The 144179-nt window shown below is 45.6% G+C and overlaps 1 protein-coding gene across 1 annotated transcript; it reads right to left on the bottom strand.

Annotated features, from left to right (window-relative positions):
• Positions 1–24129: 24129 nt before the first annotated feature.
• LOC138640127 (NACHT, LRR and PYD domains-containing protein 3-like) lies at positions 24130–143923 on the bottom strand. The gene is made up of 11 exons (XM_069728808.1): positions 143710–143923; positions 111284–111331; positions 106497–106660; positions 106060–106231; positions 97906–97971; positions 69519–71217; positions 68047–68217; positions 60549–60719; positions 57094–57258; positions 51669–51839; positions 24130–25352 (listed from the first exon to the last, which is right to left on the bottom strand). The coding sequence occupies exons 2-11, from the start codon at positions 111306–111308 to the stop codon at positions 25265–25267; spliced, it is 2892 nt and encodes a 963-aa protein (XP_069584909.1). The 5' UTR covers positions 111309–111331; positions 143710–143923; the 3' UTR covers positions 24130–25264.
• Positions 143924–144179: the final 256 nt, after the last annotated feature.

Genomic DNA, 144179 nt, shown 5'->3' with positions numbered 1-144179 from the left:
ATAAGTGCTATATAATATGTAAGTGCACAGTGCTGTATATGTAAGAGCACAGTGCTGTGTAATGTGTAAGTTCTCAGTGCCATATAATATGTAAGTGCACAGTGCTGTATATGTAAGAGTACAGTGCTGTATAATATGTAAGTGCACGGTGCTGTATAATATGTAAGTGCATGGTGCTGTATAATATGTAAGGGCACAGTGCTGTATATGTAAGTGCACAATGCCATATAATACGTAAGTGCACGGTGCGGTATATGTATTCTGTCCCCGGGGCCTGTGGCTGCAAATATGGCTCTGTGAGATGCTGAATGCAGCGCCCCAGAGATCTGGTCGTTGCAGTAACGTCGCTCTGCCATTAAGGGGAGTGATGGTACGTCTGATGGCACTAAAGGAGTTCTACTGACCAGGTATCACCAAGCACTCACTACACTTCACACTCCGGCCACTAGGGGGAGCAAAAGGCTTATTTATTGGGCCACTTCTGACATTGGTAAAACTAGGGGTCGGACAGGAAGTTAGGAGAACGAGACCTGGGAGAGCTCCAGGGAGGACTTGTCAAAACTGGGAAATCTGGCAGGTACCTAGCGAAAGGACAGATTGTTACGGAACCGCGCCTGCACTACCTTGCGACGGTATTCTAAGAAAGAGACAAGAAAGGAAGGATATTGTGGAACAGTGAAAAACGAGATCAGCACAAAGGAGATCCAGTAGGAGTCACGAACAGGATGTACTTAAGCCTGAAGAATCAGGTCATGTGTGCCTTGGAACTGTGATTGAACTGTGACTTATTGCAAAGACTGTGTACCGCTATTTGCTGCCAAAAATCTGCCATTGCCGCGCCGTGTGGAGTGCGAAGGGAGGAGCCATAGCTTCGTGGGTGGAGCCGGCTGGAAAAGCGCGCGGAGCGGAAGACGCGGTGAGGCGCCGACCCCGGAAGGAGAACCCCGACCCCGACCGATTAGCAAGGGGGAGGAACGGCCATGTCGGACCCCGGAGGAGCGGAGGCGGCGGCCACAGCTGCAGACTCGGGAGCGCTTCCGGATTCCGCGGTAAGCGCAGCCACAAACCCGGTATCACCGCTAGAGGCTGCGGGGCTTACCGCTCCCACCAACCAGCCAGATAGTGCCGCTGCTACAGCAGCCATAATGCCCTTCTCTATGCCTTACCTACCAGGGGCCGCGATACTTTGGAGAAGCTCATACGTTAACTGACTGTAAAGAAGGGATTTGTAGCCTGCTCGAGTTTTATCCCTTGACGGAGCCTCAGAAGGTTCATATGATAATCGGCCAACTCTTTGGAGTGGCATTGAGGGAAGTAAAGTCCTGGCCCGCTGCGGACAAGAAAACTGCGCAACAATTATTTGCCAAGCTTAAAGCCACCTTTGACACCCGCACCGCTACGGAAATTAAATTGACGTTCTATGGGTGCAAGCAGCGGCCGCAGGATAGCTTACGGGACTATGCCCTTAATCTGCAGGAGGCACTGCGGGCCATCAAGCAAAGTGACCCAAATAGCATGCAAGATGAAGATAAACTCCTGAAAGAGCGGTTCATCGAAGGGCTCCTGTGCAGTAACCAAAGGGCCCAGCTACACATCCTGGCCATGCAGAATCCAGACCTGACTTTTGCGCAATTCAAAGATAAAGCCATCCAGGCACTACCAGAGCGACAGCCCAGCCGCGCCACACTTCCCAGGCGTCAAGCCCTCACGTACCACCAGGAGGTGGCAGCGGACGCACCCGTCTCCGCCGAGGCCGATGCCCAGATCCTGGACGACGACTCCCCTGCAGGACTGCGCCTCCAGGTACAGGAACTGACCAGGAGCGTTGCTGCCCTAGCCCGGACCGTCCAGTCCCTACAGGAGGCCCCCAAGGAGAAGATCCAGCTGGCTTCCAGACCGGAGGATGTCCCCTGGCAACGACCAAGGAGGGTTCCATCGACCAGAAGCAGAGACGACGATCATTTTCATCAGGATGGACGACCTATCTGCTGCCGCTGCCATCAGGTGGGACATCTTGCAAGGTACTGTCAGTTAAACGAGCAACCCCTGGGGCGAAGGGCCAACCCCCAGGAGTAGAACGCCCAGGCCCGAAAAATTGGAGAGACAAATACGTCGGGGGGCGTCCTGTTCTCCCCATCGTGATCGACGGTATCCCCATGAACGCTTTGCTGGACACCAGTTCCCAGGTAACAACTATGCCCTACATTCTTTATAGGCGTTATTGGGAGGACACTGACATCACCCGTGCCCCTGATGATGATTTCACCATAATAGCTAGCAATGGTCAGCCACTGCCGCAAGTGGGATATAAAGAGGTCACTATTAAGGTGGGGCGGGTAGAATTGGAGGCCCAAGGAATTGTCATTGTTGATATTGACCGGCGTGAACGTAACCCCATGATGACCATCGGTACTAATGTCATAGAAAATTGTCTTGCAGAAGTTATTGTTTTGTTGCAGCAAGTAGCAGAGACAGCTGGTCACAGTGAACAACGTGCCTTACAGAAAGAAATCAGAGCCCTAATGCGGAGACAGCAAGTGGAGCTGACTGGTGGTGAAATTGGCCGGGTCACAGTGAGTGATTCGAACCCCATCGCAATACCCCCCAGGAGTGAAATGTTAATATGGTGTCGGGCAGCCATAGGTCTCGGGGGTAAAGACTATCAGGCCCTGGTAGAACCTGTGTATTTGGAGAATAGGCCTACCCTCCTGACAGCCAGAGGGGTGGTTGATGTCCGCAAGGGGAGGGTGCCAGTACGTGTTCTTAACTGCGGGGAGGAGGAAGTCCACCTAACTAAATATGTCACACTTGCCAAGCTGTTTACTGTTAATAATAGCGTGATACAGGCACCCGGGCCCTTGGCTCCGTCCAAGTCGGCGGAGGTCAACGGCTCTGCAGAGCAATCAAAAGATTGGTGCCAAGAATTACATGTGGGCACTGATGTTACTCCATCTCACCAGATACAGGGGGCCTACAGGGTGGTTCACGAGTATGAGCGGGTATTCAGTAAACACCCCCTTGATTTTGGGCGGGTAAAAGGGATTCAACATCACATCCCCACAGGAGATCACCCGCCCGTAAAAGAAAGATACCGTCCTGTACCCCCAGCTCATTATCAGTGTGCCAAGGACATGTTGCGAGAGATGAAGGAGGCTGGGGTAGTGAGAGACAGCTGTAGCCCTTGGGCAGCTCCATTAGTCCTCGTTAGAAAGAAAGATGGCACCATGAGGATGTGTGTGGATTATAGGCAATTAAACCGCATTACACATAAGGATGCATACCCCTTGCCTAGGATAGAGGAGTCTTTGGCTGCGTTAAAGTCTGCTAATTACTTCTCTACTTTAGATCTCACCAGTGGGTATTGGCAGGTTCCCGTGGCAGAGGCGGACAAAGAAAAGACTTTGGCCTAAAGGTGAAACCGTCCAAATGCCATCTGCTCAAACCCAAAGTACAGTACCTGGGCCATGTGGTGAGTGCCGAAGGAGTGGCCCCAGACCCCGACAAGGTCAGGGTGATCAGGGACTGGCCGCAGCCCAGTAACATTCATGAGGTCCGGCAGTTCCTCAGGTTGGTGGGTTACTACCGGAGGTTTATCAAGGACTTCACCAAGAAGGCCGCACCGTTGTAAGACCTGTTGGTGGGCCAGCCCAAGAAACCCAAGGGTAAGAATACCCCGTTGGATTGGAACGACGGACTGGAAGGATCGTTCACTTGCTTAAAATCGGCATTAACGGGAGAGGAAGTACTAGCCTACCCGGAATACGACCAACCATTTGTATTGTACACGGACGCCAGCAACGTGGGGCTGGGAGCGGTGCTGTCCCAGGTCCAGAAGGGCAAGGAACGAGTAATCGCTTATGCCAGCAGGAAGCTTCGCCCCACTGAAAGGAACCCAGACAACTACAGTTCCTTTAAGCTGGAGTTCCTCGCAGTCGTTTGGGCCGTGACGGAGAGGTTCAAGCACTATCTGGCCTCAGCGAAATTCACCGTCTTCACGGATAATAACCCACTTACGCACTTGGACACAGCGAAACTCGGCGCCTTGGAGCAGCGGTGGATGGCCTGGTTGTCCAATTACGACTTCACCATCAAGTACCAGGCGGGGCACAAGAATGCGAATGCCGATGCACTGTCCCGAATGCCTCACCTACCCGAAACGGAGGAAGACCCAGAAGCATTTGAAGAGGTGGAGCTGCCTGCTTTCCATCGTCCCAAGGCAACTCAGTGTTCCCATCAGGTGGAGAACAGGCGCAGAAATAAACAGGGCACCCCGTTGAATCCCCTGCCCCACCACGGGTGGACAGAGAACCAGGATGGTGACCCTGCGGTCCGTCGGGTGAAGGAGCTCCTGACGCAGGCAGGTTTGCATCCAGGCCCGGATGATCCACCGGAGACATTACAGTTGTGGAAGGAGAGGGGCAAACTGTTTCTTCACGATGGCAAGCTGTGCCGAAGGAGCATCGACCCTCGCACCCATGAATTACTGTGGCAGATTGTGGTCCCCAGACAAGATGTGCCCATGGTCCTGGGAGCGTACCACGATGGGGCAGGACACTTCGGATGGAGGAAGCTGGAGAGGCTACTCCGTGGGAGGTTCTACTGGGTCGGCATGAAGAAGGCCATCGAGAAGTGGTGTCAAGAGTGTGGCCCCTGTAGCCTACGCCGGAAGGATCGTGACAGCCAACGGGCTCCCTTGCAGCCCATCATCACCAAACGGCCGCTCGAGTTGGTCGCGCTGGATCACGTAAAGCTAACACCTAGCCGGTCAGGGTATATCTACGCTCTCACCATTGTGGACCACTATTCCAGATTCCTGGTAGTCGTACCAGTCAAAGATCTGACAGCTAGGACGGCTGCCAAAACCTTCCAGCAGTACTTCTGTCGACCCCATGGGTACCCAGAGAAGGTGTTGACCGATCAAGGGCCGGCATTTGAGGCGGAGGTGTTCCAGGAGTTCTGCAATTTGTACGAGTGTAAGAAGATCAGAACCACGCCGTACCATCCACAGACCAACGGGATGTGTGAGAAGATGAACCAAGTGGTGATCGACTTACTGAAAACCTTACCGGTAGAGGAGCGGAACTTGTGGCCTACAAAGTTACCAGACTTGGTGGACATGTACAACCACATTCCGGTGAACTCCACCAACTGCACCCCAGCGTACCTGATGCAAGGAAGGTCTAGCAAGTTACCCGTCGATCTGGACATGGGGGTTCTGACCCCCGAAGATATATCACCAGATGCAGATTGGGATACCGAGAGGCAGCAGAGGTACCGCAAAGTACAGGAATGTGTGGAAAAGAATCTCGCTCAGGCCAGACAGAAGCAAGAGAGGGACTACAACCAGCATGCTCCCGCGGCTCCATTGGCACCTGGTGAGCAGGTACTCAAAAGAAAGAGGAGACTACACAAGCTTGATGATCAATGGGAAGCGGAACCGTATACCATTCTCCCTTCCGACTTCGACAATACAAAGGTCTGTCTCATCAGTAAGGACGGAGGAGAGACCTCAGCGGCCATATCCAGAGACCACCTGAAACTATGCCCGGATAAGCTGAAAGATGGGGAAACAGGTCCCAGGATTTCTCCGCCCGTAGAAGAAGAGAAGATGATACACACTGTTCTTGGCGATTTTCCCCAGTCCTGGACTCAAATAAATCAGGCCATTGTGGTACCTGTCCTAACGTTCCGTCAACCGAGACCGCCAGAACTAAATGTGGTGCCAGGGCAGCTGGACCCGCCAGCGCAGCCGACCCCACCAGAAGATGCGATGCCAACGGTCAAACCAGCGGGTCCTCCCTCTGTCATCGGTGAATCTGCCATGCCCACCACTAATAGTGGTAGCACTGAGGACGCAAGTATGCCAGTGCTGCCCAGAATCACTAGAAGTGTAGCTAGAAGACAGTGCACTACACTAGCGATAGCAAGCGTAGCGGGTCCTGTCAGGCCAGTAGCAACCCCTGCGCTGCGGAGGTCCACACTTAGCTCCAAGAACCAGACTCCACTTCGCTATAGACCTTGGCGATATTAACGATAGTTGTTATTTGGTTGAAAATGCTTGTGTAAATATTTGTGTTATAGGTTAAAAATGGACAATGGTGTGATGGACAGTGAATCACTCCAAAACTTTCACAGGGGCCCCTTTGTTTACCCGGGGTCCCTGCTATTCTATGGTTACACCTACAGAACTGGGAGTCATGGACTGTGCATGACCAATCTTTTGCAACGTTCAAGCGTCCTTACCTTCCATAACGGAAAGCACTGTTATGTTTATTTGTTCATAGTATATATATAAGAATTTTTGTGTGTTTTCTATTAACATGTATTGTTCTTCTTTTCCCAGTCCGGGAGTACTGGATTTAACCGGGGGGGAGTGCAGCGCCCCAGAGATCTGGTCATTGCAGTAACGTTGCTCTGCCACTAAGGGGAGTGATGGTACGTCTGATGGCACTAAAGGAGTTTTACTGACCAGGTATCACCAAGCACACACTACACTTCACACTCCGGCCACTAGGGGGAGCAAAAGGCTTATTTATTGGGCCACTTCTGACATTGGTAAAACTAGGGGTCGGACAGGAAGTTAGGAGAACGAGACCTGGGAGAGCTCCAGGGAGGACCTGTCAGAACTGGGAAATCTGGTAGGTACCTAGCGAAAGGACAGATTGTTACGGAACCGCGCCTGCACTACCTTGCGACGGTATTCTAAGAAAGAGACAAGAAAGGAAGGATATTGTGGAACAGTGAGAAACGAGATCAGCACAAAGGAGATCCAGTAGGAGTCGTGCCCTGAGAACGGCAACATCTTACTGAGGCGCATAGTCGGTGGCCGGAGCACCGAAGAAGTAACAGTCTCCACGCATTACTTCAAACAGCGGCAGGACAGTTAATTACAGGTTGGCTGTCTACCTAAGAAGGACATAGGAGGCAATCGTGGGAGAGGGGCGACACTAGGGTTCCAGAATAACTCCAGGCCTACCTGTCATAAAGGTGCGTCCTAGCCATAACATACCTGGGGGACGGAGAAAAGAAAGATCTAGAACGAACGAGAACAGAAGTTGTGAGGACTATCCTGAATGCTCAGCAGGGGAGCTCTACAACACACAGGCGCTAGTGGGTAGACACTGATTTCCACCTGCAAAGGGAACTCTGAATGTGCCTTCGGACCGGCCGGTCTCAGAAAGCCCTGTTGAAAGTGCCCTGGATTGAGGATCCTGAAACCTTCAGTAAAAGGTAAAGAAACTGAACCCTGTGTCCTCGTTATTCCTCGCACTACACCCCATCACTCTTTATTGGATGCCCCTTAGCAGGGTCACGGACCGGGTCCAGCCACCGTGGCAACCCCAGAACTGAGACAGAAAGGACCGGTACCAAGTAACCTGTGGCCCTGTGTCTGGGGGCGATGCACTGAATCTCTTCACCTTACTTACAATTATTATTATTATTATTTATTATTATAGCGCCATTTATTCCATGGCGCTTTACATGTGAGGAGGGGACGTTGGCGACGTTCGCAGATAGCTTAACTCAGCTGCAGGCACACATGTTATGAAGAATCAAGAAGAGACTTTAATTTCTTCAAGAATTCTTGTTGAATGCATTCAAACAGCAGCAGGTAAAAAAGACTTTCTTGAGACAAGCTGAAAGCACATGTGCCGCTAATGAAGCCAAGATGGAGACTGAGACACAGGGAGAAGAAGAAGGAAGTGACATAACACGCAGCAGAGGGAGACAGGGAGACAGAAAGGACAAACTTCATGGAAAGGAGTATTTCAGCTATGCAAAACACAGGAACATATAGCAACAATAACAATATGAGAGACTGCAATACAGCATGTAAAATGTACAGGAGAATCTGTAAAATGTCTCATACATGGGACATAACACTCCCCGTCTGAAATCTTTATATTTCTATTTCATAATTCTTATTATGTCCTCTGGGGATGTTACTGTAGACCTGAAAAACAAAAGGAAAACAAGCATGCAAGTAACAACAACAACAGTTGTAGTCCAATTGGCATGGTCCAATCTTCAGTTGGAGGCATGAAGTCCTCAACAGCGGGATAGTCCGAGTCCAAATGTAAACCCATCTTCAGATCGGGGAAGCCGCAACGTGCAAACACTTCCACCAACCCAACAATCCGCTGGATAAAGTTCAAATGTTTGAATGTTCCAACACAGCTAGAGGAATATATGGTGGTAGGCTCCCCACCGTGAGCTGTGTCCATAAACAACGACTTTATGTGATGTCCTCCTTTGGTAAAAGTAGCACAAGCTCAGTGACTGGACGGAAGAAAATACGAGTTGAACCGCCCTTCGTAACCTTGACTTCTACCTTAGGGATCTTCACGTCATTGCTTGGAGCAACCTTGGTGATAAGATCCATTGGCCAGTTGTTGCGATGAGCTTCTTTATTTTTAAGGAGGACGAGGTCTCCCTCTTGGAGATTAGGTTTGCAGTCTGCCATTTGTGACGGCTTTTTAGCAAGGTCAGGTATTCAGTTTTCCAGTGGTGCCAAACGGCATTGGACAAGTGTTGTACCTGTTTCCACTCACGTCTTTAAATTTCCCCGTCCACAAACTTCCCTGAAGGGATTGCGGCAGCTCCAACCTTCTGAGTAAGAAGTGTAGATGGAGTAAGGATTATTGGTGCATCAGGGTCCGATTTTACTGGTACCACTTTACTGTCTGTGTAGAAGGTAAATGAATCAATAGCAATGTCCATTTCGTCCTTTATAGCTTCAGCTAACTCCACTGTTAGAACGGCGGCACAAAGTTCGAGTCTTGGAACAGAGTGAGCAGGTTTCGGGGTTAGTTTTGCATTACCAGGGATGAATCCACAATGCACCTTGTTATCTTCTTCCAAGGTCTTCAGGTAAGCTACGGCAGCTATAGCCTCTGTAGAAGCGTCGGAGAAAATGTGGACTTCTCTTCTGATGGTGGCTGAAAGGGTGCCTGGGGAATGGGTTTTGTTTACTTTATTGACACACGGTGTGGGAACCTACCTTGGCACCTCCTTCGGTAGTGCATACGTTATCCACTTTCATTGGAAATGCTGAGATCTTCAGAGACTTCTTCCATGCCTCCCACCTTTGTTGTTTCTGGGATGGTAGCGGAGTCTCCCAATCCGTACTTTCGGCGGTCAACTGTCTCAACAGTATCTTGGCTTGAATGGTGATGGGTGCGATAAACCCAAGAGGATCATAGATGCTGTTCACAACAAATCGGACTCCTCCTTTAGTGAAAGGTTTATCACAAACACACCTGGAAAGTGAACGTGTCCTGCTTAATATCCCAAAGCAGACCGAGGCTGCGTTGCGTGGGAGGAACGTCAGAACCCAGAACAAGATCCCTTACATCAGCAGCGTGATCCTCAGATGGAAATGCTTCCATTACCTTTTTACTGTTGAAGATGATCTTGTGGCCTATGACCTTGTTATGGACATCGTTGCCTTTGTGCCATAGGAATCTGAGGTAGTTTCTGCTGTCTTGTCTCATGATAAAATAATGAAACATTTGTTGAATGTCAGCCATTACTGCGACCGGTTCTTGCCTGAAACGAATCAGTACACCTATAAGGCTGTTGTTTAGATTAGGCCCAGTGAGCAGCAGGCTATTTAGGGAGATGCCTTCATACTGAGCACCGGAATCAAACACCACTGTAATTTGGTCGGGTTTGCGAGGATGGTAGACACCAAAGGATGGGAGATACCAGCATTCTTCACCTTCTTTTAGCGGGGGTGCAGGTTCTGCATGACCTCTGTCGAAGATATTCTGCATGAAGTCGACAAAATGTTTCTCCATCTCTGGCCTTCTCTTTAAGGTGCGTTTTAGGGATGAAAACCTTGCCATTGCTTGTTGCAGATTATCAGGTAGCCTTGTTCTAGGAGAATGAAAAGGTAAAGGTGCTACCCAGCTATTTGAATCGTCTTGGGAGAATTCCTTTTCCATAATCTTTATGAACTCATTGTCCTCCCTTGCAGGTGCTAGCTGGTTATCTTCTCTTGTAGAGTTGAAAATTGTTGACCCGAGGTCATCATTGTGGGACAGGAATATGCTTGTGTCGTCAGAGGTTTCTTTCTTCCACTTGTTATCACTTATCTTCTCTTCCACCCAGTAATGATGTGGGCATGTTTGAAAGTAAGTGCTGCGACCATTTGGTAGGACGTGAGTCTTAAATGAGGAAATCCTCGTGGGTCTCTTCATCTTTCCTATAGAGACATCGCCTATGATAACCTAGCCTAGGTCAAAGCGTTGAGCAAATGGAGCGTTGTGTGGCCTGTTGATTTGCTGACGTACATTGTGTAGTCGCAGAATGTCTCTGCCAAGCAAGATCAGAATGTTTGCGCTGTTGTCGAGAGCTGGTATCTTGCCTGCCAGAGTCCTTAGATGAGGGTGATGGAGTGCAGCCTCTGGAGTTGGGGTTTCCTCTCTGTTGGACGGTATTTGGTTGCATTCAACCAGAGTGGGTAAGGTTATCTCCACAATGTTCTCAAGAGAAGACACCATGAGTCCATTAGCTCTTCTCCCAGAGACCTCCGTAACACTGCTGCAGGTGCCCAGGGTGTAGGGGTGAGAGTTTCCCTTTAAGTCAAACATATCAAAGAGTCCTGACCTTGCAAGTGACCGATTGCTCTGATCGTCCAGGATAACATACACCCTTGCGGTTTTCTCTGGTTGACCCTTGGGATACGCATTCAGCAGGCATCTTCGCACACGACTTGTCCCAGAGGCATTCTCCGCAGACCTCTGTGCATGAAGAAGATATTGTGATAGAACTCACTGTTTGAACAGCATCCTCCCCGCCTTGCCTTGTGCTGGGGAAAGGTGTAAGCTGTGCAGTGTTAGATTGGGATGGATGGAGCGCTTGCACATGCTCCTCACTGTCGCACTCCAAACGCTTAATAGATATTTTAGAGTCCTTAGCAAAGTGTTCAGTAGAAACGCAGCACCTATAACATATCCCAAAGTTCTTCGGAAGCTCTTTGCGTTCCTGGAGTGTTTTTTTTTTTTTAAGCCGATGCACTTCTTTAAGGGGTGAGGTTTCTTGTGAATGGGACACATACGATTAGGATTCTCAACCTTCTCACATTTGTTGCACTTATCTTGTGATACTGTAGGTGTGGGAAGAACATCAGTCTTTTTGACGGACATTGGAGCTCGGCGGTTCCTGTAGTTAAGACGTGGACTCTCGTGTTTAGGAGATGAGACAGGGTCGCTGTGTTCTTCATAGGAAAAACTTGGATCAGTCTTACCCTCTGCAATATTTTCGATGAACTCGCAGAAGTAAGAAAATGGAGGGAAGGAGACTTGGTTTTCCCGTTTGTATTTTGATCCAATCATGGCCCACTTATTTTGGCTATTAGATGGCAACTTGGAAACTATTGGGGTTACCCCATGAGCAGTGTCCAGGTAGCTGAGGCCAGGCAGGTACGGATCTACTTTGGCCAGCTGAAGCTCTAACAGAAGGTCGCTTATCTCTTGGAACCTTGTACTGTCCTTACTAGATACCTTTGGAAAATCCTCTAGCCACTTGAACAGGGCCTTTTCTATGGACTCAGGACTGCCATAGCTTCTTTCTAGCCTATTCCATGCAGCAGTGAGACCCACAATAGGATTACTGATGTGGACCAATTTAAGTCTCTTGACCCGATCCGTGGATTGTGGCCCAAGCCACCTGATTAGCAGGTCTAGCTCTTCAGCGGCGATGATGCCGAGGTCACTGATTGTGGTTTTAAAGGTACACTTCCAACCCCTGTAGTTCTCAGGTATATCATCAAACTTTGTAAGACCAGTCTTAGTTAGATCACGCCGAATCATGTACCTTGCAAAGCCAGCCATATCAGCATTCTCCGATTTTGGAAGGACCATTGCTGGCTGGGTAGCATTGTTCATACAGTCTGTGCTTTGACCTGGGAATGCAGGAACATATGGGGCAGCGTAGGCATTCAGTCCATTAACTGGCTTAATGAGCTTAGTTTCTGCCACACATGGGACTGGAATTGTGTAACTGACCGGAGGAGTGTGGTGACTTGCCTGCATATTGGCCTGCACATGTTTCTGTGTATAAGGTTTGGTGCCGTGCAGGTTTCCGGTACATTCCGATGCACAGAGGAGGATCAGGATGCAGGGTTGGCAGCGTATTGTACTGACCTTGGGTGCAGGATGCGGGTAAACACTCTGTGTCCTGTTGTCTCAGGGGAGCATCTGTGCAGTCAGGAAGGATTGCAGGAGCAGGGGAAGCACTGTATTGGCTTTGTACATAGTCTCTAGTATGCTTAACCCCTTCCCGACCTGTGACACAGCGTATGCGTCATGAAAGTCGGTGCCAATCCGACCTGTGACGCATATGCTGTGTCACAGAAAGATCGCGTCCCTGCAGATCGGGTGAAAGGGTTAACTCCAATTTCACCCGATCTGCAGGGACAGGGGGAGTGGTAGTTTAGCCCAGGGGGAGTGGCTTCACCCCCCCGTGGCTACGATCGCTCTGATTGGCTGTTGAAAGTGAAACTGCCAATCAGAGCGATTTGTAATATTACACCTAAAAAACTGGTGAAATATTACAATCCAGCCATGGCCGATGCTGCAATATCATCGGCCATGGCTGGAAACACTTATGTGCCCCCACCCCACCCCACCGATCTCCCCCCCTGCCCTCCGATCTGTGCTCCGCTCCCCTCCGTCCTGTGCTCCGCTCCCCCCGTCTTCCTGTCCGCTCCCCCCGTGCTCCAATCCCACCCCCCGTGCTCCAAACCAACCCCCCCGCACTCCGATCCCCCCCCGCACACCGATCCCCCCGTGCTCCGATCCACCCCCCCCGCACAGCGATCCTCCACCCCGTGCTCCAATCCACCCCCCCATGCTCCGATCCACCCCCCGTGCTCCGACGCCCCCTCGTGCCCTGATCTCCCCCCCCCCTTATACTTACCTAGCCTCCCGGGGTCCGTCCGTCTTCTTTCCTGGGCGCCGCCATCTTCCAAAATGGCGGGCGCATGCGCAGTGCGCCCGCCGAATCTGCCGGCCGGCAGATTCGCTCCAAAGTGAATTTTGATCATTGTGATAAAACCTATCACAGTGATCAAAATAAAAAAAAACAGTAAATGACCCTCCTCCCCCTTTGTCACCCCCATAGGTAGGGACAATAATAAAATAAAGAATTTTTTTTTTTTCCACTAAGGTTGGGGTAAGAACTAGGGTTAGGGTATGTGCACACGTATTCTGGTCCTCTGCGGATTTTTCCGCAGCGAATTTGATAAATCCGCAGTGCTAAACCGCTGTGGATTTATCGTGGATTAACCACGGTTTTACAACTGCGATTTTCTATTGGAGCAGTTGTAAAACCGCTGCGGAATCCGCAGAAAGTGGCATGCTGCGGAATGTAAACCGCTGCGTTTCCGTGCAGTTTTTCTGCAGCATGTGTACAGCGATTTTTGTTTCCCATAGGTTTACATTGAACTGTAAACTCATGGGAAACTGCTGCGGATCCGCAGCGTTTTCCGCAGCGTGTGCACATACCTTTAGAATTAGGCTATGTGCACACGGTGCGGATTTGGCTGCGGATCCGCAGCAGTGTTCCATCAGGTTTACAGTACCATGTAAACATATGGAAAACCAAATCCGCTGTGCCCATGGTGCGGAAAATACCACGCGGAAACGCTGCGTTGTATTTTCCGCAGCATGTCAATTCTTTGTGCGGATTCCGCAGCGTTTTACACCTGTTCCTCAATAGGAATCCACAGGTGAAATCCGCACAAAAAACACTGGCAATCCGCGGTAAATCCGCAGGTAAAATGCAGTGCCTTTTACCCGCGGGTTTTTCAAAAATGGTGCTGAAAAATCTCATACGAATCCGCAACGTTGGCACATAGCCTTAGGGTTAGGGTTGGGTTGGAATTAGGGTTGTGGTTAGGGTTAGGTGTGTGTTAGGGTTAGGGTTGTGGTTAGGGGTGTGTTAGGGTTAGGGTTGTGATTAGGGTTACGGCTACAGTTGGGATAAGGGTTAGGGGTGTGTTGGAGTTAGAATTGAGGGGTTTTCACTGTTTAGGCACATCAGGGGGTATCCAAACGGAACATGGCGCCACCATTGATTCCAGCCAATCTTGTATTCAAAAAGTCAAATGGTGCTCCCTCACTTCCGAGCCCCAACGTGTGCCCAAACAGTGGTTTACCCCCACATATGGGGTACCAGCATACTCAGGACAAACTGCGCAACAATTACTGGGGTCCAATTTCTCCTGTTACCCTTGAGAAAATAAAAAATTGCTTGCTAAAACATCATTTTTGAGGAAAGAAAAATTATTTTTTATTTTCACGGCTCTGCGTTGTAAACGTCTGTGAAGCACTTGGGGGTTCAAAGTGCTCACCACATATCTAGATAAGTTCCTTGGGGGGTCTAGTTTCCAAAATGGGGTCACTTGTGGGGGGTTTCTACTGTTTAGGCACACCAGGGGCTCTGCAAACGCAACGTGAAGTCCGCAGACCATTCCATCAAAGTCTGCATTTCAAAAGTCACTACTTCCCTTCTGAGCTCCGACGTGTGCCCAAACAGTGGTTTACCCCCACACATGGGGTATCAGCGTACTCAGGAGAAACTGGACAACAACTTTTGGGGTCCAATTTCTCCTGTAACCCTTGGGAAAATAAAAAATTCTGGGCTAAAAAAATATTTTTGAGGAAAGAAAACATATTTATTATTTTCACGGCTCTGTGTTATAAACTTCTGTGAAGCACTTGGGGGTTGAAAGTGCTCACCACATATCTAGATAAGTTCCTTGGGGGGTCTAGCTTACAAAATGGGGTCACTTGTGGGGGGTTTCTACTGTTTAGGCACACCAGGGGCTCTGCAAACGCAACGTGACGTCCGCAGACCATTCCATCAAAGTCTGCATTTCAAAAGTCACTACTTCCCTTCTGAGCCCCGACGTGTGCCCAAACAGTGGTTTACCCCCACACATGGGGTATCAGCGTACTCAGGAGAAACTGGACAACAACTTTTGGGGTCCAATTTCTCCTGTAACCCTTGGGAAAATAAAAAATTCTGGGCTAAAAAAATATTTTTGAGGAAAGAAAACGTATTTATTATTTTCACTGCTCTGTGTTATAAACTTCTGTGAAGCACTTGGGGGTTCAAAGTGCTCACCTCACATCTAGATAAGTTCCTTTCGGGGTCTAGTTTCCAAAATGGGGTCACTTGTGGGGGGTTTCTACTGTTTAGCCACATCAGGGGCTCTGCAAACGCAACGTGACGCCCGCAGAGCATTCCATCAAAGTCTGCATTTCAAAACGTCACTACTTCACTTCCGAGCCCCAGCATGTGCCCAAACAGTGGTTTACCCCCACTCAGGAGAAACTGGACAACAACTTTTGGGGTCAAATTTCTCCTGTTACCCTTGGGAAAATAAAAAATTGCGGGCTAAAAAATCATTTTTGAGAAAATAATTTTTTTTTAAATTTTCATGGCTCTGCGTTATAAACTTCTGTGAAGCACTTGAGGGTTCAAAGTGCTCACCACACATCTAGATTAGTTCCTTTGGGGGTCTAGTTTCCAAAATGGGGTAATTTGTGGGGGATCTCCAATGTTTAGGCACACAGGGGTTCTCCAAACGCGACATGGTGTCCGCTAATGATTGGAGCTAATTTTCCATTTAAAAAGCCAAATGGCGTGCCTTCCCTTCTGAGCCCTGCCGTGCGCCCAAACAGTGGTTTACCCCCACATATGGGGTATCTGCGTACTCAGGACAAACTGTACAACAACATTTGGGGTCCAATTTCTCCTATTACCATTGGCAAAATAGGAAATTCCAGGCTAAAAAATCATTTTTGAGGAAAGAAAAATTATTTTTTATTTTCATGGCTCTGCATTATAAACTTCTATGAAGCACCTGGGGGTTTAAAGTGCTCAGTATGCATCTAGATAAGTTCCTTGGGGGGTCTAGTTTCCAAAATGGGGTCACTTGTGGGGGAGCTCCAATGCATAGGCACACGGGCTCTCCAAACGCGACATGGTGTCCGCTAACAATTGGAGCTAATTTTCCATTCAAAAAGTCAAAAGGCGCGCCTTCCCTTCCGAGCCCTGCCGTGTGCCCAAACAGTGGTTTACCCCCACATATGAGGTGTCGGCGTACTCGGGAGAAATTGCTTAACAAATTTTAGGATCCATTTTATCCTATTGCCCATGTGAAAATGAAAAAATTGAGGCGAAAAGAATTTTTTTGTGAAAAAAAAAGTACTTTTTCATTTTTACGGATCAATTTGTGAAGCACCTGAGGGTTTAAAGTGCTCACTAGGCATCTAGATAAGTTCCTTGGGGGGTCCAGTTTCCAAAATGGGGTCACTTGTGGGGGAGCTCCAATGTTTAGGCACACAGGGTCTCTCCAAACGCGCCATGGTGTCCGCTAACGATGGAGATAATTTTTCATTCAAAAAGTCAAATGGCGCTCCTTCCCTTCCGAGCCTTACCATGTGCCCAAACAGTGGTTTACCCCCACATGTGAGGTATCGGTGTACTCAGGAGAAATTGCCCAACAAATTTTAGGATCCATTTTATCCTGTTGCCCATGTGAAAATGAAAAAATTGAGGCTAAAATAATTTTTTTTGTGAAAAAAAAGTACTTTTTCATTTTTACAGATCAATTTGTGAAGCACCTGGGGGTTTAAAGGGCTCACTATGCATCTAGATAAGTTCCTTGGGGCGTCTAGTTTCCAAAATGGGGTCACTTGTGGGGGAGCTCCAATTTTTAGGCACACGGGGGCTCTCCAAACGTGACATGGTGTCTGCTAAAGAGTGCAGCCAATTTTTCATTCAAAAAGTCAAATGGCGCTCCTTCCCTTCTAAGCCCTGCCATGCGCCCAAACAGTGGTTTACCCCCACATATGAGGTATCAGCGTACTCAGGACAAATTGGACAACTTTCGTGGTTCAGTTTCTCCTTTTACCATTGGGAAAATAAAAAAATTGTTGCTGAAAGATCATTTTTGTGACTAAAAAGTTAAATGTTAATTTTTTCCTTCCATGTTGCTTCTGCTGCTGTGAAGCACCTGAAGGGTTAATAAACTTCTGGAATGTGGTTTTGTGCACCTTGAGGGGTGCAGTTTTTAGAATGGTGTCACTTTTGGGTATTTTCAGCCATATAGACCCCTCAAACTGACTTCAAATGTGAGGTGGTCCCTAAAAAAAATGGTTTTGTAAATTTCATTGTAAAAATGAGAAATCGCTGGTCAAATTTTAAGCCTTATAACTTCCTAGCAAAAAAAAAATTTTGTTTCCAAAATTGTGCTGATGTAAAGTAGACGTGTGGGAAATGTTATTTATTAACTATTTTGTGTCACATAACTCTCTGGTTTAACAGAATAAAAATTCAAAATGTGAAAATTGCGAAATTTTCAAAATTTTCACCAAATTTCCGTTTTTATCACAAATAAACACAGAATTTATTGACCTAAATTTACCACTAACATGAAGCCCAATATGTCACGAAAAAACAATCTCAGAACCGCTAGGATCCATTGAAGCGTTCCTGAGTTATTACCTCATAAAGGGACACTGGTCAGAATTGCAAAAAACGGCAAGGTCTTTAAGGTCAAAATAGGCTGGGTCATGAAGGGGTTAAGAGGGTCTTCAGAATCAAAATCACTTAAACTGACACTGTCTCTTTGGCTTCCACTGATTGCTTGTTCCAGGACCTTTAACCTTGCCATGGCTGCTGCGTGTTCGCATTCCTTCTCTAGGGCCTTTATTTCTGCCTTTTTTTCTTCTCTAGGGCCTCTCTTTCTGCCTTTCTTTTCTTCTCTAGGGCCTCTGTTTCGGCTGCCTCTATTTCCATTTCTTTTTAGCGAAGGCAGCTTGTATTTTAGTGGCCTCAGCTTCTGCACGTGCTCTTACGTGCTGTTCGCTGAAGGTTGAGGATTTTGAAGAGCGTGACTTAGATGATCGCTTTGACTGTCTGGCTGAGCCGGAAATATAAGATGACATCTCGGCTATTAGCACGATTCTTGCCTCTGTCTTGGCTTTTATATCGCGCACCATGCTTTCTCTCTCAGAGTTAAGTTGTTGGAAAGCTTGCAGCTCTTTGCAGGGAACTGACGGGTTAAGTCTCTGTAACAGGGAGGTGCACTGATCTGCAATTTCTGCATATAGTTGATAATCTGAACACAGTTGTGCAAGGGTTCCCTCTGGTGGTCATTCGAGAGAAGCAGGCTGAGACAGGTTGTCTATGCGACTCAGCAGTTTTTGCCATTGCTCTGCTATGGCACTGAGAAGATCATGTTTACTGGATTCTAGATTCTCCCTTACTTTCCATGTGGGCTTTGTGGGATGTCTAGCCTTCTCACTAGATGGTGGATCAAGTTCTATGCACTCTTCCTCTAACAATGGGTCTGGCAGAGACCATGTAGTCATTCCTTCAGCCATCCTGATTTACAGGGAGAAGGGGGGCTGTATAGTCTCTTATATGCTGAGAGCGAATGCTCTGCAGGAAGTTCTGTAGTTTTATAGAAGCTGTTGGTGGCTTTACAGATGAATCTGGTAAGTCTTTTTTACTATTCTGTCCCCGGGGCCTGTGGCTGTAAATATGACTCTGTGAGATGCTGAATCTCTTCACCTTACTTACAATTGGCGACGTTCACAGATAGCTAAGGCTACGTTCACATTTGCGTTGCGCGCCGGTGTGTCGGCGACGCAACGCACGACGCACAAAAAACGCGCGCAAAACGCGCGCAAAAACGCTGCGTTTTGCGACGCGTGCGTCGTTTTTTGACGAAAATCGGACGCACGAAAAATGCAACTTGTTGCATTTTCTTGCGTCCGACGCTAGCGTCGGAAACGACGCACGTGTCGAAAAACGCGACCAAAAAAACGCACGCGTCCCCTATGTTAGACATAGGGGCGCGTCGCCGCTGCGTCGCCGACGCAACAGCGACGCACATTAGCGTAACGCTAATGTGAACGTACACTAAACTCAGCTGCAGGCACACATGTTATGAAGAATCCAGAAGAAACTTTGATTTCTTTAAGAATTCTTGTTGAATGCATACAAACAGCAGCAGGTAAAAAATACTTTTTTGAGACAAGCTGAAAGCACATGTGCCTCTAATGAAGCAAAGATGGAGACTGAGACAGTGGGAGAAGAAAAAGGAAGTGACATGACACCCTGCAGAGGGAGACAGGGAGACAGAAGGGACAAACTTCATGGAAAGGGAGGATTTCAGCTATGCAAAACACAGGGACACATAGCAACAATAACAATATGAGAGACTGCAATACAGCATGTAAAATGTACAGGACAGTCTGTAAAATGTCTCATTCATACATACCATATGTAAGTGCACGGTGCTGTATAATATGTAGGTGCACGGTGCTATATAATATGCAAGTGCACGGTGCTATACTATATAATATGTAAGTGCACAGTGCTGTGTAATATAAGATGTATTCCAGCCTTCTCATCAGTGTTTGAGCTGACAGTCCGGTCTTCTCATCAGTGTTTGGACTGACAGTTGGGCCATCTTGTCAGAGTTTGGACTGAGTGTCCGGCCTTCTTTTCGGTGTTTGGTCTGACAGTCTGGCCTTCACCTCAGTGTTTAGTCTCACAGTCTGGCCTTCTCCTCAGTGTTTGGAGTGAAAGTCCGGCCTTCACCTCAGTGTTTGGTCTCACAGTCTGGCCTTCTCTTCAGTGTTTGGTCTCACAGTCCGGCCTTCTCCTCAGTGTTTGGACTGATGGTCCGGCCTTCTCCTCAGTGTTTGGGCTGACAGTCCAGTCTTCTCATCAGTGTTTGGGCTGACAGACCGGCTTTCTCCTCAGTGTTTGGTCTGACAATCCGACCTTCTCCTCAGTGTTTGGGCTGACAGTCCGACCTTCTCCTCAGTGTTTGGGCTGACAGTCTGGCCTTCTCAGTGTTTGGACTGAGTATCCGGCCTTCTCTTCAGTGTTTGGTCTCACAGTCCAGCCTTCTCCTCTGTGATTGGGCTGACAGACCGGCCTTCTTCTCAGTGTTTGGTCTATCAGTCTGGCCTTCTCCTCAGTGTTTGGGCTGACAGTCCAGCCTTCTCTGTGATTGGGCTGACAGTCTGGCCTTCTCCTCAGTGTTTGGACTGAGTGTCCGGCCTTCTCCTCAGTGTTTGGTCTTACAGTCCGGCCTTCTCCTCTGTGTTTGGGTTGACAGTCCAGCCTTCTCTTCAGTGTTTGGGCTGACAGTCCGGTCTTCCTTTCAGTGTTTGGGCTGACAGTCTGGCTTTTTCCTCAGTGTTTGGGCTGACACACAGGCCTTCTCCTCAGTGTTTGGTCTAACAGTTCAGCCTTCACTTCAGTACTTTGGTCTCACTGTCTGGCCTGCTTTTCAGTGTTTGGTCTGACAGTTTGACCTTCTCCTCAGTGTTTGGGCTGACAATCCGGCCTTCTCCTCAGTGTTTGGGCTGACACACAGGCCTTCTCACTGTTTGGCCTAACAGTTCGGCCTTCTCCTCAATGTTTCGGCTGACAGTTTGGCCTTCTACTCAGTGTTTGGACTGAGTGACCGGCCTTCACCTCAGTGTTTGGTCTCACAGTCCAGCCTTCTCCTCATCTTTTGGTCTGACAGTCTGGCTTTTTCCTCAGTGTTTGGTCTGAGTGTCTTGCCTTCTCCTCAGTGCTTGGTCTCACAGTCCATCTTTCTCCTCAGTGTTTGGTCAGTGTCTGGCCTTCTCCTCAGTGCTTGGGCTGACAGTCCAGCCTTCTCAGCGTTTGGGCTGACAGACCGGCCTTTTCCTCAGTGTTTGGTCTGACAGTTTGGCCTTCTCTTCAGTGTTTGGGCTGAGTGCCCGGCCTTCACATCAGTGTTTTGGTCTCACAGTCCGGCCTGCTCTTCGTGTTTGGTCTGAGAGTCCAGGCTTCTCCTTAATGTTTGGGCCGACATTCCTGCCTTCTCCTCAGTGTTTGGGCTGATAGTTCAGCCTTCTCCTCAGTGGTTGATCTGACAGTCCGACCTTCTCCTCAGTGTTTGGTCTGAGTGCCCGGCCTTCTCCTCAGTGTTTGGGCTAACAATCCGGCCTTCTCCTCAGTGTTTGGTCTGAGTGTCCGGCCTTCTCCTCAGCGTTTGGGCTGACAGTCCGACCTTCTCAGTGTTTGGTCTAACAGTCCAGCCTTCTCCTCAGTGTTTGGTCTGAGTGTCCAGCCTTCACCTCAGTGTTTGGTCTGACAGTCTTGGCTTCTCCTCAGTGTTTGGTCTGACAGTCCGGCCTTCTTCTCACCATTTGGTCTGACAGTCTGGCCTCCTTCTCAGCGTTTGGTCTGACAGTCCGGTCTTCTCAGTGTTTTGTCTGTCAGTCCAGCCTTCTCCTCAGTGTTTGATTGACTGGTATCCATGTTTCCCAACTAGTGACGGTCGATGCTGTGCCAGACAACGAGGGTCACACACGCTGGTCGGTTGAGAGACCGAATCCTAAAGAGCAGTGGAGCTTGAATTACTACTTGGTAAGAATGAGGAGAGCTGGAAGATGTCAGGGAGCAGTGGTGTAGGGGAAGTGTAATAGCATGACACTAAAGCGTATCTAGTCACAGGATATCGATGACGATCAGTATCAGATTGGTGGGAATCCGACGCCCGACAGCCCTACCGACAACATGTGCACATCCCAAAGCAGTGCAACTGGGCACAGGTCACTGAATGGCTTACCTGCAGGCTAAGAAAACACGCAGAGCATCGCAGCTATGATGGAAAGGTGTCAAAACACACAGAGAAGCGCAGCTATGATGGAAAGATATTATAAAATGCAGAGCATCACAGCTATGATGGAAAGATATTATAAAATGCAGAGCATCGCAGCTATGGTAGAAGAAAGGTGTTCCAAAATGCAGAGCATTGCAGCTATGAAGGAAAGATGCTATAAAATGCAGAGCATCGCAGCTATGAAGGAAAGATATTATAAAATGCAAAGGATTGTAGCTATGATAGAAAATGTTATAAAATGCAGAGCATCGCAGCTATGAGGAAACAATATCAAAACACGCAAAGTATCGAAGCTATGATAGAAAATGTTATAAAATGCAACGCATCGCAGCTATTTTAGAAAGATATTATAAAATGCAGAGCATCGCAGCTATGAGAGAACAATATCAAAACATGCAGAGTATCGCAGCTATGATGGAAAGATGTTATAAAATGTAGAGCATTGCAGCTATGTTGGAACAATGTAAAAACATGCAGTGCAGAGCATCGCAGCTATGATGGAAAGGTATAAAAAAAAGTGCAAAACATCGGAGCTATCATGGAAACATGCTATAAAATGCAAAAGCATCGCAGGTTTCGATGTAAGGGCTCTTTTGCCGCAGACCTATCAGTGTGCCCATACTGACCCCTGTCCACCCTAGAAAGCTTGTGCAATGGGCATGTGAACATCAGTCCTGGACCTTGGTGCAATGGAAGAAGGCGTCCTGCTCTGATGAATAACACTTACACCATGTGGACGGCCAGGTGTGTGTGGACTTACCTGGGAAGAGGTGGCACCAGCACATTCTTTGGGAAGAAGACAAGACAGCGGAGGCAGTGTCTTGGGTGGGTGAAGTTGTAACACTGGACACTGACCAGAATCAAAGTCAGCAGAAAGCCTGAAATCTATAATACCATATAACAGCACAGCGTGTATCTCTATAATTCGCCTGCCCAGAGTTCTTGGCAAGTGTATAGGAGCGCAGACTGCACTTATCTCTGCTCTTCTATTTACCTCCTTTGAGCACAGAAAGAATAAAACAATGTTTCTACCATACAGGTCGTCCTTCATGATACAAGTACATATAACAGATAATTTACATATTTAAATAAGTACACCAACAAAATACATTCCCTGACAGAAGTTATGTCGCTTATCCATGTTATGTAAATAAAAGCTTATAACCTGACGTTAAATTCATCCATTGGTTGTATAAATTATTATTTTGAAAGCTGAAACCCTCCGAAATGTGGTTTAGGTTAAGAAAATAAAATGGCATCAATGCAGAAATATTGATCAGTTAATGGACACAGAATGGTCAGATTTTGGCAAGACAAAAGTTTTGTCGCCCACAGAAAGTAATGTGATATTCAAACAAATAATTAACTTAAAATAAAAATATATGTTGCATAACATTGGTGAATGAAGTTGTGGTGCTATTAGAGTCATATTTAATATGTTGTGTGACTTCCATGAGCTTGAAGAACGCATCCATGCGGTTCAACAATGATTCATACAATTTTTTAATGAAGTCATCAGGAATAGCAAAGAATGCAGTCTTACATGCCTCCCAGAGTTCATCTAGATTCTTTGGTTTTGTCTTCCAAGCTTCGTCTCTCATCCTACCCCAAACATGCTCAATGATGTTCATGTCTGGTGACTGGGCTGGCCAGTCCTTGAGCACCTTGATCTTTTTTGCCTGGAGGAACTTTGTTGTAGAGATGGATGTATGAGATGGAGCACCATCCTGCTGCAGAATTTGACCCCTTTTGTGATTTGGAATATAAGAGGTAGCTAATACTTCTTGATATTTTAGGCTATTGATATTGCCTTCCACCTTGCAAATGTTTCGCACACCCCCATACTGAATGTAACCCCAGACAATGATCTTTCCACCACCAAATTTAACTGTTTTCTGTGTGTATTTTGGATCCATAAGGGCTCCAGTAGGTCTCCTGCAGTATTTGCGGCGGCTGTGGTGTAATTCTACTGAAGATTCATCAGAGAAATCCACCTTCTGCCACTTTTCCAGGGTCCATCTGTTTAGCAGGCTGTGGGACTTTGCAAATGCCACACGGTTTTTTATTTGACTTTTGTTTAGTGCTGGTTTCTGGGCACTGATTCGACCATGGAAGCCATTTCGAAACAGAATCCTACAAACTGTTCTAGTTGACACAGGGACTTGAGGTGACCAGGCCTGTTGGAGCTCTGCTGCAGTGGAAGAGGGGTTTGCATTGGATTTTCTAACCAACAAACGTTCCTCCTGAGCAGTTGTCTTGCGGGGTCTGCTGGACCTGGGCTTGTCAAACATATCTCATCTCCAGTCTCTTCAAATCTTTTTTTTTAATTCTTTGTACTTGACGCTGAGACACATTAAAGGTGCCAGTCTCCTCTGCAGTGGATCTGGTCTTCAGCATCTTGATAATTCAGGCTTTGGTTGCAGGGTGGATTTTTGGCATGTTGTCAGAGCTCAAGTTGCAGTTCAAGTGAAGGTCTGGGGTGCTGAGTTTCTTTTCATATACACGCACTAATTAACCTATCATTTACTGAGCACAGGTGAGGATGTAAACTAGGATTGGGTGCATTATATGACCAGGCGACAAAACTTTTGTCTTGCCAAAATCTGACCATTCTGTGTCCATTAACTGATCAATATTCCTGCATTGATGCCAATTTATTTTCTTAACCTAAACCACATTTCGGAGGGTTTCAGCTTACAAAAGAATAATTTATACAACCAATCAATGAATTTAACGTCAGGTTATAAGCTTTTCTTTACATAACATGGATAAGCGACATGACTTTTGTCCGGGAGTATAATCCATTATAGCAGACGATAAGAGGAGAGCAGTGTCAGACGCTGTCCTCCTGTCCATCCAGAACTGAGGTACGAAAAAAAACATAGTAAAAAAGAAGAGGTACCACCCCATCTCAGGTGTTCATGGCACAGACTGAAAGTTCAGAGCACGAGCCACAAGAGGGCGACACTGCAGAAACAGCCCAGCCGGCTGTACTGCTCTCTTTCCATAATGTCCATAGAAGTACAGTCCGGCTCTGTTGCACATTTTTCTACTACTGTAATACTTCCAACCAATCCATCGGTACTTCACAGTTTTGTTTTGAAAGAGCAATGGGGTGACAAAGGGAGGCCTCTTGCTCTGTTAGCCACTTAGATGTCGATGATCATGGAATTGGATAGATTAAATTGTCAGGACCATGGGAAGCTCTGATCCAGCTTGGCTGACAGTGTTCACACATTACATCTGGCACCAACTTTATCATGCAGCACCATAAAAGTTGTGGTGTGTTGGACTTATGCCCCTCAGTAACCCCTCTAGATAGGGCATGTCGGAGGTCAGCAGGGATGTAATATTGTGCACACGAGACACCAGACCAGGTTCTGTTTGATTTTTTATACATAGGAGGGGAATATTGTGTATCACCTGATGCTGCCAGATTATTATTATTATTTTAACCATCGGACAACTAAGGACAGGCCGTTTGACTTGACATTTTTTGAGCAGTAAACCAGAAAAAAAGTTGATAAGATTGTCAGCTCTGATGAGATAGAAACCTATCTTGCTTCTTCAGTAAGATATCTTCATGTTGGGTTTGTAGTCTTCCAGTTTTCTTATTTCTTCCACCTCTTCTTCAGAAAATTCGTTGCTCCATATGCTAGAAGAGAAGCAGATTCCTCAGTATTAGTGACTTTGTCGACTTGTGGGAAATGGTCTTACACATCTCAGATTAGTCAATGAAATGATGAGTCTGTACAATCCTCAGTTTTTCTAGATTTGTTGACATTGGGAGATTTATTATTATCCTGAAGGTCACAGAGACACTCATGATAGTTGCTTCCGTTGTCCCACAAAAAAGGCCTACTCTGAAAATAAGCCCTAGAATGATTCTTCAGGATTTTTGAGGATGATGTAAGCCCTAGTTACGGTTCACAAAAAAGTCAATTTAAGTGGAGTCCAGGCAGCCATACATGCAAAAATGTAGAATTAAGACTGGTTTCACATTTGCGTTTAAAAACGCAGCGTTTTAAACGCAAACGCATTTTGTGATAAAACGCGTTTAAACGCTGCGTTTTTTAGACGCATGCGTTTTTGCATGTTTTAATACAAACGCGGCGTTTTGACACGTTTACATGCGTTTTTTCCTGCATTTGCGTTTTTGAAACGCATGATGAGAAGTGTGTGACAGATGCCAATCATCAAAATCAACAAGAAAACCCACTATAAACAGAAATAGCTAGGGATAGGGTTAGGATCCCTAGTAACCCTAGGGATCCTAACCCTAACCCAAACCCTAAGGGATCCTAACCCTAACCCAAACCCTAAGGGATCCTAACCCAAACCCTAACCCTTAGGGATCCTAACCCAAATCCTAACCCTAAGGGACCCTAACCCTAACCAAAACCCTAACCCTAAGGGATCCTAACCCTAACCCTAAGGGATCCTAACCCTAACCCAAACCCTAAGGGATCCTAACCCAAACCCTAACCCTAATGGATCCTAACCCAAACCCTAAGGGATCCTAACCCAAACTCTAACCCTAAGGGATCCTAACCCAAACCCTAACCCTAGGGATCCTAACCCTTAGGGTTAGGGTTAGGATCCCTAGGGTTAGGGTTGGGGGTTGGCTTATCAGTGTGTATTCTTGTGTTTTTCTATTAAAACGCATGCAAACGCATGTGCTTAAAAACGCATGCGTTTACATAGACAGCAATACGTTTTTTTGCCGCAAAAAAGCATGCTTTTTTTGTAGCAAAAAAACGCCGCTAGAAATTACTACATGTTGCATTTCTGCAACCAAATGCATGCATAGAAATGACGCATGCGTTGTCAAAACGCGGCAAAATGCATACAAAAAAAGCATGCGTTTTTAATGTTAAGTATAGGGGAAAAACGCAAATGTGAAACCAGCCTAAGTGGTAATTGAAGGCAGAAGGACTGATAGACCCTTCACCAAGTAAAGCAGGTACCCCCAAAAGAATTGCATTTAAAAGACACCACCAGACCCAAAACAATAAAGGTTGGCAAGTGCCGGTCTCTCATACCCAGATTGGGTAGTCCAGCGAACGTCACTCCACTCGAGTCAATTATATTAGAGCATTGTGGTTGCTTCCGATCACCAGGGGGAGCCAACCACTACACTTGGCTGCAGTGGAACACAGAAGAGAACAGCTGGAACTCCAAGGGACCTGGCAGCACATAATCCACTTGTGACAGGAGTGACGCCAGCAGGACTGCCCAATCTGTGTGTGAGAGCCCCACATTTGCCTACACTTTCTGTTTTGGGTCCCGTGTAGTCTTTTGAATGTGATTCTTTTTGGGATGTCTGCTGTTTTTGGTGAAGGGTCTATCCACCATTTACAAAGGTACAGTATGGTATGGAAACAGATGAACAAGAAATATACCGTACTGATGTTTTGATTCCCAGAAAACATGGAAAAAAAAAGACATCCCCTGAAAATAAGACAGCTTGAATACATGTGGGGATTCTCTAACAAACAGGCAATCCCTGCATGTATTCAAGCTGTCTGGCAGCTGCAAATCATGCAGCTGTGTCGACACAAACTAAATCTCTGAGCACGCCGAAATACTCGGAGACCACCCGAGCGTGCTCGGAGAAACTGAAGTAACGAGCATACTCTCTCATCACTAGTAATGAAACATGATCTCATTCCGTCTATCGAGATCTGCAGGGAATCTTGTTTCCACCTTGTAGATCAAGAAAGCTTCACGTGTAAGGAGACTTCTCCTCAGATCTCCTTCACGGAAGGGTTGAACAGATCAATGTTGAACTTGAACAGTCGAGTAGCAAATTACGAGCCTCCAAAATTGTTAGGAATAAAAAGCGAAAAGATCTTCTGAAAGCTGATAGGAATCTCAATAGAGTTAGGGAAAAGAATATGTTCTCAGCTAGACCACTTATTTCTCTACAAAATAGCCCCAGTTCTGCAGTATCAGAAATATATGTAACACCTGCACTGGGAACTGTTAGGGCAGCTACTGCTATACTGGGATTTACAGACACTAAGAAGAGCTTTGCAGCTGCTGTTATACCAGGACCTACAGACATTAGCAGATTTTCCTCTGAGCTGCAGTGGACTACAATTCCCAAGGACCCCTGGATTACAATTCCCAGGGATCCTTGTTTGAGTCAGATGACACAGCTTGGATTGGAGGAGGAGGGACTTGGAGGCAGGAGCTGGGGAGAAAGTGAAACTAAGAATTCAGAGGAAGAAAAGAGCATGGTATCTTGTTGGGAGAGACGGAGCACGGGGGACTTGCCTGGCCCTATGCTGCAGGGTTGCTGTCCTCCCGGATATACTTGTGTTGCTGGAGAGAGTGCGACTTTGTTTTACCCTCTGGAGCAAGTTGCATCAAGAACTTGGAGAGTTCTGCCTGCACTCCCACCGTATAAAGGACTGAATCCGGCCGCCCCCAGCTGGTGTCCAGAGAACCATCCGACCGTTAGAGACGTGCAGTTAGTGACTTTCTGAGACTTGTGGTCCTACCAGCGTTATTTACAGTGAGTACATTACAGCCCAGACTATTGCCAGTTATATTCGTCTAAGTGCACCAACTGTTTTAATTTGCGCGCCTGCATCCACGGCAACTGGGCCCCAACGTTTGGACTGAGTTGAACTAGAAGAAACAAACAAAAAAAACCTACTACGTTATACTTGCAGGGTTGAAGTACAATTAGAGTGAGATGTGTATATGACCTTGACAGAGCACAGTTATTTGTATTTCATGTTATTCTTTTAAATCCATCTAATTTATGCTGCATAGCAATAAACCTGTTAAACTGTTTTACTCCTGATCCCTGTGAGTGTGTACTGAGAGTGGCAGGGGTTTCCCGAATCAGCGCCCTGCAGAAGATAATAGCCCTTCTGCAGTCCCAGAGAGAGAACTCCAATCAAGATTCGGGTGGAGGCACTGCGCCCTGGAGAGGTGAGACCCCCCATAACACCCAGTGTACCGTGGTAGCCCTAAAGGGGTGTTACAGTGGAGGCACTGCTGAGATCTAGAACTAACACAGGAGTATTTACTATGGAGACTTTAACAGAACAAGAAGTGTATTTATGGTGTGAAGAGATGGATGTTCCCGCCCAACAAAGCTTTGCAGTGAGTGGTGAGCTCTGTGATGCGTCTGATGAAGAGATACTGAAAATAGTTAACTGACTCACTGAACTTGCCCACCCTAAAGTGGTTGATCGCCGGAAGGAAAAGGGGGGACAGTTACCCACAGCCCTGATTTCAACCGGGCAGATCTTGAGGAAAGAATACTTCCCCTCTATGGTAGTTGTGTCTTCAGAGTATGGTCGACAATGGCAGATCACTTGGCCTACTGAGTCCAAAGTTGAGACCCGGCAACAGGAATCAACCACTCAGCCTAGAAAGACTAGTATATCTCCACCTTCTACTCCACCTAGATTCCGTCCTGAAGAGACAGCGGCCCCTGCTGATGTGCTTATGACAGCTATGGAAAAGTTAGTCAGTCAGTTTGCCAAGATGCAGCCAGAAGGGAACTACCGTCGTCTAAGAATTTTCTCGGGTGCCCTCCCCACCCCTACTGGAGAAGAAGGATATGATACTTGGAGGGATGTCACTTTACAGTGCCTAGAAGAGTGGCAGTGCACTAATGCTGTAAAGAGGCAGAGAATAGTAGAGAGCTTGAAGGGTACTGCTATGGAGGTGGTGCAGGCTGCTTGGCGGAGCAAGCCTCTGGCAACTTATCAAGATTATATGAGTGCTTTAGAAGATGCTTTTGGATCCCCTGAAGATGCTACTGATCTACTCTTTAAACTCCGTACCACCTACCAACAGCCAGATGAGAAGATGTCCGACTATTTATACCGACTAGATAAGCTGGTTCATAGAATAGTAGCTAAAGGTGGCATCAGCCCTCAAGAAGTTGATCAGTGTCGCCTGGAACAAGTACTCAGAGGAGCTCTCATGATCCAATTGCCCAGCGGATGAGGTCTTGTGATAGAGAGAAGATTCCTGGATCTTTTCATGAGTTGCTTAAGGAAGTTCGGAAGGAGGAGGTTATTTTGGCCGCAAGAGAGAAGGCATCCCCTCGGGTGACTACTGTTGCCTTGAAGCCAGAAGCCGACTGCCGACACATAGAACTGTTGAAAGTCATCGAGAAACAGGGGGAGCAGATTACACAACTGTTAAGTGCTCAGGCCAAGACAATACAGCGACTTCAAAGTGTTGCGGAGGTAGCCGAGCAGAAAACACTGGTTTCAGGAAGAGAGAAAGAAGATCTCGGTAGAGTGGAGAGTAGGAAACCAGAAGGGTGCTTCGTCTGTGGGAGTCCAGGCCATATAGCTCGTCAGTGTCCAAAGAGGTGGAGCTCAAAGAACTCTTCACAGCTTCCCCATCACCCTCAGAGGCAGTCGGGAAACGGGAAAGGGGGCCAGTAGAACCCCATACTGAGCCCCCATCAGCAACTAGGACCTACTCTACCGCCCCATCTAATAGTGCATCATCGAAAACCCTGCCTGAAGGTTTAGTGGGACCATCCCCACATGTCCCCGCATATATCAATGGTCAACCTTGCACAGTATTACTGGATAGCGGGTCTCAAGTATCTATCATCTTTGAAGGATGGTATAAGAGATATTTATCCAAAGTGCCTCTGAAACCGCTGTCTGGACTCGTGGTGTGGGGACTGAGTGAGCACAGCTACCCCTACAGAGGATACGTGTCCGTGACGCTACGATTCTCAGAGACTGTTGTTGGAGTGGATAAAGAGATACCCATCATAGCGCTAATCTGCCCAGAGGCCGAGGCAGATGAGAGACCAACACCTGTCATAGTGGGAACAAATGCCAACATCTTCCGTACGTTAGCTCAGTGGTGTCGGGAAGTTGGGGGAGAAAATTACTCGCAGACCCTATCCATCCACCCAGTCTGCCTGGAGGCCTATGTGAGAACGGAGGAGGAGAAGAGGGAACTATGGCCTGAAAGCTTTGACCCTTGTTTTGAAGGAAGCGAGCTAAAAGGAGAAGAGAGGGGTTGGTCATTGATGGCCTGATGATGCGAGGTGCAGTTTTTTCTCTAGGTGAATGGGACATGGGCCTCGCTCATGGAGTGGAGCATCGCATTCGGTTGAAGGATCAAAAGCCTTTTCGAGAGAGGTCCCGAAGATTGGCCCCAGCAGATATCGAAGATGTCAGGCAGCATCTACGCGGTATGTTAGACACAGGAGTCATCATAGAATCTAGTAGCCCTTATGCTTCCCCCATTGTGATAGCTCGAAAGAAAAATGGAGCTATTTGGATGTGTGTGGATTATCGAACCTTGAATAAGCGTATGATCCCCGACCAGTACACTGTGCCCAGAATCGATGAAGCTTTGGATTGCTTGCAAGGGAGCCAATGGTTTTCTGTGTTAGATCTCCGGAGTGGCTACTATCAGATACCCATGTCAAAAGAAGATCAAGAGAAGACTGCTTTTATCTGCCCCATTGGGTTCTTCGAGTTTCAGAGACTGCCTCAAGGACTGACAGGTGCTCCGGCCACTTTTCAGAGATGTATGGACAAAGTAGTGGGGGACATGCACTTACGTGAGGTCCTGGTTTATCTCGATGATCTAATTGTGTTTGGGAAGACTCTGGAAGAACACAACCAGCGGTTGTTCAAGGTGCTGGATCGGTTGAAGGAGGCTGGGTTGAAGTTGTCCCTTGATAAGGGCCGGATTTGCCAGACGACTGTGAAATATGTGGGGCACATAGTCAGCAGAGAAGGAATTTCCACCGACCCCGCCAAAGTGGAGGCTGTTGTAAACTGGCCAAAACCCACCAAACTGAAGGAGCTTAGGTCCTTTTTAGGATTTTGCGGATACTACCGAAGATTTGTACCCCAGTACTCTCGGATTGCGAAGCCGTTAACTGCCCTTAGTCAGGGGTATCCCCCTTCCGGGAGGACAGCCCATTCCTCAAGGTCAGGAAAGAAGGTCTACTTCAAAGTTAACGAACTTTTTGGGGATAGATGGACACCGGCATGCGATGAGGCATTCGAGAAATTGAAGTCATGCTTGACCCAAACCCCAGTGTTGGCCTATGCAGACCCCAGCAAACCATATGTGTTACATGTACATGCTTCTCTTGACGGGCTAGGAGGGATTCTTTATCAAGACCATGAAGGCTGTCTGCGTCCCGTCTACATTAGTCGAGGATTGACTCCCAGTGAACGCAACTACCCAGCCCACAAACTGGAGTTTCTGGCCTTGAAATGGGCTGTAATGGACACGCTGCATGACTACCTCTATGGGGTACCCTTTGTGGTTCATACCGACAACAATCCATTAACCTACATGAGAACCACGGCAAATCTGGATGCCACGGGGTACCGGTGGCTTGCCGCACTCTCTTTGTACGATTTCAGCTTAAAATATCGACCGGGGATCAGTAACATCGATGCAGACACACTCTCTCGCCTGCCTAGGGAACCCTTAAATGAAGAAGAAGGAGGATGGATAGAGGTCCCTGCCCCTGAGGTGAAGACTCTGTGCCATAGACATCAAACTAATGCTCTCCCTATGCAGGGTTGTGCTGAATTCCTAGGAGTATCCAGTGAAGCGCTCCCGTTGTTGTACTGCCAAGTGACAAATGTAACCCCAGACTTTCTCCCTTAACTGACTCGTAATCAAGTCCAAAAGGCGCAGCAGGAGGATCGATCAGTGGGGGTGGTCCGATGGTGGGTTAAGAGGGGCTGGAGGCCCGAAAAGAATGCATTACGAACAGAGGAATCTGTCCTGCTGACGCGGCAGCTAGAGTCTCTGGTAGTAAGAAATGGACTACTATACCGGGAGGCAAAGCGCCAGAAGGGAGGAGTCCACCGACAGCTGGTGTTACCCACCCGATTCCGGAGGATGGTCATGAAGTCCCTGCATGATGACCATGGACATCTTGGCATCGAAAAGACCACGAGTCTTGTGGCTGACCGATTTTACTGGCCTCGGATGGAAGCGGATATTGAAGACTACTGCAAATCATGCTCCCGATGTGTGTTGAGAAAAACCTTGCCTTTGAGAACAGCCCCCCTTGTGAACATTACCAGTGATGGCCCACTTGAGCTAGTGTGCATTGATTTCCTCTCCATCGAGCCTGATGAAAGCAATGTCAGTAATGTGTTAGTGGTCACTGACCATTTCACCCGATATGCCCAAGCCTACCCCACCAAAGATCAAAGGGCAACTACTGTAGCAAAAACACTATGGGAGAAGTTCTTCGTGCATTATGGGCTGCCTGCCCGCATCCATACCAATCAAGGAAGAGATTTCGAAAGTAGACTAATCAAGGAGCTATGCGCTATCTGTGGGATCAAGAAATCTAGAACCACCCCGTATCACCCCCAAGGGGACCCTCAACCTGAGAGGTTCAACCGTACCCTTCTGAACATGTTAGGCACTTTGGATCCCAGGAAGAAGGGACAATGGAGCAGGCATGTGAGTCAGTTGGTTCATGCCTACAATTGCACCACAAATGAGTCAACGGGATACTCGCCATATTTTCTCATGTTTGGAAGAAAAGCTCGACTACCAGTGGATATTAGTTTTGGGACATGCTTTGAAAATTCTAATGGGAAGACCTATTTAAAATATGTGTCCCAGCTAAAAGAAGATTTGGAAAAAGCGTACAGATTGGCAGAGCAGGCCTCTGGTCGGTCAGGGAAGCGCAATAAGACTCGCTACGACTGTAGAGTTCGGGAACAAGTTTTACTGCCTGGAGATAGAGTTCTTATCCAACTTCTAGGTCTTCCTGGGAAGCATAAGCTTGCTGATCGGTGGTGTACTGACCCTTATGTGGTGATGGAGAAGCTGCCTGGTGTCCCGGCCTACAGAGTGAAGCCCGAGAAAGGGAGTGGAGCTGTCAAAACCTATCATCGACACCATTTGTTGCCTGTGGGAAAAAACATCCTGTTACCGCCATTGCCAACCCAAGGAGGTCATACAAACCTTCCATGCAATAGGAGAAGTCGTAGGTGTCAACAACCACCCCAGCCTGGAGTTGCTTCAGGAGGAAGTGACAGCGAGTCTGGGGATGAATGGGGATCTGAAGGTCAATGGAGCTACAGGTGGACTGAGGACCCATGCCCCATAGGGGGGGGCCCTAAAAACCAGACTTCTGAAGTGGAAGCACAAAAAAAGGACATCAGGAGGCGAGTGCGCTCTGCCCACCATTGGGGCATGCCTCAATGCATTAACCTAACGATCCCTGTGTGGCCTATTTAAAAAAACAAAACAAAACAAAAAAAAAAACAGATTCCTCGCACTATGTTCTCATTCACTTTATGCAGTTAATAGCCCTCTGTGTCTGTACTGCTACATACTTAGGCAGTTAACTGGTTCATGCAGCTTTACATGAACACCCGAGCCTTACACTATGGCCGGTCCGAATAACTATAGCAATTGTTACCATCCACCTCTTGTGTCTCCCCTTTTCCTCATAGTTTGTAAGCTTGCGAGCAGGGCCCTCACGCCTCTTGGTATCTGTTTTGAACTGTATTTCTGTTATGCTGTAATGTCTATTGTATGTACAAGTCCCCTCTATAATTTGTAAAGCGCTGCGGAATATGTTGGCACTATATAAATAAAAATTATTATTATTATTATTATTATTATTGGGGGAGAGTTCAGAAGAGGGACATTTATTAAATGAAGAGATCCACCTGGAGGAGCCCGTTCTTGACCGACAAGAGTCGGGAGCTGAGGAGGGGGCCCCCTCAGTACACACTCGTCCCAAACGGGACACTAGGCCACCCATGATGCTGACCTATGATAGAATGGGACATACCACTGAGGTCCCCCGGCTGATACACTTTAATTCAAAATCTGTTTGGCCTTATTTCCCAGTATCTCCTATGTGTCCAGGAGGTGGTTTGCGTGCATGTAAATTTGGTGTTAGTCAGGATGCTTTAACCCCCATTCATGTTTCAGATGGTGAGTCCTCATGTCGTGATGGGACACTTTCAATGACTCACCAGGGGGAGAGTGTAACACCTGCACTGGGAACTGTTAGGGCAGCTACTGGTATACTGGGATTTACAGACACTAAGAAGAGCTTTGCAGCTGCTGTTATACCAGGACCTACAGACATTAGCAGATTTTCCTCTGAGCTGCAGTGGACTACAATTTCCAAGGACCCCTGGACTACAATTCCCAGGGATCCTTGTTTGAGTCAGATGACACAGCTTGGATTGGAGGAGGAGGGACTTAAAGGCAGGAGCTGGGGAGAAAGTGAAACTAAGAATTCAGAGGAAGAAAAGAGCGTGGTATCTTGTTGGGAGAGACGGAGCACGGGAGACTTGCCTGGCCCCATGCTGCAGGGTTGCTGTCCTCCCGGATATACTCGTGTTGCTGGAGAGAGTGTGACTTTGTTTTACCCTCTGGAGCAAGTTGCATCAAGAACTTGGAGAGTTCTGCCTGCACTCCCACCGTATAAAGGACTGAATCCGGCCGCCCCCAGCTGGTGTCCAGAGAACCATCTGACCGTTAGAGACGTGCCGTGAGTGACTTTCTGAGACTTGTGGTCCTACCAGCGTTATTTACAGTGAATACATTACAGCCCAGACTATTGCCAGTTATATTCGTCTAAGTGCACCAACTGTTTTAATTTGCGCGCCTGCATCCGCGGCAACTGGGCCCCAACGTTTGGACTGAGTTGAACTAGAAGAAACAAACAAAAAACCCTACTACGTTATACTTGCAGGGTTGAAGTACAATTAGAGTGAGATGTGTATATGACCTTGACAGAGCACAGTTATTTGTATTTCATGTTATTCTTTTAAATCCATCTAATTTATGCTGCATAGCAATAAACCTGTTAAACTGTTTTACTCCTGATCCCTGTGAGTGTGTACTGAGAGTGGCAGGGGTTTCCCGAATCAGCGCCCTGCAGAAGATAATAGCCCTTCTGCAGTCCCAGAGAGAGAACTCCAATCAAGATTCGGGTGGAGGCACTGCGCCCTGGAGAGGTGAGACCCCCCATAACACCCAGTGTACCGTGGTAGCCCTAAAGGGGTGTTACATATAATAGAAAAATTCTCACCAATTCTAAGTGAGGATGACATTTTGGATACCATCTTGCAAGCTGGATGTAATGTGATAGCGAGAAGAGCATCCACTTTGGGTATTATACTGTCTCCAAGTTTGTAGTAAAATGTATGTTGGTTGCACTTCTAGAAAATTCAAGGTACGCATATCCGAACATCTGTACGATATTACAAATGTGAGAAATACTCACCATGGCATTTTATCAGCATCCAAGCACTTTATTATGAGTCACCAATGGAATGTGTCTTCATTCCAAGCTTTCAGAATTGAGAGAGATAATCAACCCTTCCATGGAGGAGATCTGAGGAGACATCTCCTTACACAGGAGGCTTTCTGGATCTAAAGGTACCTTCACACATAACGATATCGTTAACGATATCGTTGCTTTTTGTGACGTAGCAACGATATCGTTAAGGAAATCGTTATGTGTGACAGCGACCAACGATCAGGCCCCTGCTGGGAGATCGTTGGTCACTGAACAAAGTCCAGAACTTTATTTCGTCGCTGGATCTCCCGTGGACATCGCTGGATCGGCGTGTGTGACACCGATCCAGCGATGTCTTCACTGGTAATCCAGGGTAAACATCGGGTAACTAAGCGCAGGGCCACGCTTAGTAACCCGATGTTTACCCTGGTTACCAGCGTAAAAGTAAAAAAAACCAAACAGTACATACTTACCTACCGCTGTCTGTTTTATTTTCTCTAGTAATAATCATCTAATGCATAATTGGTGAGCAAAATTTTTGTCATATTATTGTTCAGATTTTTTGTAACTAAAGTGGGTACGGAAAGTATTCAGACCCCTTTAAATTTTTCACTCTTTGTTTTAATGCAGCCATTTGGTAAATTCAAAAAAGTTATTATTTTTTTCTCATTAAAGTACACTATGCACAGCATTTGACTGAAAAAAAAACAGAAACGCAGATTTTTTTGCTAATTTATTAAAAAGAAAAACTGAAATATCACATGGTCATAAGTATTCAGACCCTTTGCTCAGTATTAAGTTTTTTCAAACCTGGATTTGGGGATCCTCTGCCATTCTTCCTTGCAGATCCTCTCTAGTTCCGTCAGGTTGGATGGTGAATGTAACCTTGAGTACTGCAGAAATTCTGTTGTAACCTTGGCTAGATCTGTGCCTTGCCACAATTCTGTCTCTGAGCTCCTTGGCCAGTTCCTTTGACCTCATGATTCTCATTTGGTCTGACATGCACTGTGAACTGTGAGGTCTTATTGTCATGATCCAGACCGGGTTTTGAGTCCTGTCTTCCCTTTTCCCGGTCTGATCATGTCAGGGGTTACCTTTTCTCAGCCTCAGTCTGGTCTCAGGTTTGCTATTTATCCCAGCTGTGTCCTGCAGATGATGTCAGTTATAGTTTCTGCCTCTGATTGCTGACTCTAATTGCTCCGATTTGCCCTGCTATGTTTGCTGTCTGAACCCGTGTCTCTGCTTTCCCCTGTTCCCGTCTTGACTCAGTGTTTCCCTTTAGTGTGCAGACTCCTTGGTTTTGACTTGGCGTTTATCCTGACTTGTTTCTGTTATTTGTCTTTTGGATTATCCACTCCTGACTGTTAAGGTACCGTCACACTGAACGATATCGCTAGCGATCTGTGACGTTGCAGCGTCCTGGCTAGCGATATCGTTCAGTTTGACACGCAGCAGCGATCAGGATCCTGCTGTGATGTCGTTGGTCGCTGCAGAAAGTCCAGCACTTTATTTAGTCGCTGGACTCCCTGCAGACATCGCTGAATCGGCGTGTGTGACGCCGATTCAGTGATGTCTTAAATGATAACCAGGGTAAACATCGGGTTACTAAGCGCAGGGCCGCGCTTAGTAACCCGATGTTTTTCCCTGGTTACCAGCGTAAAAGTTAAAAAAAACAAACACTACATACTTACCTTCCGCTGTCTGTCCTCCGGCGCTGTGCTTCTCTGCACTGGCTGTGAGCGCCGGCCAGCCGGAAAGCACAGCGGTGACGTCACCGCTCTGCTTTCCGGCCGCTGTGCTCACAGTCAGTGCAGGAAAGCACAGCGCCGGGGACAGACAGCGGAAGGTAAGTATGTAGTGTTTGTTTTTTTTACTTTTACGATGGTAACCAGGGTAAACATCGGGTTACTAAGCGCGGCCCTGCGCTTAGTAACCCGATGTTTACCCTGGTTACCGGCATCGTTGGTCGCTGGAGAGCTGTCTGTGTGACAGCTCTCCAGTGACCAAACAGCTACGCTGCAGCGATCGACATCGTTGTCAGTATCGCTGCAGCATCGATGAGTGTGAAGGTACCTTTACTGACCCTCTGGCTTGTCTCTGACCGCGAGTTTGCTTATTCCTTTTATACTGCGCTACAGTCTTGGATTTGACCCTGCTTGTTTTGACTATTCTGCTGCCACCTTTGGTAGCCTCACTGTTGCACTGCAGGTTAGCTCTATTTAGGTGCAGACCTGCTTTCCTCTCTATTGCCATCTAGTAAAGCCTGCACCAACCTGCATTGCTGCAGCAGGACACTCATATAGACAGGTCTGTGCCATTCCAAATCAAGTCCTATCAATTTAATTAAACACAGCTGGACTCCAATGAAGGAGTAGAACCATCTCAATGAGAATCACAAGGAAATGGAAAGCATGTGACTTAAAGGGAATCTGTCACCCCAAAAATCGTATATGAGCTAAGGCCACCAGCATCAGGGGCTTATCTACAGCATTCTGTAATGCTGTAGATAAGCCCCCGATGTAACCTGAAAAGTAAGAAAAACAGGTTATATTATACTCACCCAGGGGCGGTCCCGGTTAGTTTCGGGTCCGATGGGTGTTGCGGTGCGGGTGCGGCGCCTCCTATCTTCATACGATGACGTCCTCTTCTTGTCTTCCTGCCGCGGCTCTGGTGCAGGTGTACTTTTTCTGCCCTGTAGGAGATAGGAGGCACCGCACCCGCACCGCGACACCCATTGGACCCGAAACGAACCGGGACCGCCCCTGTGTGAGTGTAATATAACCTGTTTTTCTTATCTTTCATGGTGCATCGGGGCTTACAGAATTCTGTAGATAAGCCCCTGAAACTGGTGGCCTTAGCTCATTTACGATTTTTGGGGTGACAGATTCCCTTTAAATATGAGTGTCTGAGCAAAGGGTCTGAATCAGGGCCAGACTGGCCATCGGGCAGTTCTGGCAAATGCCAGAAGGGCCGGTACCAGTAGTGGGCCGCTGCACGCCATCTCACCCTTAAACCCTCCTCCCCTCACCCCCGGCGCCGCCACTGTCGTATTCAACTATACCAGCGTCTATAACGCTGGTACAGTTGAATGCAATGATGGAGGAGAGAGCGTCACCTGACGCTCCCTTTCCCATCATTCCCCACTCTGCCTCTGACACTGCGGGTGCACGCGCACTCACTGTGTCCCAGGCAGTGCAGCGGCAGCCGCCGAGACAGGAGCAGGGAGCACCGCAGGCACGAGGGGAGGTGAGGAGTGCTTTTTTTTACTGGACTGTGGGGCCATTCTAGGGGGGAGAGGAGAGATGTGGCCTCTGCTGTATACTATGTGGGCTGTGCTATATACTACTGTGTGGGCTCTGCTGTATTCTACTGTGTTGGCTGTGCTATATACTACTATGTGGGCTCTGCTGTATACTACTGTGTGGGCTGTGCTATATACTACTATGTGGGCTCTGCTGTATACTGCTATGTGGGCTGTGCTGCATACTACTGTGTGGGCAGTTTTGTATACTACTATGTGGGCTGTGCTATATACTACTGTGTGGGCTGTGCTGTATACTGCTATGTGGGCTGTTGTATACACCACTATGTGGGCTCTGCTGTATACTACTATGTGGGCTGTGCTATAAACTACTGTGTGGGCTCTGCTGTATACTACTGTATGGAAAGTGCTACATACTACTATGTGGGCTGTGCTGTATACTACTGTGTGGGCTGTGCTGTATACTGCTATGTGGGCTGTGCTATACACTACTATGTGGGCTCTGCTGTATATTACTATGTGGGCTGTGCTATACACTATGTGGGCTCTGCTGTATACTACTATGTGGGCTGTGCTATACACTACTATGTGGGCTCTGCTGTATACTACTATCTGGGCTCTGCTGTATACTACTATCTGGGCTCTGCTGTATCCTGCTATGTGGGCAGTGCTGTATACTACTATGTGGACAGTGCTGTATACTATGTGGGCTGTGCTGTATACTGCTACGTGGGCTGTGTTATCTGCTATACGGGTTGTGCTATATACTATGAGGGGTATATTATATTCTATGGGGGAAACCGTTATATACTATGTGGCTGTTATATACTATTGTGGGGGTATATTATATTTTATGGGGGAGGCTGTGTTATACTATGGGGGGCTGCATTATATTCTAGGGGGCTACATTATATATTATGGGGAGGTGGGATGTATTATATTCTATGGGTTGGCTGCATGATACTCTGGGGTGGCTGCATTATATTCTGTAGGGTCGTGGCTGCATTATACTATATGTGGGCTGCATTATACTGTATCGAGGATTATGGGGAATACGTTATACTACATGAAGAACTATGGGGTGCATTATACTATGGGAAGTGAATTGCACTACATGGATGACTATGGCGGTGCATTATACTATATGGAGCACGATGAGGAGTGTATTATGCTATATGGAGGACTATGAGAAGTGTATTATGCTATATGGAGGGCTGAGCAGTGTATTTTAATATATGGAGGACTTTAGGGAGTGTTTTATACTAGATGGAGGACTGTGGTGCACATTATAATATATGGAGGACTATGGGGTGTATTTTACTAAACAAGTAAAATGCTGCATATTCAGATTGTTTTTGCTGGAACAAAAATCCTTGTTCTCAGCAGCACATCGCCGGTGTAAACTGTAGATGTGCTGCTGATAACATGATACTGTATGGTGATCTGTTAGTGATCTGTTAGTGATCGTTCTGTCCCATCATTATTCCTCAGCTGGTGGAAAGAGGCCGGGAAACAAGTGTTGAACAACTTCAGTATTGTCGCTCAAACTCATTTAGCGGCCTGAACTCAGCGCTTGTAAATACAACCAAAATGCTTCTGTGTGATGTGCAATATGTTAGCATTTGGGACCCCATTTTAAACTTTGCCTAGGGCCCCACTTTGCCTAAAACCGGCCCTGCGTACAAGTGCACAAAGATATTATACAGTTACCATGTGACAAGTGGGCCTGTGTAACTTCAAATGCCAGAGCTGAATTTTAGTCCCAGTCCGGCCTTGGTCTGAATACTTATGACCATGTGATATTTCGTTTTTCTTTTTTAATAAATGCAAAAATTTCTGCATTTCTGTTTTCTTTTCAGTCAAGATGCGGTGCAGAGTGTACATTAATGTGAAAAAAAATTAACTTTTTTTAATTTACCAAATGGCTGCAATGAGTAAAAAATTTAAAGGGGCCTGAATACTTTCCGTACCCACTATATGTAATGGCTGTTGCTTCCGAGACGGAATCATTTTTTGAGGACCTTTTCTCTTTTAATCATTTGAATGTGTGTACCTTTTGTAATTGGTTCTGTGTTGTATTAATCTGCATGAGCCTGTGGACAAATTAACTCAGACAAAGAAGGCAGTTACAGTTGAAACATATCGCTTTTTCTCTTTGTTATTATCCCTAGTGCCGTGCTATTTTACCATTTACTAAATAAACAAACAAATAATTTTTTTTAAATACATCCTGGTGCTGGAACGCAAGTCTTCATTTTTGTAAACGTCTCTTATACCCACACCTCTATGCCCTGTACATGTCTCTTATACTCGCACGTCTCCATTCTGTATACGTCTCTTATACTCACACATCACCGTCCTGTACATGTCTATTATACTTGCACGTCTCTATCCTGTACACGTCTCTTATACTCACACGTCTCCATCCTGTACATGTCTCTTATACTCACACGTCTCCGTCCTGTACACGTCTCTTATACTCGCACGTCTCCGTCCTGTACACGTCTCTTATACTCACACGTCTCCATCCTGTACACGTCTCTTATACTCACACGTCTCCGTCCTGTACACGTCTCTTATACTCGCACGTCTCCATCCTGTACACGTCTCTTATACTCACACGTCTCCATCCTGTACACGTCTCTTATACTCACACGTCTCCATCCTGTACACGTCTCTTATACTCACACGTCTCCACCCTGTACATGTCTCTTATACTCACACGTCTCTATCCTGTACACGTCTCTTATACTCACACGTCTCCATCCTGTACATGTCTCTTATACTCACACGTCTCCGTCCTGTACACGTCTCTTATACTCGCTCGTCTCCGTCCTGTACACGTCTCTTATACTCACACGTCTCCATCCTGTACACGTCTCTTATACTCACACGTCTCCATCCTGTACACATCTCTTATACTCACACGTCTCCGTCCTGTACACGTCTCTTATACTCACACGTCTCCATCCTGTACACATCTCTTATACTCACACGTCTCTGTCCTGTACACGTCTCTTATACTCGCACGTCTCCGTCCTGTACACGTCTCTTATACTCACACGTCTCCATCCTGTACATGTCTCTTATACTCACACGTCTCCGTCCTGTACACGTCTCTTATACTCGCACGTCTCCGTCCTGTACACGTCTCTTATACTCGCATGTCTCCGTCCTGTACACGTCTCTTATACTCACACGTCTCCACCCTGTACATGTCTCTTATACTCACACGTCTCTATCCTGTACACGTCTCTTATACTCACACGTCTCCATCCTGTACATGTCTCTTATACTCACACGTCTCCGTCCTGTACACGTCTCTTATACTCGCACGTCTCCATCCTGTACACGTCTCTTATACTCACACGTCTCCATCCTGTACACATCTCTTATACTCACACGTCTCCGTCCTGTACACGTCTCTTATACTCACACGTCTCCATCCTGTACACATCTCTTATACTCACACGTCTCTGTCCTGTACACGTCTCTTATACTCGCACGTCTCCGTCCTGTACACGTCTCTTATACTCACACGTCTCCATCCTGTACATGTCTCTTATACTCACACGTCTCCGTCCTGTACACGTCTCTTATACTCGCACGTCTCCGTCCTGTACACGTCTCTTATACTCACACGTCTCCATCCTGTACACGTCTCTTATACTCACACGTCTCCATCCTGTACACATCTCTAATACTCACACGTCTCCGTCCTGTACACGTCTCTTATACTCACACGTCTCCATCCTGTACACATCTCTTATACTCACACGTCTCTGTCCTGTACACGTCTCTTATACTCGCACGTCTCCGTCCTGTACACGTCTCTTATACTCACACGTCTCCATCCTGTACATGTCTCTTATACTCACACGTCTCCGTCCTGTACACGTCTCTTATACTCGCACGTCTCCGTCCTGTACACGTCTCTTATACTCGCATGTCTCCGTCCTGTACACGTCTCTTATACTCACACGTCTCCACCCTGTACATGTCTCTTATACTCACACGTCTCTATCCTGTACACGTCTCTTATACTCACACGTCTCCATCCTGTACATGTCTCTTATACTCACACGTCTCCGTCCTGTACACGTCTCTTATACTCGCACGTCTCCGTCCTGTACACGTCTCTTATACTCGCACGTCTCCGTCCTGTACACTTCTCTTATACTCGCACGTCTCCGTCCTGTACACGTCTCTTATACTCACACGTCTCCACCCTGTACATGTCTCTTATACTCACACGTCTCTATCCTGTACACGTCTCTTATACTCACACGTCTCCATCCTGTACACGTCTCTTATACTCACACGTCTCCATCCTGTACACATCTCTTATACTCACACGTCTCTGTCCTGTACACGTCTCTTATACTCGCACGTCTCCGTCCTGTACACGTCTCTTATACTCACACGTCTCCATCCTGTACATGTCTCTTATACTCACACGTCTCCGTCCTGTACACGTCTCTTATACTCGCACGTCTCCGTCCTGTACACGTCTCTTATACTCGCATGTCTCCGTCCTGTACACGTCTCTTATACTCACACGTCTCCACCCTGTACATGTCTCTTATACTCACACGTCTCTATCCTGTACACGTCTCTTATACTCACACGTCTCCATCCTGTACATGTCTCTTATACTCACACGTCTCCGTCCTGTACACGTCTCTTATACTCGCACGTCTCCATCCTGTACACGTCTCTTATACTCACACGTCTCCATCCTGTACACATCTCTTATACTCACACGTCTCCGTCCTGTACACGTCTCTTATACTCACACGTCTCCATCCTGTACACATCTCTTATACTCACACGTCTCTGTCCTGTACACGTCTCTTATACTCGCACGTCTCCGTCCTGTACACGTCTCTTATACTCACACGTCTCCATCCTGTACATGTCTCTTATACTCACACGTCTCCGTCCTGTACACGTCTCTTATACTCGCACGTCTCCGTCCTGTACACGTCTCTTATACTCACACGTCTCCATCCTGTACACGTCTCTTATACTCACACGTCTCCATCCTGTACACATCTCTTATACTCACACGTCTCCGTCCTGTACACGTCTCTTATACTCACACGTCTCCATCCTGTACACATCTCTTATACTCACACGTCTCTGTCCTGTACACGTCTCTTATACTCGCACGTCTCCGTCCTGTACACGTCTCTTATACTCACACGTCTCCATCCTGTACATGTCTCTTATACTCACACGTCTCCGTCCTGTACACGTCTCTTATACTCGCACGTCTCCGTCCTGTACACGTCTCTTATACTCGCATGTCTCCGTCCTGTACACGTCTCTTATACTCACACGTCTCCACCCTGTACATGTCTCTTATACTCACACGTCTCTATCCTGTACACGTCTCTTATACTCACACGTCTCCATCCTGTACATGTCTCTTATACTCACACGTCTCCGTCCTGTACACGTCTCTTATACTCGCACGTCTCCGTCCTGTACACGTCTCTTATACTCGCACGTCTCCGTCCTGTACACTTCTCTTATACTCGCACGTCTCCGTCCTGTACACGTCTCTTATACTCACACGTCTCCACCCTGTACATGTCTCTTATACTCACACGTCTCTATCCTGTACACGTCTCTTATACTCACACGTCTCCATCCTGTACACGTCTCTTATACTCACACGTCTCCGTCCTGTACACGTCTCTTATACTCGCACGTCTCCGTCCTGTACACGTCTCTTATACTCGCACGTCTCCGTCCTGTACACGTCTCTTATACTCACACGTCTCCGCCCTGTACATGTCTCTTATACTCACACGTCTCCGTCCTGTACACGTCTCTTATACTCGCAAGTCTCCATCCTGTACACATCTCTTATACTCGCACATCTCCGTCCTATACACGTCTCTTATACTCGCACGTCTCCATCCTGTACACGTCTCTTATACTCACACGTCTCCATCCTGTACACGTCTCTTATATTCACACGTCTCCATCCTGTGCAGGTCTCTTATACCCACACATCTCCGTCCTGTACACGTCTCTTATACTCACACGTCTCCGTCCTGTACACGTCTCTTATACTCACACGTCTTTGTCCTGTACAAGTCTCTTATACCAACACGTCTCCATACTATTCATGTCTCTTATACTCACACGTCTCCGTCCTGTACACCTCTCTTATACTCACACGTCTCCATCCTGTACACGTCTCTTATATCCGCACATCTCCGTCCTGTACACGTCTCTTATACTCACACGTCTCCGTCCTGTACACGTCTCTTATACCCACATGTCTCCATCCTATTCATGTCTCTTATACTCACACGTCTCCGTCCTGTACACGTCTCTTATACTCACACGTCTCCATCCTGTACATGTCTCTTATACTCACACGTCTCCGTCCTGTACACGTCTCTTATACTCACACGTCTCTGTCCTGTACACGTCTCTTATACCCACACGTCTCCGTCCTGTACACGTCTCTTATACTCACACATCTCCATCCTGTACATGTCTCTTATACTCACACGTCTCCGTCCTGTACACGTCTCTTATACTCGCACGTCTCCGTCCTGTACACGTCTCTTATACTCGCATGTCTCCGTCCTGTACACGTCTCTTATACTCACACGTCTCCACCCTGTACATGTCTCTTATACTCACACGTCTCTATCCTGTACACGTCTCTTATACTCACACGTCTCCATCCTGTACATGTCTCTTATACTCACACGTCTCCGTCCTGTACACGTCTCTTATACTCGCACGTCTCCGTCCTGTACACGTCTCTTATACCCACACGTCTCCATCCTGTACACGTCTCTTATACTCACACGTCTCCGTCCTGTGCACGTCTCTTATACTCACACATCTCCGTCCTGTACACGTCTCTTATACTCACACGTCTCCGTCCTGTACACGTCTCTTATACTCGCACGTCTCCATCCTGTACACGTCTCTTATATCCGCACATCTCCGTCCTGTACACGTCTCTTATACTCACAAGTCTCCATCCTGTACACGTCTCTTATACTCACACGTCTCCGTCCTGTACACGTCTCTTATACTCGCACGTCTCCATCCTGTACACGTCTTTTATACTCGCACGTCTCCATCCTGTACACGTCTCTTATACTCACACGTCTCCGTCCTGTACACGTCTCTTATACCCACATGTCTCCATCCTATTCATGTCTCTTATACTCACACGTCTCCGTCCTGTACACGTCTCTTATACTCACACGTCTCCATCCTGTACATGTCTCTTATACTCACACGTCTCCGTCCTGTACACGTCTCTTATACTCACACGTCTCTGTCCTGTACACGTCTCTTATACCCACACGTCTCCGTCCTGTACACGTCTCTTATACCCACACGTCTCCGTCCTATTCATGTCTCTTATACTCACATGTCTCCGTCCTTTACACGTCTCTTATACTCACACGTCTCCGTCCTGTACACGTCTCTTATACCCACACGTCTCCATCCTGTACACGTCTCTTATACTCACACGTCTCCGTCCTGTGCACGTCTCTTATACTCACACGTCTCCGTCCTGTACATGTCTCTTATACCCACACGTCTCCATACTATTCATGTCTCTTATACTCACACGTCTCCGTCCTGTACACGTCTCTTATACTCGCACGTCTCCATCCTGTACACGTCTCTTATACTCACACGTCTCCATCCTGTACACGTCTCTTATACTCACACGTCTCCATCCTGTACATGTCTCTTATACTCACACGTCTCCGTCCTGTACACGTCTCTTATACTCGCACGTCTCCGTCCTGTACACGTCTCTTATACTCGCATGTCTCCGTCCTGTACACGTCTCTTATACTCACACGTCTCCACCCTGTACATGTCTCTTATACTCACACGTCTCTATCCTGTACACGTCTCTTATACTCACACGTCTCCATCCTGTACATGTCTCTTATACTCACACGTCTCCGTCCTGTACACGTCTCTTATACTCGCACGTCTCCGTCCTGTACACGTCTCTTATACTCGCACGTCTCCGTCCTGTACACGTCTCTTATACTCGCACGTCTCCATCCTGTACACGTCTCTTATACTCACACGTCTCCGTCCTGTACACGTCTCTTATACCCACATGTCTCCATCCTATTCATGTCTCTTATACTCACACGTCTCCGTCCTGTACACGTCTCTTATACTCACACGTCTCCATCCTGTACATGTCTCTTATACTCACACGTCTCCGTCCTGTACACGTCTCTTATACTCACACGTCTCCATCCTGTACATGTCTCTTATACTCACACGTCTCCGTCCTGTACACGTCTCTTATACTCGCACGTCTCCGTCCTGTACACGTCTCTTATACTCGCACGTCTCCGTCCTGTACACGTCTCTTATACTCGCACGTCTCCATCCTGTACACGTCTCTTATACTCACACGTCTCCGTCCTGTACACGTCTCTTATACCCACATGTCTCCATCCTATTCATGTCTCTTATACTCACACGTCTCCGTCCTGTACACGTCTCTTATACTCACACGTCTCCATCCTGTACATGTCTCTTATACTCACACGTCTCCGTCCTGTACACGTCTCTTATACTCACACGTCTCTGTCCTGTACACGTCTCTTATACCCACACGTCTCCGTCCTGTACACGTCTCTTATACCCACACGTCTCCGTCCTATTCATGTCTCTTATACTCACATGTCTCCGTCCTTTACACGTCTCTTATACTCACACGTCTCCGTCCTGTACACGTCTCTTATACCCACACGTCTCCATCCTGTACACGTCTCTTATACTCACACGTCTCCGTCCTGTGCACGTCTCTTATACTCACACGTCTCCGTCCTGTACATGTCTCTTATACCCACACGTCTCCATACTATTCATGTCTCTTATACTCACACGTCTCCGTCCTATACACGTCTCTTATACTCGCACGTCTCCATCCTGTACACGTCTCTTATACTCACACGTCTCCATCCTGTACACGTCTCTTATACTCACACGTCTCCATCCTGTACATGTCTCTTATACTCACACGTCTCCGTCCTGTACACGTCTCTTATACTCGCACGTCTCCGTCCTGTACACGTCTCTTATACTCGCATGTCTCCGTCCTGTACACGTCTCTTATACTCACACGTCTCCACCCTGTACATGTCTCTTATACTCACACGTCTCTATCCTGTACACGTCTCTTATACTCACACGTCTCCATCCTGTACATGTCTCTTATACTCACACGTCTCCGTCCTGTACACGTCTCTTATACTCGCACGTCTCCGTCCTGTACACGTCTCTTATACTCGCACGTCTCCGTCCTGTACACGTCTCTTATACTCGCACGTCTCCGTCCTGTACACGTCTCTTATACTCACACGTCTCCACCCTGTACATGTCTCTTATACTCACACGTCTCTATCCTGTACACGTCTCTTATACTCACACGTCTCCATCCTGTACACGTCTCTTATACTCACACGTCTCCGTCCTGTACACGTCTCTTATACTCGCACGTCTCCGTCCTGTACACGTCTCTTATACTCGCACGTCTCCGTCCTGTACACGTCTCTTATACTCACACGTCTCCGCCCTGTACATGTCTCTTATACTCACACGTCTCCGTCCTGTACACGTCTCTTATACTCGCACGTCTCCATCCTGTACACATCTCTTATACTCGCACATCTCCGTCCTATACACGTCTCTTATACTCGCACGTCTCCTTCCTGTACACGTCTCTTATACTCACACGTCTCCATCCTGTACACGTCTCTTATATTCACACGTCTCCATCCTGTGCAGGTCTCTTATACCCACACATCTCCGTCCTGTACACGTCTCTTATACTCACACGTCTCCGTCCTGTACACGTCTCTTATACTCACACGTCTTTGTCCTGTACACGTCTCTTATACCCACACGTCTCCATACTATTCATGTCTCTTATACTCACACGTCTCCGTCCTGTACACCTCTCTTATACTCACACGTCTCCATCCTGTACACGTCTCTTATATCCGCACATCTCCGTCCTGTACACGTCTCTTATACTCACACGTCTCCGTCCTGTACACGTCTCTTATACTCGCACGTCTCCATCCTGTACACGTCTCTTATATCCGCACATCTCCGTCCTGTACACGTCTCTTATACTCACAAGTCTCCATCCTGTACACGTCTCTTATACTCACACATCTCCGTCCTGTACACGTCTCTTATACTCGCACGTCTCCATCCTGTACATGTCTTTTATACTCGCACGTCTCCATCCTGTACACGTCTCTTATACTCACACGTCTCCGTCCTGTACACGTCTCTTATACCCACACGTCTCCATCCTATTCATGTCTCTTATACTCACACGTCTCCGTCCTGTACACGTCTCTTATACTCACACGTCTCCATCCTGTACATGTCTCTTATACTCACACGTCTCCGTCCTGTACACGTCTCTTATACTCACACGTCTCTGTCCTGTACACGTCTCTTATACCCACACGTCTCCGTCCTGTACACGTCTCTTATACCCACACGTCTCCGTCCTATTCATGTCTCTTATACTCACATGTCTCCGTCCTTTACACGTCTCTTATACTCACACGTCTCCGTCCTGTACACGTCTCTTATACCCACACGTCTCCATCCTGTACACGTCTCTTATACTCACACGTCTCCGTCCTGTGCACGTCTCTTATACTCACACGTCTCCGTCCTGTACATGTCTCTTATACCCACACGTCTCCATACTATTCATGTCTCTTATACTCACACGTCTCCGTCCTGTACACGTCTCTTATACTCGCACGTCTCCATCCTGTACACGTCTCTTATATCCGCACATCTCCGTCCTGTACACGTCTCTTATACTCACAAGTCTCCATCCTGTACATGTCTCTTATACTCACACGTCTCCGTCCTGTACACGTCTCTTATACTCGCACGTCTCCATCCTGTACACGTCTCTTATACTCGCACGTCTCCATCCTGTACACGTCTCTTATACTCACACGTCTCCGTCCTGTACACGTCTCTAATACCCACACGTCTCCATCCTATTCATGTCTCTTATACTCACACGTCTCCGTCCTGTACACGTCTCTTATACTCACACGTCTCCGTCCTGTACACGTCTCTTATACTCACACGTCTCCATCCTGTACATGTCTCTTATACTCACACGTCTCCGTCCTGTACACGTCTCTTATACCCACACGTCTCCGTCCTGTACACGTCTCTTATACCCACACGTCTCCATCCTGTAAACGTCTCTTATACTCACACGTCTCCGTCCTGTACACGTCTCTTATACTCACACGTCTCCGTCCTGTACACGTCTCTTATACCCATACGTCTCCATACTATTCATGTCTCTTATACTCACACGTCTCCGTCCTGTACACGTCTCTTATACTCGCATGTCTCCATCCTGTACACGTCTCTTATATCCGCACATCTCCGTCCTGTACACGTCTCTTATACTCACAAGTCTCCATCCTGTACATGTCTCTTATACTCACACGTCTCCGTCCTGTACACGTCTCTTATACTCGCACGTCTCCATCCTGTACACGTCTCTTATACTCGCACGTCTCCATCCTGTACACGTCTCTTATACTCACACGTCTCCGTCCTGTACACGTCTCTAATACCCACACGTCTCCATCCTATTCATGTCTCTTATACTCACACGTCTCCGTCCTGTACACGTCTCTTATACTCACACGTCTCCGTCCTGTACACGTCTCTTATACTCACACGTCTCCATCCTGTACATGTCTCTTATACTCACACGTCTCCGTCCTGTACACGTCTCTTATACCCACACGTCTCCGTCCTGTACACGTCTCTTATACCCACACGTCTCCATCCTGTAAACGTCTCTTATACTCACACGTCTCCGTCCTGTACACGTCTCTTATACTCACACGTCTCCGTCCTGTACACGTCTCTTATACCCATACGTCTCCATACTATTCATGTCTCTTATACTCACACGTCTCCGTCCTGTACACATCTCTTATACTCGCACATCTCCATCCTGTACACGTCTCTTATATCCGCATATCTCCGTCCTGTACACGTCTCTTATACTCACAAGTCTCCATCCTGTACACGTCTCTTATACTCACACGTCTCCGTCCTGTACACGTCTCTTATACTCACAAGTCTCCATCCTGTACACGTCTCTTATACTCACACGTCTCCGTCCTGTACACGTCTCTTATACTCACACGTCTCCGTCCTGTACACGTCTCTTATACTCACACGTCTCCGTCCTGTACACGTCTCTTATACTCACACGTCTCCGTCCTGTACACGTCTCTTATACTCACACGTCTCCGTCCTGTACACGTCTCTTATACTCACACGTCTCCGTCCTGTACATGTCTCATATACTCTCACATCTCCATCTTGTACACGTCTCTTATACTCACCGTAATTCCTTTATCCTGCAGTCTGGACTTGACAGAGCTTCCATCAAGTCAGTGAAGTAAGGACCAGACAGACGGTTGTCAGACAGGACAAGTATCTTCAGAGACTGATTATTCTTTATTGCAGACGCCAGCTGGATGCAGGACGTGTCGGGTAGGTCATTACCTGCCAAACTATAGAAATAAGAGAAGATATAGGTGACCAGAAAATAGAGCATATCCTGGCTGTCAGCAAAATCCATAAATGTCATTAATGTCATAAATGTCACTAAAATTCACTTCTTTTGTATGCTGATGTAAAAAAATAAGAAGGCCCTTACCTATCAAGAAAAATTGTGTTTTCATAGAAGTAGATGTGGGAAATTATGATGTAAATATTGTTATGCTTCATTCACACAGATATCTATAATATAACGCTGGGAGCGTCACTCTGTCCGAAGCCTTTATAGACTGCGCAAGCGCAAGCGCCGGCGCAGTCTGGACCACACAGAGTGACGCTACCAGGAGATCGCGGTATGTGTAAACACTGAACGCACACCGCGATCTCCAACAGAGAGGCAGGGACCGTGGACGCGCCAGGAGGGTAAGTATTATATTCACCTGTCCCCTGTTCCAGCGATGCGTGCGGCTCCGTGTTCCGGGTTCTCTGCCTGTGACGTTCACAGTTCAGAGGACGCGATGATGCACTTAATGCGCGCCGCCCTCTGACTGAACAGTCACAGCCAGAGGAGCCGGAACACGGAGCGGACGCAGCACTGGAACGGGACAGATGAATATAGCAAGTGCTGGGGGGCCTGAGCTAGCGGCGATACCGGCACCTGACCCCCACAGCGCGCCGGTGTCCCCGCCTGCTCAGGCCCCCCAGCACTTGGCGCCCAGCGACGATAGTTGAGTATGGTATTTTTTTTTTTATATATCGCAGCAGCATACGGGGCATATACAATGGAGCATCTTATGGGGGCCACCAACCATAATGGAGCAGTGTACGGGGGCATATACAATGGAGCATCTTATGGGGGCCATCAACCATAATGGAGCAGTGTACGGGGGCATATACAATGGAGCATCTTATGGGGGCCATCAACCATAATGGAGCAGTGTACGGGGGCATATACTATGGAGCATCTTATGGGGGCCATCAACCATAATGGAGCAGTGTACGGGGGCATGTACTATGGAGCATCTTATGGGGGCCATAAACCATAATGGAGCAGTGTACGGGGGCATATAATATGGAGCATCTAATGGGGGCCATCAACCATAATGGAGCAGTGTACGAGGGCATATACTATGGAGCATCTTATGGGGGCCATAAACCATAATGGAGCAGTGTACGGGGGCATATACTATGGAGCATCTTATGGGGGCCATCAACCATAATGGAGCAGTGTACGGGGGCATATAATATGGAGCATCTTATGGGGGCCATCAACCATAATGGAGCAGTGTACGGGGGCATATACTATGGAGCATCTTATGGGGGCGATCAACCATAATGGAGCAGTGTACGGGGGCATATACCATGGAGCATCTTATGGGGGCCATAAACCTTTATGGAGCAGCGTACGGGGGCATATACTATGGAGCATCTTATGGGGGCCATAAACCTTTATGGAGCAGTGTACGGGGGCATATAATATGGAGCATCTTATGGGGGTCATCAACCATAATGGAGCAGTGTACGGGGGCATATACTATGGAGCATCTTATGGGGCCATCAACCATAATGGAGCAGTGTACGGCGCATATACTATGGAGCATCTTATGGAGGCCATAAACCTTTATTGAGCAGTGTACGGGGCATATACCATGGAGCATCTTATGGGGGCCATAAACCTTTATGGAGCAGTGTACGGGGCATATAGTATGGAGCATCTTATGGGGCCATAAAACTTTATGTAGCAGTGTACGGGGCATATACTATGGTCCATCTTATGGGGGCCATAAACCTTTATGGAGCAGTGTACGGGGCATATACTATGGAGCATCTTATGGGGGCCATAAACCTTTATGGAGCAGCGTATGGGGCATATGGATGAGAGCAGCAAATTACAGAACGGTGGCGCAGGATGGGAGCAGCACATGACAGAACGGGGGCGCAGGATGGAAGCAGCACATGACAGAATAGGGCAGCACATGACAGAATAGGGCAGCACAAGACAGAACGGGGGTGCAGGATGGCAGCAGCACATGACAGAACGGGGGTGCAGGATGGACGCAGCACATGAAAGAACGGGGGCGCAGGATGGGAGTAGCACATGACAGATTGGGGGTGCAGGATGGAGGCAGCACATGACAGAACGGGGGCACAGGATGGGAGCAGCACATGACAGGATGGGGGTGCAGGATGGGAGCAGCAAATGACAGAATGGAGGCGCAGGATGGGTGCAGCACATGTCAGAATAGCGGCGCAGGATGGGTGTAGCACATGTCAGAATGGAGGCGCAGGATGGGTGTAGCACATGTCAGAATGGAGGCGCAGGATGGGTGCAGCACATGTCAGAATGGGGGCGCAGGATGGGAGCAGCACATGTCAGAATGGGGGCGCAGGATGGGAGCAGCACATGACAGGATGGGGGCGCAGGATGGGAGCAGCACATGACAGAATGGGGGCGCAGGATGGGTGCAGCACATGACAGGATGGGGACGCAGGATGGAGCAGCACATGACAGAATGGGGGCGCAGGATGGGTGCAGCACATGACAGGATGGGGACGCAGGATGGAGCAGCATATGACAGGATGGGGCGTAGGATGGGTGCAGCACATGACAGGATGGGGACGTAGGATGGAGCAGCACATGACAGGATGGGGACGCAGGATGGAGCAGCACATGACAGGATAGGGACGCAGGATGGAGCAGCACATACCAGGATGGAGACCATATACCAATATAAATGCTCGCCACCCGGGCGTAGAACGGGTTCAATAGCTAGTAATTTATATGGTGACAAAAGACCCAGGCACCATGCGTTTCAAGTGAATCAACTTAGATCATTCTAGAACCACGGGGTCAGTGTACTATTTTCTGTCTCTCTCCACAAAGTCTCCATCCTCCACATTCTCTGTTCCTCTAGTTGCCATCCGGCCTCTACAGCCTCCGTTGCTCCAACCAGTCTACCTCACTACATCACCGTCGTCTGTGTGTGCAACTACGGCTTATTCTGTCCAAGGCTTTGATGAGTCTCCCTCCAGATTAGACACAACACCAGGACTCTCTCTTTAAATTGAACTGACACTGCAGGAGTTGTTCTCACACAGTGCCAGTTTGGGGGCACCCTCATCCCTCTCTCCTGCCTGCAGCGCCCGTTGGCTGCACATGGCATCAAGTGTAAGAGAGTGGGCGCTACAGACAGAGAAGGATGAGAGCATGCCACCATACCCGTGTTATCCATTCTGCTAATGATCTAATAACCCATGGTGTAAATTGCCCATCTCCAAGACTTTTCTCGTGCTGCACCAGCTGTCTAGAATCTGATATCCCAGACAGGCAGGCTTATTCCCAATATAGCTGAGATATAGTTGCATTTTTCTATGTTAGCTGTTTTTATTATTAGTGTTAGGACTCGCAAGTATGGGGACCCATGACGTGGGTTGCGAGCTTATCTATTTTGGCCAGAATATTAACCAATATCTAATTTAATGTATTTATCAAATGCATTAATTTTTTGCACTTTTTCTCATATCATTTTTTGCAGGACACAGCTAGCCCTCTTTTTGTTTGCTTGGTCTGTTAGGGTATCTGTCCCTGTGTGTTGCATATTATAGTTCTGGGCAGCCTGCCTGATAATACAAGGGAGTCATTAATAGGCTGCAAGCCAGTCACATTGCATCACACTTATATGTGTGACTGGCGTCCTACTCAAGCAATATCAATGTGCAATTTTTTCTACTAGGCAGCCAACCCCTCCATAATCTGGTAGGTGCAGGGCCGGTTTTAGACGAAGTGGGGCCCTAGGCAAAAATTTAAAGTGGGGACCCCAAATGATAACATTGCACTGTGGCCCCCATATTTAGGGGCCTTATATCGGCCAATGGGTCTGCCGCTATTAGCAGTATGCAGGGTCACTGCTGGCACTTTGAAAAGCAGCTTTTGGCCATCTTCATTTGCAGCTTTTTCTTCTGCAAATAATAAGTTTATAGCAGTTTACAACACAAGCAAAAACTGAGATTTTTAGAAATCTCCTGCACACCCTTTTATTTTCCATTGACTGAATTTCACAACTGCGTCTCTCCAGACCCCAGCATGTCAATTTATCTTGCGCAGACGCGAGTCTCGGCAAGAGAAATCTCACCCCTGCAATGTATAGGACGCAGGGATTCCACACGGTTCAATGAACACACGCGGAATCACCTGTGTTCAAAAGATGGCAGCACTTTGGACACCGCACATGTCCGCGGCGTCCAAGGTGCTGCCATTTCTGGATCCTCTGCACATACCCTAAAAAATGGGTGTTTTGAAAGCAGTGTTTTTACTGCCAAGAGAGCAGGCTTTGGCTGCAAAAAGAAAAAATGCACCAAAAACGCTGATTCCACACCTGTACTATACAGTATATGTGTATGGTTTATCCTTATTATTTCACGTGGGAATTCATTTATTTCTATATAATAAATGCCCTGATTCAGCAGACAATATTCCTGCCTTGTGTCATCCAGACAGTAGTGACAGGATGTCGCCCTGTCAGATTACAAGCAATGATTTAGTGACTGGTCAGAGCCCATGCTGATCCCTGCTGTATGTGACTGTGAAACCTGATCCTACAGCAAACAGCACAACAGCACAGAGCTCCAGGACCACAAATCACTGCACTGAGGGGGTCTCAAGGGGGGTTTGGGAGACACGTTCTGGGACTGCTGCTTCACTGCTGTACACCCTCTGGGCACTTCATACAGGGGCTGCAGAGGCAGGGGGGCCCCTTTCTAGGTGGGGGCCCCAGGCGACTGCCTGGTCTGCCTGTGCCAAACGCCAGCCCTGGGTAGGTGTGGGGGGTGGCTGTTTTTATCAGTAGATTGCACCTGTGCCGCCCCTAGCCTTTATCAGTGGAGGCCTGCTGCATCCTGCTAAGTGTGCATTTGTCATCAGACAGGGTTTTGGTAAGGCTATATATTATGGGGTGTGTGTTTTTTTTTTTTTTTTTTTCTTCTATGTTAGCTGTTATTGTTATTCCCAATATAGCCCATATTTTTCTGACAGATTGTAAGCCAGGGTAATTTCTGGTATTGTTTTCATATGTTGCCTCTGGTTTGTAAAGTGCTCTGTATAAGAAGTATAAACCCAATGACATTTCTTACATCCTCCATCACATGACGTTGAAGAAAGATGTGAGGAGAGGAGGCCGTCAGACATTAGACGTCACATGAAAGTAGAGTAAGATCCATGTATAAGCTTGTGCCACATGTCCAAGTCCTGTAGGCGTCTCTTATACTCACTCTAGTTTTTTTATTACACAGGTCGAAAGGGCCGCCATCAGGTCACTGAAGTGAGGACCAGACAGGTGGTTATTATACAGGACAAGAGTCTTCAGAGACTGGTTATTCCTTATTCCAGAAGCCAACTGAATGCAGGAAGTGTCTGGCAGATTATTCCTGTCCAATCTGTAGGTAGATAAAATGTAATATGGATGACACATCCACCAAGCAGTTGTACAAAATATACAGAGTGAGAAGGCAGAGGAAAAATGTTCCGACTGTGAGAAATATTGGCCCTGTGGAGGAACATTAGAACTTCAATTATTAAAGTGGCTGTCCAGTAAAAGGATAGGTGATAACTTGCTGATAGGTCCGGACTGCCCTGAGTGCAGCCCTCGGCAGCCCCTTAGGAAATGCATGAGCACAGGCAGCACCGATCAGTGCAGGTCCCAGCGGTTGGACAACACTGATCAAAAAATTATCACCTATTTTTGGATAAGTGATAACTTGTTTTCGCCAGATAACTCCTTTAAGGGCGCAGACAGACGGCCATGTAACTCGTGCGAGGATCGCGTCACACTGCATAGACTGGCCGGCATCTCTCCTGACCTGAGCATGACAGCGTGATGTACTTTTATGCAACTGTCACGCTCAGGTCAGGAGAGCCAACGGCCAGTCCGTGCATTGCGATGCGATCCTCGCACGAGTTACACGGCCATCTGTCTGCGCCCTAAGGAAGAGAATGTAAAAGAGACTTTAGTGTCGAAGATACTTTACATACTGTATAATAGGTGTTTTATCTATTGTATTAATTTTACAATGCTCTAATTTTTTAATAAATTTTGGCCTTCACTTCTCCTTCACCTGGTGATGTCTCTTTGCTTCTTCAGGGGCTGATTTTTTTTTCAGAATTAATTTTTTCATTTTACTATTTTTGTGCCGCATTTTCTATCCCAGCCTATATGCGACTTCAGAACGCAGATTTTATGTTTATGTGGTGGGGACTTTGGAATACTTTTAAAGTGATTGTGAAGGGTTTTTTCCTGATACCTTGCATTTTATGGTAATACCAAAACTAGGTTGATATGTATCAAGATTATTAAATGAAAAAAAAGAAAAGAAAAAGAAGCCAATTTACAACATGTGAAATGTTATTTCCTTAAAACAGGTAATGAACAATTTTGTGTGACCTGACGATTACTGTACATGTGCATTACTTTTATATCTCCATTTATATTCTGATAATATTACGTATCTGGTAAGCTTGGCATGCATTTCTTAAAGTTTTCAAAAAACGTTACAAATTTTTTTTTAATTACAGACAAATTGACTTCTTAAGTGGCTTTGAGGGGCCGATACAATAGCGCCCCCCACAGAAGTGGGGTAAAGTAGCCTTATACTCGCACGTCTCCATCCTGTACACGTCTCTTACACCCGCACGTCTCTATCCTGTACACGTCTTACACCTCCATGTCTCCATCCTGTACACGTCTCTTATACTCGCACGTCTCCGTCCTGTACACGTCTCTTATACCCACACGTCTCCGTCCTGTACACGTCTCTTATACTCGCACGTCTCCATCCTGTACATGTCTCTTATACTCACACGTCTCCGTCCTGTACATGTCTCTTATACTCGCACGTCTCCATCCTGTACACGTCTCTTATACCCACACGTCTCCGTCCTGTACACGTCTCTTATACTCACATGTCTCCATCCTGTACATGTCTCTTATACTCACACGTCTCCGTCCTGTACACGTCTCTTATACTCGCACGTCTCCGTCCTGTACACGTCTCTTATACCCACACGTCTCCGTCCTGTACACGTCTCTTATACTCGCACGTCTCCATCCTGTACATGTCTCTTATACTCACACGTCTCCGTCCTGTACATGTCTCTTATACTCGCACGTCTCCATCCTGTACACGTCTCTTATACCCACACGTCTCCGTCCTGTACACGTCTCTTATACTCGCACGTCTCCATCCTGTACATGTCTCTTATACTCACACGTCTCCGTCCTGTACACGTCTCTTATAATCGCACATCTCCATCCTGTACACGTCTCTTATACTCACACGTCTCCATCCTGTACACGTCTCTTATACTCACACGTCTCCATCCTGTACACGTCTCTTATACTCACACGTCTCCGTCCTGTACACGTCTCTTATACTCACACGTCTCCGTCCTGTACACGTCTCTTACACCTGCACGTCTCCATCCTGTACACGTCTCTTATACTCACACGTCTCCGTCCTATACACGTCGCTTATACTCACACGTCTCCGTCCTGTACACGTCTCTTATACTCACATGTCTCCATCCTGTACACGTCTCTTATACTCACACGTCTCCGTCCTATACACGTCGCTTATACTCACACGTCTCCGTCCTGTACACGTCTCTTATACTCACATGTCTCCATCCTGTACACATGTCTTATACTCGCACGTCTCCGTCCTGTACACGTCTCTTATACTCGCACGTCTCCATCCTGTACACGTCTCTTACACCTGCACGTCTCCATCCTGTACACGTCTCTTATACTCACACGTCTCCGTCCTATACACGTCGCTTATACTCACACGTCTCCGTCCTGTACACGTCTCTTATACTCACATGTCTCCATCCTGTACACGTCTCTTATACTCACACGTCTCCATCCTGTACACGTCTCTTATACTCGCACGTCTCCGTCCTGTACACGTCTCTTATACTCGCACGTCTCCGTCCTGTACACGTCTCTTATATTCATACGTCTCCATCCTGTACACGTCTCTTATACTCGCACGTCTCCGTCCTGTACACGTCTCTTATACTCACACGTCTCCATCCTGTACACGTCTCTTATACTCGCACGTCTCCGTCCTGTACACGTCTCTTATACTCGCACGTCTCCGTCCTGTACACGTCTCTTATATTCATACGTCTCCATCCTGTACACGTCTCTTATACTCGCACGTCTCCATCCTGTAAACGTCTCTTATACTCACATGTCTCCATCCTGTACACATCTCTTATACTTGCACGTCTCCGTCCTGTACACATTTCTTATATCCGCACGTCTCCATCCTGTACACGTCTCTTATACTCGCAAGTCTCCGTCCTGTACACGTCTCTTATACTCACACGTCTCCGTCCTGTACACGTCTCTTATACTCGCACATCTCCATCCTGTACACATCTCTTATATCCGCACGTCTCTTATACTCGCACGTCTCCGTCCTGTACACGTCTCTTATACTCACACGTCTCCGTCCTGTACACGTCTCTTATACTCGCACATCTCCATCCTGTACACATCTCTTATATCCGCACGTCTCTTATACTCGCATGTCTCCGTCCTTTACACGTCTCTTATACTCGCGTGTCTCCGTCCTGTACACGTCTCTTATACTTGCACGTCTCCGTACTCTACACGTTTCTTATACTCGCACGTCTCTATCCTGTACACATCTCTTATACTTACTCTAATTCTTCTATCCTGCAGTCTGGACTGGACAGAGCCTCCATCAGGTCACTGAAGTGTTCACCAAACAGACGGTTATTAGACAGGACAAGTTTCTTGAGGGATCGGTTATTTCTTATCACAGACGCCAACTGGATGCAAGAAGTGTCGGGTAGATCGTTACTGGATAAACTGTAAGAATGAGATAAGATGTCAGTGCCGCATCTACAGAGTATCATTAATCATATCATCACTAGAAGCCACTTCTCGCGTGATGAGGTGTCATGAGTCAAGGGACCTAGGTGTCAAAAAGACGAAACAAGGTTCTGAAGAGAATAGTTAGACACGTTATAAAACTTGGAGTTATTCCGTTTTTGAAAAGCAAAGGCTTAGTGACTATGTTATTACTATGAGGAAATGTAATTGTAATCATCTCTTTATACCTAGGTCTGCATTGTCCTTTTCTCGGTACATGATATCAGCAGTCTGATGTAACTGGTGTTGCTACGTCCCTTCCAGAGCCAGTTGGATCATTCTTAATGATTGCTGGCAGGAGCAGCGAAAGCAGAAAAGTGATTGCATCTAGTGTTTGAGATTTATATTGGCATTCTGACATTGAATACTTTCATCAGGAAGGGTCACGCTCCAGGTACTTGCCATTCATACCAGTAAATATTGGTCCTGTTGGGTTCAGAATATTCAATTCATGACTTTGTGCTGTCATATATAGCGCCATCTAGAGCTGCATTATCGGGTTGCTGTAAGACCAGAATGATGATATCTGCTATATAACCTAGCTTTTCCTTAAGTCTTCTGGGGCACGTTTTAGCTGTAGCAATGTATGTTGTAGAGAAGAACACAATATTGAAGAGAGATGTAAGCAATTTTTCCAGGTCTGTGGATCTCACCCTCCAAAAGACTGTAGTGTAGGAAAATACATTCTCCATGACCGTCCAAAAATCCCTGATCATCTCTTCAAGTGCAGAGATGCACAGGGAGTCTGGGAGAAGATTGAAATCCAGCTTCCGTTTCCTGAACAATCAACGTGCAACACACAAGTGTGAACATACCACCTCACAGGTCCAGAGGATGACTAGGGAGACCAAGTAAGCAGATAATAGCTCCATAAGAGGAGATCAAGAGGTCCTTGCAAATTGTTTGCTCATCTCTAATATATTCCTGATTTACTGGAATAGTAATAATAATAGCAGGAGATGACATTTCTTATATCTCCATTACATGTCATAGAGAAGTGATGTGAGGAGAAGAGACAGTCAGACATTAGTAGAGATGTCACATAACAAGGAGCAGTCAGTAGATTATCTCATAGACATAACAATGGTGCAGAGCAGAAAATAGAATAAATACATTAATAACTTGTCCTTACACGTCTCCATCCTGTACACGTCTCTTATACTCACACGTCTCCATCCTGAACACGTCTCTTATACTCACACGTCTCCATCCTGTACACGTCTCTTATACTCACACGTCTCCATCCTGTACACGTCTCTTATACTCACACGTCTCCATCCTGTACACGTCTCTTATACTCACACGTCTCCATCCTGTACACGTCTCTTATACTCACACGTCTCCATCCTGTACACGTCTCTTATACTCACACGTCTCCATCCTGTACACGTCTCTTATACTCACACGTCTCCATCCTGTACACGTCTCCATCCTGTACACATCTCTTATACTCACATGTCTCCGTCCTGTACACTTCTCTTATACTCACACGTCTCCGTCCTGTACATGTCTCTTATACTCGCATATCTCCTTCCTGTACACGTCTCATATACTCACACGTCTCCGTCCTGTACATGTCTCTTATACTCGCATATCTCCGTCCTGTACACGGCTCTTATACTAGCACGTCTCCGTCCTGTACACTTCTCTTATACTTGCAAGTCTCCATTCTGTACACGTCTCTTATACTCACACGTCTCCATCCTGTACACGTCTCTTATACTCACACATCTCCGTCCTGTACACTTCTCTTATACTTGCACGTCTCCGTCCTGTACACGTCTCTTATACCCACATGTCTCCGTCCTGTACCCGTCTCTTATACTCGCCCATCTCCGTCCTGTACACGTCTCTTATACTCACACGTCTCCGTCCTGTACACTTCTCTTATACTTGCACGTCTCCGTCCTGTAGACGTCTCTTATACTCACACGTCTCCGTCCTGTACACGTCTCTTGTACTCACACATCTCCATCCTGTACACGTCTCTTATACTCACACGTCTCCATCCTGTACACGTCTCTTATACTCACACGTCTCCGTCCTGTACACGTCTCTTATACTCACACGTCTCTGTCCTGTACACGTCTCTTATACTCGCATGCCTCCATCTTGTACACGTCTCTTATACTCACACGTCTCCATCCTGTACACGTCTCTTATACTCACACGTTTCCATCCTGTACACGTCTCTTATACTCACACGTCTTTCTCTGTCCTGTACACGTCTCTTATACTCACACGTCTCTGTCCTGTACACGTCTCTTATACTCACACGTCTCCATCCTGTACACGTCTCTTATACTCACACGTTTCCATCCTGTACACGTCTCTTATACTCACACGTCTCTGTCCTGTACACGTCTCTTATACTCACACGTCTCCATCCTGTACACGTCTGTTATACTCACACGTTTCCATCCTGTACACGTCTCTTATACTCACACGTCTCTCTCTGTCCTGTAAACATCTCTTATACTCACACGTCTCCATCCTGTACACGTCTCTTATACTCACACATCTCCATCCTGTACACGTCTCTTATACTCACACGTCTCTGTCCTGTACACGTCTCTTATACTCACACGTCTCCATCCTATAAACGTCTCTTATACTCACACGTTTCTATCCTGTACATGTCTCTTATACTCACACGTCTCTCTCTGTCCTGTACACGTCTCTTATACTCACACATCTCCATCCTGTACACGTCTCTTATACTCACACGTCTCCATCCTGTAAACGTCTCTTATACTCACACGTTTCTATCCTGTACACGTCTCTTATACTCACACGTCTCTCTCTGTCCTGTACACGTCTCTTATACTCACACATCTCCATCCTGTACACGTCTCTTATACTCACACGTCTCCATCCTGTACACGTCTCTTATACTCACACGTCTCTCTCTGTCCTGTACACGTCTCTTATACTCACACGTCTCCATCCTGTACACGTCTCTTATACTCACACGTTTCCATCCTGTACACGTCTCTTATACTCACACGTCTCTCTCTGTCCTGTACACGTCTCTTATACTCACACGTCTCTGTCCTGTACACGTCTCTTATACTCACACGTCTCCATCCTGTACACGTCTCTTATACTCACACGTCTCTCTCTGTCCTGTACACGTCTCTTATACTCACACATCTCCATCCTGGCTCGCTCTTCTTACCTGCATCTCAAAAACATTTCTAGAATTCGCCCTTTTCTTAATTTCGACTCTGCAAAAACTCTGACTGTTTCACTTATTCATTCTCGTCTGGACTATTGTAACTCTCTACTAATCGGTCTCCCTCTTGCAAAACTCTCCCCGCTCCAATCTGTCCTGAATGCTGCAGCCAGGATCATATTCCTCACCAACCGTTACACCGATGCCTCTACCCTGTGCCAGTCATTACACTGGCTACCCATCCACTCCAGAATCCAGTACAAAACTACTACCCTCATCCACAAAGCACTCCATGGCTCAGCACCACCCTACATCTCCTCCCTGGTATCAGTCTACCACCCTACCCGTGCCCTCCGCTCCGCTAATGACCTCAGGTTAGCATCCTCAATAATCAGAACCTCCCACTCCCGTCTCCAAGACTTTACACGTGCTGCGCCGATTCTTTGGAATGCACTACCTAGGTTAATACGATTAATCCCCAATCCCCACAGTTTTAAGCGTGCCCTAAAAACTCATTTGTTCAGACTGGCCTACCGCCTCAATGCATTAACCTAACGATCCCTGTGTGGCCTATTTATAATAAAAAAAAAAAAAAAAGGTTCCTCGCATCATGTTCTCATACACTTTATGCAGTATTAGCCCTCTGTGTCTGTACTGCTACATACTTAGGCAGGTAACTGGTTCATGCAGCTTTACATGAACACCTGAGCCTTACACTATAGCTGGTCCGAATAACTAAAGCAATTGTTACCATCCACCTCTCGTGTCTCCCCTTTTCCCCATAGTTTGTAAGCTTGCGAGCAGGGCCCTCACTCCTCCTGGTATCTGTTTTGAACTGTATTTCTGTTATGCTGTAATGTTTATTGTCTGTACAAGTCCCCTCTATAATTTGTAAAGCGCTGCGGAATATGTTGGCGCTATATAAATAAAATTATTATTATTTATTATTATTATCCTGTACACGTCTCTTATACTCACACGTCTCCATCCTGTACAAGTCTCTTATACTCACACGTTTCCATCCTGTACACGTCTCTTATACTCACACGTCTCTCTCTGTCCTGTACACGTCTCTTATACTCACACGTCTCTGTCCTGTACACGTCTCTTATACTCACACGTCTCCATCCTGTACACGTCTCTTATACTCGCACATCTCCATCCTGTACACGTCTCTTATACTCACACGTCTCTCTCTGTCCTGTACACGTCTCTTATACTCACACGTCTCCATCCTGTACACGTCTCTTATACTCACATGTCTCTCTCTGTCCTGTACACGTCTCTTATACTCACACGTCTCCATCCTGTACACGTCTCTTATACTCACACATCTCCATCCTGTACACGACTCTTATACTCACACGTCTCCATCCTGTACACGTCTCTTATACTCACACGTCTCCATCCTGTACACGTCTCTTATACTCGCACATCTCCATCCTGTACACATCTCTTATACTCACATGTCTCTCTCTGTCCTGTACACGTCTCTTATACTCACACGTCTCCATCCTGTACACGTCTCTTATACTCACACATCTCCATCCTGTACACGTCTCTTATACTCGCACGTCTCCATCCTGTACACGTCTCCTATACTCGCACATTTCCGTCCATACACGTCGCTTATACTCACACGTTTCTGTCCTGTACACGTCTCTTATACCCGCACATCTCCATCCTGTACACATCTCTTATGCTCACATATCTCCATCCTGTACACATCTCTTATGCTCACATATCTCCATCCTGTACACATCTCTTATACTCGCACGTCTCCATCCTGTACACATCACTTATACTCGCACATCTCCATCCTGTACACGTCTCTTATACTCGCACATCTCCATCATATACACATCTCTTACACTCACACGTCTCCATCCTGTACACATCTCTTATACTCGCACGTCTCCGTCCGGTACACATCTCTTATACTCGCACGTCTCCATCCTGTACACGTCTCTTATACTCGCACATCTCCGTCCTGTACACGTCTCTTATGCTCACATATCTCCATCCTGTACACATCTCTTATACTCGCATGTCTCCGTCCTGTACACGTCTCTTATATTCACACGGCTCCGTCCTGTACACGTCTCTTATACCTGCACATCTCCATCCTGTACACGTCTCTTATACTCGCACGTCTCCATCCTGTACATGTCTCTTATACTCGCACGTCTCCATCCTGTACACATCACTTATACTCGCACATCTCCATCCTGTACACGTCTCTTATACTCGCACATCTCCATCCTATACACATCTCTTACACTCACACGTCTCCATCCTGTACACGTCTCTTATACTCGCACATCTCCATCCTGTACACATCTCTTACACTCGCACGTCTCCATCCTGTACACGTCTCTTATACTCGCACATCTCCGTCCTGTACACATCTCTTATGCTCACATATCTCCATCCTGTACACATCTCTTATACTCACATGTCTCCGTCCTGTACACGTCTCTTATATTCACACGGCTCCGTCCTGTACACGTCTCTTATACCTGCACATCTCCGTCCTGTACACGTCTCTTATATTCACACATCTCCATCCTGTACACGACTCTTATACTCACACGTCTCCATCCTGTACACGTCTCTTATACTCACACGTCTCCATCCTGTACACGTCTCTTATACTCGCACATCTCCATCCTGTACACATCTCTTATACTCACATGTCTCTCTCTGTCCTGTACACGTCTCTTATACTCACACGTCTCCATCCTGTACACGTCTCTTATACTCACACATCTCCATCCTGTACACGTCTCTTATACTCGCACGTCTCCATCCTGTACACGTCTCCTATACTCGCACATTTCCGTCCATACACGTCGCTTATACTCACACGTTTCTGTCCTGTACACGTCTCTTATACCCGCACATCTCCATCCTGTACACATCTCTTATGCTCACATATCTCCATCCTGTACACATCTCTTATGCTCACATATCTCCATCCTGTACACATCTCTTATACTCGCATGTCTCCGTCCTGTACACGTCTCTTATATTCACACGGCTCCGTCCTGTACACGTCTCTTATACCTGCACATCTCCATCCTGTACACGTCTCTTATACTCGCACGTCTCCATCCTGTACACGTCTCCTATACTCGCACATTTCCGTCCATACACGTCGCTTATACTCACACGTTTCTGTCCTGTACACGTCTCTTATACCCGCACATCTCCATCCTGTACACATCTCTTATGCTCACATATCTCCATCCTGTACACATCTCTTATGCTCACATATCTCCATCCTGTACACATCTCTTATACTCGCATGTCTCCGTCCTGTACACGTCTCTTATATTCACACGGCTCCGTCCTGTACACGTCTCTTATACCTGCACATCTCCATCCTGTACACGTCTCTTATACTCGCACGTCTCCATCCTGTACATGTCTCTTATACTCGCACGTCTCCATCCTGTACACATCACTTATACTCGCACATCTCCATCCTGTACACGTCTCTTATACTCGCACATCTCCATCCTATACACATCTCTTACACTCACACGTCTCCATCCTGTACACGTCTCTTATACTCGCACATCTCCATCCTGTACACATCTCTTACACTCGCACGTCTCCATCCTGTACACGTCTCTTATACTCGCACATCTCCGTCCTGTACACATCTCTTATGCTCACATATCTCCATCCTGTACACATCTCTTATACTCACATGTCTCCGTCCTGTACACGTCTCTTATATTCACACGGCTCCGTCCTGTACACGTCTCTTATACCTGCACATCTCCGTCCTGTACACGTCTCTTATATTCACACGGCTCCGTCCTGTACACGTCTCTTATACCTGCACATCTCCGTCCTGTACACGTCTCTTATACTCACACATCTCCATCATATACACATCTCTTACACTCGCACGTCTCCATCCTGTACACGTTTCTTATACTCGCACATCTCCGTCCTGTACACGTCTCTTATACTCACACATCTCCATCATATACACATCTCTTATACTCACACGTCTCCATCATATACACATCTCTTATACTCGCACGTCTCCATCCTGTACATGTCTCTTATACTCACAGTAATTCCTCTACCCCGCAGTCTGGACTGGACAGAGCCTCTGTCACGTCACTGAAGTGAGGACCAGACAGTCGGTTATTACGTAGATCAAGTTTCTTCAGGTACCGGTTATTCCTTATTACCGATGCCAACCGGATGCAGGAAATGTTTTGTAGATTGTTCTCAGACAAACTATAGGAATAAGAAGATGACATGTGGGTGACAGGTTTTTAAAGCTTTAGTACACAATCTGTACATCATGAGTGTGGAGAGAAAATGTCCAATTAATGTGTCACGGTCTCCATAAATTTCATCACTCCTGTGTGTGGTGGATGTCAGTGTTGCTGGCAGCTGTATGATGTGTCCACTGACACAAAATCCTTGTTCTAGGAATGTAGAATTCCTGGGTAATGTCCTCACTATATGGCGTGTCATAAATCAGTGATTATTGCAGCACATGCAACGTACAATAGACATAAAGCTGATGGAGGAACTTGTATCACCGGTCACCAGCTGCTGACAACTCTCCTTCATCCACTATTTGTTGTAGATCTCAGTTTGTGGCTTCTGTGTTCTCCAACCTGATACAAACCCTTATGGACCCTGTGATGCTGTGTGTGATGGGATATTGCAGAACTTTCTCCCTGATAGAGGAATAAAGCAGGGCTGGGCATACTGTGATACGAGGCTGAACCCTCTCTTTATGAGCTGTTCACGTCTGCACTGTATTTTGTTAAAAATGGTGGTTTTTCAGTTAATGTTCCATATAATACACTTTTTCTCAGCCCATGATCTCAATAACAATGTACCTGCTATGTTATGTTGTCAATCTGGGGAAGAGTTATTAAAAAACACCACATTTTACAGACAATGTGAAAAGTTGTCGATAAATATAAATATGTTTTTTTTCAATTTTACAAAATCTTCTGAGAAACAAAAGCCTGAATTTATCTGGTTGACATTAGCACCTTCATGTTTTTTTGTGTTTCTTTAGTCTTTATAATTGTTCCATCAGGGTCTCATATCTTTGTTGATCTAAAGTTTTCAGTACTGGGGAAGGACTGTGCCCCAGAGAACAAAGTTCATAAATACGTGGTTGGGGGAGTTTGGTGTGGAACAACTTGACTGGACGCAGAGAGACTGGATTTCAACCCTGTTGATCACTATCAGTGTGAACTAGAGTTGATATTCTGAGCCATCTTCTCTTATTCATCACCAGGGTCTGACCTCACAAATGCTCTTCTTACAGACACCTCCAAAATCTTGCAGAAATTCTTCCCAGACGCATGCAAGCTGTTGTATTTTGTTGTAGCAACAAACAGTGGAGGTGGGAATGGAGAAACCCAAAATGAACGTCAAAGGATATAGAGATGGATGTCATAAAGACTCCTGTAGAAGTAATGTGTAGGTGTGTGAATTCTTTTATCCCCCCATTGTGTGTATGTATATATTATATATTACGCATACACTCATACTATAAATTAACAATTTACCTCAGACTCTGGACGTTATGTAACTCTGGTGCAAGTCTTTCTAATCCTTCAATATCTAAGGAACATCTGGTTAGATTGAGTTTTTCTATATTTGTGTAGGATTTCAGAATAAATGCTAACACCGTGCAATCTAGAGATGACATGTTAACATAGGAGAAGTCAAAACTTTTGCACGATTTTAATGATTCCAGCACCAGAGACTTATTCCGAGTTTCATACAGATAGAAAAATGTACTGAGAAGACGTTGCTTCTTGTCTTCACTTTTCTTCAACTTCTGTTCTTCTAAAAATAACTCCTTCACCCAAGTGATGACATCAGTGGAGGCCTGAGCTGCTTGTGGGTCCAGATATCCAGTTAGTATTGACCTTGTGGAGCCGTCTGATAGACCACACAGAAAGCGGAGGAATATTTCACAGCGTCCATCAGAACAGGATTTGGCATCTTTTAGTGATTTCTGTAACTTCTCAGGAGAATAATCTACATAATGCACCAAGGCGGAGAAGAATTCCTGAACAGTGAGATGTAAGAAGGAATAGGACACAGGTTCCTCCGATTCCATCAGAAAACTTGATAAAAGCTTTGAATTATTGTCCACATGGAAAGAATCCAGATCTCGGTCATCAAAAATAACCTTGTGATTCATCACCCCATGTTCTGCCATCCCTCCGATGGAGCGCAGGAGCTGTTGAGAATCACTTTTGTGCAGACTGTGATTGGCCAGGATGTCGGCGATAAATATGGCGAAGAGTTGTGTCACAGTTTTGGGTAATAATGACACCGGCTGATCACTACTTGTGGTCTGGAAGCTCCTGGATAACACTGTACAGATGATCCAGCAGTAGGACGGGAGGTAACAGAACGTGTACAACGTCTCATTCTGCTTCACGTAACTAAAAGCCTTTTTTGCCAAGTTACATTTGGGGAAGAAATTTTCAAAGTACATCTGTCGTTCTTCTGGGAAAAATCCAATAATTTCTACTGTTCGCTGGAAAACACTACAATTTATAGATGCCAGTCTGGTTGGGCGACTGGTCATCAGAACAGAGCAACCTTTCAGAAGAGACTTTCTCACCATGCTAACGACAATCTGGCCACAAGGTTCGAGCAGTTTAGGATGAGAGCACAAGTGATTGGATGTGAAATCCATTGTATGAAGACTTTCATCTAGGCCATCAAATATAAACAGAAGTTTTTCTGGATCTTGTAAGATGGTACTGAGCTGCTGCTCCAGATGTGGATATTGATGGAGGATCATGGTCTCCAGACTAACATTATCCAGTCTGTTCAGTACCCGGAATTCAAAGAAAAAGACAAAGGAGAAACTTTGATATAAATCACCCTTCACCCAGTCATAGACAAACTTCTGCATCAGGGTAGTCTTCCCTACACCGGGCACTCCGATCACCATTACCATATGTGGCACAATACTAGATCGGTGGCACCAGCGGAATAACTTGTTGGGAAAAATACGTTGGAGTTCAATTTGTTTTTTCTTTAAATATTTTTCATGTTTTACACCGTTGTGTATGAGCTCATTCTCAGAGCGTTCCCTAAAGTGATCAGTGGAGGCAATGATGAGGTTCACATAACGTGTATAGAATGGAAAACTTTCTTCTCGCTGGTTACATCCCGGAGATTTGTTCTCTACAAGTGTTTTCGTTTTTTCGTGTAAGTGTTCTTTGTGACGGTTCTGGAGGGCTATAGAAAAAAAAAGATAGAATGTTAAGAATTTGAAACAAAATTATGATTTTCTTCAAAATCAGTAATAACTTTATTATTATTTATGCCCATTTTTGTGATCAGAAGTGTATTTTATCTACTGGACTATAAGTGATATGAAGAAATAGAGGAGATTCATCAATACACAACGTATAATAGCAGAATATATTTGGCTCACGGTGTTAGGTGGTTAATGCATTTACACTAATTTACGGTATGTATCAAAATATGGGGAACATCTTAAATTACATTTCTTTTTCTACACAATTATTAAAACAAACTATGTGAAATCCCAAAACATTTATAAATGCCCAATTGTATGATATTTGGTATAAGTTGTATTTGCTTTACTTGTGGAATAAAAAATCTCTGATTTAAAAAAAATGTGTAAAAGCTGTCAAAACCGCAATTTAAATTTGGCATAAAAAAATGCGGTACAATTTTGTGCACTTTACGACATAATTCCGGATAATTTTTCTTAGTAAATACATTTCTTCCTATGTGTGTTTTTTCTACAAAGTTAAAATTAGGCTATAGTAGGACATTGTTCAACTCAAAAATATTTCACGGATCCATACATTCCTCAACCAACAATCTGCAAAAACCATAGTCCGTGCCCTCATCATCTCATGCCTTGACTACTGCAACCACCTGCTCTGTGGCCTCCCCTCTAACACTCTCGCACCCCTCCAATCTATTCTAAATGCTGCTGCCTGACTAATCCACCTGTCCCCCCGCTATTCCCCAGCCTCTCCCCTCTGTTAATCCCTGCACTGGCTCTCCATTACCCAGAGACTCCAGTACAAAACCCTAACCATGGCATACAGGAAAGATATATATCTTTGTACCGTGTTAGCCAATAGATAAATATTTAGGATTGAGAGTTCTCTGTGGTTGATACCTTTTAATGGCTAACTGAAAAGATGGTAACAAATTGCAAACTTACAAAGCCATCCACAACCTGTCTCCTCCATACATCTGTGACCTCGTCTCCTGGTACTTACCTGCACGCAACCTCTGATCCTCTCAAGATCTCCTTCTCTACTCCCCTCTTATCGCCTCTTCCCACAATCGCATACAAGATTTCTCTCGCATATCGCCCCTACTCTGGAACTCTCTAACACAACATATCAGACTCTCACCTACCATCGAAACCTTCAAAAAGAACCTGAAGACCCACCTCTACCGACAAGCCTGCAACCTGCAGTAACCACCGATCGACCAAACCGCTGCACGACCAGCTCTATCCTCACCTACTGTATCCTCACCCATCCCTTGTAGATTGTGAGCTCTCGCCGACAGGGTCCTCTCTCATCCTGTACCAGTCGTAACTTGTATTGTTTAAGATTATTGTACTTGTTTTTATGTATAACCCTCCTCACATGTAAAGCGCCATGGAATAAATAGTGCTATAAAAATAAGTAAAAATAATAATAATAAATATAAATGTATAACATATCTCTAGCCTGGACCAGCCAGAATAATCTTTTCATTACAGTACAAGGATCCAACAAAGAAAATATTTTTGAGTTATAAAGATGGCGGAAACTTCGAATACATAGTCTTTAAAGATGGCGAAAATTTTAAATACATAGTCTCTAAAGATAGCGGAAACTTTGAATAGATCATTTCTAAGGATGCCCTGTATATTTCAAGCAGCATTAGTCAGTGATAGGTTTAGGGTACAAATGTCCCAGACCTCTTGGGTGCCTGCTCAAGGAGTTCTGCTTTAGCAATTTTGGTGCTACCGGTGCTCATGTGACCGCATGCAACAGCGACGCTGCAGCAGATCAGTGGCTGCTGATGGGCTGCAGCCATCACAATTCCAACTGATGGAAGTATGAATATTGCAACACTCATGTAAAAGTTAAATGTTAAAGTGTCACGTAACAGCGCCGACATTGAAGAAGAGGCGCTGCTCTGGGAAGTGAGTATGTGTGAGTCTTATTTTGTATGGGACACCGTTGCATTTAAGTAGTCAGCTGATTCTGAAAACTGGCACCCAGCACTAGGTGCCAGGAGCGGTCACAGACTGCTCCTGGCACTTTAACCCCCTAAATACTGCGATCGAACACGATCGCAGCATTCCGAAAGCCAGCACAGGCCCTGACAGCCCCTCTGCCTTTGTATCGGAGTCCCGCGGCGTGACGCAGGCTCCTGGTGGTTGCCATGGTGACCCCAAAACGACATCCGGTTCGCCAGAGCTAGAAAACTTGGTGATTATGCGCAGTGCATGATCACCAAGTCTCCCTGTCAGTGCAACGCTGACAGCTTCTATATCTTGCAGATGCTGCTTCATCTGCAAACTATAGAAGCGATCAGTCTGCAAAAAAATATTGTCCAATAGTGGGACAAAGTAAAAATGTTATTAACCCCTTTCTGACATGGGACGTACTATCCCGTCGAGGTGGGGTGGGCCCCTATGACCATGGACGGGATAGTACGTCCAGCGCGATCGGCAGCGCTCACGGGGGGAGCGCCGCCGATCGCGGCCGGGTGTCAGCTGACTATCGCAGCTGACATCCGGCACTATGTGCCAGAAGCGGTCACGGACCGCCCCCGGCACATTAACCCCTGGCACACCGCGATCAAAGATGATCGCGATGTGCCGGCGGTGCAGGGAAGCATCGCGCAGGGAGGGGGCTCCCTGCGGGCTTCCCTGAGCCCCCCGCAGCAACGCGATGTGATCGCATTGCTGCGAGGGTCTCCTCACCTCCCTCCCTGCTCGAGCCCCGGATCTAAGAAGGCCGCGGATCCGGGTCCTGCAGGGAGGGAAGTGGCTTCACAGAGCCTGCTCAGAGCAGGCACTGTGAAGCAGCCTGCACTGCTCTCAGATCGGTGATCTGACAGAGTGCTGTGCACACTGTCAGATCACCGATCTGTGATGTCCCCCCCCTGGGACAAAGTAAAAAAGTAAAAAAAAAAATTTTCAAATGTGTAAAAAAAATAAAAAAAAATATTCCAAAATAATGAAAAAAAATATATATATATTATTCCCATAAATACATTTCTTTATCTAAATAAAAAAAAAAAACAATAAAAGTACATATATTTAGTATCGCCGCGTCCGTAACGGCCCGACCTATAAAACTGGCCCACTAGTTAACCCCTTCAGTAAACACCGTAAGAAAAAAAAAAAAAAACGAGGCAAAAAACAACGCTTTATTATCATACCGCCGAACAAAAAGTGGAATAACACTCGATCAAAAAACACAGATATAAATAACCATGGTACCGCTGAAAGCGTCATCTTGTCCCGCAAAAAACGAGCCGCCATACAGCATCATCAGCAAAAAGTAAAAAAGTTATAGTCCTGAGAATAAAGCGATGCAAAAATAATTATTTTTTCTATAAAATAGTTTTTATCGTATAAAAGCGCCAAAACATAAAAAAATGATATAAATGAGGTGTCGCTGTAATCGTACTGACCCAAAGAATAAAACTGTTTTATCAATTTTACCAAACGCGGAACGGTATAAATGCCTCCCCCAAAAGAAATTCATGAATAGCTGGTTTTTGGTAATTCTGCCTCACAAAAATCGGAATAAAAAGCGATCAAAAAATGTCACGTGCCCGAAAATGTTACCAATAAAAACGTCAACTCGTCCCGCAAAAAACAAGACCTCACATGACTCTGTGGACCAAAATATGGAAAAATTATAGCTCTCAAAATGTGGTAACGCAAAAAATATTTTTTGCAATAAAAAGCGTCTTTCAGTGTGTGACGGCTGCCAATCATAAAAATCCGCTAAAAAACCTGCTATAAAAGTAAATCAAACCCCCCTTCATCACCCCCTTAGTTGGGGAAAAATTAAAAAAATGTATTTATTTCCATTTTCCCATTAGGGCTAGGGTTAGGGCTAGGGTTAGGGCTAGGGTTAGGGCTAGGGTTAGGGCTAGGGTTAGGGTTAGGGCTAGGGTTAGGGTTAGGGCTAGGGTTAGGGCTACAGTTTGGGTTGGGGCTAAAGTTAGGGTTCGGGTTGGGGCTAAAGTTACAGTTAGGGTTTAGATTACATTTACAGTTGGGAATAGGGTTGGGATTAGGGTTAGGGGTGTGTCAGGGTTAGAGGTGTGGTTAGGGTTACTGTTGGGATTAAGGTTAGGGATGTGTTTGGATTAGGGTTTCAGTTATAATTGTGGGGTTTCCACTGTTTAGGCACATCAGGGGCTCTCCAAACGCGACATGGCGTCCGATCTCAATTCCAGCCAATTCTGCGTTGAAAAAGTAAAACAGTGCTTCTTCCCTTCCGAGCTCTCCCGTGTGCCCAAACAGGGATTTACCCCAACATATGGGGTATCAGCGTACTCAGGAAAAATAGGACAACAACTTTTGGGGTCCAATTTCTCCTGTTACCCTTGGGAAAATAAAAAACTGGGGGCTAAAAAATAATTTTAGTGGGAAAAAAAAAGATTTTTTTATTTTCACGGCTCTGCGTTATAAACTGTAGTGAAACACTTGGGGGTTCAAAGTTCTCACAACACATCTAGATTAGTTCCCTGGGGGGTCTAGTTTCCAATATGGGGTCACTTGTGGGGGGTTTCTACTGTTTAGGTACTTTAGGGGTTCTGCAAACGCAATGTGACGCCTGCAGACCATTCCATCTAAGTCTGCATTCCAAATGGCGCTCCTTCCCGTCCGAGCTCTACCATGCGCTCAAACGGTGGTTCCTCCCAACATACGGGGTATCAGCGTACTCAGGACAAATTGGACAACAACTTTTGGGGTCGAATTTCTCCTCTTACCCACGGGAAAATACAAAACTGGGGGCTAAAAATAATTTTGGGGGGAAAGATTTTTTTTTAAAATTTTCACGGCTCTGCGTTACATACTGTAGTGAAACACTTGGGGGTTCAAAGCTATCACAACACATCTAGATGAGTTCTTTAGGGTGTCTAGTTTCCAAAATGGTGTCACTTGTGGGAGGTTTCTACTGTTTAGGTACATTAGGGGCTCTGCAAATGCAATGTGACACCTGCAGACCATTCCATCTAAGTCCTCATTCCAAATGGAGCTCCTTCCCTTCCGAGCCCTCCCATGCGCCCAAACAGTGGTTCCGCCCCACATATGGGGTATCAGCGCACTCAGGACAAATTGGACAACAAATTGTGGGGTCCAATTTCTCCTGTTACCCTCTGGAAAATACAAAACTGGGGGTTAAAAAAATAATTTTTGTGGGAAAAAAAATTTGTTTTATTTTTACGGCTCTGCATTATAAACTTCTGTGAAGCACTTGGTGGGTCAAAGTGCTCACCACACCTCTAGATAAGTTCCTTAGGGGGTCTACTTTCCAAAATGGTGTCACTTGTGGGGGGTTTCAATGTTTAGGCACATCAGTGGCTCTTCAAACGCAACATGGCGTCCCATCTCAATTCCTGTCAATTTTGCATTGAAAAGTCAATCGGCGCTCCTTCCCTTCCGAGCTCTCCCATCCGCCCAAACAGTGGTTTACCCCCACATATGGGCTATCAGCGTACTCAGGACAAATTGGACAACAACTTTTGGGGTCCAATTTCTTCTCTTACCCTCGGGAAAATAAAAAATTGGTGGCGAAAAGATAATTTTTGTGAAAAAATATGATTTTTTATTTTTACGGTTCTACATTATAAACTTCTGTGAAGCACTTGGTGGGTCAAAGTGCTCACCACACCTCTAGATAAGTTCCTTAGGGGGTCTACTTTCCAAAATGGTGTCACTTGTGGGGGGTTTCAATGTTTAGGCACATCAGTGGCTCTTCAAACGCAACATGGCGTCCCATCTCAATTCCTGTCAATTTTGCATTGAAAAGTCAATCGGCGCTCCTTCCCTTCCGAGCTCTCCCATCCGCCCAAACAGTGGTTTACCCCCACATATGGGCTATCAGCGTACTCAGGACAAATTGTACAACAACTTTTGGGGTCCAATTTCTTCTCTTACCCTTGGGAAAATAAAAAATTGGTGGCGAAAAGATAATTTTTGTGAAAAAATATGATTTTTTATTTTTACGGTTCTACATTATAAACTTCTGTGAAGCACTTGGTGGGTCAAAGTGCTCACCACACCTCTAGATAAGTTCCTTAGGGGGTCTACTTTCCAAAATGGTGTCACTTGTGGGGGGTTTCAATGTTTAGGCACATCAGGGGCTCTCCAAACGAAACATGGCGTCCCATCTCAATTCCAGTCAATTTTGCATTGAAAAGTCAAATGGCGCTCCTTCGCTTCCGAGCTCTGCCATGCGCCCAAACAGTGGTTTACCCCCACATGTGGGGTATTGGCGTACTCAGGACAAATTGTACAACAATGTTTGGGGTCCATTTTCTCCTGTTACCCTTGGTAAAATAAAACAAATTGGAGCTGAATTAAATTTTTTGTGAAAAAAAGTTAAATGTTCATTTTTATTTAAACATTCAAAAATTCCTGTGAAGCACCAGAAGGGTTAATAAACTTCTTGAATATGGTTTTGAGCACCTTGAGGGGTGTAGTTTTTAGAATGGTGTCACACTTGGGTATTTTCTATCATATAGACCCCTCAAAATGACTTCAAATGTGATGTGGTCCCTAAAAAAACATGGTGTTGTAGAAATGAGAAATTGCTGGTCAACTTTTAACCCTTATAACTCCCTAACAAAAAAAAAATTTGGTTCCAAAATTGTGCTGATGTAAAGTAGACATGTGGGAAATGTTACTTATTAAGTATTTTGTGTGACATATCTCTGTGATTTAATTGCATAAAAATTCAAAGTTGGAAAATTGCGAAATTTTCATAATTTTCGCCAAATTTCCGTTTTTTTCACAAATAAACGCAGGTACTATCAAAGAATTTTTACCATTGTCATGAAGTACAATATGTCACGAGAAAACAATGTCAGAATCACTGGGATCCGTTGAAGCGTTCCAGAGTTATAACCTCATAAAGGGACAGTGGTCAGAATTGTAAAAATTGGCCCGGTCATTAACGTGCAAACCACCCTTGGGGGTAAAGGGGTTAAAAAAGTCAAACATTTTTTAAATAATTGTAAAAATATTTAAAAAAATAAATAACAAATAATAATTTAAAAAAATCAATATTTATTCTATCTCTAAATAAATATTTTAATGAAAACAAAGTGTAAACAATAGTACACTTATTTGTTATCACCCCATCCGCAATGACCTGACCTATAAAACATTCCCACTAGTTAACCCCTTTAGTGAATACCATAAAAAATAAAATAAAAAACTAGGCAAAAAACAATGCTTTATCAACATCTCGCCAAACAAAAAGATGGATATAAATAAACATGGTACAGCTGAAAATGTCATCTTGTCCTGCAAAAAAACAAGCCCTGATAAAGCTCCATCAGTGGAAAAATAAAAAAGTTATAGCTCTCAGAATAAAGGAATGGAAAAATAATTATTTTTTATATAAAATAGTTTTTATTGTATAAAAGTGCCAAAACATAAAAAAAATATAAATTATGGATTTCTGTAATCATACTAACCCAAAGAATAAAACTGACTTATCAATTTTACCACACATAGAACGGTATAAACGCCCCCCAAAAAGAAATTCATGAATTTCTGATTTTTGTTCATTCTGCCTCCCAAAAATCGGAATGCAAACAAAAAATGTCATGTGCCCGAAAATGGTGCCAATAAAAACAGCAACTCGTCCTGCAAAAAATGAGCCCTCATATGACTCTGTGGGCCAAAATATGGAAAAATTATAGTTCTCAAAATATGGTGGTGCAAAAACTATTTTTTGCAATAAAAACCATCTTTTAGTCTGTGACAGCAGCCAAACATAAAAACCCGATATAAGGTCTCTTTCATACATCTCGATATTTCCTCTACCGGAGATGTCAGTGTCCGTGTGTGTAATATTTGTGGCACATGTGTGGCATGCGTGTGCCGCATCAGTACCATAAAGACGGGTGCTATGGAAGAAGCGTTACAGTAAGCGCTGTTCCCCGGCGGCGGGTGCTGAACACGGCTCTCATCATTCTCCCCTGTTCTGCCGGCGATCGGCGCGAGCAGGGTAGAATGATGAGAGTAATAAAAGAGACAGAAGTGGCGGCTGATGGGACTATTACTCCCATCAGCCTACCCCTGCTGCTGCTAATAACAGTCACAGCAGGAGCGGCAGATGGGAGTATTTGTCTGCCACTTCTGCGCTGTAAATAAGTAAAAGTTTTTTTCTACTTCCATTATCAGTTTCTTTTACTCTTCCCTCAAGCGGTTTACTTGTGGCAGCGCTTCGGAGCAGGGGAAGTTTGATTCTTATCTCCTCTTTCTTTTGATGTTCAGCAACTATTTGTACTGTGTCGTGTGGACTAATTAATCTTGTTTGGATAGAGTCTCTGCACTAATCCCTGTTTGTAATGATCCGACAATAACATGCAGTCTTACAATACCGCAATCTTCAGTGTTCTTTCTGCTTTGTGCTCTTCAAGCATATCTTCGCACTTCAGAATAGTCCGTGGTTCTCTCACCTTCTCTGTCAATAAATAATTTCTGTATTGATCCAGCTAAGTAAGCTTAGTATATGTCAGAACATACAAGTACCTATTATTTCAGTGCTACAAGCACACTTGTTGCGTCTCTAGCCTGCGATTATACTTACTCATGAACATTTTTGCTCTTGCCTCTTGTACTTAATTTTTTTTAAATTCTTTTTTCTTTTGTAATTTTGCTAATTTACATTTGCTGCTTTAATAAAGTTATTGGTTTATCTACAAATGTAGGCATAATTGTCCAAATTTACAATAATAATTTTTTATACATGTACATTTTATTATTTATAGATTTCATTGTGTAAATCTTTTTAAATTTGTACATTCATTTGTATATTTTTGCTTTGTTGTCATCTTTTGTTTCATATTTGTTTTTTATATGTATGTTGTTCAGATAGATTACTGTGTTGGGCAACATTCAATACATGTTCATCTCACGCCCACTTTTTAAATCAGTTACGTCAATCACTTATCCCACCGGTGTGCTTTCCGGTGTAGGGTTATTTAAGTGGGATACATGGGTCTTTTAGAATGTCATGATCAAGGGAGCCTAGTCTCCAGAAACGCGTTGAGATTCTTACCCATATGGTTGTGCTGAAGTCTGTATCCTCCATGTTTAAAGTTTGTTAATAAAGAAATCGCTTTTTTACGGACTCGGTGAAGCTGGACATTTCTTTCTTTTTTTTGGCTGTAAATAAATACAGTAATTTAAAAAAAAATGGCGTGGATTTCCCCCTATTTTTGATAACCAGCCAGACAAAACTCACAGCTGGGGCTGCGACCTTCAGCTGTCAGCTTCAGCAAGGTTGGATATCAAGAGTAGAGGGGTCCCCATGCCATATCTTTTAATTATATAAAAAAATAATTATTTAAAAAAGGCGTGGGGTCCCCCCCATTTTTGACAACCAGCCATGCTAAAGCTCACAGCTGGGGGTTGTGTTGTGAGTTCTGTTTTTGGGCTCCCTCTGGTGGTTACTGATGGTACTGGGTGACTTGTCTTTCCTGGGTCTCTGGGTTCCACCTGTTCCATCAGGATATGGGAGTTTCCTATTTAACCTGGCTTTGCTGGCATTTCCTCACCGGTTATCAATGTATCCAGTGTGTCTTGTTACCTCTGCTCCCTGCTCCTAGAACCTTCTGGTCAAGCTAAGTTTGGATTTTCCTGTTTTGGTGTTTTGCTTTATTTGGTTTTTAGTCCAGCCTGCAGATATGTGATTCTTTGCTGCTGGTTGCTCTAGTGGGCTGAAATTGCTCCTCATGTACCATGAGTTGGCACATGAGTTCAAGTAATTTCAGGATGGTTTTTTGAAGGGTTTTTCGCTGACCGCGCAGTTCACTTTTGTATCCTCTGCTATCTAGCTTTAGCGGGCCTCATTTTGCTGAAACTGTTTTCATACTGCGTATGTGCTTTCCTCTCATTTCACCGTCATTATATGTGAGGGGCTGCTATTTCTGTGGGGTATTTCTCTGGAGGCAAGAGAGGTCTGTGTTTCTTCTAATAGGGGAAGTTAGATCTTCGGCTGGAGCGAGACGTCTAGGATCAGCGTAGGCACGTTCCCCGGCTACTTTTATTTGTGTGTTGGGTTCAGGGTCGCGGTCAGCTCAGGTTCCATCGCCCTAGAGCTTGTTTGTATCTGTGCTTGTCCTTTAGTGATCCCCTGCCATTGGGATCATGACAGTATAACCGGCCCACAAAGTGTTAATTGTATTGGCTGAAATAGGAGGATAAGTAGTCTGAGGAAGTTTTTTTTTTTTTTTCTCTTTCCCTCAGAGTTTGCTGCCTAGCCTTATTGCAGCCTGGCTACTTCCTCCTCCTCTTAATCTTTGAATGGCTCTGATCCCAGCTGTTTATCATGGACGTCCAGAGTTTGGCTTCCAGCCTGAATAATCTTGCCGCTAAGGTTCAAAATATACAGGATTTTGTTGTACATGCTCCTATGTCTGAACCTAGAATTCCTGTCCCAGAGTTTTTTTCTGGAGATAGATCTCGTTTTCTGAATTTTAGGAATAATTGCAAGTTGTTTCTTTCTTTGAAATCTCGCTCCTCTGGAGACCCTGCTCAGCAAGTCAAGATTATTATATCTTTCCTGCGGGGTGACCCTCAGGATTGGGCATTTGCATTGGCACCAGGGGACCCTGCGTTGCTTAATGCGGATGCGTTTTTTCTGGCATTGGGTTTGCTCTATGAGGAACCTAACCAAGAGATTCAGGCTGAAAAAGCTTTGTTGGCCCTCTTTCAGGGGCAAGATGAAGCAGAAATTTATTGTCAAAAATTTCGGAAGTGGTCGGTGCTTACTCAGTGGAATGAGTGCGCCCTGGCTGCAAAGTTCAGAGATGGCCTTTCTGAGGCCATTAAAGATGTTATGGTGGGGTTCCCTGCGCCTACTGGTCTGAATGAGTCTATGACTATGGCTATTCAGATTGATCGGCGTTTACGGGAGCGCAAACCTGTGCATCATTTGGCGGTGTCGTCTGAACCGTCACCTGAGATAATGCAATGTGATAGAATTCAGTCCAGAAGTGAACGGCAAAATTATAGGCGGAAAAAAAGGTTGTGCTTTTATTGTGGTGATTCAGCTCATGTTATATCAGCATGCTCTAAACGCACAAAAAAGGTTGATAAGTCTGTTGCCATTAGTACTTTACAGTCTAAGTTCATTCTGTCTGTGACTCTGATTTGTTCATTATCATCCATTTCCGTCGATGCCTATGTGGATTCAGGCGCTGCCCTGAGTCTTATGGATTGGTCATTTGCCAATCGCTGTGGGTTTAGTCTGGAGCCTCTGGAAGTCCCTATTCCTTTGAAGGGAATTGACTCTACACCTTTGGCTATGAATAAACCTCAGTACTGGACACAAGTGACCATGCGTATGACTCCTGTTCATCAGGAGGTGATTCGCTTCCTGGTACTGTATAATTTGCATGATGTCCTAGTGCTTGGTCTGCCATGGTTACAAACTCATAATCCAGTCCTTGACTGGAAATCAATGTCTGTGTTAAGCTGGGGTTGTCAGGGGGTTCATGATGATGCACCTCCAATTTCTATCGCTTCATCTACTCCTTCTGAGATTCCTGTGTTTTTGTCTGACTATCGGGATGTTTTTGAGGAGCCTAAGCTCAGTTCGCTTCCTCCTCACAGGGATTGCGATTGTGCTATAAATTTAATTCCAGGCAGTAAATTTCCTAAAGGTCGTTTGTTCAATCTGTCAGTGCCAGAGCATACTGCTATGCGGGATTATGTTAAGGAGTCCTTGGAAAAGGGACATATCCGTCCATCTTTGTCCCCTTTGGGAGCAGGTTTTTTTTTCGTGGCCAAAAAAGATGGTTCCTTGAGGCCTTGTATAGATTATCGTCTTTTGAATAAGATTACCGTAAAATATCAGTATCCTTTGCCATTGTTGACTGATTTGTTTGCTCGCATTAAGGGGGCTAAATGGTTCACTAAGATTGATCTTCGGGGTGCGTATAATCTTATACGAATAAAGCAAGGTGATGAGTGGAAAACCGCATTTAATATGCCTGAGGGCCATTTTGAGTATTTGGTAATGCCTTTTGGACTTTCTAATGCTCCTTCAGTCTTCCAGTCCTTTATGCACGATATTTTCCGTGAATATCTGGATAAATTTATGATTGTGTATTTGGATGATATTTTGGTTTTTTCTGATGACTGGGAGTCTCATGTTCAGCAGGTCAGGAAGGTGTTTCAGGTCCTGCGGGCCAATTCCTTGTTTGTAAAAGGCTCAAAGTGTCTCTTTGGAGTCCAGAAGATTTCTTTCTTGGGGTATATTTTTTCCCCTTCTACTATTGAGATGGATCCCGTCAAGGTTCAGGCTATTTGTGACTGGACGCAGCCTACATCTCTTAAGAGTCTACAGAAGTTCTTGGGCTTTGCTAATTTCTATCGTCGTTTTATAACTAATTTTTTTAGTGTTGTTAAGCCTTTGACGGATTTGACTAAGAAGGGTGCTGATGTTGCTAATTGGTCTCCTGTGGCTGTGGAGGCCTTTCAGGAACTTAAGCGCCGGTTTTCTTCTGCTCCTGTGTTGCGTCAGCCAGATGTTTCGCTCCCTTTTCAGGTTGAGGTTGATGCTTCCGAGATTGGAGCGGGGGCGGTTTTGTCACAGAGAAGCTCCGATGGCTCAGTGATGAAGCCATGCGCGTTTTTTTCTAGAAAGTTTTCGCCGGCTGAGCGGAATTATGATGTTGGTAATCGGGAACTTTTGGCCATGAAGTGGGCATTTGAGGAGTGGCGTCATTGGCTAGAGGGTGCTAGACATCGTGTGGTGGTCTTGACTGATCACAAAAATTTGATTTACCTTGAGTCTGCCAGGCGTCTGAATCCTAGACAGGCTCGTTGGTCACTGTTTTTCTCTCGTTTCAATTTTGTGGTTTCATACCTGCCAGGTTCAAAGAATGTGAAGGCGGATGCTCTTTCTAGGAGTTTTGTGCCTGACTCCCTTGGAAATTCTGAGCCCTCTGGTATCCTTAGGGATGGGGTGATTTTGTCTGCTGTCTCCCCAGACTTGCGACGTGCTTTGCAGGAGTTTCAGGCGGGTAAACCTGATCGTTGTCCGCCTGAGAGACTGTTTGTTCCGGATAATTGGACCAGTAGAGTCATCTCCGAGGTCCATTCTTCTGCGTTGGCAGGTCATCCTGGAATATTTGGTACTAGAGACTTGGTGGCCAGGTCTTTTTGGTGGCCTTCCTTGTCGAGGGATGTGCGTTCTTTTGTGCAGTCTTGTGAGGTTTGTGCTCGGGCTAAGCCTTGCTGTTCTCGGGCCAGTGGATTGTTGTCACCTTTGCCTATCCCGAAGAGGCCTTGGATGCACATTTCCATGGACTTTATTTCGGATCTCCCTGTCTCTCAAAAAATGTCCGTCATCTGGGTTGTGTGTGATCGCTTTTCTAAAATGGTTCATCTGGTACCCTTGCCTAAGTTGCCTTCCTCCTCTGAGTTGGTCCCTCTGTTTTTTCAGAATGTGGTTCGTTTGCATGGGATTCCTGAGAACATCGTTTCTGACAGGGGATCCCAGTTTGTGTCTAGATTTTGGCGGACGTTCTGTGCTAAGATGGGCATTGATTTGTCCTTTTCGTCTGCATTCCATCCTCAGACGAATGGCCAGACTGAACGAACTAATCAGACCTTGGAAACTTATTTAAGGTGTTTTGTTTCTGCTGATCAGGATGACTGGGTTACCTTTTTGCCGCTGGCCGAGTTTGCCCTTAATAATCGGGCTAGTTCTGCTACCTTGGTTTCTCCTTTCTTTTGTAATTTGGGGTTTCATCCTCGTTTTTCCTCTGGTCAGGTGGAACCTTCTGATTGTCCTGGAGTGGACATGGTGGTGGATAGGTTGCATCGGATTTGGAGTCATGTGGTGGACAATTTGAAGTTGTCCCAGGAGAAGGCTCAGCAGTTTGCTAATCGCCGTCGCCGCGTGGGTCCTCGACTTCTTGTTGGGGACTTGGTGTGGTTGTCTTCTCGTTTTGTTCCTATGAAGGTCTCTTCTCCTAAGTTCAAGCCTCGGTTCATCGGTCCCTATAGGATCTTGGAAATTCTTAACCCTGTGTCGTTTCGTTTGGATCTCCCGGCATCGTTTGCTATTCATAATGTGTTCCATCGGTCGTTGTTGCGGAAGTATGAGGTACCTGTTGTTCCTTCGCTTGAGCCTCCTGCTCCAGTGCTGGTGGAGGGAGAATTGGAGTATGTTGTGGAGAAGATCTTGGATTCTCGTGTTTCCAGACGGAAACTCCAGTATTTGGTCAAGTGGAAGGGTTATGGTCAGGAGGATAATTCTTGGGTGGTTGCCTCGGATGTTCATGCTGATGATTTGGTTCGCGCTTTTCATAGGGCTCATCCTGGTCGCCCTGGTGGTTCTCGTGAGGGTTCGGTGACCCCTCCTCAAGGGGGGGGTACTGTTGTGAGTTCTGTTTTTGGGCTCCCTCTGGTGGTTACTGATGGTACTGGGTGACTTGTCTTTCCTGGGTCTCTGGGTTCCACCTGTTCCATCAGGATATGGGAGTTTCCTATTTAACCTGGCTTTGCTGGCATTTCCTCGCCGGTTATCAATGTATCCAGTGTGTCTTGTTACCTCTGCTCCCTGCTCCTAGAACCTTCTGGTCAAGCTAAGTTTGGATTTTCCTGTTTTGGTGTTTTGCTTTATTTGGTTTTTAGTCCAGCCTGCAGATATGTGATTCTTTGCTGCTGGTTGCTCTAGTGGGCTGAAATTGCTCCTCATGTACCATGAGTTGGCACATGAGTTCAAGTAATTTCAGGATGGTTTTTTGAAGGGTTTTTCGCTGACCGCGCAGTTCACTTTTGTATCCTCTGCTATCTAGCTTTAGCGGGCCTCATTTTGCTGAAACTGTTTTCATACTGCGTATGTGCTTTCCTCTCATTTCACCGTCATTATATGTGGGGGGCTGCTATTTCTGTGGGGTATTTCTCTGGAGGCAAGAGAGGTCTGTGTTTCTTCTAATAGGGGAAGTTAGATCTTCGGCTGGAGCGAGACGTCTAGGATCAGCGTAGGCACGTTCCCCGGCTACTTTTATTTGTGTGTTGGGTTCAGGGTCGCGGTCAGCTCAGGTTCCATCGCCCTAGAGCTTGTTTGCATCTGTGCTTGTCCTTTAGTGATCCCCTGCCATTGGGATCATGACAGGGTTGGTATTCTCAGGCTGGTAAGAGGCCATGGATGTTGACCCCCAGCCTAAAAATAGCAGCCCACAGCTGCCCAGAAAAGGCTCATCTATTAGATGTGCCAATTCTGGTGCTTTGCCCGACTCTTCCCACTCACCCTGTAGCGGTGGCAAGTGGGGTTCATATTTGTGGGGTTGATGTCACTGGTGACATTAAGCCCACGGCTAAGTAATGGAGAAGCCTCTATAAGACACCTATCCATTGCTAATCCTATAGTTGCATGGTAAATAAAGATACAGCCAGAATAAAGTCCTTTATTTGAAAAAATGACACAGACACCTTTAATAATCTTAATTAAATCATACTTACAACCTCGCCTAATTCCACTGAAGCCATCGATCTCCTGTAATAAAAGTAAAATAAAAACCCAACAATATACCATACCTGTCTGTTGTTGTGTCCCACGCAGTAATCCATGTCTGGGGGATAATTGGTTTTCAACCTAGGCGGTGCTAAGATGCGACCGTCCCGGCTGAAAACCCACTGGTGAATGAGATGCTGGGAATGCAGCGTCAGTGAACGGAGGGTGACGTAATAAAGGTAACCTCCGGTCACTAAGCTCCCAGCCGGGCTGAGTTGCAATGAGATCACGCGAGATCCCCGCTAGCACAGTGAGCGCTCACGGCGCTTGGATCTCACTGAAGTTACATCCAAGTCATATCCAACCTTGCTGAAGCTGACGGCTGAGGGTTGCAGCTCCCAGCTGTGATTTTTGTCTGGCTGGTTATCAAAAATAGGAGGATCCCACACCGCTTTTTTAAATTATCGTATTTACAGTATTTACAGTGCAGGAGCGGCAGATGAACACTCCCATCCGTCGCTCCTGCTGTCACTGTTTTTAGCAGCAGCAGGGGTAGGCTGATGGAAGTAATAGTCCCATCAGATACCATCTGTTGTCTCTTTTATTACTTAAATATAACCCTCATCATTCTCCCCTGCTCGCGCCGATCGCCGTCACAGCATGGAACAATGAGGAGAGCTGTGTTCAGCACCTGGCGACGGGGAACAGTGCTTACTGTAACGCTTCTTCCCTGGCGCCGATGCGTGTCATATGGATGACATCCTTGTGTGTTATGTGTATGTGCAACACCCACTGGGTTGTGGGGTACTTGGAACCTGGGTCGGACGGTTCTCAAAGGGGTGGTCATGGCAGCAGTGACCCGATCCGTGGCCCTGGGCGCGCAATAAAAGGGATGAGGGAAAGTTTGTAGGGAATTTGAAAGATGGACATGTCAACGTGTTTTCCCCACAGACACACGGTCTGTGGAAACACACTGACATGTGCACAGACCCATTCACTTGAATAGGCAAAAATCGCTCCATTCCTCCTTAGTCTCTCCGCATGGCTAACTAGCACTGTACAGCCACATATGGGGTATTGCCAAGTTCAGTAGAAATTATGGGACAAATTTTGTTGCCATTTTTACCCACTTCTTGTGTGAAAATGTAAAATCTTTGGCTAAAACTAAATTTTGGTGGCAAAAATTTAGTTATTTTGTCCTCACTTTCCAATGGTATAAAATTCTGTGACACACTTATGGTGTCAATATGATCACTGAACCCCTAGATGAATTTAATGAGAAGTGTAGTTTGTAAAATGGGGTCACTTATGGGGGGGTTCTGCCGTTTTGACACCTCATGGGCTCTCCCAGTGGGTCATGGCACCTGCAAACCATAATAGTAAAATCTGGTGCTCCTTCCTTCTGAGTTCTGCCATGCACCCAAACAGTGGTTTACACCCACATATGGAGGATCAGTATACTCAGGACAAATTGCACAATATCTTTTGGGGTCCAATTTCTTCTGTTACCCTTGGGAAAATAAAAAAATTGGGGTGAAAACATAATTTTTTGTCAAAAAAATATGATTTTTTATTTTTACGGCTCTACATTATAAACTTCTGTGAAGCACTTGGGGGTTCAAAGTGCTCACCACACATCTAGAAAAGTTCCTTAGGGGGTCTAGTTTCCAAAATGGTGTCACTTGTGGGGGGGGTTTCCATTATTTAGGCACATCAGGGGCTCTCTAAACACGACACGGCGTCCAATCTTAATTCCAGCTAATTTTGCTCTGAAAATGTAAAACACGCTCTTTCCCTTCCGAGCTCTGCCATGCGCCCTGTAAGGCAGCCCTTACTGCTTGTCTTGGGGGACACTTGCTTGGCAACGGGATTCAATCACATAGGAAGAATTTTCATTAAATAGTCCCATGCGGTTTATTTTACTCAGCATAATCCGCCATGTTACACATCACACACATATAGTTCATAGTACACGGCTTCCTTCCTTTGACAGACACTACACCCACCAGTACTCCTCTGACTAGTTCCCAGGGTTGTCCATGCGCTATATCAATGTCTCTACTCATATAGCATTACCTGACATTAGATTGCAGTCTCTAATCACGCTGGACCTCACTTCGTTTAGTTACCGTGGGTGACCGCACAGTTGATAGTAACCCCTTTTATCTGGAGTTACCTTACAGGAGCTCCTGCTCCACATGCTGACTCTTCGTCAGTCCAGGTTCCCAGAGAAGCTGCCTAACTGGGATCCCTGTCCCGAACAATGCCTTGCTCACCAGGCCACCCAACAGTTCCAGACCCTCAGAAGGTCGGTAGCTTCTGTAGCCATCACAGGCTCTGCAGGTCCATGGCCTCACACCGTGCTCTTCAGGAATCCGGTACTACTCCCAGGACCTTCCAACACAGAGGCCACTCAGGACCTTACAACTCTGAACATGTGACCAGACCTCAGTCACATGATTATATCACTGTAGCCACCCCCCATAGGTGGGAGGTGTGTGTGGTTAGCCAGTCCCGCCCAGCTCCCCAACAAAGCCTGTAAGCCCCCTTAAAACTAAACAAACACTTGTGGAACTACAGGTCCCAGAACAACAACATTTCGGGCTTAGAGCGCAGAGGATATCCTCCGTCTCTGCGACACATACCGGCCATTCACAATAATGCCAGTCACTGTCTCACCATCACAGTTATTCCTGTGACTGCCATGCACTCCCATGGCCTCTATATGCATCCGTGCGTATCCTGATGAGAGCATACAGCGCACCCTAGCTGTAATAGGGGTCACTGCCTCACAGGCCAAACAGTGGTTTACCCTCACATATGGGGTATCAGCATACTCAAGACAAATTGCACAATAAATGTTGGGGTCCAATTTCTCCTGTTACCCTAGGTAAAATAAAAAAATGGGGGCAAAAAGATCACTTTTGTAGAAAAACTATGATTTTTTATTTTTATGGCTCTACATCATAAACTTCTGTGAAGCACTTGGGGGTTCAAAGTGCTCATCATACATCTAGAGAAGTTCCTTGGGGTGTCTAGTTTCCAAAATGGTGTCACTTGTGAGGGGTTTCTACTGTTTAGGCACATCAGTGGCTCTCCAAACGCAACATGGCGTTTGATCTCAATTCCAGCCAATTTTGCATCTGTCAAGGTGAAAATATATGTCTTTATACTCTTTTGTACTTTATGTATTCTTATGCTGTGAAACAATAAGTTTTTCCCTTCATACTTGCCAATGCAAATTTAACTGTATTTAAGATGGCTGCCAGTATTCACCTTTGCCTTAGTTTTTGTACTTGCCAAGAATCTACTTTCGTTTCTGAAGCTGAAGTATCATCCCTGGAGAAATGGAAACTTAAAGTGACGTGGAGGAAGGAGGACCTATCATATGACGTCAGGCCAACCAGAGGGACTGAATACTAGATACATTGCTTAAACCCCGCCTAACCCTGCCCTCTGCACACCTTCCCCCAATGGACCATATAATGTTGTGTATATGAAATAAAGAGTTCAGTTGCTGTGACGTTACCACTACGTGTGGAAGCATAAGCAGGCACTGAGTTTGAACCAGCTTTTGTCTGACTCATTCTTCACTCCGGTACCACTGCTTTTAATCTGATTTGGAATGACTGGTGGATGAAGGGTATTGTCGTGACGACCCCGACAATTTGACGCCCAACGTGGGGCGTGGCCCGCGAGATCCGAGACCCCCTGGACCCATGCCTGGACGTCCGTGGACGACACCCGTAGTGGCTGACCTCGAGGACTGATCACCCTCTAAACACGGTAAGTGGAGATCACATACTATGTATGTGTCACACTTGCTAGTGTTTCAGCCATTATTGGTTAGTCTGTGGTCTCCTTGGGTCTGGGGAGTGACCGGTCGAGTGGTGAGACCGAGCGCGATCCCGTGCCACGCTTCGAACCAGCAACTGAGAGACGTCGCACTCTGCGCATCCTCGTGTACACCACACCTCCTCCACCGGTCATTGTACTCCATTCAACCACCCTACCCGTGACTGTTGCCTAGTAGTGATAGAGTGAAAGATTGAGAAGTTGTAGATTGGGGCGGCTTTGAGAAAGGGACAGGAGACGCAGCCTCTGTGATATTGCACGCACATACATCGGTAATTAAGACGTCCCAAGAGGGGGACCACCAGAAACACTTGCACACACTTGCACATATCGGTAATTAAGACGTCCCAAGAGGGGGACCACCAGAAACACTTGCACACACTTGCACATATCGGTAATTAAGACGTCCCAAGAGGGGGACCACCAGAAACACTTGCACACACTTGCACATATCGGTAATTAAGACGTCCCAAGAGGGGGACCACCAGAAACACAGTGGAGGGGTCTCACTAGGAGACAGCCTCCCAACATTTAGAATATCGTGACAGGGCAGACTGTAATCACTGGTGTTCAGGTTAGGGAAAAATATTGAGCGCGAGGCTCTTTATTCATAGCACGTTGAGCGCGAGGCTCCGTGTTAGGACACAAGTGTTGCTGTCGCTGTCAGCGGCCTACTGCAGAAGGGCGTAGTATTCTGTGAGTCATGTTGCGTCTCTTATGGCAGAAGAATTTCGTGCCCCACGAGTTAAGTGAGGATGCTGTGGAAGTCAAGACAATAGTAGAGTCACGGGAGGGCAAGAAGGCAGTCAAGAATGTTGAAAGAGAAAGGATTGTTAGAACAAGCGCAAGCTCATCTGCGAGTTGCGCGAGGTTTAAAGAAAGAGGTTGATGGAGAGGGAGGATGAGAGGATGCAGAGCCCGTGTTTGGCTATAAAATATCTCAATCATTGGTTTTTCTAAGGTGTTTTGGTATATGAATTGTGTGAAGGTTTTGTAGAAATTAATTGAGTCTGAGAATTGCTGTATTCCGTTACTGTAGTTTTCCAAAACACCCCATGGGAGGGGGGGGGGGGGAGTCAAATAGCTGCGTTGTTGTTTTTCTTCTTTTGTGTTGAGGAATGCTGTAAATTCTTATCTGTGTGTTTGTAGCCGATGGGAGGGGTGAACCCCTGCGCAAATTGTTTTTCTGATTTCTCCTCTTTGTGCTGCGGGCCAGAGAAAGGGGGGCCAGCTGCGCTGAAGAATATGGAGTTGTGTATATTCTATCCTTGGTTCAGTACAAAGTTTCCAGAAGAACTTAACCCAGTCTGTATCAGCAGCTGCAGCGATCCTCACTCGCTCTCTAGCCCCCGCAGCTTCAAGGACACAGCTCGCAGCTCGCTTCCTTATCAGTGGCCCAAGAGAAAGACTCCAGCCCCCCTCCCTTACACAAATCCAGTCTCATATTCCAATATTCATTTTAACCCTGTGTCTGGAAATCTCTCTCGCTATGTTAATTCTCAGACCAAGACAAGACAGATGGATTTGTAAATATTGCGGTCAGACAAACCCAGACTGGAGAAATACTTGTATAATCTGTGTTGCAACCCAACCTAAGTGAATTACACTGATTCCTGTCCAGATAAGATCACATGTAGTGATATAAGAAGCTGACACAGGATTGTGGGTAGTGGGGACATTAACTTTTGGGAGTAGGCTGACAGTAATCCTTTTGGGAAGGAGCTGTAGACCAGCATGTCATGTCACCCCCAACCGGTCATCTAGTCACCCCCACCACCAGAGAACCAACCACATCAGGTAGTGTAAGACAGATACAGGAGTATTATCCCTGGAAGCCCTCTGACTAGCTAGCTATGCTAAAATAATTGGCTGACCCTGAGAACAAACCTTTCCCATTAGACAGACAAAGACAATATGATGGACGTATAAGTGCACCTGAGCAGACCTAGAGAGTTGGTGAGCCAAGATGATGGTCAGATGGTCCTTACGTTATATAACCCCTATGTAGATGAGTATAATGAGATGTGTATCTTACATGTCCTTTCCCAATCAGTTTGAAAAAAAAAAAAAAATAGGGGGGATAGTGTCGCTAACCCTGGCAGTTAGAATATCCTTATGTTATGCTGCTTCAGTATGTGGGTAATTTTTTTGTTTTTTGTTGTATACACAGACAGAGCAGGAAGCCATTGTTGCCATTGTTAGTTTTCACAAGTATCTGGCAGATCTGAACTGTCAGGTTTCGGCCTCGAGACTTCGGTTCTGCCTTGGTCAAGTGATATTTTTGGGTCACTGTCTCCTTCAGGGTGCCAAACACCTCACAGAAGAAAGAAGAAAAATAGCCATCAGCTACAAAAGATGAGACTGAATTCCAGCGTTTCCTTGGACTATGTACTTATTGTTGTCAGTGGATACCGGACGCATCCCGCATAATGCAATTTCTCTACAAGGCCCTGAAAGACTGTTCAAGATATGCTGATGATTTTGGCAGACTCCACACAGGATACGCTGTTACTATGGAAGACACTGTAGTGCACGGAGCTGCACTCCCTCCCTCCCATCCTGTCAGCACAATAAGCAGAATTTCGGGATCTGTCTACTGCATGTGTTCTGGCCAAAGACAGGCGGGCTAATATATACACGGACTCACAGTATGCATTTGGTATTGCTCATGATTTCGGAGCCCTATGAGCCAATCGAGGGTTTGTTACGACCGCCGGGACTCAGTGAAGAATGTTGAAGCTGTTAAAGCCCTCATGGACTCAATCAAATTACCTACTCAGGTGGCCATTATCAAAGTTAAGGAGCACGGTACTAGGAACAGGCCACAGACTGTTGGTAACACCTTTGCGGATATGCAAGCAAAAGCCGCTGCTCTCCTACCCGTTGAACTGACCATACCAGCTATGGTGACCACACGCTCTCAGCGTAAACAGTTACAAGAAACACTGACTCTACAGGAACCTGATGATCTATGCCAGACTGAGGTTTTCTGCCGGACCCCGCAAGACCGCTTAATGACGATGCAGAGAATGTCTCCAAAGGAAGAAGTGAAGCAGTGGAAAGCTGATGGAGCACGTATGGACATGGTCGCTGAAAAAAGGACCAACTTGTGTGTCTCCCTAAGGGGATGTACCCTGCTAATGCCACGTGGGCACATGGGCCCACACATCGAGGTATCTGTCAGACCTGCAATCCCGGTCAACTTCAACGTGTACCCCCGAAGTATCGTGCTAAGCCTGACTATCCTTTCCAAAGGCTCCAGGTGGACCTCATCACGTTGCCTAAGTCTGGAAGGTATGAATATTGTCTGGTGGTTGTCGACATGTTCTCCAGTTGGCCAGAAGCATTCCCTGTTACCAACGTGACTGCAAAGACCACAGCAAAGAAACTGGTGATGGAAGTTATATGCAGATATGGTGTTCCAGAAGTTGTCGAAAGTGACCAAGGCTCATGTGTATCAGGAGGTTCTGACAATGCTTGGATCTACTGTAGCCCTCCGTACTCTCCACAATCCAGTGGGAAAGTTAAGAGGCTGAACAGCACACTGAAGGGACAATTGACCAAAGTGATGCAGGAGACTACGGCTCCATGGCCAGGGCTCTTACACATTCGTACTACCCCTATTGCAAAACATAGCCTGTCCCCATATGAGATATTGTTTGGTGCTAGGTCCTCAGTTGCAAATTTTCAGTCTTAGTAGTTGTCAGAAGAAACTGACTGTGCTGTTCAATATGTTATTCAGCTTAGTAGAAATGTTGCTAACACCCATGTTTTAGTTTCTTCTTCCTTTCCAGATTCAGCAGAAACCGATATTTGTCATAACTTGAAGTCTGGTGGTCTTATGGTCGTGAAAAGCTATGTCAGTAAACTTGAAGGAAAGAGCACCTGAATCCACGCTTCACACAGTAAAAGAGACCGGACCAGCGCTTACTCACAGTGATGATCGAAGGAAAATGTTGCTGTTGTTTTTGGTCCTGAGGCCAAGGGTCATCCTCATCCCTACCTCATCGGCCCCTATTGTAAATAAGAATTCCGGTGCCACTATTCTCTGGGTAAATCTAACGGCCCCGGTAAATATCTGGTGATTTGATTTCTGCGATGTAGTCAAGTGCCCCGAGACTCAGCGGGTGGTAGAGGGAATTATCCAGTTTTATATATGTGTTACCAGAGATAACATTTGTGCTGGGAAGATATTTTCATAATGTGTTTAATAGTGGATACTATGGGAATTTAGGCCATATACAGCTCCAGGATATTAGCTTCAGACCAACCAAGGCCCCCGTTACCAGTATAGCTAAAACAGGCCCAGGTGAACGTTTGCAAAATATAGTTAACGAAGTAATCCCCATTCCAGGTCTTAGTTGGCAAGAAGTCTTCTCCATAGAAACACAAACAGCCCCAAGGAAAAATTTATGGTTAGAATGGGTAAGATACAATGTAAGAGTCCAGAATATCTCTGTAGGATGTATTGCTTGTGCTGCAGCGAATACACATCTATACACACATGCATTGTTTTTTCCTGATGACAATACCACTGCCTGTGTTATGAATCTGTTGAGGGGTCTAAAACCCACTGATTGCTCAGACTATGTCCCACTAATTCATGAGGCACCTAAATTAAAGGTCCCAGGAGGGATAACCGTATTAGCTGATAATTATACCTGCTATAATTCTCACGACACTACAGGTACACCAGTAGGGGTCTTCGAGACAGGTTTTTGCAAAGAGAACAGTTCCCTAGATACTGACTTGCTAGCTAATCATACACAGTATATGTACGGTATTTATTGGTTATGTGGAGATGGTAAGCTCCATCCTAGGTTGCCTAATACCTGGACAGGTCAGTGCACCCTTGTTAAACCAGCTGTGCAGTTCAAGATTTTACCTTGGGATCCAGAGACACCTAATGAATATACCAGAAAGAGGAGAAGTCTCGATCAGCTCCACATTAGTTATGAAGAAAATCCATTAGTATATGTCGATGGCATTGGAGTGCCAAGGGGGGTGCCTGACCAATTTAAAGCCCAGAACTAGATCTATGCTAGCTTTGCTTATTTAATCCACATGTGCAGATTAATAAAAAAAAATGTTGATTGGATCAATTACATATATTACAGTGAACAAAGGTTTGCCAGTTTTATCTGTGATGCTTTCCAAGCTATAGTTGAGGAATTGGGCCCTAACACTAGAATGACCCTCCAAAACCGACTAGCCCTTGATATGATCTTAGCTGAGAAAGGAGGAGTCTGTGGAATGGTGGGAGAGGAATGTTGTACCTATATCCCTCAGAACTCTGGGGTAAATGGAAAGACCATGATAGCCCTTAAAAAGTTAAATGGGTTAGCAGCAGAATTAAAATCTAATGCTGGAGTAGACACATCTTTCTTTTCCGGTTGGTTGGGTGGGCTCAAAGGATTCTTTCAACAAGCTTGTCTGGTACTGATTGCTCTTCTTGTAGTTGGATCGATAATCCTCTGTTGTGTTATTCCCCTGTATAAAAAGGTTATCACTGAGGCAACTCCGACTGGCACCTTCCTCAACCAAGAAGTAGACCCACTAGAGTGCGATGGCACTGATCCAGGGGAGATCCCCAAGTACGTCCCCCTCAAGAAGATAGACAAAACCCCCAACTCTCAGATGATGCTAAGAGATTTAGTTTAGGGACAGCAGGAGAACTCCATGTGAAGCTAGTGAAGGGTTCAGCTGCCTGGAGGCCTCTCACAAGGGGACAGCTTCTGAGGTGTCTGGATGAAGAAATCCACCTCCCCTTTCCCCATCACATGGACAGTCTCGAAGGATCTTTCTTTTTAGGGAAAAACTTAGTGTTTAGGGGGGATTGTCAAGGTGAAAATATATGTCTTTATACTCTTTTGTACTTTATGTATTCTTATGCTGTGAAACAATAAGTTTTTCCCTTCATACTTGCCAATGCAAATTTAACTGTATTTAAGATGGCTGCCAGTATTCACCTTTGCCTTAGTTTTTGTACTTGCCAAGAATCTACTTTCGTTTCTGAAGCTGAAGTATCATCCCTGGAGAAATGGAAACTTAAAGTGACGTGGAGGAAGGAGGATCTATCATATGACGTCAGGCCAACCAGAGGGACTGAATACTAGATACATTGCTTAAACCCTGCCTAACCCTGCCCTCTGCACACCTTCCCCCAATGGACCATATAATGTTGTGTATATGAAATAAAGAGTTCAGTTGCTGTGACGTTACCACTACGTGTGGAAGCATAAGCAGGCACTGAGTTTGAACCAGCTTTTGTCTGACTCATTCTTCACTCCGGTACCACTGCTTTTAATCTGATTTGGAATGACTGGTGGATGAAGGGTATTGTCGTGACGACCCCGACACATCGAAAAGTCAAACGGCGCTCCTTCCCTCCCAAGCTCCCCCGTGCACCCAAACAGTAGTTTACCTTCACATATTGGGTATCAGCGTACTCAGGACAAATTGCACAACAACTTTTGGAGTCCAATTTCTCCTGTTACCCTTGGTAAAATAAAAAAAATTTGGTCTGAGTTAAATTTTTTGTGAAAAAAAGTTAAATGCTCATTTTTTAAACATCCAAAAATTCATGTGAAGCACCTGAAGGGTTAATACACATTCTGAGTGTGGTTTTGAGCACCTTGAGGGGTGCAATTTTTAGAAAAGTGTCAACTTTTGGGTATTTTCTATCATATAGACCCCTCAAAGTGACTTCAAATGTGAGATGGTCCCTAAAAAAATGGTGTTGTAAAAATGAGAAATCTATGTTTAACTTTTAACCCTTATAACTTCCTAACAGGAAAAATTGGTTCCAAAATTATGCTGATGTAAAGTAGACATGTGGGAAGTGTTACTTACTTTGTTACTTTATTAAGTATTTTGTGTGACACATCTCTGTGATATAAGGGCATGAAAATTCAAAGTTGGAAAACGGCGACATTTTCAAAACTTTCGCCAAATTTCTTTTTTTTTTCACAAATAATCACAAGTCATATCATAGAAATGCTACCACTAATATGAAGTACAATATGTCATGAAAAAACAATGTCAGAATCACCGGGATCCATTGAAGCGTTCCAGTTATTACCTCATAAAGGGACAGTGGTCAGAATTGTAAAAATTGGCTTGGTCATTAGCATGCAAACCACCCTTGAGGGTAAAGGGGTTAAAGAAGTCATATTTCTGGTGGGAAACTCAGTATCCTACCATAAAACCAGTATTTGTTCAGAACGCCTTGTCTTTTGAATAGAAGATTTGTCCCAGTTATACAGAACACAAAATCAGCCCACAGTCTATTTTATTGGTTTAGGTTATTGGCATCTATGAGGGTTTAGGCTATAATATGTGCACTTACCTTTCAGTTCTGAGGAAAGTAGGTGTCCATGTTTATCCAATTGGATTTGCCCCACGAGAGTGTCACCTAATCAGAAATTAGTTATGAATGATTTTGTGGTGTATAATCAGTGTTGGTAATGAACAAAATAAATGTGTTTATCCAAGATTTGCAATGCATCTACCAAAACAGCTAAATAATGTAGCAATGTGGAAACTCGGTACACGTGTCACTAATATTGCAAATACGCCATCTTCTTCAGTGATAGTAATCTCTATACACTGCCATGCTTCTGGCTACAAGGGTGATATATTCTATTCAGAAATCTGTAGAAATATGAGATATTATACTAGAACAACTACAATACTTTACAGGGGTTGTCCTCTCTCTGAATTTCCCTCTCCAGTTCTCCCTCTCCATCCCCCACTTCATCTTTGCAATGCACTTATATTTGTGAGCACTTTTTCTTCAGTCTTCTGGAATCTGGTTGCATGAGCTGAACTCCCCTGTTGTGATCTGGCTGTTATTATATCACAATAACAAATCACATGGATCTTCTAGATTTCTCAAGCTTACAGCTGTGCTTGACGCTAGGACGTCACAAGTTTGGGGCCGGACATTCACCCCATGTATATATCACTATATCCATGTCTACATCAACTGCTGCTTTAGAATTTTCCAGAAACCACCGGAGACTAGACGGAGGTGGACATGACTTGGGGAGGGGTGGACTGAGAACTCCTGCAGCCTTTGTTTGTATTGCAGTGTAGATTTAAAACAAGAGTGATGTTGCTTTAAGAGGAAGGAGTTTAGATGTTTGTGCCTGGTGTATTACTGTGAGGAGGGTGGGGCTTATATAGGGGAGGCAACTCTGGCTCTCCCTCTTTCTCTCACAAGATGGACAGGAGGAAACATGTCTGCAGTCTCAGGGAGTATAATACTGGGGTTATCACCTCACATTATAGCTGATAGGAGCACATTCACTTCACACATCATATATTAGTGTAGTATCAGCTCCTACATCATATATGGGATCAATTTTTCCTCAGAAATTCATGTAGCCGCCATGTTCCCTAATGTGTACCTCCCTGCAGACATGGCTGATATACTATCCACATTCATTATGTATTAGTGTAGTCTCAGCTCTTACATCTTATTTGGGAGTAATATTACCTCAGAGATTCATGTAGCTGCCATGTTCCCTCATGGGTCTGTTACAAGTTGCCTCACACACTGCAGAGACAGCTCCTGTGTGACCTCCTTACAGACATGGCTGTTGTGTCTTATTTCTGCTGTGTCTTATTTCTGCTGTATTGTGCAGAGTCTTCATGAGTTTTGTGTATCTGTGTGATGGGTCAGAGCATTGACACATACAGTGTCTGCTATTGGGAGCGTGGAGCTGGACAGTTGCAGGGACTAGTCACTGGTGAGAGGGAGCAGTAAAGGGATGGTATATATATACCTTATATATATATGAGGGTAAGAGGCTGCACTTCTTGTCTGTGCATTGCATGCTGCTGTCTGCTGATTCCCCCCTTCCCATTTATGGAGTCTGGTGACCTGCATGTGACCTCATCTCTGCTGCAGTACAGTCTGATGATGCTGGGTGATAACCAGGTTACTCTCACTATCTATATGTGATATATGAGAAAAGGCTCCATCTCTGCGCAGCATGCTTATCATGTATACAGACTTTGAGTACATGTTAGATCCTGGGTCTCCAGGTTATTTTCCTTGCTGCACATATAATCTGTACATGACTTCCAAATCCGTGCTTTATTTCTGGAGATAAGGCAGCCTTTAGTCCTATTATGTTGCATGCTGTCCTGCCTGATATATCCACCCCTTTTTCTGTATATACTTATGGCTGCAGGCAGCTTATCACAAGCCTGAAGCCTGAGTGGATTACCTGGAGCCTTACTATATATATTTTATCAGGTGTCAATAATTATTCGGGGAGTAATTCAGCACATGGTGGGGTGGTGAGTGGGCACTAATAACTCAGCACATGGCGGGGGCAGTGAGTGGGCACTAATAACTCAGCACATGGCGGGCAGTGAGTGGGCACTCCTAGTGTGATGCTGCACCTTGCTCTGGAGAACACATCATGGGCCCAGTTTTCAGCCCTGTCTCTCGTCTATTGTATGTAGGTAGTGTGACTGACTGGGGACACAGACCTTGCCATTTTCTGCACATACACTTATGGCTGCAGGCAGCTTATACTAGATCTACATATTATATTTTCTTATGATGTATGTGCAGCTGGTGGTTAGAGAGCCTGTCTGTAACTGCTGTAGAGGAGCAGGCGGCTTCTTTATTGTTACAGCATATAACAGCATTGCCCATCATCGAATGTATCTGACCTTATGATGGGACATTTTCCAGGATCAACCTGTAATATACCTTGGTTGTAAACTTACATGGTGTTTTCATCTTCACTTATCCCACATCTTGTGCAGTTAGGGGGGGGGGGGGGAGGGGTCCTTGAAGTTGGTTATAAATTGGTCTGAGGGATCCATTGGGATATGGATTCCTCTTTTTGGAATTTAATTTGGTTCTTGATCTGGTGAATGGTAGAGGGGATTTTCAGCAAGGGTTTGTTGAATCCTCAGGAAGTTCAAGTGAACATTGGAACCCTGTGGTTATGGTGCTCCCGAGCTAGTGGGGTAACGGCTGGGAGTAATTGTTGGTACATTTTATGTTCACTTTTTGTTTGGTAATCACCAGATCTTATGAGCTTCAAGGACTCCTCCCAGCATGTTAATGTTCTTTATGCTTTGATGTTTTATTGTATGCTGTTTTTAATTCTTATATTGTCCCCTTCATATATTTGCAGGAATGGTGTATATCCACTGAGTGCTAAATTTTATATTACCTAAGATGGTGGATAGCACAGACTAAGTGGATTACCTGGAGCCGGGCAGTTGGGGGGTTCCTTGAAGTTCGTTACAAATTGGTCTGGGGGATCCATTGGGATATGGATTCTTCCTTTTGGTATTAAATATGGTTCTGATCTGGTGAAATGTGGAGGGGAGTTTCGGCAAAGGTTTGTCGGATCCTCAGGAAGTTCAAGTGAACATTGGAACCCTGTGGTTATGGTGCTCCCGAGCCAGTGGGGTAACGGCTGGGAGTAATTGTTGGTACATTTTATGTTCACTTTATGCTTGGTAATCTCCAGATCTTATGAGCTTCAAGGACTCCTCCCAGCTAGCTAAGGTTATTTATGCTTTGTTGGGTTATTGTATGTTTGTATTAATAAAGGTGTGTATTTAAAAAAAAAAAAAAAAAAAAGCACTTATTTGTTTCTTTTTTAGTGGGTCCTTGAAGCTAATTATAATTTGGTCAGTAGGGGTAACCATCTCAAGTATGGACCCTCTGTTTAGGGGGGGTGTTCATCATAGTATCACCCCTTGTGTGGAGGAGTAAACATCTCGGGTGTGGCCCCTGGATGGAGGGGTGTACATCATAGTATGACCCCGTGGAATGGAGATGTAACCATCTTTGGTATGGCCCCCTGGTGTGGAGTAGTGACCATCACGGTATGGCCCCCTGGTCTCCAGAAGCATTTATATCTTACAAGACCCTGTTAGGGTAAAGTCCCTGTGGTCATGGCAATCATATTCTACATGCATACAAATTGGGTTATATGCCTGGGGTGTTGGACGAGGTCCTGAATAGTACCTGGACAGGTCATATGCCTGGGGTGTTGGACTATGTTCTGAATAGCACCTGGACAGGTTATATGCCTGGGGTATTGGACTGACGTCCTGAATAGCACCTGGACAGGTCATATGCCTGGGGTATTGGACTGACGTCCTGAATAGCACCTGGACAGGTCATATGCCTGGGGTGTTGGACTGATGTCCTGAATAGCACCTGGACAGGTTATATGCCTGGGATGTTGGACTGATGTCCTGAATAGCACCTGGACAGGTTATATGCCTGGGGTGTTGGACTGACGTCCTGAATAGCACCTGGACAGGTCATATGCCTGGTGTGTTGGACGAGGTCCTGAATAGTACCTGGACAGGTCATATGCCTGGGGTGTTGGACTATGTTCTGAATAGCACCTGGACAGGTTATATGCCTGGGGTATTGGACTGACGTCCTGAATAGCACCTGGACAGGTCATATGCCTGGGGTATTGGACTGACGTCCTGAATAGCACCTGGACAGGTCATATGCCTGGGGTGTTGGACTGATGTCCTGAATAGCACCTGGACAGGTTATATGCCTGGGATGTTGGACTGATGTCCTGAATAGCACCTGGACAGGTTATATGCCTGGGGTGTTGGACTGACGTCCTGAATAGCACCTGGACAGGTCATATGCCTGGGGTATTGGACTGACGTCCTGAATAGCACCTGGACAGGTCATATGCCTGGGGTGTTGGACTGATGTCCTGAATAGCACCTGGACAGGTTATATGCCTGGGATGTTGGACTGATGTCCTGAATAGCACCTGGACAGGTTATATGCCTGGGGTGTTGGACTGACGTCCTGAATAGCACCTGGACAGGTCATATGCCTGGTGTGTTGGACGAGGTCCTGAATAGTACCTGTGACTTGAGAATGCTGAGGCACTGATTTTGACTGTTTATATTGACCAACTCCTATTTCTTTCAAGGTTGTTGTCTGGAGAATGCAGTAATCTGGGGCATCAAACTGAAGAGCAATGTACCTAATATGGATGCCCTGGAGTCAGTGGGAGTGACTAAGAGAAAAGTAATAAAATGCATCCCGATGCCCTTTAGCCAGTGGGAGCGGCTAGGGGTGAAGACATCAAGTGCATTGACACGAAGGGCAATGTGCCTATTCCCAATGCCTTTGTCCCAGTTGGAGAAGGTTAATGGTATATGTTATCAAGTGCCTGTAAAGCAATTAACAATGGCGTGGCAAGGTTATTAATAATGTCTTTGTAGACTTTTCTGCAATAGGCTTATTTCATTTACCATGTCCAAATATTGCAGAAATTATTTAAATTATTTAATGATCGGTTATAATGTCGATTTTATATTGTGTATGGCTTTTAATTACTCCTTGTTTATAGTATCTTTCTCTTTATATACACTCATCACTTTTTGGGTAGTAATAGTAAGTGGGTTTAAGAATTGGTTACTGCACAGCCCAGCTACTGTATGTAATGGTGGTTTCTTGAACTGAAATCTGTGAATTAGTGAGTTATTAGAGCTGGCTACAATACATGCAGTATAATAGTTTTTGAGGCATCACAGATGTCATTATACAGGTAGTCAGACTGTGGCTACCCCTTTGTTATGGTTTAGTTTCTGCATTCCCTATTATAGGATCCACATTGCAGGGTGTTTAGCGGCTGTTATTTTGCTGTAGTTACCATATTATCGATCATAATTTGGTAGTGTTGCATTGTTAAAATTAATCTGTTGCAGTCCTGGAATTTTGTTCCTTATATGCACAGTCTTTCCATAGCATGCAGATCTGGTTGATGACTTTATTAGGCATGGGTGATGGGGGTCGAGTCCATTCAAGGTGTCAAATGGCCTCGCTGGTGGCGGTTTAGGAGTCAGGTGGAAGTTGCAGACAAGTTAAGGTGGACTCATTTTAACTAATAGAGGATGTAAAACCTCATGGTGGTGAGCAGGCTCGGCTTTGGTGGCCAGCCTCAAGGACGTTGTAATGGTAACATCAATCAGGGGCGGGCACAGTGGTTAAGCACAGGGTGAGGATAATAGGGTCATTGGTGCCCTGAAAGTTTACTGGCTCTGCTTGAATGGCAAGCCAGTGCGTGCCGCCCCTTTATGGCTGTCTGTCCTGGTGCTGTATGTCAGACAGCTGGGGATATCGCAGTACTTGTGAATCCCAATGTACTAGCACTCCACCTGACTCCTACTGTGATTATTTAATCCTGTGATTTGAATAAAAGCTGTGGCCATTTTGACAACCAAAATAATGTGTTTTGTGTATTTATTTTAGTACCTAGGCTTACAGTAGTTATGGTGGTTTTAAGAAGGAGTGGGGTCCATCCCATATCCAAAAGTCAAGAAACCACCGGAGACTAGACGGAGGTGGACATGACTTGGGGAGGGGTGGACTGAGAACTCCTGCAGCCTTTGTTTGTATTGCAGTGTAGATTTAAAACAAGAGTGATGTTGCTTTAAGAGGAAGGAGTTTAGATGTTTGTTCCTGGTGTATTACTGTGAGGAGGGTGGGGCTTATATAGGGGAGGCAACTCTGGCTCTCCCTCTTTCTCTCACAAGATGGACAGGAGGAAACATTACCCGCCCTCCCGCCCTGTTTATAATCTCTGTCCTTACACTTTTTAATTATTGCTTGTATAATGATAAATGCTTTATTGTATTTTTGAATTTGTCATTGTATATCTTGTACCAGGTTCAATTGTATATTGGCTATAAAGAGTTATTATTTGTGGCAACCTTCTAAGCCCAAGGGAAGGGCAATCCTTCAGCCATGGTTCCCTGGAGGTTTCCTCCACAGGGGGTTTTTCCTCTCCTGAGCGCTGTAGGATGACTCTTTGTGAGTCGGGGGTTTGCCATGTTTAGTCCCATTAATGCTTTTGCAGGGACTCCTAATTTTTAAGTTTGCAAAAATGATTTAATTATAAAAAAAAAAAAAAAAAAAAAGGTGTCAAATGAGACTTGGAATTTATAACCCGTCACGGCTTTGCGGTTTAGGAGTCAGGTGGAAGTTGCAGACAAGTTAAGGTGGACTCATTTTAACTAATAGAGGATGTAAAACCTCATGGTGGTGAGCAGGCTCGGCTTTGGTGGCCAGCCTCAAGGACGTTGTAATGGTAACATCAATCAGGGGCGGGCACAGTGGTTAAGCACAGGGTGAGGATAATAGGGTCATTGGTGCCATGAAAGTTTACTGGCTCTGCTTGAATGGCAAGCCAGTGCGTGCCGCCCCTTTATGGCTGTCTGTCCTGGTGCTGTATGTCAGACAGCTGGGGATATCGCAGTACTTGTGAATCCCAATGTACTAGCACTCCACCTGACTCCTACTGTGATTATTTAATCCTGTGATTTGAATAAAAGCTGTGGCCATTTTGACAACCAAAATAATGTGTTTTGTGTATTTATTTTAGTACCTAGGTTTACAGTAGTTATGGTGGTTTTAAGAAGGAGTGGGGTCCATCCCATATCCAAAAGTCATGCATCTATTACGACTGTGGGGCAATCTCTCAGCCCATGGTGACATTGTCATACTTCTGGGTTCGAACTTTTGAGCTTGTGTTTTGTTGTCGGCTTCTCTTTCCGCCGAGCCACAACAGACGCACCTTTTCTCCAGATGTTTTGGTTCTGCTATTCTGGCTGCAGTCTGTTTAGCTTAACACAGGTGTTTTCATTTGTCTATCCTATCACCTTTTGGTTGTGGCTTTATATATCTTTTGCACTTACCTTCTGTTTGTCGTGAGGTAGCATCCAACAGTTCATGCTCTTAGGCTATGTGCCCACATTGCAGAAATGCTGCGGAAATGTCCCTGCCATGGGTAAAACGCATGTGGAATTCGCATGTGTTTTCCCGCAAAACACAAACGTTTTAGCTTGCAGAATGCTTGCATTTTCCAAGCAATTTGAAGCATCGCTTGGAAAAGTGATTGACAGGTTGGTCAAACTTGTCAAACATAGTGCTTGACAAGTGTGACCAACGTTTTACTATTGATGCTGCCTATGCAGTATCAATAGTAAAAGATAGAATGTTAAAAAAAAATACATATATATATATATATATATAGTTATTCTCATCTTCCGATGGCCTCCGATCTCCTCAGCGGCGCTCCCGGTACGTTCCATTCCCAGGGATGCTTTGCGTGAAGGACCTTTGTGACGTCACGGTTGCGTGACAGCGACGTCATCCCAGGTCATTCGCGCAATGCATCCCTGGGAACGGAACCCGCCCGTGCACCTCTGAGAGGCGGGAGGACTCCAGGGGCCATCAGACGGTAAGTATATCCATATTTTTTATTTTAATTCTCTTTTTTACAGAAATATGGTTCCCAAGAGTCTCCTCTCCTCCAGAACCGGGTTCCAGCCGCACATGAAGCGCTCACTTTACGCATGGTGGGCTTAGCCACATGTGTAAAGTGAGCGTTTCAATGCAATCTTATTATTATTGTGGTCAATGTGAGATATAAAACCCTCCATTTTCATAACCGACGCATCATACAAATGTTACCTTTATGACTGAGCTCATCCAGTACAGCATCCAGCCCGGGGAATCCATGACTCCTCCGTAAGGCATAAAGACTGACCCACAATCCGATCACCGCTTCTCTTCCTTTGGAGAAAATATCCGATAGTAATTTCTGGGCCAAGGTCTTTGTATCATTTTCTAGACCCTGGTATTTCTAGAAAATGAAAAAGTCACAGATAAGGGTCATTATGCAAAAATAGGAAAAGGTTAACAAAGTTATTTCAGGCATGTAAGTCTTACTTATATTGGCCAGACAAATATAAATATAAGGAATAGTGTAACAGAAAATCCGTTCCGAATCCAGAAGTAACAATTAGATTATTTCCCAGGATCTATTGACAGCAGGATGGTGACATGTGTGAAACTGTTCTGATAACCCATGGACTACAAGTATACGGCATCGGCAGTTCTTGTCTCACCTGGACATCAGTGGTATTTCGGGAATGTAGTTCACCCAGAAGTAATCGAGGACTCAAGTTCTCCACAATGTGGAGCAGATCGTCCTGGAAATACTCATGTATTATCCGCAGTGCATGGTGTTCATACTGACACAGCTGCTGGTGAAACTCCTGGGTCTCATCAACTAGGAAATTAAAGAGACAACAGAATGAAATCTTCTAGAGCTGCAGAAGACCACGGTGTTTTATGTAGAATATTCCTGTCCTGGATCATTGTAGAAGCATACACTAATGTTGAATCGACAACCACCAAAAATTTACAGGCACAATTAGGAGATACTTTTTTCAGACTTTCGGTTGAGTATTTTGACGTATTTGTAAAGTTTCAGCAAAATCACAACCTTTTGGAAAAATCGCTGTATTAAGCAGCTAAGGCTACGTTCACATTAGCGTTCCGCTAATGTGCGTCGCTGTTGCGTCGGCGACGCAGCGGCAACGCAGCGGCGACACGCCCCTATGTTTAACATGGGGACGCGTGCGTTTTTTTGGTTGCGTTTTCCGACACGTGCGTCGTTTCCGACGCTAGCGTCAGACGCAAGAAAATGCAACCAATGCAAGTTGCATTTTTCGTGCGTCCGATTTTCGTCAAAAAACGACGCACGCGTCGCAAAACGCAGCGTTTTTGCGTGCGTTTGCGCGCTTTTTTTGTGCGTCGTGCGTTGCGTCGCCGACGCACCGGCGCGCAACGCTAATGTGAACGTAGCCTAATACAAAAAGTTTTTTATAAAGTCAATACAGGCTTTTATGATTGTTGCTTCCAGCATTTGGTACTAGAGTCCCTCCGCTGTGAAGAAGCTATTTGGATAGGCAAAAAGTAAAGAAATATAAGTACATACTTGCATAAAATACGGTACATCAGAAAAATGGAGACACCTAAGCAGTTATTGTATTTATCTTTCATAAGGACACAAGTCACAGTAGTTTCTCCATACTGTGAGGTCAACACAGTCTTCTAACTTCACCCATCTGATCCTAACTTCAACTCAAAGCAAAGAAAACAATATTAAAATAAATATTAAAAAGGTATGATCATATTGTATATTAGAATTTTACAATCCACAACAGGAGGAGTAGGAGTCTGTGACCCTTAATTTTACCAATTGATTTCATCAACAACACATGAGTGATTAACTACAGCAAATCAGAAGGCAACATCATCAGTTCTCAGTTATGGAAGTTGCCTTCTTGACAGCAGTACCCTGTGCACCTTCCTCCTCCTCCATTATAGTCAGGCCATGTGGAGTCCCCAAGCAACAATAAGATGAATTAAAGGAGAAAAGGAAGCAAATGCAGATGGGGAGAAGAACAGCAAGAGTGACAGGAATAAAAGCAAGAGCATAGGACAAAGAGAGTATTAATTCGATCATAGGCCCTGCACGGGTGAAAACATGGCAACATACCTAGCCATGACAACCTTACATTCCTTTTAGACTGACCATTTGGAACAATTGACATGTGGCTGGACAAGCTTTCAATTAGCTTTCTGCTATATTCTTTGAAAATACATATATACTGTATATTATATAACAAAACCAATCAATATGTCTATCAGTCGTATTAATTAATTGGAGTGTTGAAATCATATAAAAAAATATATAATACAACACATATAGACTAACACAGCCAAATAAAGCAAATAAAATTACCACTTCGTACACCTCATTCCAGCCAGGATCAATGTTCGCAGTGCTCTTAGTGCTTCTCAGTATGGGTTTTAGCCACTATTTTGCAGAAATTAGTGGCCTAAGAATGTTTCCTCATGATTTTAGCCTGTAATGAAACATCATCAACTTTCGGTTTTCTCCTAATCCTCAAACCTCTGTCCCTGCTCTAGATCCTCTTTCTCAATCTTATCGCCCAACACCTTCCTGCAGCTGCTGAGTGCTGATCGGGAGCTAATGTCTCTGTTTTCCATAAAATAAGTCTTTGATCTTTGAGATGTGTTGTATGGATGAGAAAACTACAATGAACGTTCTGCTTCTTCATCACATGCCTGTGGTGACCTTCACTCCATTTTAATGGATCAGCCTCATCCGATGATGTTACCTTGTCTTGGCTAGCTTCAAAATCTATCAGCCTATCCATTAAGGATTGCTTCTGAGTGGTCCGCACATCCATAAATTATTATCTGTATTTCTGATTTCCCCCATTATTATCCCATAATGTACTTGCATATGTCACCACATACTTTTTTGTTTCTCTTGACCCGGATAGTTGTTTGATTGCTGCAGAAAGACGTGACAATAATCTTTTGAGACATGTGGAAGTCTCTCCACTTTATTCAAGAAGGATGGATTTAGCTTGAGTGGATGTCCTCTGGAATTACGTGAGGTCCTTGAATAGAAGGAGCCTGTATTTCTCACACTCTACAAACTTTATAAGATAACTTTGGAGGAAGGAATTTGATGGCTCCTTTTATGTTTTAGCCTTACTTTAAGAAACAGAGAACTTTGGACAGATTTGAATGTGAACGATCCAGCTGAGATTCGGGACAACATGGGGACAATTTTTTCCAAATTTTCTGATAAAAAGTAACTTTTTGGCTATAAGAATGGCAATGAATTTAGCTGCAAGGTGTATGATCTAGAGATCTAACTATGTTACTGGATCCTGAAAGAGAAGATTTTTTCTTCTTTGGTCCATGAGGTGCAATGAACATTACTCAACTCATCGAAGCTCCACACTAAATTCCCTTTGATGGGCCTTCCTGCTGCTAGTGCCCATCAAAAATTGACAGTGGTGTTTAAATGGTTAACAGCAGCAATCGGAGCTCGACTACATCCATGGCTGTTAGATACAGTTGCCGACTGTGTAACATCTACGTTGTGCGGGACTGGCTCAGCTCCTAAGCAAATCTTTTTTAGCGTTTAGTTCCAATTATATTGCAAGCTGATTACATATATCTGTGAATATCTACTATATAATTGTCTAAGGGGTACTTCCGTCTTTCTGTCTGTCCTTCTGTCACGGTTATTTGTTAGCTGATTGGTCTCGGCAGCTGCCTGTCATGGCTGCCGCGACTAATCAGCGACGCGCACAGTCCGGAAGAAAATGGCCACTCCTTACTCCCCGCACTCACTGCCCGGCGTCTGCATACACCCCTCCAGTCTACCCTCACACAGGGTTAATGGCAGCGGTAACGGACCGCGTTATGCCGCGGTGTAATGCAGTCCGTTACCGCTGCTATTAACCATGTGTGACCAAGTTTTTTACTATTGACGCAGTCTATGGAGCGCCAATAGTAAAAACATCGAATGTTAAAAATAATTAAAAAAAATAAAAAATGATTATATACTCACCTACGCCGCCTTTCCCGCTCCTCACGATGCAACCGGCACGTTCCGGTCGCACAGATGGTCGGCCAGAAGGACCTGCCATGACGTCACGGTCATGTGACCGCGACGTCATCACAAGTCCTGCGCGGAAAGAAGCTGCCGTGACGTCACGGTGATGTGACCGCTACACGGTCATGTGACCGCGACGTCATGACAGGTCCTGCACGACAAGGACCTGCCGTGACGTCACGATCATGTGACCGCGACACGGTCACGTGACCGCGACATCAGCACACCCTGGGACCGGAAGATGCCGCCTGCACCCCACACAGGCGACAGTGCTACAACACGCCTGCGGAAGGTGAGTATATGTTTATTTTTTATTTTTTTAACCTGTGTCAGACGTGGCTGCGCAATATACTACGTGGCTGGGCAATATACTACATGGGCTGTGCAATATACTACATAGCTGGGCAATATACTACGTGGCTGGGCAATATACTACATAGCTGGGCAATATACTACGTGGCTGGGCAATATACTACATGGCTGGGCAATATACTACGTGGCTGGGCAATATACTACATGGGCTGTGCAATATGCTACGTGGCTCTGTGCTGTATACTACGTCACTGGGCAATATACTACGTCACTGGGCAATATACTACGTGGCTGGGCAATATACTACCTGACTGGGCAATATACTACGTCACTGGGCAATACACTATGTCACTGGGCAATATACTATGTGGCTTTGCTGTATACTATGTCACTGGGCAATACATTACGTCACTGGGCAATACACTACGTCACTGGGCAATATACAATGTAACTGGGCAATCTACTACGTGGCTGGACAATATACTACGTGGCTGAGCAATCTACTACGTGACTGGGCAATATACTACGTGGCTGGGCAATATACTACGTGGCTGGGCAATATACTACATGGCTGAGCAATATACTACGTGGCTGGGCAATATACTACGTGGCTGGGCAATCTACTACGTAACTGGGCAATCTACTACATGGCTGAGCAATATACTACATGGCTGAGCAATCTACTACGTGACTGGGCAATATACTACGTGGCTGGGCAATCTACTACGTGGCTGAGCAATATACTACGTGGCTGGGCAATCTACTACGTGGCTGAGCAATATACTATGTGGCTGGGCAATATACTACGTGGCTGGGCAATATACTACGTGGGCTGTGCAATATACTACGTGGACATACATATTCTAGAATACCCGATGCGTTAGAATCGGGCAACCATCTAGTACATACATAATGGTGGTGTCTATGTGACATGTTAATGTCATTTTTGTTTGGTATTGATAGGAATCATCGGCGGTGAACTGATGAACAAAGTGAGATTTTGCTTGTACAACCCAAAACTGAGACGCATTACTCAACAGCAGTTATAACATTGTTGTATGAAGGTAAGAAAAAAAGATGATGAATCCTTACCATCACTGGGAGTTATTATACTCATTCCTGGGATGTTTGAAAAATTCACTGCAAGATAAAAAAAAGGAAACTTTTAGAAGCAAAAATAAGATAAAAGCAGTTTTTTTCCTCTCCATGTATGAGAACATATTTACTCCACAAGGTCTGATAGTAAAAACTTTCAAGAAAACCTGTCAGACGATTCATGCTACCTAAACCACCAATCTCCATCTAATCATGTGCACACCATCCGGGTTCATGTTTCTGTCCAGCCGCTACACTGCTGCCTCTAGCCGTGTACGGGCGGCAAGGTGGCGCAGTGGTTAGCACTGCAGCCTTGCAGCGCTGGGGTCTTGGGTTCTAATCCCACCCAGGACAACAACTGCAAAGAGTGTGTATGTTCTCTCCGTGTTTGCGTGGGTTTCCTCCAGGCATTCCGGTTTCCTCCCACATTTCAAAGACATACTGATAGGGATTCTAGATTGTGAGCCCCATCGGGGGACAGTGATGATAATGTGTGAAAAACTGTAAAGCGCTGCGTAATATGTTAGCGCTATATAAAAATAAAGATTATTATTATTATTATTACTGGTTCCCTATCCATAAAATAAAATACAAAATTACGGTATCATGTTCACCCACAAAGCTTTCAATAGTGCTGCTCCATCTTAAATCTTCTCCCCACCCTAATCCCCACATACACAATAGATTGCTTTAATTCATTTTCAGTAGGATTTTCTCCACGCAATGTACCTCATGTTGCGGTACCTCTGGCAGAGAGGGACGTGAATAGTAAGATGCTGGTGTAGAAGGTAGCCCCATAGAGGAGGTAACTCTGGCCCAGCAGTGGGTACATCACAGTTGGATTCAAGGATTCAATCCGGTTGTAAACTCTAAATCTGTGGGTGTTCCCTGTTCTAGTCTCACACAGTCTGTTCTTCTTTTGCTCACTATACTTCTCAAGCACTGTTATAATTTAAGAAGTGGATTAGGGAATCATTTATGTAGATGTTCCTTTAGAAAATACATAAATTTGTTTTTGACATTATTGATGATCAAATGTGGGGTCTTTCGAAAGAGATTGAATCATTGTTATAATGCCAAAACCTTCGAATTGCCTCCAAGAGTGTCCAGGTTATTGGAGTGTTATGTTGAATTTTCTCATTCCAATGTTGCAGAATTTCTGTCTTTTTCAATATACCCTGGAAGGTGGTAGCTGCACAGATCCTAGACATGAGATATGTGTCACTGAGATGGTGTCAAGCCTGGAAAAGCAGACTATAGCACAGATAGTGCTGAGAAGGTTTTCAATGGGCTCAGATTTTGGGTCCAGTTTTAGGAATGGCCAGAAATGCTGGGTGGGACTGGGCATTCCCGTATCTCCACTTTCAGGCTTTGAACAGCCTAAGTAAGGCAGATCAGCTGCCTCAGTTGGTGTCTGTAAGGCCCGTTTCACACGTACCAAAGCCACTGACACACGTAGACACATTCAAATCAATGCATCTGTGCAGATGTCATTGATTTTTTTGCGGACCGTGTCTCCGTGTGCCAAACATGGAGACATGTCAGTGTTCGTGGGAGCGCACGGATTACACGGACCCATTAAAGTCAATGGGTCCGTGTAAAACACGTACCGCACACGGACGTTGTCCGTGTGCAGTCCCTCTGCCGTGCAGGAGACAGTGCTACAGTAAGCGCTGTCCCCCCCACTGGTGCTGAAGCCGCGATTCATATCTTCTCTGCAGCAGCGTTTGCTGTAAAGAAGATATGATAAATCCTTTTTTTTTTGTTTCTCGTGTTTAAAATAAAGGTCCATGTCCCCACCCCCTGTGCGCCCGCCCGCTGTTCTTAAAATACTCACCTGGCTCCCTCGCTGGCTGGCGCTGCTTCCAGTCCTGGCCGCACCTTCTACTGTATGAGCGGTCACGTGGGGCCGCTCATTTACGGTGATGAATATGTGGCTCCACCCCTATGGGAGGTGGAGCCGCATATTCATGACTGTAATCGGCGGCCCCACGTGACCGCTCATACAGTAGAAGGTGCGGCCAGGATAGGAAGCAGCGCCAGCCAGCGAGGGAGCCGGGTGAGTATTTTAAGAACAGCGGGCGGGCGCACAGAGGGTGGGAGGGGGGTGGGGACATGGACCTTTATTTTAAACACGAGAAGCAAACAAAAAAAAAGGATTATTCATATCTTCTCTGCAGCAAACACTGCTGCAGAGAAGATATGAATCGCGGCTTCAGCACCAGATGCAGGGGACAGCGCTAAACTTTAGCGCTGTCTCCTGCACGGTGCGTGTGGTACCCAGTGGGCACACGGGCGGCACACGTGTGCCGCACGTGTGCCACACTGATGTGCCACAGAAATGCACGGACACACGGACATGGATAATTCCGGTACCAATTTTTCCGGTACCGGAATTATCTGGACGTGTGGGACTGCCCTAAGTGAGAGGCAGGAAGACCTCTTTCTGTTGTGAGAATCTGGACATTAAACTTACTGGGTGAGCTCACTCTATGATATGTCCAATTTAGTTTTCTTTGCTGGTCTTTATCCCAAAGAAAAGGCTGTTTGTTTTTCTTTATGCCTGAAGACTATGAACTTTAATAAATCTTCTTGTGTGAACAAGACACTATGTGCTTGTGTGTGTACCTAATCCTCTGCCAGAGACCATGAATTCTCCTACAGAGCACAAGGTCCTTAAATATCATCTTCACTACATCTACGGGAGGTCTGTTTAGAGTTTAAAAATGTGGGGTTATGGTCAAAAAATTGATTGGCATATAACTTACTGTAGACTGAGTCACTATCAAACTTACAAAATCCTCAGAGAAAAATACTCTGAAATAGTCAATTTCTGTAAGGCCTGAAGTTTCAAATCGGATTCCTGAGCTGCTGATAAAATCAGGAATCAGAGACTTATAATTTTAACGCGGTTGATCCACATGGGATCACTCATTGGGGCGCTGCGGCGCCTTCATGCTGGTTAATCCTTCTTGGGTGAGGAAGAAAATAGAAAAAAAAGTGTTGGAGGCAAGAAAAGCATATATCTCTGAGGCCATTTAACTTTATTTCATGGGGGTAGTGTAAGTGTGCCCAACCCATAGCCCCATCAGAGGCTAACTGGGTGTGAGAAACCATTTATATCTATGCTGTCTATACTGTGTGGACCAGCTGCTGACTAGAAATAGTTATGGGGTCATGTAAGACTTGCGAGCTCGCCACTGCAATAAATAGTGTAGGAGCTTTCAGGAGCCAGAAATAGACAAGCTTGAAAATGCACATATACATTGCCACCCATACACTCATATCTGTACGACAGCTCAGCAAAGCGCACATTTTCAGCAACATGTAAATGATATTTCTGGGAATCTCATGGATTTAGCCGGCACTGTATCAGGGTGCGGATTGTGGTCTGATTTTTTTCATGGACCCATAGACTTGCATTCCCAATTTTTATCCAACCCCCAGATCAAAATCGGACACAATTCCGTGATTTTTCACGGATCGCACAGTCTATTCAAAACCACAGACATGTGAACATGTGCGGTGTAACGCAGTCCTTTAGCGCTGTCATTAATCGTCTAAGTGTGCCCAATTTTTTACTATTGATGCTGCCTATGCAGCATCAATAATAAAAACATATGATGTTAAAAATAATTTAAAAAAAAATTACATTATATTCTCACCTTCCGCGCCAGCCTTTCACACTACTCGCGACGATCCGGTCCAAATAATGCATTGCGGCAATGCCCGAACATGACATAGCAACGGAACGTCACGACATGGCCTGGATGCGGGGGGACGCCGGAAGGTGAGTATATAACTAATTTTTATTTTATTTCTTTTTTTTTTTTTTAACAGGGATATGGTGCCCACATTGCAATATACTACGTGGGCTGTATTATATACTACATACATATTCTAGAGTACTCGATGCGTTACAATCTGGCCAACATCTAGTAAATCTTATTCACGCAGCGATTCCCAGTTGAAAACAAAATGGCAAAATACTAGGCATAAACATGTGTTAATGCTGTGATAAAGTGCATAGTGCTAATAAGGTGATACATATAGTGCTTACTCATGTGGGTATGGTGCCCGCTGAGTACGTAGCTCCAACGCATGTTTTGCAATATTTGCTTTTTCGGTAGGCTTGTGTACTGCTGCTTCATAATTTTGACAGATATTTTATGACTTTTTGTATTGTTCAATCAGCTGGCAGAAAGGGGTTAATAAACAATATATTTATGTAAACAAAAAGGCTCCCGCGCAATTTTCTGCACCAGAGGGAGAAAGCCGATGGCCGGGGGCCAATATTTTTAGCCTGGGAAGGGGTTAATAGCCATGGCCCCTCCCAGGCTATGAATATCAGCCCGCAGTGGTCTGCGTAGCCTTTACTGGCTATTAAAATAGGGGGACCCCCCAAAAAAAATGACGTGGGGTCTCCATACATTTTATAGCCAGAAAGGCTACGCAGGCAGCTGCGGGCTGATATTCATAGACTAGAGAGGGGGCCTTGGATATTGGATCTGTAAGATGCGCCAATTCCGGCACTTAGCCCCTCTCTCCCCACTCCCGAGTAGCGGTGGGATATGGGGTAATAAGGGGTTAATGTCACCTTGCTATTGTAAGTTGACATTAAGCCGGGTTAATAATGGAGTGGCGTCAATAAGACGCCTATCCATTATTAATCCTAGTGTAGTGAAAGAGTTAAAAACAAAATAAAGACACAGCCAGAAAAAAGTATTTTATTATTCTTAATTTCACCATACTTCAGCACCTGCAAAAAACATAAAATAATAAACCGTATACTAACTGTCCGCCGTAGTCCAATTAATAACGAGTGTCCCACAACGATCTCCCCTATAGAACAGTGACATCGGGTGATGTCACTGCTCTATCAGACCCTCAGTGACACACTGACAGGAGACAATGGCTCCTACAGTGCATCACTGAGGTTACTCTAGTTCACTGGTCTCACTTTATGGCAATTGCTGCGTGGGAAAATTTCTCACACAGCAATGGCAAAAAGTGAGACTAGGGACTATTTTCTCACAGGGGCGTAGGAATACATTGTGAGGAATACATTGTGGAAGGATACCTTCCGTCATTGTATTCCTGGAGCCCCTGGAGAGCAATCACATCCGCTGATGCTCCTGCTCTCCACGGGAGATGTCGAGGGACACTCGTTTTAATTGGATTTTTTTTTTTTTTACAGGTGACAATGGCTTCGGGGAACAAAGTGACAAGTGATGGTGAGTATGTACTCTATGTTGTATGTACTGTATGTATGTACTGTATGTAGCATGTCCCATGTTGTATGTTGTCGCATGTCCCATATCGCATGTTGTCACATGTCGCAGCATATTGTCGCATGTCCCATGTTGTCGCATTTCGCATGTCCCATGACGCATGTCGCATGTTGTCGCATGCCCCATGACGCATGTTGTCGCATGTCGTCCGATGTCGCATGCCCCATGTTGCATGTTGTCGCATGGTGCATGTCGTTGCATGTTGTCACATGTCGCATGTAATCGCATGTTGCCGCACATCGCATGTTGCATGTCATATGTTGCATGTCGCATGGTGCATGTCATCGCATGGTGCATGTCGCATGTTGTCGAATAGTGCATGTTGTCGCATTGTGCATGTTGCATGGTGCATGTCGCATGTTGTTGCATGGTCAATGTCGCATGTTGTCGCATGGTGCATGTCGTCGCACGGTGCATGTCGCATGTTGTCACATGGTGCATGTCGCAAGTTGTCACATGGTGCATGTCGCATGGTGCATGTCGCATACCGTCGCATGGTGCATGTTGCATGTCGTCGCATGGTGCATGTAGCATGTCGGCTCATGGTGCATGTCGCATGTCATCGCATGGTGCATGTCATCGCATGGTGCATGTCATTGCATGTTGTCACATGTCGCATGTCATCGCATGTTGAATGTTGCATGCTGCATGTTGCATGTCATATGTTGCATGTCGCATGCTGTCGCATGGTGCATGTCGCATGGTGCATGTCACATGTCATCGCATGGTCCATGTCGTCACATGTGCATGTCGCATGGTGCATGTCGTCGCATGGTGCATGTCGCATGTCGCCGCATGGTGCACGATTCATGTTGTCGCATGGTGCATGTCGTCGTATGGTGCATGTCGCATGTCGTCGCATGGTGCGTGTCGCACGTCGTCGCATGGTGCATGTCGTCCCATGGTGCATGTCGTTGCATGTTGTCACATGTCGCATGTCATCGCATGTTGCATGTCGCATCGGACGATGCCTGCACACAGAGACACACACACACCAATGACCCCCCTCCCCCCCCCGCAGCAGAACCACCGCAGACCCCAGCGCCGGCACGCACATACCTGCGCCGGCCTGCACATACCGGGCCTGCACATACCGGCGCCGGCACGCAGACCCCCGGCGCCCGCACATACTGGCGTCATACCCGCCAGCCCCCAGCACAGCCCCGCCAGCCCCCAGCACAGCCCCACAGGTAGCCCCAGCCCCGCCCACAGCCCAGTCACTCTTGATGAGTGACTGCTGACTGTGAGGTTGGTCACGCCTGCTGCTGACGTCACGTCACTTTTCCAAAGTCTGGAAATTGACGTGACGTCGGCGGAAATAAGCGGCAGCTGCAGCCTGGGGGTCACGTGACCTGGAATCAGCCGCCGGAATAGCGCAGCTCACAGGTGAAAACGGCAACAGAAGGTATTTGCACAATTCATTAGGAGCCCTGGGGGGATACATTGGGGGTTAATTGAAAGTAGTGGACAACCCTTTTAATGACCGAGCCAAATTTTACAATTCTGACCACTGTCACTTCATGTGATAAAAACTCTGGAACGATTCAAGAATCCCAGTGATTCTGAGAATGTTTTTTTCTTGACATATTGTACTTCATGGTAGTGGTAAAATTTCTTTGATATGACTTGCGTTTATTTGTGAAAAAAATGAAATTTGGTGAAAATTTGGAAAATGTTGCAATTTTCAAACTTTTAATTTTTATGCCTTAAAATCAGAGAGTAATATCGAACAAAATAGTTAATAAAGAACATGGATGCGTTTTTTCCCCATAGACTTGTATTAGCGACGGATGGCCACACGTCGTGTCCGTCGTGCAACAGATCCGTCATGTCTTGGCGGACTGTCGGCACGAAAAAACGTTCAAGTGAAAGTTTTTTTGTCCGTCGCGTCCACCATTTTCTACCTTGCATGCGCGGCCAAAACTCCGCCCCCTCCTACCCGGACTTTACAATGGGCAGCGGATGCGTTGAAAAACTGCATCCGCTGCCCACGTCGTGCACAAATTTCACAACGTGCGTCGGTACGTCGGCTCGACGCATAGCGACGGACCCCTACCGACGCAAGTGTGAAAGTAGCCTTATGTGTCTAAACAGTAGAATCCTCCACAAATGACCCCATTTTGGAAACTACACCCCTTAAGGATTTTATCCAGGGGTATAGTGAGCATTTTGAAACCACAGCTATGACACAGAATTTGATAACATCAGGTCGTCTTATTGAAAAGGTTCATTTTTTTCACAAAAATCTTGCATTTGCTCCAAATTTCTCACTTTTTCCAGACATAAAACCAAAAAGTGGACCCAACAATTTGTTACCCACTTTCTTCCGTGTGCGACGATACCCCACATGTAATCAAAAAGTTCTGTTTGGACAAACGGCAGAGCTCAGGGAGAAAGGTGTAATATTTGAATTTTGGAACACAAATTTGGCTGAAATAGATGGCGGGTACCATGTCGCATTTGCAGAGTCCCCAAGGTGCCTAAACAGCAGAAACCCCCCACATCTGACCTTATTTTTTAAACTAGATCCCTCAAGGTTTTTAGCCAAGGGTATATTGAGCATTTTGAACCCACAGGGACGACACAGAATTTGATAACATTAGGTTGTAATATTGAAAAAGTTCATTTTTTTAATAAAAATCTTGTTTTAGTCCAAAATTTCTCACTATTGCCAGAGAGAAGACCAAAAAGTGGACCCCACAATTTATTACCCACTTTCTTACGAGTACAGTGATACCCCATATGTAGTCAAAAAGTTCTGTTTGGACAAACAGCAGGTCTCAGAATGGAAGGAACACAATGTGAATTTTGGCTCTATTTGAAAGAGATTGTCATTTTTGCAGAGCCTGTGTGGTTGTAGAGTAATATAAATCCCCCATAAATGTCTTTTTTGTAAATTATACCCTGTAATGTATTTATCTAGGGAGGTAGTGAGTAGTTTCATACCAACATTTTTACGCAGTTGATGCAACACAAGTTTGAAAATTAACAATTTGAATTTTTTCCACTGTCTCTTTTATGATTCTTTTTTTTGTATATTCTGAGGACCACACCTCAAATTTTATTGCACTCCTTTTTCGGTGTTAAAAAATACATCCACTAAGGCACCAATGTGAGTTCTGGACACATGGCCTATAATAATAGACGACAGACCATTTGGTATTTTGGATAAAATTTAAGGAGTTCCACGACCCATTCAAAGCTTACAGAGACATTGAGCTACTGAACAAGAAAATCCTTCCAGGATTTATTACTCACAGAGGGCGGCATGCCCCTAAAAACACATTTGCTGATTATAAAACTTGGTCTTGCTAACAAAACCGTTGTCTTGCAATTTCTTATATTGTAGGAGGAAGAATAAACTGTACTGGAATGAAGGGAAAAATGTGGAGGAAAATGCAGCCAACTATGTGCAAAACTGAATTCGTTCCAAGATGTAAGAACACCAGCAGGGCTAGAATGATAGAGACTTTCAGAGACTCATCTTACGTCTCTTTCTCTCCATCAATCCTTATATGAGAGACAAATGTGCCAATAGACGTGGTACACCATTACAGGTGCCCGCCAAGGTAGGAACCGCTATATGCATAAAACACCCAATCCCCTACAGAATCCTGAAAGTCTTGTGTGGTACAGGAGGTTTGGCAAGAACCATACAGTAAGGGTATGTTCCCATGGTCAGTAAATACTGCGGGTTGGATGCTGCGTACATTCGCAGCGTCCAACCCGCAGCCTCCAGATGTTACAGCATAGTGGATGGATTTCAAGAAATCCCATCTCCACTATGCATGCACGGACGCCTCCAGCTTCCCGGTGGAGACGGACATGCGGCGCATCTTCTCAGACCACACCATGTCTATTTATCTTGCTGAAACGATCAGTCTCCGCAAGATAAATCTCACCCGTACAATGTATAGGACGTGGACATACCGCACAGTTCAATGAACACATGCGGAATCACCTACGTTCAAAAGCCGACAGCACTTTGGACAAAGCGGACATGTGCTGCATCCAAAGCGCTGCCTAATACTGACCGTGGGAACATACACTTAGGCCTGAATTGTTTAAATACGGAACAGCCTCATTATTAGATATTCTCCAATGATAAAGCCCATATCACCATTATAAATTATCTAAGTAATATAAATGAAAACAACTATTTTGCATAGCAAGACTATTTAGTCGTAAAAACAGTCAAACTAAGATGAATGGTCAAAAATGTTTATATGAGTAATCAAGTCCTGGAATTAATTGTCAGATGGTCTGACTTTTTTTGAAGAATATTCGTGGGGTCCACACTCTGGAGTGAACAGATTCAGATTAAGTTTCACTGCCATAGCAAAGCAGACTGTATGCTTGCTCCGTGCTCAATGTTATGCAGGCCATTGCTTTATTTGACTAACAAAAAAAATAACCCTAATCCAACACCACTAGCATCTAACACTAGTATTTTTTATTACTTTTGAAAAAATAGCCTAACCCCAACTCTAATCCTAAACCTAACTGCAAATAATAATAATTAAAAAAAATGTAATCTGACTAGGAGGATGACACAGAAGGAAGGGGGTGATCAATTTGGTTTAGGGGATTTGCAGGCACGGAGATAGCAATGTGATTTTTTTCACTTTCTTTTCTCTGACAGTATAGCACTTGTATGTAGTGTATCTCTCTTTTCTCCCAGAACAACTACAAGGAGAGAAGAGGGGAACAGCCCAAGTGCTGCCATATTTACTAATATTGGGGGCTTTTGATCACTGTGATGGGGTCTATCACAGTAATCAAAAGCCAGCAGCCAATCAGAAAATTCCCGGGTACGGGGAGGCAGATCTTAGCCATTTTCTTTCTGCAGAAGGATGGGGCCAGGGGATGATGAATCCAGTACCTAAGGTACTGTGGGAGGCTCGGTGACCCCATTTCTCTTTTCTCTGATATGTTAGATCAGAGGAGAGAGAAATAGATTTTAAATCTGACAAAATGTGAAATCCACAGCAAAAATCTGCAGATAGATTTGGATTTAAACTCCACACCACAAGACAATTTCTGTTCAGTTTTTTTGCAGCATATGTATAATAAGATTTGCTAACCTTTTGCAATAAATTGGGTAAAAGCCACAGCAGATACAGAACAAAATTTGCATCAGAATATGCGGATACTCATGATCATGCTGCTGATCATTTTCTATGGTGACACAATCACCTGAGAGCAGTAAAGAACTCATAAACCATAAAACTATTGTACACCTGTTTATTAATTGAAGTTAAGGGAAATAGCTGCCAGCAGCCACAGATAAGTCAGATGTTTTATGCCAAGACTTCCTAATACCTGGCATTGAGCCACTCCTCAGCCTCACACATTGGCAAACATTGTTTTACTGCAAATCACACAGAAATATACAAGTATAAAATAATGAGAATTAATGTGGTTTACTAGAATTTACTATGACTTCTATAGTTTTATGTATCAAGACATTAATTTAAATAAATCTAGTCTTTAGAAGTCTTTGTAGGAGTAAAGGTACCGTCACACTAGACTATATCGCTAGCGATCCGTGACGTTGCAGCGTCCTCGCTAGCGATATCGTCCAGTGTGACAGGCAGCAGCGATCAGGCCCCTGCTGTGCTGTCGCTGGTCGGGGAAGAAAGTCCAGAACTTTATTTGGTCGCTGGACTCCCCGCAGACATCGCTGAATCGGCGTGTGTGACACCGATTCAGCGATGTCTTCACTGGTAACCAGGGTAAACATCGGGTAACTAAGCGCAGGGCCGCGCTTAGTAACCTGATGTTTACCCTGGTTACCATCCTAAAAGTAAAAAAAACAAACAGTACATACTTACCTACCGCTGTCTGTCCTCCAGCGCTGTGCTCTGCACTCCTCCTGTACCGCTCTGCTTTCCGGCCGCTGTGCTCACAGTCAGTACAGGAGGAGTGCAGAGCACAGCGCTGGAGGACAGACAGCGGTAGGTAAGTATGTACTGTTTGTTTTTTTTACTTTTAGGATGGTAACCAGGGTAAACATCAGGTTACTAAGCGCGGCCCTGCGCTTAGTTACCCGATGTTTACCCTGGTTACCGGCATCGTTGGTCGCTTGAGAGCGGTCTGTGTGACAGCTCTCCAGCGACCAAACAGCGACGCTGCAGCAATCCGGATCATTGTCGGTATCGCTGCAGCGTCGCTTAGTGTGACGGTACCTTAATACTTATTATTTTATATATTGCATCAACTACTATTTACTACTGTTAAATAGTGCATTAGTTTCTGTGTCCAGCAATAGTGTTATATTACCAGTAAATTACTGTTAAAAAAACAACAAAAAAGCAACAGAAAGTTCCTGCTCACTGTGTGTGTAGTTGGAGCACACTTTTACTTTCACTTTGCAAGCTGACAGACAAGATGCTAAGATCCTAAACTATAAGAAATACCAGTTGTAAGCTGTTATCTTTGTTCCTGAAGAAATATATATTCATTGTAGAAAGGCTGGACAGTACAGAGATTAATCCATTATCAACAGTCTTAATATTAGGTAAATACATCCTCAGCTGAATAACAACACATGACAATTGACACTGTGTGATTATTTATCAAATAGTAGGCCAAAATGTGGTACCACTTTGTGAAAATTAGGTACACCCTTACTGTTTCTATTGGATATAAGAGTGTAAATAGCAGCCGGATGCTGCTAATCAAATGCCCTTCATTAATTATTCATAACTAAGTGTGAGCACTTCCAGAAAAGCAGAAGTTTTAGCAGTTTGTCAATCTGGAGGATTCAGCCATGTGTTAGGACGAATGCCAAGGAGGAAAGACATCAGCAATGATATTAGAAAAGCAAAATTGTTGCTGCACATCAATCTGGGAGGGGCTGTACGGCAATTTTTTTAAACATTTGGACTCCATAATTCTACAATGAGAGAGAAGATTATTCAAGACAGCTGATAATTTTCCCAGGAGAGGATCAGCCAGACAATTAATCCCTAGATCAAACTGGTAAATGCTAAGAAAAATTGCAAAAAAAAAAAAAAAAACAAGAGCTACAGCTCGGACTTTAAAGTCCTTTGTTGGCATGTCACATGTTCAAGTTCATGAAGTACTTTTAGAAAAAGATTGAAAGTATGTGTTGTTTGAAAGGATTGCTAGGACAAAGCCTCTTTTTAAAAAAAAAGAAAAAACAGAGCAGCACGGCCGAAGTGTGCAATGTGGACAAACAAGACCATTGTGGAGATGTCTGGCCATAATTTGATTTGTGCTTGTTTTGCAGCCACAGGACATTGGCACCTTGCAGTCATTGAGTCAACCTTAAACTCGTCTATGTCAAAGTGTTCTAGAGTCAAATATATGGTTGGATGATTAAATTATTTAATTTGGTTAATTCTCTATTGGAACGTTGATTTAACCCTCTTCTTCACCTCTTGCTTCCTAAAACTCAATGTAGACAAAACTGAACTCATCATCTTTCCCGCATCTCGTGTATCCCCTCCTACCTGAACTATCTATTATAGTAAACGGCATCACGCTCTCTCCAGCACCTGAAATCCGCTGCCTCAGGGTAACTCTCGACTCTGCCCTGTCTTTCAAACCGCACGTCCAAACTCTTGCCACCTCCTGTCGCCTCCAACTCAAAAATATTGCCAGAATCCGTTCCTTCCTCAGCCCACAATCTACTAAAACTCTTGTGCATGCCCTCATCATCTCCCGCCTCGATTACTGCACACGCTCCTCCGTGGCCTCCCCGATAACTCCCTTGCCCCACTCCAGTCTGACCTGAACCCTGCTGCTCGGCTAATCCACCTCTCTCCTCGCTACTCTCCTGCTTCTCCCCTCTGCGAATCCCTCCACTGGCTCCTAATTCCCCAACGAATCCAGTTCAAACTACTAACACTGATCTACAAAGCCATCCACAACCTGTCCCCTCCCTATATCTCTGAACTAATCTCCCACTATCTTCCCTCACGTAATCTTTGATCCTCCCAAAACCTCCTACTCTCCTTATTCATTCATTCCTCACACAACAAGATTTCTCCCGAATTTCCCCCATCCTCTGGAATTCCATGCCTCAACACGTCCAATTATCCACCACCCTCGGCTCCTTCAGATGGAACCTGAAAACCCATCTCTTAATGAAAGCCTACTGCCTGCAATAACCATTTTGCCGCCTCACCACCACCCGAGCTGCCACCTCACCACCACCAGAGCTGCCGCACCCTCGGCACCTGTCTCTTCCCCATTATCCCGTAGAATGTAAGTCGGCAAGGATGGGTTCTTCTCCCCTCTGTACCAGTCTGTAATTGTAAACTTGTTTACTGCAAACGATATCTATAAATCTGTACATAACCCCTTTCTCATGTACAGCACCATGGAATTAATGGTGCTATATAAATAAATAATAATAACTTTTAATGGCAGCAGTTAACTGAGCTGATAAATAGAAGCATAGCACCCCCAAGCATGATCAGGGCCATTTTTTATGGTCCCCTGTCAAATGATCATAACGGCAATCACAAAAAAAAAAATCTGATTTACAATTCATATCTCTCTCCTCTGATATGATCTAACATGTCAGAGAATAGAGAAATAGGGTCCCCCTCCGATATCTACCCCTCCCCGGGCCCTCCTGATCGGTCCCCCTAACCTCAGCATTATTTTCCTGGTTAAAAAGATCTACTGGGTGGTACACGGTGACAATAGGGAATTTTTCCTGTTGGTTCCTTTTGATCATTGTGATGTACCCCATCACAGTGATCAAAACACAAAAAGAAATAGTAAATCAAATCCCCCTTTGTCACCCCCTTAGTTAGATCAAAATTATAAAATAAAAATATTGTAATTTTTTTTCCACTCTTTGCAGTTAGCGTTGCGGTTAGGGTTGTGGTTGTGTTAGGGTTCTAGTTAAAATTGTTTTTTTTTCTCAAAAGTGGAAAAAAAAGGTTGATATGATGGCTAGTGGTTTTTGGTGCACATCCAAGCACCCGATGCAAACTGGAGTAGCAAACACTTGCGCTCAAATCTAATGACAACATATTGAATATGACGACCTAATGTTATCAAACTCTGTCGTACCTGTGGGTTCAATGCTCACTACACTGTGTGCAGAATTATTAGGCAAGTTGTATTTTAGAGGATTATTTTTATTATTGATCAACAACTATGTTCTCAATCAACCCAAAAGACTCATAAATATCAAAACATAATATTTTTGGATGTTGGAGTGTTTTGTTTTTTTTTAGATTTTATGAGGATATCTGTTTTGCAGGTAACTATTACTGTGCAGAATTATTAGGCAACTTAATAAAAACCAAATATATTCCCATCTCACTTGTTTATTTTCACCAGGTAAACCAATATAACTGCACAAAATTTAGATATAAACATTTCTGACATGCAAAAACAAAACAAAAAAAAAATAGTGACCAATATAGCCACCTTTCTTTATGGTGACACTAAACAGCCTTCCATCCATAGATTCTGTCAGCTGCTTGATCTGTTTACAAGCAACATTGCGTGCAGCAGCCACCACAGCCTCCCAGACACTGTTCCGAGAGGTGGACTGTTTTCCCTGTAGATCTCACATTTTATGAGGGACCACAGGTTCTCTATGGGGTCAGATCAGGTGAACAATAGGGCCATGTCATTGTCCACATAAAAGACTGACCCGTAGAAGCGCAAGCACAGCGCGAAACGGCCGTCGTCTCCGCTCCCCCCTGCTCACCTGAGCTTCGGCTCCGTCGTTGCCTGACCATGGACTTTTAAGATGTCGTGTTAATAAAAGTGGTTTTGCACTAAAAGAAGACTGGTGAGTGCCCTCGTTTTTCCTTCTCTTTTATGTGGACTATGCAGTTGGATTTGTTTTCCATTTTTTCGAGGAGCACCCGAAGTCTGTGAGGTGGCGGCTAATGGTTACTCCATGAAGCACTAAAGTGTTAATATTTTACTTGGCATGTGTCCCCGTTTTGAAGGCAGTGCCGCCCTATCTACTTTTTTACAAAAAAGGGCCATGTCATTATTTTTTGTTCTTTGAGACCTTTTAGTTGGAGGCATGTGATGGAGCATTGTCCTGCATGAAAATCATGTTTTTCTTGAACGATACCAACTTCTTCCTGTACCACTGCTTGAAGAAGTTGTCTTCCAGAAACTGGCAGTAGGTCTGGGAGTTGGAGCTTCACTCCATCCTCAACCCAAAAAGGTCCCACAAGTTCATCTTTTATGATACCAGCCCATACCAGTACCCCACCTCCACCTTGCTGGCGTCTGAGTTGGAGTGGAGCTCTCTGCCCTTTACTGATCCAGCCTCCGGCCCATCAAGAGTCACTCTCATTTCATCAGTCCATAAAACCTTTGAAAAGTCAGTCTTAAGATATTTCTTGGCCCAGTCTTGACGTTTTATCTTATGTTTCTTGTACAAAGGTGGTCGTTTTTCAGCCTTCCTTACCTTGGCCATGTCCCTGAGTATCGCACACCTTGTGCTTTTTGTTACTCCAGTAACGTTGCAGCTCTGAAATATGGCAAAACTGGTGGCAAATGGCATCTTCACGCTTGATTTTCCTCAATTCGTGGGCAGTTATTTTGCGCCTTTTTTGCCCAACACGCTTCTTGCGACCCTGTTGGCTATTTGCCATGAAACACTTGATTGTTCGGTGATCACGCTTCAAAAGTTTGGCAATTTCAAGACTGCTGCATCCCTCTGCAAGACATCTGACAATGTTGGACTTTTCAGAGCCCGTCAAATCTCTCTTCTGACCCATTTTGCCAAAGGAAAGGAAGTTGCCTAATAATTAAGCACACCTTATGTAGGGTTTTGATGTCATTAGACAACACCCCTCCTCATTACAGAGATGCACATCACCTGATTTACTTAATTGGTAGTTGGCTCTCAAGCCTGAACAGCTTGGAGTAGGACAACTAAGTCAGTCAGTTTACTGTGTGGGTGGTACTATACATTGAGGGGCATTATACTGTGTATAAGGGAGCTGTACAGGGGGGAGACTCGGGACATTATTAAATGTAAAGTGGGCACTTAATGTTATAGGGGAACTCAGGTTACTGTGACTATCAAAGGGGCACATAGAGAGCATTATTACTTTCTAGGGGGCAAAATATGGGCACTGTTTTCTAGGGTCCTTGCACCCGGCATTACTATATTATAGAGGGTTGCTTTGGAATTTAGAGGGCACAGAGAACCGCACAGCAGGTGCAGTAATAGGGACAGATACGGCAGCAGCGAGTCAGTAATGGGATATCAGCAGGATGAGGAGTTTGTGCAGGTTGGGAATAGATGGTGATGGCTGAAAATGTGACATGTGAAATGTATCTTTGTTGTATTCTCTATTGCCGAGTTCTGGGTGGAGAAGTTGTCATGTTGGTCTGGGCCAGATGGAAAAGACCGGAAAAGTGAACGATTCCATGAGAAAGGACGTCAGCGGTAAGACATTATCTGTAACTGTGCAGTGATCTGTTATATGTTCTGTAGGACTGGTATCTACCACTGACCATATGGCGGTAATCTCCATGTTGGTCGTTATATAGAGATTATCTTCAGTAACAGCGCAGTCATCTGCTGAGGTTCTCCTCCACTATTAGGGAGCATCACCCAGTTGTAATCAAAGTTACCTGATTAGGGGCCTACTGAGAAGCTTCGCCCCCCCGAACAAAAACCCTAACTACGCCTCTGAGTCGTGTGGTTGTAAGAGGGTGAACTGTAGTCCCACTGAGAGGGCACTAGGACCCTGTGGTTTTTGCCTATTGCAGAAGAGAACAGACCGTGCAAAACTCCCAGAGACAATGTGTGCTGCTGGGTGGGGTCTAGTGTCTCGGGTGTAAAGTGAAAGTAGGAAGTGAGAGCTGAGAGAGAAAAGGCGGGAAGCAAAGGAGAAGCTGCTGTGATATCTTAAAGAGAGACTGTGTGTGGATTTACTGCAAGTGTTTTTGGAGGAAAAGAAGCTTTTGAGAGACTTTTTGTCGCTAACGTTCCCCTGGAGAAGAATTAACCTTTTGTTTAACTCTGTGAGAGACTTGTGTTGCTAACGTTTCCTGGAGAGGAGTTAACCCTTTATTTAACAAAAGACTGAGACTTTACTAAGAACCCAGTACGTATTTGGAAGTCTGTGGATTCCCTGTGCATTGAGTGGAGAACCAAGTCTGGACAGACTGCTGATACAGAGACGGACGGATTGTCGTGGAAGCATTCCTAGGAGCTACAGAAGCAGAGATTACATCGTGAGACCACTAACTAAGTCCCCGGCGTTTGGGCTCGGCATCGGCCGACAAGACAAGACAAGAGGAGCTTGCTGTAACTTATTGGCGCTGAAAATATGAACTGGCTGCAGCCTGTGCGGATTCCTGCCTGAGAGGAAATCCATCTCAGGATACGGTACCATAGTTATAGATACCCGGGTATCTCTGCTCAGAGTGTTAAATTGTTACTTTAGAGGTGTATCTTATATTAGAGTTGTGTAAGTTATACTCAATGTGCCATTCCAGGGGCTCCCTTAATAACACTACATTCAATTTACACTTGTTCCTGCTTTTAGTTGCCTGTTAGGTAAATTTCTTACTAGTCTGTTGTAGTATACAGTTCTCAGGAGACCTTGGAGTGGCACAGTGATTTCAGCTGCTGCTGAGCTAGTGTATCTGTGGGGTGCATCTGTCTTAATATTCTCCATATTACCTTGATTATTTTGCCTTTGAGTAAATACCGTTGGAGATTTCTGCCTTGGTCTTGGTTTGTGACTCACTGGATCTTATTCGGACCTCTGGTCATTACATTTTTGGCGTAGTCGGCAGGATCCAGTGTTTGTCATGGACGAGGGCGATGGTGGAAATGACCCCGCTGTATCCGCATCCTTCTCGGGGGTTGGGGTTCCCCTGGCAGCCGCGGCGACTTCGGGAGGGTATGTGCCTGTAGGAGCTTTACTTCAGCACATGCCGAAATACGATGGGCGCAATATGGCGTTGCAAGATTGGGCTGAGAGAATCTGGAGTATTCTGCGCATGTGTAATTTGACCCCCGCGTTACGCGCTGAGCTGGCATTAAATGCACTGGAGGGTGATATTAGGCGTATGGTGATGGTGCGCCCAGAATCAGAGAGGGATACATTAGAAAAGATTTTGGAACTGTTAGAGGGGAGTTTGGGGGGCCGAGCGCGCGTGGCCCAGCTTCGGTCCCTATTCTTTAATCGTCCCCAGAGAGAGTGTGAGTCCCTGATGCAGTACTCTAATATTTTGCAAGAGATGTTGAATGAAATGCAGCGACTAGACCCGGGGGCCATGGGGGCATTCCGGGAGGTAGACCGCTTGCTCCGGGACCAATTCATCACCGGTGTAGCCAATAGACTTCTCCGGGACAAACTGTTGGAAATGGTCCGGGTTGCACCAGAGTTATCTTTCTGGCAGATTTACCGAGCTGCAGTGGAAAGGGAAGAGAAATCGGCCTATGTTCCCGAGGGGTCAGTGAACAGTGCCCAGCTGGAGGAAGGTGGTTCATCAGGGTCGGGGGGAGAGGGGCTAGTAAGCGTGGTACAAGCTCTGCGTGCTGAGGTGAAGGAGTTGAAGCTGAAATTGTCTCAACTGACAGTTGATCCCGCCTCTACCCCCTCGCGGGAACCTCCTGCCTCACCCCCTGGAACGGTGACCCCGCAAATGGCCAGGTCGTCCTATCATAATGAGTCAAGCCCTCGCCCACGAGGAACAATCACCTGCTGGAAGTGTGGCCGCCAGGGACACATCTCGCGTTACTGCCGGGCGCTTACAGCCCCAGAAACCCCGTCGCCGGCTTTAAACTTCCGGCCGCTGCCATGAGAGGGCAAGCAGCAGCGGCCCCACCCACACAAAGCCCTCGACGGAATGAACAAGATTTGTTTGCATGTAGTCCAGTGATAGAAGCAGAGTTTGAAGGGCGGAAGATGAGGTGCTTGGTTGACACGGGATCCGAATGTACTATAATGCCTCTAGAAGTATATGAGAGATATTTCAGTCGACTAGTGATTCCAGAGGATGGCCGAGTGATACGACTGACCGCCGCAAATAATGGTCAATTGTCAGTAAAAGGGATCGTGTGGATGCAACTAAAAATGTTTGGTCAAGAGCTGGGGCAGAAAGGGGTAGTACTGGTGGATCACCCCCCTAGAAGAGGGATGGAAGTGACGCTCGGAATGAACGTGCTGCGAGATCTGAATCACCAGATGTATGCCAGTGAAGGACCCCGATACTGGGCCCGTGCGACAAGACACCGACCCACACAGAGAATTCTACACCATCTAGTGCTGAGTTGCGACTTGCTGAAAAGTGCGGTCCCAGGTGGCCGGGTGGGCCGGGTCCGAGTGACTTCGAGGGCCCCGATCCTGCTGGGACCCAGACAAGAGGAACTCTTAATGCTGCCTGTGGGAGCTGCACAGAGATTGAATGGGCTTGAAGTGCTACTTGAGCCCGCCCGAGAGGGTTCCTCATTTGCCAAGGTACATGTGGCCCGTTCTTTGGCGATTGTGAAGAATGGACGAGTACCGGTCCGATGCATCAATGTTTTAGATGAAGCTGTTGCAATTCCCGCTGGGACCATACTGGCTGAACTGTTCGTACCGGCAGAGAAGGTGCCGGAAAATGCAGGGTTCGAATTGCGACCAGACCAACAGTCATCCTGGACATTCGCGGTCGAGGTAGGCTGGACTGAACCTCCTACGGAGGAATGGAATGTTCATGTGATCATGGAGCAGATGGGAGTGGATCGGGAGAAGCTGACCCCCGTGCAGTTGGAGCAGTTGGAGAGAGTTTTGTGGGAACATCAAGAGACCTTTTCCCGACATGGAGAGGACTTCGGGTGTACCCAGACGATTGAGCATGAGATTCCAACGGGGGATACTCCACCCATTAGAGAAAGATATCGCCAAATTCCTCCGGCGCTCTATCAAGAGGTGAAGAGCATGGTGGCCAGTATGCTGGACAACCAAGTGATCCGAGAGAGCCGGAGTCCCTGGGCGGCCCCTGTAGTCTTGGTCCGCAAGAAGGATGGGACACTCCGATTTTGTGTGGACTATCGGAAATTGAATGCCCACACCGTACGGGACGCCTATCCTTTACCCCATATTGAAGAATCCCTGTCGGCCCTGGGTCGGGCCAAGTATTTCTCAACGTTGGATTTGGCAAGCGGGTACTGGCAGGTCCCAATGGCTGAAAAAGATCGGGCCAAGACGGCGTTTGTATTGCCAATGGGGCTCTTTGAGTTCAACCGGATGCCCTTTGGCCTCGCTACCGCCCCGGGAACCTTCCAACGCCTGATGGAACATTGCTTGGGTGATCTAAATTTTGAATCAGTCCTGATATATTTGGACGACATTGTGGTGTTCGGAACCTCATTTGAAGATCATCTGGAGAAGCTGCGTCAAGTTCTCCAGCGGCTCAAGAGCTACGGCCTGAAAATAAAGCCAAAAAAATGTCAGCTGTTACGAAACCAGATTGAATATTTGGGGCATCTGGTGACCCCGGACGGGGTACTACCTTTAGCCAGTAAGATTAAGGCGGTACAAGAGTGGCCACCTCCTTGTGACCTGCGAGAAGTGCGGGCCTTCCTGGGCCTAGCAGGATACTATCGGCGGTTTGTGCCTAAATTCTCACAAGTGGTGAGTCCCTTGAATGAACTTTTGAGAGGGACAGCGCTGGGTCCTCGAAATCGCCCCATTCCATGGGGGCCCCTACAGAAAAAGGCATTTGATGGAGTGAAAACCGCCCTAACGAGTGCCCCATTGCTGGCCTACGCCCGGTTTGACACCCCTTTTTTGTTGTATACCGATGGTAGTCTTCATGGGTTGGGGGCAGTACTAGCACAGGTGCAGGACGGCCGAGAACGAGTGATTTCTTATGGCAGCAGATCTTTAAGAGACTCCGAGCGAAATCCGGCTAACTACAGCTCATTCCGTCTGGAATTGCTGGCCCTGGTGTGGGCAATGACAGAACGCTTCGCCGAGTATCTAACAGGAGCTGAGGTGCTAGTCATGACAGATAACAACCCGCTAGCTCACTTAGAGAATGCAAAACTGGGGGCGTTGGAGCAGCGGTGGGTCGCCAGACTGGCCAAGTTCAATTACCGCATTAAATTTCGCTCTGGTCGAGAGAACGGCAATGCAGATGCATTGTCAAGAGTGCCCCTTGGGTCATCCGGGGAAGATGTTGATGAACAACTTGAGGATACTGAAACTCCAGCTTTGGGGCAAATACCTATCTTCCAAAGTGTGGTACACTCAAGTGGGGTGGCCACCGGGATGCCCTGTGTCCTGGGTAAAACACCCTCAGATTGGACAAGAGTCCAGGATGAGTGTCCGGACGTTGCACTTGTGCGCCGTTGGGTACAAAACAAGGCCTGGCCCAGTGCAGAGGACAAGGCTCAGTTGTCCATGGAAGGAATGAAACTCCTTCGACAATGGGATAAATTGTGTGTGGAACAAGGTCTTTTGTATCGTAAGGTGTACCTGCCATCGGAGCTGCAGCATCGGTACCAACTGATAATTCCTGTGGGGATGGGGCCGGTGGTCGCTCGTGAGGCGCATGAGAAGGGGGCCCATTTTGGAAGTGAAAAGACACTTCAGTGGTTGCAGCGAGTCCTCTACTGCCCTGAGTTGGGAGGGATGGTGGCCGACGCGTGTCGGCAGTGCCGAATTTGTGGGCTCAACAAAAGCCCTGAGCAGCGGGCTCCCACACAGTCTATTAAGACTTCAGCTCCACTGGAACTACTCATGATTGACTACGTGTTGATAGGGTACTCTACATCAGGGTACTCCTACTGCCTGGTGATGACAGATCACTTTACCAAGTATGCTGTAGCGGTGCCGACAAGAGATCAGACGGCCAAGTCGGCGGCTGAGGCAGTGTGCCGACATTTCTTCCAAGTGTTCGGGTGTCCGCAGAGAATACATTCAGATCAAGGGGCCTGCTTTCAGGGAACGCTGATGAAAGAGTTGCACCAGCTCTATGGTATCGAGCAGTCGAGAACAACGCCTTACCACCCTCAGGGTAACGGGGCGTGTGAGCGTTTTAATCGGACCCTGTTGCAAATGTTGAGGTCCTTAGAGAGTCAGCAACAGACATGCTGGCCTGAGTATCTCCCCGAATTGATGTGGGCTTACAATAACAGGGTGCACAGTACTACTGGTTACTCACCACACATGTTGATGTTTGGTAGACCTGGCCGAGACATTGAGGATTTGAGCATGCCAGATCCCTCCTCCGCCCCCCTTCGGACTGCATCCGAGTGGGTACGAGAGCATCGGCGGCGGTTGAGGGTGGTGCATCAGGTGGTGGGTGACCGCCTTCGCCAGGTGGTCCATAAGGACACGCGACCTGTACAAACAGAGCTGTTCTCTCCGGGAGACAGAGTGTTGGTGAGGACAAAACGACGGTCAGGAAAGCTGAGTGACCGATGGGAGGCGATACCGTATCTGATAAAAAAATAGGTGAACCCTGAGATTCCAGTGTACGAGGTCGAACCGGTGGGGACAGGGGGGCCAACCCGTAATTTGCATCGTAACATGTTACAGCGGTGCTGGTTTGAAGATTCGGCGCCTACCCCCCTAGAGCCAGAGGCCATGTTTCAAGGGGCGGAAGCTCTGAATGATCTTGAGTTTGATGGTGTGCTTACTCCTGCGCCTGCTTATTTGCCCCCTGTGACCGATCTGGCCTCGGGTGATGAGAATGTTGGGGATATGGAGGATGTTGTTGAGGAGAGTGCATCAGGTCAACTGCTTGGTCCTGACGCTGTATCACAGGACATCGAGCCGCAGGAGGAGACAACTCCACTTACGCCCACTGACACGACCATGGAAGAGACTCTAGCTCCCTCTAAGGTCGCACCTGTTGATGTAGGACTCAGGAGAACTACACGATCTACGGCAGGAATACCGCCTCAGCGATATGCTCAAGATGAATTTGAGTGGGAAGGTATGTCGAGGACGCCAACCTCTAGTGGGGTGGCATGTAAGAGGGTGAACTGTAGTCCCACTGAGAGGGCACTAGGACCCTGTGGTTTTTGCCTATTGCAGAAGAGAACAGACCGTGCAAAACTCCCAGAGACAATGTGTGCTGCTGGGTGGGGTCTAGTGTCTCGGGTGTAAAGTGAAAGTAGGAAGTGAGAGCTGAGAGAGAAAAGGCGGGAAGCAAAGGAGAAGCTGCTGTGATATCTTAAAGAGAGACTGTGTGTGGATTTACTGCAAGTGTTTTTGGAGGAAAAGAAGCTTTTGAGAGACTTTTTGTCGCTAACGTTCCCCTGGAGAAGAATTAACCTTTTGTTTAACTCTGTGAGAGACTTGTGTTGCTAACGTTTCCTGGAGAGGAGTTAACCCTTTATTTAACAAAAGACTGAGACTTTACTAAGAACCCAGTACGTATTTGGAAGTCTGTGGATTCCCTGTGCATTGAGTGGAGAACCAAGTCTGGACAGACTGCTGATACAGAGACGGACGGATTGTCGTGGAAGCATTCCTAGGAGCTACAGAAGCAGAGATTACATCGTGAGACCACTAACTAAGTCCCCGGCGTTTGGGCTCGGCATCGGCCGACAAGACAAGACAAGAGGAGCTTGCTGTAACTTATTGGCGCTGAAAATATGAACTGGCTGCAGCCTGTGCGGATTCCTGCCTGAGAGGAAATCCATCTCAGGATACGGTACCATAGTTATAGATACCCGGGTATCTCTGCTCAGAGTGTTAAATTGTTACTTTAGAGGTGTATCTTATATTAGAGTTGTGTAAGTTATACTCAATGTGCCATTCCAGGGGCTCCCTTAATAACACTACATTCAATTTACACTTGTTCCTGCTTTTAGTTGCCTGTTAGGTAAATTTCTTACTAGTCTGTTGTAGTATACAGTTCTCAGGAGACCTTGGAGTGGCACAGTGATTTCAGCTGCTGCTGAGCTAGTGTATCTGTGGGGTGCATCTGTCTTAATATTCTCCATATTACCTTGATTATTTTGCCTTTGAGTAAATACCGTTGGAGATTTCTGCCTTGGTCTTGGTTTGTGACTCACTGGATCTTATTCGGACCTCTGGTCATTACATGGTTGTTGTTTAACCCCTTAACCCCCGGAGCTTTTTTCGTTTTTTGCTCCCTTTCTTTCCAGAGCCATAACTTTTTTATTTTCCATCAATATGGCCATGTGAGGGCTTATTATTTGTGGAACGAGTTGTACTTTTGAACGACATCATTGGTTTTACCATTTCTTGTAACAGAAAACGGGAAACATATTCCAAGTGCGATGAAATTGCAAAAAAAGTGCAATCCTACAGTTGTTTTTTGTTTGGCTTTTTTGCTAGGTTCACTAAATGCTAAAACTGATCTGCACTTATGATTCTCTAGGTAATTACAAGTTCATAGACACCAAACATGTCTAAGTTGTATTTTATTTAAGTGGTAAAAAAAATCCAAAGTTTGCTTAAAAAAAAAAAATGCGCCATTTTCCGATACCCGTAGTGTCTCCATTATTCGTGATCTCGGGGTGGCTGAGGGCTTATTTTTGCGTGCCGAGCTGATGTTTTTAATTATACCACGTTTGTGCAGATAAGTTCTTTCGATCGCCCGTTATTGCATATAAAAAATGCCGTTTAGCCATCAGGTTAATCTTTTTTATTGATAGATTGGGCGATTCTGAACGCGGCAATACCAAATATGTGTAGGTTTGATTTTTTTTAATTGTTATATTTTGATTGGGGCGAAAGGGGGGGGGATTTGAACTTTTATATTTTATTTATATTTTTAAACTTTTTTTTTTAAATGTTGGCATGCTTCAATAGTCATGCACTACTCGATCGCCTCTGCTACATAGAGGTGATGCACAGATCGCCTCTATGTAGTAGAATTACAGGCTTGCTATGAGCGTTGACCACAGGGTGGCGCTCATAGCAATCTGCCATCAACAACCATAGAGGTCTCGAGGAGACCTCTGATTGTGATGGCAGTGCACCAATCACATGACGGGGTCAGTGGTTTGCATACTTATGGCCGCGCGGCCGGCAGTGCTTGTTAAATGCCGCTGTCAGAGTTTAACAACGGCATTTAACTAGTTAATGGGCATGGGCGGATCGCAATTCCGCTCGCGCCCATTGCGGGCACATGACAGCTGTTGAAAGTAGCTGACATATCGCGGCTTTGAGATGGGCTCACCGCCGGAGCCCACCTCAAAGCGGGGCATACTGCCAGCTAACGTACTATTCTGTCAGCTGGCAGAAAGGGCTTAATCTTTAGTTATACTATGTTGTCTTAAACAAATCTATATGTGTAAATAAAATGAAAATATGCATATTATCCCTCATATCATTCTATAGCGCAGGCGCTGCCGCCATTGCAGGTCTGATCAATCTGAATTTTTTTTCCTAACCATATTATATTCAGTATGTAAAATAGGGGGCAGGTCAGTGAAGGCTCAGTCACCTGTCATAAGCCATACAGATATGAATATGTAAGCAGAGTACCACATAAAGCCCCACCTACCACCCCACCCTCAGCTCTACCCACAGCCCCACACACAGGCCGCCCCGGAGCACAAGAATCTCAATAACTGAAAATTACAAATAAAAATTACACAACAACCACAAGACGGATTCCATCACCAGGTATCACTGTAATCAGTATAACAGCCCCGACCTGACACTGTCTGTAGGTTACTGAGCACAATCCTGCTGACAAGTTCCCTTTAAACGTTTTTTTCAGAATTACCCAGTCGTAGTGAAGTGTGGGGCCATCTATTTAAAAACTTAAACCTTGGCCAAAATGTAAGAGTACAATGATCCCAAGCACACCATAAACTCTGCATCAGAAAGAAACGGATCACAGGATTGTAATGTCCCAATCAAGGTCCACACCTCGACCAAATAGACATGCTGTGGTGGGACCATAAGAGACCTGTGCACAAACCAATGGTCACAAACTTCATGCAACGTTGGTCAGTAGAGTAGTACAAAATCCATGATGATGTGAAAGACTGATAAAGTCATACAGAAACATTACTATAAATTATTGCTGCTAAAGGTGGTTGCATGAGCGACTGATTCAAGGGGTGTAGTTAATTTTTCATATTTTGCCACAGAACAAAGGCTTAGAATGAGCAGAGGCCCCAGTAGTATCAGCACTGTGTCTGCAGACCTCCTCTTGAAGAATCAGCACTGTCTGCAGACCTCCCTGCCCTCAGTACTGTCAGCATACCTCCTCCTGTAGTACCAGTACTGTGTCTGCAGACCTCCTCCTGTAGTATCAGCACTGTCTGCAGACCTCCTGTAGTATCAGAACTGTGTCTGCAGACCTCCTCCTGTAGTACCAGCACTGTGTCTGCAGACCTCCTACTGTAGTATCAGCACTGTGTCTGCAGACCTCCCTGCCCTCAGTACTGTGTTTGCAGACCTCCTCTGTAGTGTCAGCACTGTGTCTGCAGACCTCCTCCTGTAGTAAAAGCACTTTCTCCATACCTCCTCCTGTAGTATCAGCACAAGGTATGCAGACCTCCTCTGTAGTGTCAGCACTGTGTCTGCAGACCTCCTCCTGTAGTACAGTTATATGAAAAAGTTTGGGCACCCCTATTAATCTTAATGTTTTATAAAAAATAGTTTTTTTTGCAACAGCTATTTCAGTTTCATATATCTAATAACTGTTGGACACAGTAATGTTTCTGCCTTGAAATGAGGTTTATTGTACAGAAAATGTGCAATCTGCATCCAAGCATAATTTGAGAGGTGCATAAGTATGGGCACCCTTATCATTTTCTTGTTTTAAATACTCCTACCTACTTTTTACTGACTTACTAAAGCACTTTTTTTGGTTTTCTAACCTCATTGAGCTTTGAACTTCATAGCCAGGTGTATGCAATCATGAGAAAAGCTACTTAAGAGTGGCCACTTGCAAGTTGTTCTCCTGTTTGAATCTCCTCTGAAGAGTGGCATCATGGGCTCCTCAAAACAACTGTCTAATGATCTGAAAACAAAGATTATTCAACATAGTTGTTCAGAGGAAGTGTTGTGAATTCCGCTCTTGGGCTCCCTCCGGTGGTTGTAAGTGGCACTTTTGTGAGTTCTGCTCTTGGGGTCCCTCCGGTGGTTTTAAGTGGAATGGCTGCTCCTTGGATTTAGCAGTCTGCAGCTGCTTCCACTGATTGTCTTTCTGCTCGGCTATTTATGCCTGGCTCTTCTCTTCAGCCAGTGCCACTTGTCAATGGTTCCTGGTTCCTGGTTGGATTCACATCTCTCTTGGATTTCCCTGATATCCTGACCAGTTCTGCAAAGATAAGTCCTTGCTTTGCTCTTTTCTGTCCACATGTTGTGGACTTATTCGTTCTGTGCATTCTATGTTTTGTCCAGCTTGTCAGTACGGATTAATTCAGTTAAGCTGGAAGCTCTGGGAAGCAGATTTACCCTCCACACCTTTAGTCAGGTGTGGAGACTTTTGTAAACTCTGTGTGGATTTTTGTAGTTTTTAATACTGACCGCACAGTATCCTATCCTGTCCTTTCTATCTAGCTAGACTGGCCTCCTGTGCTACATCCTGGTTTCATTCTGTGTATGTCTTTTCCCTCTCCACTCACAGTCATTACTTGTGGGGGGCTATCTATCCTTTGGGGATTTTCTCTGAGGCAAGATAGTTTTCCTGTTTCTATCTTTAGGGGTAGTTAATTCTCAGGCTGTGACAAGGTGCCTAGGGAGTGACAGGAGCATCCCACGGCTACTTCTAGTGTTGTGTTGAGCTTAGGGACTGCGGTCAGTACAGGTACCACCTCCTTCAGAGCTCGTCCCATGTTGCTCCTAAACCACCAGTTGATAACAGGGAAGGATATAAAAAGCTGTCTCGGAGATTTAACCTGTCAATTTCCACTGTGAGGAACATAGTAAGGAAATGGAAGAACACAGGTACAGTTCTTGTTAAGGCCAGAAGTGGCAGGCCAAGAAAAACATCAGAAAGGCAGAGAAGAAGAATGGTGAGATCAGTCAAGGACAATCCTCAGACCACCTCCAGAGAGCTGCAGCATCAACTTGCTGCAGATGGTGTCACTGTGCATCGGTCAACTATACAACGCACTTTGCACAAGGAGAAGCTGTATGGGAGAGTGATGTGAAAAAAGCCGTTTCTGCAAGCACGTCACAAACAGAGTCGGCTGAGGTATGCAAGCACATTTGGAGAAGCCAATTTCTTTTTGGAAGAAGGTCCTGTGGACTGATGAATCCAAGATTGAGTTGTTTGGTCATACAAAAAGGCTTTATGCATGGTGGCCAAAAAAACCATGATTCCAAGAAAAACACTTGCTACCGACAGTAAAATTTGGTGGAGGTTCCATCATGCTTTGGGGCTGTGTGGCCAATGCCAGCAACGTGAATCTTGTTAAAGTTGAGGGACGCATGGATTCCTCTCAGTATCAGCAGATTCTTGACAATAATGTTCATGAATCAGTGACAAAGTTGAAGTTATGCAGGGGATGGATCTTTCAGCAAGACAATCATCCAAAACACCGCTCCAAATCTACTCAGGCATTCATGCAGAGGAACAATTATACTGTTCTGGAATGGCGATCCCAGTCCCCAGACCTGAATATCATTGAGCATCTGTGGGATCATTTGAAGAGGGCTGTCCATGTTCGGCGACCATCAAACTTAACTGAACTGGAATTGTTTTGTAAGAGGAATGGGCAAAAATACCTTCATCCAGGATCCAGGAACTCATTAAAAGCTACAGGAAGCGACTAGAGGCTGCTATTTTTGCAAAAGGAAGATCTACTAAATATTAATGTCACTTTTCTGGTGGGGTGCCCATACTTATGCACCTGTCAAATTTTGTTTGAATGCAGATTGCACATTTTCTGTTAGTACAATAAACCTCATTTCAAGGCAGAAACATTACTGTGTCCAACAGTTATTAGATATATGAAACTGAAATAGCTGTTGCAAAAAAAAACAATTTTTATAAAACATTAAGCTTAAGATTAACAGGGGTGCCCAAACTTTTTCATATAACTGTATAAGCACTGTCTCCACACCTCCTCCTGTAGTCTCAGCACAAGGTATGCAGACCTCCTCCTGTAGTATCAGCACTTGTGTCTGCAGACCTCCCTGCGCTCAGTACTGACCCTTATCCACATTACATCAGAAGGAGAACTCTTCAATATCTGTCACATAGTTGGTATTGTAGATAAGAAAGACCTTTCTGTTTTATCTGTGTTGGCTTGTTGGTCCGTGCTCTGCATAAACTGACTGGGTCTTAATTTCTTCAGAAGTCAGGCAGCCCAATACAGCAGTCCTCGCCTTACTGCCCTACAGTGGCCCAGCTGGAATACAGGAGTCAAAAGTACAGAAACTGTACAGTAACTCTATAGACGAAAAGTATAGAATTGGCGGCCTATCACATCATGTGCCATCAGCACAGTCTAGTACCGGTCAGGACATGGCACTCCTGTATTGAAAAGCTGCCAGTGTGTGTATCGTAATAATAATAATAATAATAATGTGTGTAATCGGGTCATTTACTCCCGTGGGGAGATCAGTTGTGTGTGGGATATTTTTAGGGTATGTTCACACGTTCCTGATTTCCATCCTTTTTTTTTCAGGACTGAAACCGCAGGTCTTTGCAGAAAACGCAGGTCCTTTTTTTTGTGCTTTTTTGGTCCTTTTTTGATGCGTTTTTTGATCCTTTTTTTATCCTTTTTTTTATGCAGTTTTCTATGCAGAGTCTGTGTGTTTTCTATGAAGTTTTTTAGGGTTAAAATGGCTGAAAATACCCTACCCCTAACCCTACCCCTACCACTAACCCTACCCCTACCCCTAACCCTACCCCAAACCCTACCCCTAACCCTACCCCTACCCCTAACCCTACCCCTAACCCTATTCTAACCTTAGTGGAAAAAAAAAAAAAAATTCTTAATTTTTTTTATTGTCCCTACCTATGGGGGTGACAAAGGGTGTCATTTACTATTTTTTTTTATTTTGATCACTGAGATAGGTTATATCTCTGTGATCAAAATGCACTTTGGAACGAATCTGCCGGCCGGCAGATTCGGCGGGCGCACTGCGCATGCGCCCGCCATTTTGCAAGATGGCGGCGCCCAGGGAGAAGACGGCCAGACGGACACCGGGAGGCCGGGTAAGTATAAGGGGGGGAGATTAGGGCACGGGGGGGCATCGGAGCACGGGGGAGGGGGCATCGGAGCACGGGGGGGGCATCGGAGCACGGGGGAGGGGCATCGGAGCATGGGGGGTGGGATCGGGGCAGCCACACTCCGCCCACGCACTTCCGCCCGCTTCCTCGCACTTCCTGCTGCAGCGGTTCTGCAGCACAAACCGCAATAAAACCCGCAGATATATTTTTGATCTGCGGGTTTTACTGCGGGTTTGACCTCACAATGGAGGTCTATGGGTGCAGAACCGCTGCGGCTCCGAAAAAAGAAGTGACATGGTACTTCTTTTTTCCCGCAGCTATTCAGCGCGGCTTTTTTCCCGATTCCCGCATCATGTGCACAGTGGGTCCTGTTTTCCATAGGGTACATTTTACTGTACCCTGCATGGAAAACAGCTGCGGAACCGCAGCGGCAAAAACGCTGCGGTTCCGCAGTAAAAAACGCACTGTGTGAACATGGCCTAACTGTTATTTTTGTCTATGTGTAAAGTAGTGGGTAAAAAAAATTGTAATTTTTTATTTTTCAATGTATTTATTTTGTTAGCAGGGTGGGTTGAGATATTTATGTATATCAGCTTTTGGACAAGCTCTCATGATGAATATATCAGAGGACACTACGGGATTAAGGTCAAGCTCCACACCATCATTAAAATACACTAATGGGACTGGAATGATTATTATTACTTTAGCTTTTTTTCTTGTCTAGTTTTAGTGTTTTTTTTATACTGTTTATTATTTGTGACAAATTTTTCTTTTAATTTAGGCTTTTTTTATTATTTCATGTTTGCTTCTTTTTCATATGTTTGCTTCTTTTTCATGTGCTTGCTTCTTTTTCATGTGTTTGCTTCTTTTTTTCAAAAAATGTTTGTTGCTGTGATAAGGATTTGGGCTTTCCAAATGTTTTCAGCTGATTCATCACATGTGACTTTTTCGAAAGTCAGTACGTTTAGCAAAAATGTACTCTGGACCCCATTTTTAGGGAGGCACATCTCACTCTAGTGATTAAGGTTTGAGGAAGAATTTTCAATTTGATGCACTTTTGTGACTTTTTGGGGTTTTAAAAAGTATCAGAAACTGTTCTGGGGGTCCGGAGAGAGCAGGGTGCGGGGTTTGGGCTCGGTAACTGCGGCTTGTCCTTTAGGCTACTTTCACACATCAGGTTTTTGCCGTCAGGCTATTAATCTGGCGAATTTTGAAAAAAACGGATCCAGCAAAAGTTGCCGCCGGATCAATTTTTTTTCTCATAGACTTGTATTGTCGACGGACTGCCTCACGTTTCATCCTTTTTTTGCCGGATCCGTTGAAAATTTGTTTTCCGGCTCCCGGAGAAAATAGACATAGTAACGTTTTTTGTGTCCGGTGAAAAAAACGGACAGCGACGGATCCGTTAAATGATTGAATCCGGCAACGGATTCCGTTTTTTTAAACTGAGCATCTTATAAACGTTTCCCATTCCGGTCTCTCTCTCCTCTCTCTCTCCCCCCGATCAGCTAGTCCCTGGATATCAGCTAGTCGGATTCGGCGAAAAAAAACGGATCCGTCGCATCAGTTTTTCCCAATTTGCGACGGACCCATTTTTTCACAATTCGCCGGATTTAGCCTGATGGCTAAAAACTGTTGTGAGAAAGCAGCCTTACCCCTCACTCCATACACATATAGTTGGAAAGATAAGCGAAAGTCCTACAACTTGTAGAATTACATCAGCTGCAGAAAACGTTGTAAAGGAAGGCAGGGTGGGGCGTCTCTACTCTGAAGCGACCTTTACTTCCTTTCTAGCTTCTTGCCTGCTGCCTCCTATGTCTCCCAATATAAATATGAAGGCTGAGGCTCAGTTTACATGGAGGTTTCCTTTAATGGGAAGGAGCAGGATGGTTTATCTCCGGCACAAGCTTTGCCAGATCCTGTTTTTTTCTGCTGTCTGGGCACAGTCGGGAGGCCGCTGTTCACATTGGACTGTGGATTTACAAACACGAATCTAAGTAAACAAGTAAAGTAGAAGGATAAGTCTCATCTCACCGCCCAGCAGTCTGCAGAACTTCACTCCTGCTCCTCTCCCAGCTCTCTGGTGATATCCAAAGTAATAGGATTCTTTCCAATCTCCGGCTCAGCGTAAGATTAAAGATGCAAAATGTTTCCTAAGAATCCCATAAATATCCTCGTCCCTCCGGGATCCTATGTACATATAGGATCGGCCGCATGCTTCCAGCCTCTGTTTTAGCAGAAAGTAACTGAGCGTGTGCACATGTACTGGGGAGGGCGAGAGAAGGGAGGAAAGAGAGGAGGAGTGAGCACCCACCACCCTTTTTACAGTGCACATTTATATGAAGAGGAGGCTATTCACACAGTGGCGACCAAAAGTTTTGCATTTTTTTTAAAGTGTGATTCCATCTGTCCATCTGGTTGTTGTGATGCCATTTTCTTGGTGATGGATTGAAAGTGCATGAAGTTGTCATCATGCAACAACTTAATTTTTACCAAAATGATTT

The sequence above is a fragment of the Ranitomeya imitator genome, chromosome 1, assembly GCF_032444005.1.
Source record: "Ranitomeya imitator isolate aRanImi1 chromosome 1, aRanImi1.pri, whole genome shotgun sequence".
NCBI classification, from domain to species: Eukaryota; Metazoa; Chordata; class Amphibia; order Anura; family Dendrobatidae; genus Ranitomeya; species Ranitomeya imitator.
Note: the sequence above shows the minus strand (reverse complement) of the source record. Positions and strands in the feature narration are given on the sequence as shown.

Coding starts and splice junctions, on each gene's coding strand:
- LOC138640127 (XM_069728808.1), bottom strand. CDS start 111,308: ATGAGTATAATAACTCCCAGTGATG. Junction 106,661..111,283: donor TATAATAACTCCCAGTGATG/GTAAGGATTCAT, acceptor TTAATTTCCTAG/TTGATGAGACCCAGGAGTTT. Junction 106,232..106,496: donor GAAATACCACTGATGTCCAG/GTGAGACAAGAA, acceptor TTCATTTTCTAG/AAATACCAGGGTCTAGAAAA.